The sequence below is a fragment of the Haemorhous mexicanus genome, chromosome 20 (assembly GCF_027477595.1).
Source record: "Haemorhous mexicanus isolate bHaeMex1 chromosome 20, bHaeMex1.pri, whole genome shotgun sequence".
NCBI classification, from domain to species: Eukaryota; Metazoa; Chordata; class Aves; order Passeriformes; family Fringillidae; genus Haemorhous; species Haemorhous mexicanus.
Window position 1 is genome coordinate 3,955,838 of NC_082360.1, and position 120,348 is coordinate 4,076,185.

Genomic DNA, 120,348 nt, shown 5'->3' on the forward strand with positions numbered 1-120,348 from the left:
TGAAAAGAAATGTACAAAGTGTAACAGCTTTCACCAGGGCAGGGTTGCAGGATGCACTTGGCTGTGCATCTCAGGATCACTGACACAAGTCCTAAAGGTAAGGGATTTCCAGGAGGAAAAAAAAAGGCAAATTAGTTGAGAACATCGCTGACATAGACCATGGGGTCCAAGAAACTTAAATGTGAAGAGAGGAGAGGAGCCACTCCAAAGTTCAGAGACAGCCTGGCACCCTCGAGGGATGGCTGGAGGGATTTGGGGGCCAGGAGTGGGTATGGGGCTTCTCATGGCAGTGTCAGAAGGAGATGGGATCTTCAGCAGATCCACAGATTAACACAAGGTACAGGGGGTCTGGTGCTGGCAGGGGATGCCCAACACCCCAGATTTGGGAGACAGGAGTGCAGAGAGGTTCTTCACCCATCCAAGGTGCTCTGCAGCCCAGACTGAGCCAGGACCCCTCTGTGCCAGGCTGTCACTGGGGCTGTCAGGGACACTGACCCATCCCCAGAGCTCAGCCCAGCTCCCAGCAGCCGGGCTGTGCCCCTGCCCAGGGCAGTGCTGGCAGCCAAGCCTCCCCTGCCTGTGTCCTACTGGGAGCACTGCTCCATGCCATGCAAAGCCAGGCAGACGTGATGCTCTCACCCTGAAAACAAACTGCTGCTTTTTATTTTCCTTTCCAGAATGTATGGAAATGTCATTTTGTAAACATCCCCCAGTGCTCTGCCTGCTCAGGGCTGCCTGTCACTGCCCAGGGGGCCCTTCCCCACTCACTGCATGGCCTTGACTCCCTGGGCTTTCATGCCACAGCTCCCAACTCTTTCCCCAGTGACTTCTTGTCCTTAAATAACCAAATAAACTTCACATGATGGGGCACAAGTGACCTCAGTGTTGTCCTGGATCTGAGCTGATTATTGCCCTAGACACATTTATGGTCAAACTGCTCCTTCCATTTTTCAGGGCAGGAGCAAAGGACAGCTCTAGCCAAAAGCAAGGTTAAAATAAAATGAGGCTTGCATTCATTTTACAGGGGAGTTTGATGCTCCCTGTGAGTGTGCCAGGCCCCACAGTGTGGGGGACTGGGTGGCAGCTCCTTGACTGCTCCTTCAGCTGTGGAGTATCAGCATTTTGGTCTGGCTGCCCCCAAAACCTCTCCTCTTTTGGGTTCAGAGGAGGAAATCTCTACCCACCCCCAAAACCTCTCGTCTTTTGGGTTCAGAGGAGGAAATCTCTACCCACCCCCAAAACCTCTCCTCTTTTGGGTTCAGAGGAGGAAACCTCTGCCTGCCCCCAGTCCCCAGCAGCCCCTCAGTGGAGCCCCTGTCACCCTAAGAGCTCCTGACAGCCCCGCTGGGGCAGCGCCGTGGCGGCTCCGCAGCCTCCGCCGGGGGCTCCGGCGCCTGTCAGGACATCTCATGTTTGTGACATTTTTCCTGTCGGGGAGGATCAGCAGCAGCAGCCAGGCCTGGCTGTGCCCAGGGGCACCACCCTGCTGAGCCTGGCTCCAAGCTGGCTCCCACCTTCTGGCATCCACACAGCCCTGGAGCTTTTGGTTTCCCCAGGTTTTTGCTTGGGAGGAATCAAAGTGATGCTGGTGAGCCATAAATGGCACCATATTTGATTTACAATAGCACCTTGCCCTGGCTGCCTGTGCTGGGGCTCTCCCTGCCCTGAAGGATGGGCTGTGCCATGTCTCAGGTTTGCAGGACACTGCAGTCACCTGCTCCAGTCCCCTCCTGTGACTGGGAACTGAGCAAGGGCGTCCCTCTGTGAGCAGAGACATTGACGACTGTCCCCAGCAGGACAGGCTGCCAGCTGAGCCAGGAGGAGTGACCACAGAATCCCAGAACCATGGAATCCCAGAACCATGCAATCCCAGTACCATGGAATCCCAGTACCATGGAATCACAGAATCACAGAACCATGGAATCCCAGAACCATGGAATCACAGAACCATGCAATCCCAGAACCATGGAATCACAGAACCATGGAATCACAGAACCATGGAATCCCAGTACCATGGAATCACAGAGCCATGAAATCCCAGAACCATGGAATCACAGAACCATGGAATCACAGAACCATGAAATCCCAGAACCATGGAATCACAGAACCACGGAATCACAGAACCATGGAATCCCAGAACCATGGAATCACAGAACCATGCAGTCCCAGAACCATGGAATCACAGAACCATGGAATCACAGAGCCATGAAATCCCAGAACCATGCAGTCCCAGAACCATGGAATCACAGAACCATGGAATCACAGAACCATGGAATCCCAGTACCATGGAATCACAGAACCACGGAATCACAGAACCATGCAATCCCAGAACCATGGAATCACAGAACCACGGAATCACAGAACCATGGAATCCTAGAACCATGAAATCACAGAACCATGGAATCACAGAACCATGGAATCACAGAACCATATAATCCCAGAACCATGGAATCCCAGAACCATATAATCCCAGTACCATGGAATTCCAGAACCATGGAATCCCAGAACCATGGAATCACAGAACCATGGGATCCCAGAACCATGGAATCCCAGAACCATGCAATCCCAGAACCATGCAATCCCAGTACCATGGAATCACAGAACCATGGAATCCCAGAACCATGGAATCCCAGTACCATGGAATCACAGAACCATGGGATCCCAGAACCATGGAATCACAGAACCATGGAATCCCACAACCATGGACTCCCAGAACCATGGAATCCCAGTACCATGGAATCCCAGAACCATGGAATCCCAGAACCATGGAATCACAGAACCATATAATCCCAGAACCATGGAATCCCACAGATCACCTCGTTCCAACCTCCTGCCATGGCCACCCACCAGATCAGGCTGTGCAGGTGATGTTCTGGGACTAGAAGATGAAGAACCCCGAGTCACATTTGCAGGAGGGGATTGGAGGGCAGGGGACATTGCCAGCCTGGGGACATTGCAGGAAATGGAGGCTCAGTGTCCCCTCCCTGCAGGGCTGGAGGGAAAGGCTCTGAGCTGCACCAGAGCTGTCCCCAGGTGCCTGAGCCCACTCTGAGGCTCTGCCCTGGCTCTGAAGATGGGAATGATGTGCACTTCCATCAGCCTTCTCAGCAGTGGTGTGAACCAGAGGGAAGCTGGCTGGGCTGAGTTACCCAGTGCTGCTTCTTGTGCTCAGATTCAGGTCTCATTTCTGTCAAGGCCAGCATGGCCCAAGTGGCAGAGGAGGGGAGGGGATGCTGCTTTAACACCAGGACCTGGATACCTCTTCCCATCTCCCAGGCAGGGCCATGGGTCAGCCAGGCCCTCCCAATGGCCCTGCCTGTGTTTTCCTCCTGCAGTGACCCGTGTGGGTGCTGCTGTGCTCCCTCCTGTCCCTTCTGCAGGGCTGGGAACAATGGGCTCTATTTACCCAGCATTGATGGATGTGGCTCCTGCTGCTGGCACTGGCCAAGTTCCTTCTACTCTCCCAGCAGGAATGTGGGAAGGGAAAATCAACAATCAATCCACAGCTCCAGTTCCTCAGCACCATCCCTCCAGCTGAGGGCTGCAGGGAGCTGCTAAAAACCTCAGCAAACCTCTGCATGGGCAGAGAGCTGAGATTTGTTTTCACAAGGTAAACTGAGGCAAGGAGAGCAAGGCATTGCTGTGCCCCACCCTCCTCTCCTGGAGCTGTTTCTCTACAGGTAAAAATAAAATAGAAGTGCAAATCTGCAAAATGCCCGCGGTTCCCTGGGCTGCAGTGGAGAGGGCTGGATCTACCTGAACTTTGAGATTCCTTCCCACCCAAAACCAGCCCGTGATTCCAGAAACAGGGGCTGTGCTGGGGGCTCTGGGGGCAGGCTCACACTTTCTTGGCATGGACGGGAAGAAAGAACACCACAAGCACAATAAATACAGATACAACAGATAAAACCCCCGGGATTTCATTTCCCAGAGCTGGCTCTGCCATTCCAGCCTGTCCATTGCACGGAGAGCAGCAACCCAGTTCCTTCCAGTGCCATCCTGGTTCCCAGGGGGATGTGCTGGGAGTCACTGGAGCCCGGGAGGGCATGGAGCACCCCGGGATGTGGAGAGGGGCAGGGAGCATCCCGGGATGTGGAAAGGAACAGGGAGCCCCTGGGATGTGGAGGTGAGAAGGGAGCATCCCGGGATGTGGAGAGGGCAGGGAGCATCCCGGGATGTGGAGGAGGGCAGGGAGCATCCCGGGATGTGGAGGAGGGCAGGGAGCATCCCGGGATGTGAAGAGGGCAGGGAGCATCCCAGGATGTGGAGGAGGGCAGGGAGCATCCCGGGATGTGGAGGAGGGCAGGGAGCATCCCGGGATGTGGAGGAGGGCAGGGAGCATCCCGGGATGTGGAAGGGGGGCAGGGACCATCCCGGGAGGGTGGCAGGGCAGGATCCCGGGATGTGGAGGGGGACAGGGAGCACACCGGGATGTGGCAGGGCAAGGTCCCGCCGCTCTTGCCGGCTCTGACACCGAGCTGTGGCAGCCCCAGCCTTGCTTTTGGAATCACAGAACCCTTGCTTTTGGATCCGGGAGCACGTCCCGGTGACCGAGGCTGTGTCAGGAAAGCTCCCAGGCGGTCCCCCCCTCCACGGGCACCCCCAGCCCCTCAGAGTCACCGTGTCTGGCTCAGCCCAGCCCAGCCCAGCTCAGCTCGTTTCAGAGCCTCCAGACGCTCCGTTCCTCCAAGGCTGCTGCCGTTTGTCACTCTGTCACAACCGTGCGGCGCCGAGGCAGCGCCATGAAGCAGAAATGACACGTTCTGGCAGCTGACATCTCCAGGAAGGGTTTAGCATGAAGACAAACCGAGCCTAGGGTGAGCTCACGCTGCCCGGGCCGCTGCGGTGCCCAAGGAGCAGCAAACAAAGGCGAGGCTTTGTCTTTGTCCCGGCCCATGTGACAGCGCCAGCCGGGCGGGGTGACCTGACACAGCCAGATGAGGTTGGCAATCCTCTGCCTCATCAGCTGGACTTGCTGCACGCTCCAGATGGCACAGAATGTGTGCCCCGAGGCCAGGGCTGAGCCTCAGGCAGGGGCTGGGATGCAGGGGGGGCTGTGCTCACCTGGAGTGAGGGCTGTGCACACACCTGGGGGTGTTTGTGCAGAACAGAACCCTGATGGCAAAGCCACCGGGCCGGCACTGAGCAAAGGGCAATGCCCTGCTGAGCTCAGGGTGTCCAGGGAGCTTCTCACTGCTGCCTGCTCTGTCCTGCCTCGTTTAGAGCCCACTCCCTCCATTTCCCCCTGTAAATGTATTTCTATACACGGGGGGAATACAGGAGCTCTGTAAAGCTCATGTTTGAATACACGGCTGCTGTCCTGCCCCCAGGCAGCCTGGCTGCAGGGCTGGGGAGAGCAGGCCCATCTCCAGCAGCCCTGGAGCTCCAGAGGAAAACTCCCCCCTTGTGCAGGATCCCTGCTCCAGCAGAACCACAGCTGGCACTGCAGGAGGGCTGAGCCCCCCTGGGATGGGACTGTGCCACCACCCTGAGCCCCCCTGGGATGGGACTGTGCCACCAGCCTGAGCCCCCCTGGGATGGGACTGTGCCACCACCCTGAGCCACCCTGGGGTGGGACTGTGCCACCACCCTGAGCCACCCTGGGGTGGGACTGTGCCACCACCCTGAGCCCCCCTGGGATGGGACTGTGCCACCACCCTGAGCCCCCCTGGGATGGGACTGTGCCACCACCCTGAGCCCCCCTGGGATGGGACTGTGCCACCACCCTGAGCCCCCCTGGGATGGGACTGTGCCACCACCCTGACACACAGGGGCTCAGCTCCCGTTCTGACTCTGTGTTATTTTATACTACTGCATTTTTTATTTTATTTTTATTTTCTTCCCAAATAAAGAACTCTTATTCCTATTCCCACATCTTTGGCTGAGAGCCCCTTTATTTCAAAATTATAATAATTCAGAGCGAGGGGGTTTACATTTTCCATTTCAGGGGAGACTCCTGCCTTCCTTAGCAGACACCTGTCTGTTCAAACCAAGACAGATGCTCCTCCCAGGCAGGGATGCTGCTCCAAGGCCGGTGGGACCTCACTGCCTGAGCCCCTGGGGACCTGCACTTTAGAAAGCATAAAATCCTTGCAAAATTCCTTATAAAGCAGGGCAGGAAAAGCATTCACACTGTCAAGGGGTTAAATGCACCCTAATGAGCCCTGCTGCAGCCTGGCACAGGTTCAGCTCCAGCATCCTTCTGCCCTCAGCTCCAAGCTGAAAACACTTTCTTTTGGAAGTGATTCCCGCGGAGCTGCAGATCACAGACAGCTGAGCTGTACAACTTTGCCCTCCCTGAACCAGGAGACCAAAACTTGTGAGATGAAGGCAGCAGCTTTTCCCCTTGCTCCGCCGGGGTTGGTCCTTGCCAGCAGCGTTCCCACAGCCTCTCCCGGGGACCACAGACCCGGCAGCACCTCCGGGCTGCCGTGGGGGCTCCCTGGGGCACGGCAGGAGCCGGCAGCTTGTGACACCCCGGCCTGGCAGAGCCCCGAGGTCCCGCCTGCCCCGTCCCCACCTGGCCCCGCCCGGCCCAGGACGGTCCCGCTCCCCTGGCCCTCCTGGGGGTCGGTGTGAGTGTGCCAGATGTCACCCCAGGTCCCCACGGCCTTTCTGTCCTCCCTTTCTGGGCTCCTTGGGCTGGCTTCCCATCCTCGGGGGTGGGTTAGTGCTGCTGTTGGGGCAGGCTGGAGGAGGGGCTGATGGTGTCCCCTGACCACCCTCCACGGACCTGGGGGGGCTGCAGGCACCCCCAGCTCCCCAGTGTGACACAAACTCCAGCAGCTTTCCAGGAACCTGGTGCCCTGACCTGCCTCATTCCTACTGTCCCTAATTAGCTAATTAACACCCATCCCCTCCTCGTTATCCAGCAGCTCCACTGCAGGTCCTGTGCCAGGCTCTGTGCAGTGCCAGCAGCCCATCCCTGTCCCCAGAGCAGAGCCCTGCTCCCTCAGGAGAGGCCAGCACCATTCCCAGGGATGCTGTTCCTGAGCCCTGCTCCCTCAGGAGAGGCCAGCACCATTCCCAGGGATGCTGTTCCTGAGCCCTCCTGGGGGCACCTCACATGATCCTTCCCTGCTCCCTTTCTTTTTAAATTCTTGTGAAGGATGAATAAACACCCGGGGGTGTGACTGCCCAAGGCTGCCTCAGGCCAGCAGTGTAATTGTGCCACTGTGTCCTGGCTGCTCTTGGGGGAAGGCTGCAGAGGGGCTGCTGGAATGGATGATGGAGAAATGGGCCCCAGGAATGCTCAGGAAATAGGATTTTTTAGGGGAAACCGTGTGGAGGCAGCTTCCATCTGCAGCTGGCTCCCCTGTGTGGTCAGAGCTGCCCTGGGAGCCTTCACCCCGAGAGTGACTCCTGTCCAGCAAGAAGAACCTCCAGGCTGCTTTGCCTGGGTCTGCTCTGGGTGTCAGTGGGAGCTGGGGTCCTGCAGGGCCCCCCACCCAAATGTGTCAGCTCTGGGTGGGGCAGAGCCCAGGGTGGGCACGTGGTGTTGGGCTGATGCCAGTGGCCAAGTGTGGCCACAGCCTGGCCTGGGCACCTCGTCCTGGCAGGTCCTGGGCAGCCTCACCCTCTGGAGCCAGGCAGGGGCTGCACACTCAGGGGGTGTGTGAGCCTGGGAGAGCTCTGCTGGCACAAACTGCGATGGGAGGAGGTCTCTGAGAGCTGCTGTGGAACATCCATCAGTGCCTGGGGACGGATTTCAGGGACATCCCTGGAGCAAGCACAGCCCCTTCAGGGCTGCATTCACTGCAGCCCCTTCCTGCACACAGGTGGGCTCTGCAGCTCTGCTGGGATGTGGCCAGAGCAGCTGGAGCTGTGTGCAGGGAACGGCAGAAACTCCAAGGAGGGATATTGTATTGCTGGGAATGTCACGATGAAGGCAGTTATGTGAATCTGACTCCATGTTCTCAGAAGGCTAATTTATTATTTTATGATACCATATATATTAAAGAATGCTATACTAACTATACTAAAGAAAACAGGAAGGATACTTACACAATGCTAAAAAGATAATAATGAAAACTCGTGACTCTTTCCAGAGCCCTGACTGGCCAAAGAGTGAAAACAACTCCCAGCAGAATGCAATGGAACAATCACCTGTGGGTAAACAATCTCCAAACACATTCCACAGGAGAAGCAAATGAGATAAGAATTGTTTTCCTTTTCTTTGAGGCTTCTCAGCTTCCCAGGAGAAAACTCCTGGGCAAAGGGATTTTTCCAGAGAATGTGAATGGCACAGGGGATGCCCTGCCCTGCCCATCACTCCCCAGGCTGGAAAAGCCCCTGGGAGCTGGCAGTGCCAGTGCCAGCCATGGGGACGGGAGCAGGTCCTGCCCTCCCTGCTCTGCCACACACATTTTGGACCTGAGGGTCCTCCCCCCCTCTTGGCTGCTGTGTCAGCACCTCCAGGAAGAGGCAGTATGTTACAGCAATAAATATTACTATAATAAATAACTATGCAAAGGCAAAAATGCTTGAGAGAAATTTTATTTTGCTAAACAAAGGCTTCAAAAAAAGAGCTTCAAGGCTCTTTTTTTGGGAGAACTTACATTTTCAGTTTCCATCTTTTTCACTGGCTTGCTCCTTTTCTCATCTCACTGTCCCTGGTGAAATCCTGCTCATAATTAAAATTCAATGTTTGGATACAGCCCACTGCAGCTCGTGGGCCAATCCATACTGGAGCCAAGAAATTAGCAGGATATTTTTTTCACTTCTACAGCGTTTCTCTCAGCAGATCCTCAAGGGTTTTCTCCAGTGGTGATTAAGTTTCTCAGGACTCTTGGGAGATGGTGACTGCTCAGGAAGATTCTCAGCAGCTGGAGGGCAAACCCACAGCCAGGATGGTGCCTGGAGGTCAGTGCAGCATCCTCTGGGATGCGCAGGGCACAGGAACAGGGGCTGGGGGGAACTGGGAGTGTCCCAGCCCAGCACCCTGTGGTCTGGAGTGGCAGCTGCTCCTTGAATGATGTGCTGTCCTTGCTGGGGGTGATGCCTCAGGTTTTGGCTTTTATGTTTTTCACATTCTGTGCTGCTTTAGTGGGTGGGTCTGAGCTTCATATCAGGGGATGGTGAGCTCTGTGCACAGAGCAGGGAGACAAAACAATTCCTGCTCCAGCTGGGCACCAAGGACAAATGATCCAAATCTCAGCCCAGGAGCACAAACCCTGTGGGCTGGAGAGAGAAAAACAAGCAGGGTGGGACTGGAAGGGCCAAAGCTGGGATGGGACAATGAACTGCAAGGTGCAAATGGAGCAGAGCTGATCCCAGGGAGAGACCCCGTGCCCGGCCGTGCATTTTGGGGCCATTTTGGTTCATCTTGGGTGCAGCCCTGGCTGGGCTCTTGTGCTGCCCAAGGTGGATCCATGGAGGAGAGGCCTTTGAATAAATCCCTGCTTTATTCTTTAACTCTGTCCAGCTTCTTTTCTGGGTCAGCCTTCTCAAGGCATCAGAGGTAGGGGATGTCACACAGGGGTCCCCTGCCCTGCTTGTGGCTCCCAGTATTGACCAGTGCTCCAGCCCCAGCTCCATGCCAAGCCTGTGGCACAAAGGACAGTGCAGCAGTGACAGTGTCCCCTCAGCAGCAGGGACTGTGGGGACAGTGGGGACAGTGGGGACAGTGTCCTTCCCTTGTAGCAGGGAGTGTCCCCGGTGGCATCAGGGACAGTGGGGACAGCAGGGACAGTGTCCCCCCGGCAGCAGGGACAGTGGGCACAGCAGGGACAGTGTCCAGGGTGGCAGTAGGGACAGCAGGGACAGTGTCCCCCGGCGGGGCGGGTGCCCGGGGCCGTGCGTGGGCTGCTGGCACCATCTAGTGGGGCTGGTGCTGGGTCCGCCCCGTGTCCCTGCGCTGTCCCTGGGCACAGCACGGCCCCAAATTCCCCCCGGGGGTCTCCCCCAGCCCGTTACCCTCCGTCCTACACGCAGGGCTTGGGTGGGTGGGTTCGTGCCCGCTATCCCCCGTGGGTGCCCCACAGTACCAGGGGTGACAGACGGTGGGTTTGGGGGCACAGGGCAGAGCTGGGACCCCCCTGGATGGGCTCAGCATGGCCCTGGCCTCACCCTGTTCCCCCTCCCCCGGGGGTCTGTGGGGTCAGCGGGGGACACTGGGCTGTGGGGTGACATGTGGGTGAGCCACTGACCACACACAGATCCAGACCTTGATCCTGGGCTGGGCCATGGATCTTCTGTGGAGGTCACACAGGGTCCCCCCTGCACTTGCCCTTCAGCACCCAGCTGGATGTTTCCTGCACAAAATGCCTTAGGAGAAGTGGGAGTGTGCAAACCAGGGGCTGGGGCTGCCCTGCACCTTTTTTTGTTGCAGGCTGTGTGACATTAACTCCTTTTTCCTTTTCTTCTTCCCTGGTTCCTCTTTCTCTCCTTCCTCTCCTTCATTTTCCCTTTTCTTTGCCAACGTTTCAAAGCACAGACCCCAGGTGTGGGGCAGTGCTGGGGTCACAGCAAATCCCAAGCCCCACCTGAGGGATTTTGGGATTCAGGACTCCCCTCAGGCTCCCCACCCCAGCAGAAGTGCCCTGCTAAGGTCACCCCACAGCACAAGGGAAGGCTCCATCGGCGCCAAGAAAAGCTTGAGGTTTATTTCTCTGTGGGTTTGTTAGGGCAGGAGGAGGGCTGGGGGAGCCCCAGCTCTGTCTCTCTGGTTCCCCTCCTGTGCACACAGGGGAAAGGCCCCAAATCCAGGGTCCCTTCCCTGCTCCCCTTGGCCTGTGGCTGCGAGGGGACCACGGGGGACCAAGGCTGATGGCACAAAGTGGGAGGAGTGCAGCAGGGCTCGTAGGGAAGGGAATAAAACCAGTTGCAAAATCCCAACCTTTTATTCCTCAGCATCCAAACCCTTACACCAGCATGAGTTAGCAAAATAACCTAAGTGTTTTCCTGCCCTTCCAAGAAAACCCAGGAGATGGCAAATTTTTCTTTTAGAACCTGAATAATAGAGCTGGCTGCTGATGACTTTGGCTTTGTCTCTCCCGGCAGCACAAAGCAGCCCCCGCCCTGGGAAACAGCTTCTGGGATGCTGTGCTGGGCTCACTCCTTCCCCCTGTGAAAAATGTGTATTTTATGATTGGCTTTTTGCAAATATTGAAATTAATATTATATGTGTTATGTAAGAAAGTTATGCTGTATTAATTTTCTTAAGTAGTGTGTTAAATATAGTTTTGGGTTATAACATGATGTTAAAGTAGAAACTATACAGGGAGCCCTCAGCTTTGAGGGGAGACAGGGAATGCTGGTGGGAATAAAAAAAAGGAGGTGAAATTTCTTTCAGTTTTGCTTTGTCTCATAAAAATCCATATTTAAAATAAATAAATAAGTAAATAAAAGCCCAAACCGCACACTTCAGACTGACACCTCTCCCAGAGGAGCTGTTTGCTGCAGCCCTGGCCTGCACCATTATCCCCTGCCCAGCTCAAGCAGGGGCTGAGGCTCAGGTTTATTTAGTTGCCATTTCAGAGGGGCACTGGCCACAAGGGCAGCTCTCCCTCGTTTCCAGGCACAGCCCAGCTGACCAGCAAAGCCACCTCCTTGCACAACACCTTCTCAAGGACTGCTGCACTCCTGAGCAGCTGAGAGTTGGTCCATTACCACGTGCTGGCATAGAAATATTGACCACATGCTAAAGCTTGAAGTAGGTCAGGCAGCCATCTGGTCTTGCTGACAGACCTCCATGACCATGGTCAAAGATTCTCATTTAGAGAAACTTCACAGCTTGGATCAAATTTGAAAGACCAACCATAAACATGCTGTAGCCTCTGCTCCAGCTCCAGGAGTTAGAAAACCCAGTTTGACGTTTATTGGCTCCTGTTTCTAAAATAGCTGAAGCTTATTCTACTTCTACTAATTAAAAACCTTCATTTCCTGAGTGTGACTGTCTGGGCCTCCTGCCTGAGGTGTCAGTGGTGGGGGCAGCCAAGGAGCTCCTCCCTCACCCAGCACTGGCAGACCTGAATCCAGCACGTAAAATAACCCAGCAGCTTTGCAGCAGATGAATGAAATGAAGACACTTCCCTCCCTTTTTTTTTCCAAACAGTTAACATTTATTGATAACAATAAAAAAATCTTTTAAAGACTATCTGTATTTTATTACCAAGAATGAGGTATTATGTATACAAAACATTTACAGAATTTGATATGCAGTTCATGAGGAGGGACAGGGACGTGAAGGACACTGATAACAGGAAAGGTGCCACCAGAAGAGTCACTGGCTGAGAGAAGGAAGAGCAGTATCACACAGAGAAAGACCAGGGTATGGGAAATTTAGTTGGACTGCAGTGATCAAGTCATATTGCCACAGCACTTTGCTTACAGGAAGATTAACTATTGTTTTTGTGGAATTTTATCTCCCTGGTTGTTTGTGCTGTAATGTGCTTTGAGCTCTAAATGATGTGTTAAGATCAAAAGCAGGAAAAACCCAAAGTGCCACTTTTGAGCCAGCTCAAGTGAAAAACAAAAATATAGATCTTCAGACTTGAAAAGGTACTGCAACTCAAAAAGGTGTACAAAGGCAGACACCTGGACAGATGTGGAGTGCTGAATGGAGCAGATTCTTTAGAGTTGTCAGCAAAATCACCATCTGAGAGAGAGAGAGAAAGGGACCATCTTCAGCCCTTTCAGCCTGGTGAATGAGTGAGTGTCATGAGTGTCAGCAGGTGAACCTCACTGTGCTCCAGCTGCACTCCCTGTGCTTGCAAGGCTGGCTCCTGGGGTCAGGAATAGGGGCAGAGCTCCTGGGAGCAGCCCTGGAGCCACAGCCTGTGCAGGCTGCTGTACAGTGGGGGGGAGCTGTGTGACACCAAAGCAGTGACTTGTGTCCCTAACCTCCATCTTCAGCTTCTGAGTCCTAAAAGATCCATTTGGTTCAGTTTAAGGAGGTTGGTCTCTGAGCACCTCTCTTACTAAAATACCTGTCAGCTCTGCCACGTGCCACAGCCAGAACAGGGCTGCAGCAGAGCTGCTGTCAGGGGTCTGCCACCTGCCTCTCCAGAGCTCTGCAGGCATGAAAAATCTTCACATCGAGCTCAGAACCAGCATTCCTCAGGCAGGGGATCCAGAATCTCGGGTGAGTTCTGCTTTCCCAGTGCAACACCTCCTGAAGCTCCTCCACGACTTACACAAGCCAGACCCGCTGCAGCCAGCACGGAAGCTCCTTGTGCCTGCATGGACATTTCAGCTCTAGCAAGGCTAAGGAAAGATCAAGAAGGGTCTAACTGTGCCAATCTTGCTGCATTTCAGACCAAAATCTCTGCTCCATTGCCAGGTGTGGTTTGTGTTTGTCTGACAGTTCAGTCTTTGGAGCCTTTTGCTGTGCATAGAGAGAGGGCTGGAGAGAGAAGAACACCTGAACAGAGTTCAGCAAGGGTCCAGCTTGGGCCTGGAACAAGGACAGAATCCCAGATGGCAAATCCCAAATCCCTGGCCAACAGGGACAGAATCCCAAATGGCAGATCACCTCTGGCAGTGGCAGTAGTGAAAATGGTGGAGAAAATCCTTAAATATCTTCTCCTGTACCACTCAGAGGGAAGATCTCTGTGCTCCCTGCCCACAGGAAGGCTGAAGTGCTCAGGAAGGATGGAAGCCACACCTCCTTCAAACTGCTTTAAGCATCAACTGAACCTCTGCATAAATTCCTGACAAGAAGAGAATCTCAGTAAAATCCATTGCTTGGAATGCACTAAGGAAGCAGAGTGAAGGAAGCTCCAGCACAGGGCTGGGAACAGAAGCTCAGAGCAGCTCTGGATGAGCCCAGAGTGACACAGCAAGGGAGAGCCTGCTCTCCACCTCTCTCTCCACAGTGCTCCATGCACAAATCCAAGGAAAGAACAAATTGCTTTAACCCAGCAAGACCCAGAGCTCAAATTCCCCAGAAATGTGCTCATACAAAAGATATATTCAGTGTTACAGCCTGGCCACAGCTCTGTGGGCATGCTTTGAAAAAAATGGACTCACAAAGTCAAGTATCCAGCAACTGCTGTTCTTTGTCTTGGACATCATTAGTGGCAACAGGAGAACAGTTTGCAGCACTGGAATATCACAGGGGATTTCTCAGGATGGCAAGAAATGTCCTGACAGGAGACTTGCAGTTGATCTCTAATGCACTACGGAGCATTTTTGGTAGGGTTTTTCTTTTTCCCTTTTTAACATCTATACAGTTAAAAAAAAGAAATCATTCTTAACTGATGCACTGGTTGTTTTTCCTTTTCAGTAAGAGCCCTTGTGTTCAGAGTTAGGATTTGTGCAAGCACACTTGCAAAAATATTTATGGCTGATTTAGGAAAAAGGGTTAAAGTTAAGAGACAAGCTGTTGGATCTAACAAAGATCAAAACCACTAAGTGTAAAATTCAAACAGCTACTTTACTATCTATAAAAGGCTTTTTGGGGTGGGGTTTTTTTGCACAATTGCCAGTTGAATATGCTGTATTGCAGTCAGCTGCCACGGGCGAGGGTCCAGCCATCACATCCATTTGCTTTTCAGCTGTTGTGGCACTACCTGGAAATCATGGAGCTGGAATGGGACTGGCTAGAGGAGGTGGTGGCAGCACTGAGCTGGGAGAATCCACTGTGGCTTGATTCAAGGCTGGTCATAGATCCCCTGCAGAGGAAAAAGAAAAAGAAGAAAGCAGTTTTAAGTTTCAGAACACACAAAGATTTTGATTTCTGCTCTGTATCTATACAGTATTTGTTTGCACACTGAAAAGCAAGCAACAGCTTTGGTGCAGATACTCAAAAGCTTTTCTGCCTCACCACAAAAAGCAATGAGGACACTGCACCTCTTTCAAAAAACAGATGCTGTTCAAAGAGACAGAGATTTAATTTCAGTCAAGTTCCTCCACTGGCAGAAAATGAAATTCAACAACTGGAATTTGAATTGCAATTCCTTCTACAGGACAACCTGCCAAGCCCAACAGGCTCTCAAAGCAGAGCCCAGTGACCAGTGATATTGCCACCAGACAAGTAACTAATCCCTTTTATAAATTAGTGTGTGCAGCTTTTTAAGGCCCTCACAATTTACTTGTATTTAAGTGAAGCTGACATTTAGGTGAAGGTTTGACATTGGCTGCCCTTGGCCAGACATACCTGAAATCTTCAGATCCTATCACTTCTGTATAGTACATGACTTTACACTTGTGAGAGGACACCTGTAGAGATGCCAGCACATCATCCACACGAGGCAGGTTGGTTGCAGCACAAGCAGGCATGCTGTGGAATTTCCACTGTAAAATGTAGAAGCCAGGCCACCTGGTCACATGGGAGCCCTGCAAACAGACACAACAAAAATCAAAAAGTAACTAGGTTAGCAGAGATTTGTAGGCTTGACTTTACTTTTCTAAGCCTAGAAAAGGTGCCTACATGCCCAGATTTTTTGCCCAATGCTAAAATTTTAGCTCCTCAGCTAAATGGCAGTGCTGGGAGACTCCCCCCACACAACATCCTTATCAAATCTGGAATGAAGCACCAGCAGTTCCACAGTGTTGAGGGGTTAGGATTTAATATGCTGAAAGGACAAATTCTGCTTAAAAACAATATCCATTTTTCAATTTATTTTCATTCACAGCTGTCCTTTGAGACTGTGAAAAGAGCAGTCAAGGCTTCTGCCTCACAGTTTAAGAGGTCACTGCCCATATTTCCAGTTTAGCATTTCCATCTTGGTGACTTAAGGAGCTGCTTTTTCAGAGGCTGTTTGACTCATTCCAAATCAACAGGAAGAGCAGTGGCAGTGTGTGACTATAACCATCCTGCAAGTCATATCAAACTTGGAATTAAGGACACATTGTAAATGGCATAAAAAATCCTTCAGGAGCTTTGGCCATCAGGAGCTCTTACACTGCCCATCAGAGGGCAAACACACAGAAGCTCAGCCTTGATTTCCAGCCTTCTTTTACTGAGGGCAGGCACTGTGATATTCCTCAAACACAGAATATTTGCTTCAGTAAATAACTGTCAGAATTACAGCCCCATGCATGTTTTGTTACTTTCTGGATGTTCCTTGCTGATCCATCTCAGTCCCTAGCAGACCTGATGCAACTTCCCCTCCCAGCAGATCCCACATAAATCCCATCCCTGCTCCCTGCAGCACCCAGCCTGGAACGGCAGCTGAATGCTGGCCAAAAGCAAGCCCAGCACTGAGTCACCCCCACTCAGTCATCAGTGCTGTGAGTAAGAACAGGCAGTGTGGGCTCCATCTGCCCCCACAGGGGCTCTGCCTGCCTCACCTGCACACTCTCCCCTTCTTTGCAGATCAGGGGAGATTCCACCATGCTGTAGTCACGCCCCAACTGCCAGACTTTGTCTATCAACTGGACGTTGTTCCCACCAGGAGATGTAATGCTGTGAGCTCCCAGAGAGTCCTTTTTGGGAGGCTGTGGGGCTCTTTTGGAATGGAAGATGTTAAAAACAATGTCGCCCTTGCACACGTCAAAATCCCACGTGATCACCGACGAGGCATCCACGATCTGGATGAGAACCTGAGGCAGGAAAGACACATTAGACAACAGCAATTTGCTCACTAAAAACAAACTCCTACAGAAAAAAAAGACAAAGAACAGAGCTTTTTTATTGCTGGGCTTAGTTTCTACTCTTAAAAAGGCTTTTTAATAGTCCAAAAAAAAAGGCATTGCGGATACAAATTCCCCCCTGATGGGGGTGCCTATTCTTCTTACTTTCAGAAACTTTCAAGCAGCCTCTGAGAAGTTTGCTTGCTTTGCTTAGAAGAACATGGCTTTGAATAGAATGAAAACCAGTGATATCCTCTAAATGGCAACAAAATAACAGGAGGAACAATCACAAACTTCAGCTACTAAAGCATCACCATGCACCAGCTCCAGAAGGTGGAAGCACAGGAGCTAAATAAACAAGCAATAAAGCATTGCCAGGCCAAGAGACTGAGCTCAGAGCAGAGGGCTGAGATGAAAATGAAGGCAAAGGGCAGCTGGAGCTGTACCTCATGTGGAGCTCCTTTGAAGACACTCGCAGACTGGTAGATTGTTTCAGTCCAAAGCTTGATGTCTTCATTTTCCAACTCTTCTGCTGTCCGGTAGAGGGACTTGGGAACCAGCCCACCCTCTGGTACTTCACACTAAAACAAAAAAAACCCATTAAAAATTATCTCCTGTGACCATCCCATCATATTCTCTGCCTTCCAGCTTCAGAAACAAACATTCAGCAATATTCTGGAGAAGGGAATAATCTGAAAGTAATTTTATAGCTTGTGCATGATGCATAGGTAATTATTTTTCAAATTATCTGGGTGAGGTGTTTGCAGAACTGCAGACCAGGGGAACAGATCTTTTACATACACAACAGCCAGCACCCCAGAAAGGGACTGTGCAAAGGCTGTAATTATCATTTACACCACTTAACACTGAAGAAAGATGGGAGGCACTTCAGAATCCTGAGGGAAGTGGCAACAGTGACTAAGTCTGAAAAATAGAGCTACAGTGACCTGAAAGAACAGTGGTAGCTAAATTTAAGGATGGATAGTGGGCAGATACAAAAAGTTTACAAGCAGGTAAAAATATACTGCAGCCAGGAAAATTAACAGTTTTGAAGTTACAGCTGTCTGACAGCTCAGAACTGGAAGTGATTACACAACTTCCCTAAGTAAATTTCTGTTTTAAGAAGCCTGTAGCAATGAAGTTGACAACAGGTTCCACAGAAGTGTCTGGGGAAGTAGAAGTGTTTGGTAACTGAATTACAACAGAGAATTGAAAAGATCTCAGAGAAGTAATTTTTGTTCAAATACCCAGAAGTAAAGAAGAGAGAGAGACTGCCTGTAACTAGCAGGAAGTATTGTAGCAATTTGCTTTCTGGTAACATTCACTTTTGCTTACTTAAGCAGTGGATTTTGCCAGCTTTAAACTCCAAATTAGATAACACTGAAAGCCACTGCTGCAACAAAAACCAGCCCACTGGAGATAAACACATGCTCTACTCCAACACATCCAACTGTACTTCATTATCATTTGAGACTCTATTGGAACTGACACAGATGAATTTTCAAGAATGGTACAGAAATTAATCTAGAGAGTGCACAGGGGCTGAGAACACACCCAGTCAAAAGCATTACACGTGAAAGAAACCTTAGATTACCAGTGAGATGTTAAATGCCAGGTCCAACTGACACCCAAGGTCCAGGCAGGAAACAGCTGCATTGTCAAAGGCATGTGACAAGGGACTGAGAATTTACAGTATCCTGCAGTAAAACCACTTTTCTGGTTTGTTGGGGGTAACTGCACACTCTGTGTGGGGAGACTGGGCTGTTTGCTGAGCTCTCTTAGCAGATGTGCCACATGCTCCTTGGGCTCCTTACGGGATCAGATTTTAAGGTGACACAGACTCTCTGGATCAGCTGGTGGTGACAGCTCTTGCTCTGAGCTCTGCTACCATGTTTGCCTGAACTTTCCAGGGAACAGACTGTGGTTTTTAGCTGTTTTGATAAGGTATTTGATCAAGATATTCATCCAAGAGAAGCACTGCACTGTTCTTTTTAAAGTGGATCCAGAAAACAGCACTGAGCCTGGAATCCTACACCATAGCCCCCACCTCCAAACTACACCAGCAATCACTCTGTACTTAAAGACTTCTTTGCTTCAAGGAGAGGAAAAATAATAATTAAAAAACCCACAAGTAAGTTGCTATATGCAATAGTTTATATTCATACCATGCACTCTCCACCAAGGAAATCAGGGATAATTTCTTTATCTATGTAATCCAGCAGTCCCCCAGGACCCTGATAGTCATTTCCAGCATAAATAAGGAATTTTTTTCTGGTGTTGTCATCAATGAATGGACTAACCTACAAAGAAAGAAAAACAGAACACATCAGGCCCTCACGTTTTTCTCAAGACAATTTACATTGTTTTCAAGTCAATTTTGAAGAAATCAGTTTTGATCACACTGAGCATTACCACCCTGGTTATGCAAAGTCCACACCACAAAGAAGCCAAATTAACCAACTGTGTAATCAGGCTCTTAGGTGGTGGTTTTTAATCCACTCCAGGAATCCTATATAAAGGACATGCTCCCAAATGGCAACATTTACTGCACATGCAGCCTGATCTCTGAAGTGCTTTTATGAACTGAGAACTGAGGAACACCTTGGATTATACACATACCAGTGTCCAGAGAACTGGGAATACTCGAGGTGCTCTTAGGATAAGCAGACGACCCAAGGTCTCAGGGTAATTGGCTTCAACCACCTCGATGATTCTCAGCAAGGCCTTGACACCAGGTCTCCATAAATGCCTCATGTTCAAGCCTTCCAGATCTACCAGACAGGTCCAAGAGCTGAATTTGAGAGAGACAAAAAGAAAAATCTCAGTAACATCATAATTCTCTTTGCTTATGCAAGTGCCCAACACCCTGAAATGTGGGGACCCTCTGCATGTTTTGGTTTCTTCTGTTTTACCTCCTTGCTTTGTGCTGCCTGTAGACACTGGAGTTTAAGGGGTGTGCAGTGATCACTCTGCACACTCCCCTACAGACATTTTAAATTCCAGAGAAAAGTTCAGTTCCTATGAAGCCAAAAAAAGATCCTGTCAACAGTCAGCCAAAGATAAAAGCATTGCTTTTACTGGGAGATCATTTAAGTGACCACAATGCTGCTCTGAAGTAATTTGACATTCACAGAGCAGATTTTCTACTGCACAACAGTGCCAATACATGTCACAGCTAATTCTGTTGTCAGATCTCAGGGAAGGAAGCTTTTTCTATAGGAAGAGATATGTTCTTAATACTAACCACTGAGCTGCAGCATGTGTTTCAGTTTCTTTCCAAGTTCAGGTCTTGCCCTGGGCAGGAATTCAAAATTTACAGCTGTGCTGCACCAGCCAGCAGCCATTACATTATGCATAAGGCTTCTATGAAACACCAAACCCTTCTTTGTTTCACTTTAAATGTTTAATACACAGCCCTTTAGGATTATGGCTCCAAATGAAGATGCAGTGGGCAGCACCATTCAGCTATAAACACATGAGACCTCTCCCTTAGATTTGACCTCCTGTGGGGAGCTTGGGCAGCAAGGTCTGTGACAGAAATGATAAGCAGGCACACCCCACACCCTGGACCTTACAGATTAGGGGAAGGACACTGGAGAGAGTTCAAGAAACATGGCATATTTTCAGGGCTGGTCCTGCCTTCATTCCATGCCTTTAAATCCATTTTGCAGTTACCACTTTCACAAGTGACCCCAAGAATGACTTCAAGATGGGCTAGAAAACCACTTTTGATTGAACTTGACATGAAGTCATGCCAGGACCTGGAAAACTAGATCCCAGGTTTTACAGGAGCCTCATGACCTCACCTTGGATCAACAGCTGAGGAGCCACACATAATAAATGGAGAATGCAGACCAGAACTGAGTGCACTGAGCCTTGGAGTCATGGATAAACAAGTGACATAGAAGCCACACCTTAAACTACTAGAACTGTTACTCCTGACACTATCATGGCCTGATTTTTTTGGCAGCCTGCACCAATGCCCAGTGCCTGTAAAATCTCCCCCACAGACAGATCTGGGAATTAGGATGCAGTGCTCTGCACACACCCAGCAGTAGAAGGGAGCAGAAGAGAAACAGCCCCAACAGAACCATTATGAGCACAAGAGCAAAGCTGCTGGGGCAGGTGATGTGTGTCCCTCAGGCTTCCCCAGGCACATTCCCTCCAGTACCTCTAATTGGGGAGGCTCTTAATTAACTGCATGATTGTACCTGCATGTGAGACACAGCCTACCCTCTGCTTGTTCCACTGCCTGACATTTTCCCCCCCACATCCAATGAAAGCAGCTCATTCCCACAGAACAGACTTTACCTTATTGGCCTGCCAAATACTTTTGTATTCTCCTCACATCTCCTCAGCCCTTCCTCATTTATTGAAAGAACCTGCACAAAAAAGAGAGGGGTTTAGAAAAGACAGCCTCAAATTCAGTAGATAAGATAAAGAAATATGTCTAGATCCAAAGATTAATTGAAACTACAGGATCAAACCAACATAAACTTTCCCCCCTGCCAAAGAATTCATTAGAAACCACTACAAATACCCTTAATTACTCATAAATTGAAGTCCCCTTTGAAATCACAGAAAGTAACCTTGAAACAGAACTAGGGCAAGCAAACAAAAGTTAGTGTCTGCTTGGAAAGGCTACTAGGAGAGAAAAATAAAATCCACTCCCTGTTTTTAACAGTCACTATGGCTGCGCCTGTCATTACTAGGAGTCAAAAAAAGTTAGTTCAAACCTGAAATTCTGCCAGCTTTCTGCTTGGAAGCTGAGCAGATCCACAGTAACAGTCTGAGTGCTGACTTTAGAGAAGTACAGGCAAGCACTTTTTCTTTAAAAATACATGATTCTTATCCCTGGAGTACAGGCTTGACAAAATGCTGAGTGTGGCATTTTCCCTTCTGTACAAGAGCAGGGACTGCAGTCTGAAGCCCTGCACAAGTGCAGAGGAATCTGTGCTAATGCCCATCAGTAACCACAGGAGCTGCCAGGAACTCCACCTTTCCATCAGCCTGCAGAACACACCAGGAACAGCTTCCAGGGGCTTTCAGAGGTATTCCAAACAAAAACTGATGGAAATGTTACCCGTGACACTATCATGGCCTGATTTTCTGGCAGCCTGCACCAATGCACAGTGCCTGTACAATCTCCCCCCCAAACAGATTTGGGAGTTAGGCTGCACTGCTCTGCAGAGGAAGGGAGCAGAAGAGAAACAGCCCCAAGAGAACATTATGAGAACACCTGGGATGTGAAAAATGCGTATTTTATGAATGGCTTTTTGAAAATATTGAAATGAATACTATATGTGTTATGTTAGAAAGTTATACTGTATTAATTCTCTTAAGTAGTGTGTTAAATATAGTTGTAGGTTATAACACAGTGTTAAAATAGAAACTATGCTATGTAGGATACTTTTTTTTCCCAAAGAAAGGACTCACACTGAGATAGCAGCCACAGGATACCTAAACCTTTCAGAGAAAGAATTTATTGCTCTCTCATCAAGAGAAATGTACTTCTTCCTGCCTTGCTCGGGCAGGGAGATGCTGTTAGAATTAAGAGGAAGAAGTTGACAACGACCAGACAGAATCCTGTATTTGAATTGAATTTATGCATCATATATGAAATGTATGAATATGCAACAGGCTGTTGTTTTTAAGGGTTAACCCTCTGTTAACGTGTGTCCTTTTTTGGCTTTGTGCTGCCCAGAAAAAGGTACCCGGACGTCCGTAACACTTTGTTTCTGTTGTCTCATATTGTCCAAATTATTATTACTCTAATTGTATTGCTATTTTTATAACCATTTTATTACTATTAAACTTTCAAAATTTCAAAAGCAAGTGATTGGCATTGTTCTCATGGGGGTTTCTGACTGCAATCTGTGTTGTTTTGGGACACTCACGTAGCGCAGCAAGGCCTCCTCCCCCAGCGCTCGCACCAGGCCCTTGGTGTCCATCTGGCCCAGCCTCAGCACGTACAGCGGGCGCCCGTCTGCACAGAGACACAAACCACACAGCAGGAGACATTTGAGAGAGCTCTTCTAAAAAATTCAGACAGAAACAAACCGTAACAGTTAAACCTCCCCTGTACGAGGAAGAATCAAGAGCAGACGGCAACATAAACATCACTCTGTGCAGCCACACCAACAGATTATCTGTAAATGAGCTGCAAAATGATCATACCCTGATTCAGAAATAGCTCCCTGACCTTCATGGAAAGTTCAAAGGACTTGGAGTACATCAGTTCACTCCAGACCTTGGTATACACAATTAATGACACAGACTATTCTTAGCTTCCAGGACAGCTGAGGTACACCAATGAACTGAAGCTTTCCTGTAACTGCAGAGCTGCAAGGAAGGCTCCAAGGCTTTTATCACACATGATGCAATAGTGCTCTAGAGAGTTTACAGCAACATTTTTGGAAAAACAACTACCCTGACATCTGGGAATTAATGAAACCAAGTGTTCACCTAGAGCCTGCCCTCTGCAGAGTCTGCTGTATGGAGCCACACTCAGCTCTGCCACTGCACACTGGCACACAGCCCTGCTAATGCAGGTTAGCCTGGTGAGAACAGACCCTGCTCCAGAGATCAGCTTCAGCTGGACTTTCTGCATTAGAGCCCTGCCCATCCACAATCAGCCTGCACACTGGGGCAGCCTGACACTGGCAGGATAATTCACATTAATGTGAATTACTGTGTTGGCTGAAATTGATAATCAAAGTTTGCATTTTGGGCTTTTAGTTGTAGAAGACAGCTCCCGGCCTCCCTCTAAAGTTGTGATGCACTTGTTGGGCTTTCCTTAATCTGTTCTAATACACAGGGCTAAACAATCACCAGTTTATAAAAGGGAATATATTAGCAAACAATATAAAAAGAAGAAAAAAGATGAAGCTTTCTACATAAAAATCTCCCTCAAGTCCTGTTGTCTGTGCAGCTTCACTCCCCTCCAACAGCTGCAAGAGAGGTTATCAAGTTATCATTAAGTCCTTTGGGACACAAGGAGAGAAACTGCAAAAAACACACTATTAAAAAAAACCAACAAACAACCAAAGCTGCAGAGTCAAGGCCAGTTATTTATTTGACAAAGACACTGCCCCCATGAAAGTTCACAGTGTTTTATGTTTTATCAAGTGGACTAAAAGAAAATGTTATTTTAACATGGGCACACACTTATCTTGGAATGTACTGTTTAGCTTTTGAAACACTAAACAAAAACTGCTATTAAGCTTCATAGAAGGTCTCCCTCCCTCCCCCTCCCCCAACACAGATGCCTCCAAACCCAAACTAACAGCTCAGTAACCCTGGTCCACCCAAATGACACATGAAGGAGACTCTCAGCTGACAGTGCTCTGTTATCACTGTACAATTTATATTCCATTAGAGCTTTGTGGTTTTAAAAAGACATTAGATTGAAGCATTCCTGTCAAAATAAGAGCCATTCAAATGTATAGAAATCTGTGCTAATTGCAAGCCAAAATAATAACTTTTCTTTAGCACTGATAGCTCATTCTAGACAAGGTGCATCATTATCACTGCTGCCCTTGCTGTAGCACTAAAAGTCACACAGCATTCAGCCAGCTTAAGTTTGGCACATTTAACAAATGTAGGAGGAAAGGAGCAATACTAGAAAAGAGGGTTTAAAAAAACAACCTACCACTGTAAAGTTTTAAATTATAGAGAACTGCTCAGTTCTGAAATGGTGTTTCCATTATTGACAAAGCCATGCTTTACTTGTGGGCACGCTGCAAGAGAGATCAAAGGAACTGCAGGGGAAGGGAGGGGGCATGAAGTTCACCACAAGACTGCAGAACTTCTCAGAAGAGCATTAAACAAGCCTTTGATGCATTCTGCACCTTTCTGCTCACTGGCAGGACCCAGTTGTGTGCAATTGACAGAGGAAGTCTTTGCAAAGGACAGACAAGGAACGGGCTGAAAGGGAGAACTTATTAACAGGTCTTTTTCCCTATAATCTTTACAAGCACATTCTCATTTTCCATTTTCTCACTTTGAGGTCTGTCAAACTCAGAGCAGCAGGGAAGAGCCATTCAAGCTCTGTGATTAAACTTCTGCTGTGTCCTCCCTGTCTCCTGGCCACCACTGCTGACAGCATCCTGCCCTGTTTCATATGCTGCTTGGAAAAGGAAGAGCTGAGCAGAAACAATGGTGCCTGGTGGGAAAAGACTCAATCAAGAGCCCAGATCGCTCACAGTAAGAGATCATTTCCTTATCTGAAGAGCCCAGCTTGCCTCAAGGCACAAATTCCAACGTGTTTCATTTCTATGTATGTATTAGCAATGAGATCAGTGCATGATAAAGCAGAGGGACAGGGGAGTGTGGCAGGCTGTGGCTCACAGCACAAAGGGAATTCAGCCAAAGCTGCTTCTCTTCTTAAACAAACCTGCTCTATTTGATGTTTTTGCAACATTCCACTTCTCATCATTAAGCTGATTGTAATACCAAATAAATATTCATTTATGCCATCAGCAGACTATGCAACATCGGAAATAAATTGATTACGAAGATATACTTATTTACAAACACCTTTTAATCACTGAAAGAGCACACTCAGCAGTTGCCTAACACCCTTCTAAGTATCTCAGAGCACTAGAGAAGTGCAATTAATCACTTTTTTTAAGCTCCTGGCAAAGCAGATTTAAGTATGTCAGTATTAGTCAGAAAGACCCCGATCCAGGACTCTGCCTCCAGCAGCTAAGGGCTGGCAAGGCACTGGAACAGGCTACCCAAAGAAGCTCTGGATGCCCCTGAAATGTTGAAGGCCAGGTTGGACAGGGCTCTGAGCAACCTGGTCTAGTGGAAGGTGTCCCTGTCCATGGAGGGAGATGGAACAATATTATTCTAAATTCCCTTTCAACTCAAAACATTCTATCAATTTAAATGTCTCTAGAAGTTCTAACCAGCCACCTCTAGTTAACAGAGGGACAGCTATCACCTTTGATTCAAAAGGTAAAAAGGCTGTTCAATACATATTTTGTACTGAAACCATACCTTTGTCATGGTGATGCCAGCCTCCTGCATAGTAATCCTGGAGCACTTGGGGAGGATTCCAGGTGTCCAGAATATAATCCACCTGGTGCTGCTTACGCCACGTCAGTGACTGGCAAAGGATCTCTCTTGCTTTGTCAATGTTGAAGTCCCGGGCACGCAGGAATCTTAAAATGTGCTCATCCTTTGGGATCTATTAACAAAGCCAAACCAAATTTTGCATTCAAGGTTTGAAACAAGAACAGAAATCCAAACAATAGAAACAAGAAAACGTGCAGCCCCGCACCAGTGCGTGAGGATGGTGTGTAACACTGGGAGTTACTCAAAAAAATCAGCCTTTGTTTGAAACAAAATCAGGAGCCCTGTCAGGCAGCTACCTTCAGAAGGGATATAAAAATTTCATGAACTCTAATGTAATCATTTCCACCTGCATGGCCATACCAAGCCAGTCCAATTTAAATAAATCAGGACAGAACACAGACTGTGTTTTATTGTTAAGTTAGAGGAAGCTGAGACACACGCAAATCACAAGGCACTGGAAAAACCCCAACCTTGCTATCAGTGCTCCACTCCTACCACTTTTTCAGTATTTAAGACTATGATGTTTGGCCAAAACAAACAAATATAAAAATAAGGTCATTGTAGAAACCAGGAAGACTTATAAAACTGATGCTATTCCCTGGGGCAGTTTAACTGACAGTCTGATAGGCTTTCAAGCTAATTATTGAAGCACTGCAGCTGCAAAGTCAGCTGGACAGTCACAATGAACTCCTCCTATTGCCACTGCTTAAATGTAGGTTTTGATCATGGAGAGCAACTTAGCAGAAAGAGTCAGCCCCAGGGGGTGTGGCAGGGCATTTCCTCAGGCCCACCTTGTGTGTCACTCTCTCTGAGCCAGGGGACACCCCCAGGAACTCACCTTGCCTTTGTGCGTCTCCTGGAGCCACTGCCGCAGGCGGATGAGGCAGCTCTCCTGCATTGGGGTCAGGTCCCCCAGGTACCTCTTGATGTAGTCTGCATCCAACTTATCTAAAAAGAGATTACAGGTGATCAGAGTGCTCCTGACCTGACCAAGCACCACGTGATCTGATGTGCTGCTGTCTCAAAGTGGCTGCTGTGATCTGATGTGCTGCTGTCTCAAAGTGGCTCCTGTGTTCGGCACAGTCAGAACTGAATAAGGTTCCTTTGAATCAATGAAAAGATGAGCAAGGCAACACACACAGTCATCTTCAGGAAGAAGATAAAATTCTCCTTCTGAAGCTAAGGAAGGAGCAAAAGCAGGCAGTTAAAAGCATTCTGCCAGTCTACTCAGATTCATCAATGTGAATCTGAGCTCCACAGCACCATTGGGCTTGCTGCTTCTAGAAATACTTAGAGAAGTTTTGATCTCCCAGTGCAAGAATTTTCAGGAAGTTCCCAGAAGACTATCTAGGGAAGTTTTAGCTGTTTCCTCCCCATCACTCCTATAGTTACAACCACCCCTGAATTTCAGGATAAGAGCAGAATGTTCCTTTGCAACCCAATGAACACCAAATAGTTTTTCTGCTCATACCTGATCTCTACTCACGAGCTCAGGCTGTAACAGTTGCCTGAGCTCTGCCATGTGTCACTGCTTGGTGAGCCCACACTTGAACACTGCCTGTCCCCAACTCAGGAGCCAAGTGGAGCTCCTCAGCTGCCCAGATGTGCCCAGTGCTGAGGGCCTCTCCAGCACAAAGCTTCCCAGTAAAACACATCAGACCCCCCATACCATCAGGTGTTCCTGCAGTGGGCTCCGAGGGGCTGCTGGAGGTGTTGAGGATCTCCTTGTTGCTCAAGCCCTCCTTTGTGGCAGACTCTGGGATATTAACGGCAGGTGACACTGGTCTCCTTGGGTGGCATGTGCTGCTCTCTGATTTACATGCAACAGGAGGAGTCCAGCGAGGGACAAAGGTTATTCCTTCTTCCTCCAGCTGCTTCAGGTAGTACTCTATTATTTCTTTTCCCTTCAAAACAGAAAATTTACTTCAGCTGCTGAAAAACCCACACATTTAGACACAGAAAGGATTAGGCTGAAAATTAAGTGATCAGACCTCTAAAGATTTCACTTGAAACAGCCCTACACAGACACAGTGCCCCATGCCCTTAGCAAAGCAGTTCAGGTTTCTGAGCAGAGCAGTCTGTTACTTAGCAGCAGCCTCACTGTCTTTTGGTGACTTGGAGCCAGGCACATCCTTCCCAACTGCAGGCTCACCTTTTTAATATTGCTGGTGTATTGCTTCATGGCAATCTTTTCCACTGTGCTTTCAAAACCAAAAAAAGATTTGATATCCAGACTTGCTGACTGTTCAAAACAGGTCCAGTCTTCATTGTCAGGATGAACCTGCAAGTCAGAAGATCATACAGCTCACTTATCCATTTAGGGTTTTTTTCTCCCTCACAATATTTGAAATGTTTCTTGTTTTACAGGTTCACACAGTCAAAAACATTCGAGAGGAATTTGTTTAACTTGCTTCACAGTTGGGAAGAGGCAACACCAAAGGACAAAAAGCTGAGAAGCTTTTGGTCCCACAGCCCTTTTTTTTTGGGTCTTAACAAGGAAGGGGAGGGTGGAGAAACACAAGTGCACCAGCCAAGAGCCAGAGGAATGCACATTTCTACAGTCCCTCGGTCTAGATAAGGGCTGGGACTGCAGGGTGTGTGTGGAACAGGGTAAAAGCCTGCACAGGGAACTCTGCTGTGGCTGATAGCCCAGGGCCAGCTCAGCCAGGCTGAGCCCTGCAGCAAGAGCAGGGGCAGCACTCCCAGCGTGTTTCCAAGGAACAGCCAAAACACTGTTCTCACACTGACCTAGGAGGTATTTCAGCATTCTGAAGAATGAAAACTGTTTTAATTTGCTCTCCCATGATAATGGCACAGACAGAAGGGCACACTCCTCACTCAGCTAACACCTTCCCTCTTAGCTTATCTCTTGCTTTACTGACATGATCCTGAAATAGACTTTCAGCTGGACTCAATTTTAAAGGGCTTTTCCAACCTAAACAATTCTATGACCAATGCTGATGCTGTTACAAAAAAGCTGTTCTTTAAACTCTCTTCAGCTGAAATAGATTTGTTCAAGCAATTTCTAGGCTGGGCTCTGAAACTGTCATAAAAACATCACAAAAGGCTGGATTTCTGAGCATGTAGCTGGCCTGATGCCTTAGGGTTCCCTTCCCCCTCAAAACATGCTAAATTTGGCTAAGAACAGGATCAACACTTTATGAAAAGACAACTGCAGAAAAAAAAACCTTTTACCTCCATTTTTGGTTTCTGCATTAGGGAATGGGAGCTACAAGAACAGCTTGTACAGCCTCAGTAAGTACAATTCATAGTAACATAATTTAAGAATCTTCCTGTATTTTCATAAATTCAATTATAAGTTACTATTAATAAAAATGAACTTTAAGAAATTATTTATTCTTCCATTAAAAACCTGTTTTTGTATTTACCTAATTTCTCGATTGAGTAGAGCAAATGGGCATAGAGAAGTGCTGTGTTTTGTACATATTTACCACATGCACTTTTCTGTACAGCATTTCCCCTGTTTAAACAGAGCTTTCACATAAAAAATGCAGGTAAGTGGAAGAGCATTCTTAAATTTACACTGGAAGTTACAGCAGAAATAATTATAAAAATATTAGATAATAGTGTCAAGTGGGTTTGGCACCCAGTGATCTTTTAACCACAGGTTAAACACAACAGAAAATGTTATGACCTAGAAAGAGTGCTACAATACAGATAAATCAGTCACATTTGTTAGCTCTGATCTGACCTTTACCATCAATTTGAAATTCTACTACTACAGTACATGCTGTAAGAGCCCATGAGGGTGGGCTGAACCATTCAGAAATAAACCATGACCAGAGCAGAGCAGCAGGCCTGCCACCAGACTCCTCTGCATCAACATTTGCCCTGAAGACCAGGAACAATGAAAAAAGAGAGGTTAAACCACATAGCTGACTCAGTGAGCTCCTGTCTGAACTGAGAAGGCAAATCAGCTGAACTTTCCTCTGGCAGTTCTGTCAGGGTGTCAACAGCCTCACCAAGTCCCACACTGCTGCTACAAAGCACAGATTTGCCTAAACAGAGCTGTCAAACACAGCAAATTATGTTGTGTTCTGCTCTCTGAGAAGATGCTCAAGCAAAAGAGTGCCAAACATGGCTCAGCTTTTGAGGCAAGTGTATTACATTTAACACTAACAATTATCACTCAGGGCAATGTGTTGGTGCTGGATTAAGCTCTTTTCTGACCCAGAGATGGGGTAACTGAGAGGTGTTTTAAAAACTTTTATTCCATTTCCAGTCTCATGTGAAGGGTGAGACAATACAGATGTTATAATTCACACAATTTCAATCAAAAGCCAACTATTTCCTAATTACAACACACTATAAGCATTTCCTGGCCTATCAGCTTTTGCCACACCATGCTGTAAATGCTTTAAAGCCAGACCTCTAATATTACTCCTTGTGGGTCCTACTACAATGCATCTTTCATAGTTTTATTTCTCTAAAGTATCCAGTCTTTCTTGCAAGGCCATCCTTTGAAACTTGTTTCAAGTACCATTTCTCTCTCAACAATGTCTGTCTTATTCCATGGCATTTCTAAGCCAGTGTTTCTTATCTCAAGGTTTGCATACAGATGCACATATTCTCTACAAATTCATTTCCCACATGTTGGTTATTTTTTCTTGCAAGGCAAAAGCCAGGAACAACCCAAGCTCTGTCTGAGTCCTGAGATCTGAACAGTGCCTTGGCTCCACCTGCAGCCCCACCAAGGGCCTGTTGTTACTCACTGTGTAGGAGCAGTGCTCGTTGATGATGACTCTGTTAGAGAAGGTTTCATTGTAGGCTTCTATGTGCAGAGTCCTTTCTCGCCTGTTCAGAGAGTTCTTCTGGACAAAGTAGACATAGTCCACTCCTGCAATCTGGGGAAGAGGCACAGATTCTGTTAAGGTACATGTCTTAGGTTGGAAATTGGGGTATTCTAATCCTTCTGTCAGAGGAAGAGCAGTTATCTTCTGTTCATGGGGCAGTTTTTTCTTTATCTCTCCCACAGCCAACCCTCCCTCCAGGAGATCTCTGCTGTTCATGCCCAGGGAGTGTCCCTGCAGGGCTGATCAAATTCCATCATCCCATGGGGAGATGCTCTGCCCAGGGGAGGAGCCAAGCATTCCTACCTGGATCCAATCTGGGCCTGGGAACAGCACAGCAGCCTTTGCCCACTGCATTCCCAGAGGAGCAGCTTTCTCCTGCCCTGCATTCCCAGAGGGAGAGCAGGCCCATCTCCAGCACTCCTGGAGCTTCAGAGGAAAACTCCCCCCTTGTGCAGGGTCCCTGCTCCAGCAGAACCACAGCTGGCACTGCAGGAGGGCTGAGCCCCCTGGGATGGGACTGTGCCACCACCCTGAGCCCCCCTGGGATGGGACTGTGCCACCACCCTGAGCCCCCCTGGGATGGGACTGTGCCACCACCCTGACACACAGGGGCTCACCTCCTGTTCTCAGTCCATCAGTAGTTTTTTTTTGTGTAATTACATTTGTATTTTTAGTTTTCCTAGTACAGAACTGTTATTCCTATTCCCATATCTTTGCCTGAGAGCCTTTTCATTTCAAATTATTATAATAATTAGTAGGGAGGGGGTTTCCATTTTCCATTTCAGGGGAGGTTCCCGCCTTCCTTAGCAGACACCTGTCTGTTCAAACCAAGACAGTACAGCATTCAGGTGAAGGGATATCCAGAAGCACAAAGCAGGCACTTCAGAGCTCATCACCTTTTTCAGCAGCCGTGGTGCATCGATGTCCAGCTTGCAGCGCCGCTCGATCACGTGGATGGCCTCATCCTCACTCTTGTACTCGTTTACAGTGTCACTGGCTACAAACATGGGGATCAGAGGGCACGTAGGAAACCTCCTTTCATATGCCTGTCACGATGGAAAGAGAACAAACAATCATCACCATTAATTCCTGAGGGTGTGCAGAGTTCCTCCAGCATTGGGAGGCTCAATGCCCTTCAGAGCTTCCGTGGAAGGGGCCGAGCCTTCCTGAACCCACATTACAGCTGAAAGAGTCTCAGTGCATTCCAAACAATCCATTTATTAATATGTTCCTTGCCAGTAAGGCAGTTTTTAAACCACACAAAATAACCCATTCCTCCCCTCCCTCTGAAAAGGAAGTTATTCATTCTGTACCATGACAACCCCCTTGATAACAGGAAAATCAGACCCTCCAGTCCTAAAATACCACAAGACAAAACAATTATGTCTTGGATTAAAAAAACCCACTTACTAATTACCGGTGTTTCACCAAGCTGTCTAGAGGGATTTCATACAGCTCCCAAAGGTCTAATAAAAACATTTCAAAAGCTATTTCTTAAGCTAATAGAGCTCTCAAGCTCCCTGGGCACAGAGTGTTCCTAATGATTTCACTGCAGTTTATCAGTTCCCAGTTTTGTCCAACAATAGTCAGTCTAATACAATGAGCTCATTTCACACTTCTGAAAATGTAAAACTTCTTGTAATAATGCAGAGCTAGGAACAGCTTTGATTTTGGTTAAAAAACACAGTCATGTAAATAACTTCATCCCTTAAATACTTGACACACAGAAAAGATGGTATTAAATCAGACAGACAGGAGAGTTAAGGAGTTGGGATCAGTAAAACAAATAAGAGGAAAATGGGTGTTATCCCCACTAGTGAACTTGCTGAATTTAGATTTTAAAACCACTGTGGCTGGAGAATACAAGAGAGCTCTTATTTTTTTCTTTCTGATGTATCTCTGCCTCTCTTTGGCTTTTGGTTTTTTTTCCTCATGGGGTAGCAGTGAAGCATAGCCTGCTTTCCCTTCATTTTTGCTACTATCAGAACCTCATTGGCTTTGATGAAGAGGTAGGATTTTGCAAGATGTCCCAATGCAGAAGAAAGCTTAGATTAAGTAAATCTGAGAGAGCATCATGAAACAAGTCCTGAAAAGAGGTAAAATATCCACTCTGTCCTTTTAGATGATTTCAACTACTCTGACAACAGCTGGGCTGCAGCACCAAGAGGGAGAGGGTGGGGAACAAAACAAGCAGCAGCTGCACAAAGTATGCAGTGGTGGGGCTGGAACAGAAAAGGTCTCTTAATTCTCCCTTTAGAACAATTAAAATACTTCATTTCATTACCAGTGTTCAAACCTAGTTTGAAGGCAGTGTTTCTATGGTGACAGTGGTGTAAGGCACTAAAACAGTGAAAGCTTTTTTTCCCCTTGTGCATATTTTTAAACCATTTTTGCAGCATGACTGTCCCAAGTTCATAAAGCTGCTGTGAAAGGCAGAGAAGTGCAGCCAGGGAAGGGGTCACCCACACTCCCTGCTCCAGACCCCATCTGTGCACAGCTGCCTGGGTCTGACTGAAGAACAGCAATCATTCCTGGGCTCAGAGAAGTATGCACAATAGCAGGGACAGAGCATTGCTGTTCTAACACAATAGTCAGCACTGGGGGAGAAAATGCTTCACAGCTCCGAGACAAAGGGAGGATAGGTCCTATTCACATGGAATAAGAAGTTTCTTTTGCTCTATGGGTATGACAAAGAAGTTTTATTGCTTTTACAAGGCTCTTGTTCTGGACAGAAGGCTGTACATTTTAGTTGCTCACAAGTATCTCAGTCCTCTCCCTGAAAAAATCTCAGCATTCTTCATAATTAATCCCTATTTTAACTGCAATGACTGTAGTTGAAGTCAGAAAAAGAAAACATTTCTAGAAGAAGCAGAATTTAGAAGCATTTCTCATTTTCAGATTGCTTCATTTAAAGCATTTATTTTGAGGACCTTATGCTACAATTACTTTATAGACAGGAGAACAAGGGCAGTAGGTATCTAATAGGGAGGTCTCCATTTTTCTCTCTTTTTTCAAAGTCTTTTTTACCTCTGGATGACAACTTTTCCCCATCTGAACAGCCCCCTTTATGCCAAAGCCTTTGCAAGTCTCCTTCATTGCACATATTGACACTTTTCTCATCTTAGTCCTCCAAACACTTCATGCTCACCCTGTGAACACTTGCAATTCAGAGCATTACCTGCCCCTGAACTGTGAACAAAAAAATGCCCAAGAAGAATGTTGTTTTAAATGGCAGGACTGAATTGAATGCGTTCAATTTGGGAGAGAATGAAATAATTATCTGCCAAAAGCTGGCAAGCTGAATGCTCACAGAAAAGTACTTGAAGGTTTCCAGGAGATTAACAGCAACTCAAGATTCTTTCTCCCTAAAGAACATACACACAGAAAACTGTTCACAGTCAAATTTACTGGGCTCTTAAATCAGATTTTATTTCTTTATGTCCCACTGCCAATATATTCCTGTAATGCACCATTTCTCAGCACAGCCTGGTTGGAATAAAAGGTGATCAGAGCAAACCATGGCCACGTCAAAAGATTCAATCTGATTCAAGCACAGCTGTGCCTTCCACGAGGGACAAACTGCACTTTCACAGTGCATAGTGGGCAGGAAAAAGCTGCTAAAGGCTACAGGACACTGACAGATCTTTCACCACTAACCAGCAGAGCACAGGAAGAAAACCTGTAATTTGTGGTACAACACAGCAAGAGCCACGTGAGTCAGAGCAGCACATGCATGGCCAAGACTGGAGCTATTCAAGGAGCACAAGAAAATTAAAGAAAGATCAAACACTCCTTTTCTTTTCCAAGAGAACTAAAGGGATTTTGCTGCGTTATTGAAGTGTTTTGAACTAGAAATTTTGTCTCAAATCCAGCTTTGCAGACAGGAAATAACTGCATTATGCAGTGTTCCTCCAGCAGGCTGATAAAGCAGAGTTTATTATAAAATATTGCTCCTTCCTTGTATGACAGCATTGTGGTGAAACCTGGACAGATAGGTCTCTCTTCACAAATAAAATCAGATATTCTACACCTTTTTCTCAGTGTTCCAATTTCACTGTACAGATACAATCAAAGACAATTAGTTCCTCAAAAGAGAAGCAGCCACAGAAGATCCTGAAGGGCTCCATGCAGGAGTGAAGTGCTGCTGCTGCAGCACTAAATGCACCCAGGAATGGTGCTCCAAGGACATGACACTGTTACTGTCACATTTAGCACACAGGGTGTGTGGAGACTGACACAGAGCCCAATCAAAAGCACAGCTGTGCTCGTCCCCAAAACTCTGCAGCTGCTGCTGGGCTTGACATGAAGTCACAACACCTCTGTTACTGAGACACGTGTGTACAGATCTTACAAAAAGGGATTTTGAGCCTGCAATTCTGCAGTTCCTCAATCATGTACTTTCACATTTCCCACCAGCCTCGGGAACATTTGTGTACTCTGATACATTAGAAGCTGCATTGTGCATCAAGAAAAACACAGTCTGGTGAAGCAGCTTGAACCACAAATTTAACTTTCTTAATGCATGTTAGCAGCAAGAGCACTGACAAGCATCATTTCAACCAAAATAGCACTGTAATAAAGCCGCTTTTCCAACTGCTTCCCTTAGCAACTCATGCTCAGAGTAGAGTCAAAATAACAGGATTTATTCCTCTTTTATCCTTGCTAGTATTTCAGCTGGGTGTGAAGACATGAAAGCAACTCAGAAGTCAGACTATTTTAAACCCATTGCAGTCGTTGTTCATAGCCAAGGGAATTGTACTTGCTGCCACAGCCCTTAGATTTTGGAATTCTAGTATCAGAAATAACATGTTCCTTTCAAAATACCACCTTTAAAGCAGCACTTAGGTATGACCCCCTCAACCCAGTTTTCAAAGATTTCTGGCTTTTTGCTTCTCAAACTATGCCTAGGGCTAATAAAATACCTGGATAATAAGCATGTGCTCAGTCCTCAGTAGGGAGAGTCAGTCATTCATGCAGATAAATCACTCAGCTTCTCTGGCCAGATTAAGATATTCCCAGTCTCCTGCCTTCCAGGACAGGGATTATTTAGTATTTCCATTAAATGACTCAAAACTAACTCGTACACTTTAAAGAGGAAAAAAAAATATTCCAAGTTATGCTGTGCTGTTCTAGTAGGTGAATCCTCCAAACAGAAATTCTTACCTGGTGAAATACAGAGGAATTTCAATTACCATTTAGGAAATTAAGCATATTGAGTGCTTTAACAGCTTAATGGCATGAATCAAGCTGTTAAGATGTTTTATTTCTTTTTGATGCTTTCTGCCCAAAATTACTGGCTGAGCAATATTCCAAGAGCAGCACCACATTCTCCAAGGGCACCTCAAGAGAAGCCATGAACAGATTCATCCTGGCAGTCCAATCTCATCTGCAGCACTCAGTGCTAATTTTAATTTCTGCCTGCAGAGCCTGACCATGTGTGGATACCAATGTGCAAGTGCATACCAAAGTTCACTGTGCTCCCCTATCCACGTGCAGTGTGTGGGCTTTCTGAATTATTCACAAACACAAGAAACAAGAAGGATCACTCAAGCAGGATGCTGCCCTGGCTCCACAGGCTGCATTCCAGGAGCCTGAGGATTCCTGCAGAGCACTGTATTCCTCCCCCCCCCCACCCTTGCAGATCAATAAGAAAAGCAGTGACCCACGGCAGGGCAACCAAGAGCTTTCAAATTCTTGGCAGCTGAACTTGAAAAGAAACAATTCTGGATGAACTCTCACAGATCAGCAAATAACTTTTCATGCCCTGTATTGTACTGTTCAGAGCTCTCCATCACTCCCTTCACAATCCATACATATGTATAAAAATCATGACACTTGTTCAAGGCAGCATAAAAATCGTGAGACTTGAACAAAGCCGTGTGATCTCAGTGCCAATGGCTCTGAGGGATGTCAGCTCACAAGGGAGTGATCAGCTCGGGGGCGTGCATGCAGCAGAGCAGATGGTTACAGTGGATACACCTCAAGGAGCTCCAGAAATAGGGGTTTTGGTAAGGTAACACTCCCAGGCACCAGGAAGAGGGAACGTGAAGCAAACTGCACGTTGGGGAAGCACAACCATCTTTAACACAAAGGTAGGCAGCTCTCTAAGGAGAGACTCTCCTGTGAAGCCAGCACTGCACGGACAAGTCCTCCAAGTGTCACTGACATATTTTATGAAAATCCTTTCACTAGGATTTTTCTCCTGAGAAGCCTCAGAAAAGAATGTAAACAATAACTATCTGATGGCTGTGGAATGTGGTCTGGAGGTTGCATCTTTGATTGGTTCCATGTGGATTGTTTTTACTTGATGACCAATCATGGTCTAGCTGTGTCGGACTCTCTGGTCAGTCACAAGATTTTATTATTCATTGATTTCTAGCCTTCTCCTTTTTTTTTCTTTAGTATAGTTTTAGTATAATTTTCTTTTAATGTAATATAATAAAATAATAAATCAGCCTTCTGAAACATGGAGTCAAGATTCTCATCTCTTTCCTCATCCTGGGGACCCTCAAACACCACCACACTCCAAGGCCACGTTCAGGGTCCCAGGCAGACCCTGCTCCCCTTGGCTTGGTGCAGGGACCTTCCCCTCAGAGCAGCTCTCCACAGCAGCCCTTGCTCAAGAGGCTTAAGTGGTTTTTCTCTCCGTTGTGTTTTCACCTCATTAAATGTTCTCATTTACAAAGAGAGGAGTTATTCTCTTATTGCTGGGAAACAAAGGCTGCTTGGCAAGCACTCAGTTCTAGAACTCTGTGGAAAAGATGGAGAGGGCTTTAGTTACACAGACCACAGCTGAGGCTTGTGGGGACTACAGAAACCCAGCAGGGTCAGACCTGTCTGTGAAAGGCTGGGTATCATCTAAAAAAAAATTTCTTTATGTGCCATTTCTGGTCCTCAACAAATATGAGGTTGCTTAACAGTCCTTTGACTTCTCTGTAAATCTTAGCACAGTCTATGCCATCAAAATATGACTAGTCAGAGTGTAAAGAACACTATGACTTACTTTAAAAGGAAAAAAAAAAAAGAATTTAAGCCTTCCATTGCAATTTCTGCTTTAAAAAAGTGTTTAAAAGTGTTCAAATAGAACTAGAACAATTACACTACAGCTTTTCCAGCAAGATTCACCAATGGTGAACCTGCTGGCTATCAGAGCAAGATCAACAAACAAATTGTTTGCTTAACAATTTATCACTGAACTGCAGTAAGTAATTAGAAAGTACATCAGGAAATACCTTGTGTGGAAGCAATTTGAATTAAAAATTATAACTCTTCACCTGAAGGAGAGCTACTGCAGAGATTTTAAGGATTAAGACAAATGAAGCAAGCAGCAAGCATTCATTAAAAAGGAAGGCTCTGTTTCATCTTGATTTGTTAAAAGAGAAACTAAATCCCAATACTCCACATTCAAATATACCTTTGTTTAAATACATTCATTTTACAACAGGAAAAAGCTCTTCCACTGCATGCAGAGCAGAAATCCACAGAAGAGAGGAAAATCCTGCCTTTCCAAGCAGAGCTGTCCTTGGGCAGGGTGTGAGGAGCAGAGAGCTGGCTCTGCAGGCAGCTCTGTGGGCATGGCTGCTCCGTGTGCTGGGATGTGTTCCAAAGGATTCCCAAAATGAGAGCTGACATCCTCCTGGCAAATGAGAGTGGACCCTTACTCTAAGCTACAGGAGAAAAAAAAACTGCACAATTCTCCTTTCTCCTCATCACACTTTCCTACAACTGCATCCTGACCTTCTTTTACTTTGTCCCTCTTGTATCCTCCCTCCATTACAGTCCAAAAAAGTCCATTTTACCCTGGAATGGCACAAGTCATTCAAAAACACAATAGATTGTCTTCACCCTCTGTTCTGTTCCCTGGCACAATGAAATTTGGCCACCTCAGTATTAATGATGCCTATTAAGTGTACCCAAGATAAAATAAATAACCCTTCTGTAAGTTACACCAAAAAATCAATAGGGCAAGTCAATATTGGTAAGACAAGCATTCTGCTCCTTTAGAGGCTAAAGAGTTCCTGTTTACTGCACAAGTCTAAGAAGTGACCTGGAACTTTCTAATTAAATGATCTTTAGTGCATTAAGAGTAAGTTTACAGCTCTGTTCATATCCAGCCTTCCAAAGCAAAGCATTCACAAGTAATTGGCAAAATGGCCCAGCTCCTTCTGCTTTGCAGAGTACATTCCTACCTTAAAGTTCATAAACAATGGAGTTAGTCTAAAATTTTCATAAAGGAGTAAAGGAGTCTGTAAAAGTTGTATGTAATTATGTATCAAATCCTTGGACTACAATTACAATGGCTTTTTTGGTTTTGAAGTTCTGGGGTTTGTATTTTTTTTTTTTAATACACCACTCAAACACATTATTATACGAATCAGACAAGTACTAACAAGAATCTACTTTGCACAGATGTTGTTCATGAGTTGTAATTGAAGGTTAATTATTTCTCAAACAGCAAGAGAAGCAATCTTTGAAAACAACCTTGGATGTTCTCCAAGGCAGAGATCAGAGCTTTCAGGTTGAGTATCTGGGAAGAGAAATTGTCAATGGTTCAAAAACTTACTGCAGCATGATATTCAGATTCTTCAAATGCTGTATTTATGAAACTGCACTGAAGTGGTGCTCAAATTTACAGCCCAGGTTTGCATCTCTTCTTCTCAGAAGATCCAGGAGAGACTTCCCACACTGAATGAGTCCTGACCTCCCAGACATTACAGAACCCTGCACAGTCTCTAGGCACTCCCTGGGCTTCCAACACCCACAGATGTTAAATAACCCATGCTCTAAGCTGCTCTTACACCCAACAAACACTGAAGGTCATTGCAAAACCTTTTCATTAACACCACCAGGGCTTCCTTGGGCCTTGTTCAATCATGAAGTGCTACAAGGACTTGTTCTTTTCAGTATCCTTGTCTCAAGAAAGCATCTGAAAGAATAACTGGCTTGGCAGCCAGCAAATTGAGCTTCCTCAGCTCACCTCCCTTTCTGTGGAATGGAAATGAAATTGCTGAGAAATTCTCCAAGAAATCAGGAGTTGAGGAAAATGAGGTGAATAAGAAAATATTTCTTTTCCTGGCATTTACCAAAGCCATTAATTCTTGCCCTCAACAGCTCCTCTGGCACTCAAGAGTTCTGCATGGAAGAAAAGGTTTTATTAAGTGTACAGAAAAGCATAATCTCTACTTGTCCTCGTCTTCTCTTGGTGCCTATACTTGTTTAAGAGGTTCTCTTGATTTAGTCAGGTTTCACTGGAAAGGATTTCAGGCTCTACACTGCTATGAACAACCCACTTGTGCCTTGTGAATGTCCATAAAGAAAGAGGAAGAAAGGATGAGCAGATTTATTCCAATACATTTAAATTCACCACTAGCTTAACTTATAAAGCCTCAGATTTTATTACTTCCTGTAAAAAGAAGAGGGCAAGACTGCTCTGTCCATTTTTACATATTAGAAGCTGTATTAGAAGCCTGCAGTACTTTCAAGTTAAGTAAATACCAGTTAAGTTTCTTGCACATTTCAAATAGACTCTACCTGTTAAAGAGATCTTGTCTTCAGTGGATGTCACTACTGAACAAACACTATCTATTTGTTCTACCAAACAGGTTAACAGCCCTACCCACATGCCAAGCAGACAATCTGCTGCTCAAATCCTAAAAAAACACAGCAAGAAACCTTCCAGCTTCACATCCATTCTGCAAATTCCTGAAAACAATGAGGACATTGCCCATAACCACTACAAAATAATCCAGTATACAGACTAAACTCAAATTCAATAACTGCTTTGTGATCTTGCATGAAGAGCTTTGATTCAGTAAATTAAAAATCTCTATGGAGACAGGAAACAGCACAGAAGTTTTCCTTGTGCTTTGGCTCCACTAAGTTACTCTGAGGCCATAAAAATGTAGAGACAATTTTTTTCTCGGTTCCTAGCTTCAAACAGCACTTACCACCACTCATCCAGAACACCAGGGATGTGCATGGGGAAGCAAAACAACCTTTCAGAACAGAGCCAGAACAGAGTTTTATCTCCACACAGCTCTGCAGACACAATTCAGGCTGCTTCACACCTATTTAATCTCTTCCAAGTCTTCTGCAGTGCAAAAGGAACAGCTTCGTGTTAAATTTCAAGCAAAACCATAGCTGATACACACAGCCCATCACAAAAGTAATGAAATATCACTGACATGGTATTAGAAAGGAAACTGCAGCTCACAGAGGGCTGCTTACACATCACACACCACCCTGGATTTCTGATAGCAAGACCTTTCATGTGTTAATTGGCTACAAAGCACTTCCAAGTGAAAGTAACTGCACCAACACACAATTACTGGCATTTCTGTTCCTCTCTGTGGTTCAGGCAGCATTTCCATGGTTACAGTGTCGATCACTTACTAGCTTTAATTACATTCCAAATCCAGACCAAATGCATAGCTTGCCATTTTAAATAGCTCTAAATGCTACCCTGCAGGCCAGTTCTTGTAACCTGGCTTTGAGGTGGAATGCACTTGGAATCATAAACTCATTCTGGTTGGAAAAGACTTAATGGTCTTAAAGTCCCAACCATTAACCCAGCACTGCCCAGTCCACCCCTGAAAATACCACACTGCTCAGTCATGGCAAAATGTCACTGAAACTGGACAGATCTCCAAGGAAACTCAGCACAGCATCCACACCATGTTCCCAAAATCTGGTACCCATTTTAGTTTGTCTTGCTTGTGTTTAAACTTTCTTTCCTTTGAGATCATCACACAGAGAAAGCATCAGGAGTCCTACTGGAACCAAAATATTCTTACTGCACAAAACATGACCACAAACCATGAGGATTTTGGGACATTATCTCAGTTGTCAATCACAGGACACAGCAACAAATTCACCTCTGGTAGCCGTTGCACAGAATGTTTTGGAGAAATTCAGGCTAAGAATCAACTAGATGGGATTATGCATATTAGTATCACTTTCAGGAACAGGATTTAGAACTGATTTTCTACTGCTAAGTTACAGCAGACATCAAACCCTGCCTGCTATCAAAAAGATAGTAACAATTTCAGGGGGAAAAAAACACATTTCCTTGTAGTGATTGAAAAAGTTTACACACACTTCAGAGTTTTGGATTTTATTCTTTGCAAAGTAAATGTGAAGCAAAGAAGTACTTGTTTTTCTACCAGCACACAAACCAGAAATCAAGAGGATTTCAGAGGCAGCTTATTGAGAAAATGCTCCATTTAGACAGCACCTGCAACTAAATATAGTAAAACTCTCAGCCTGTCCAAGGAAATACTTGACAACATATGTTCATTAAGCATTCTTAACAAATCTGAGTTATACTAAAAAAAAGCATAGATTCACTTAAGACTCCCCAAAACCAAAAGCAAGGAAGGGACTAGAAGCAAAGGCAAAATGCAGGAGCAAAAAAAGGAGTTTCTGGGGGACAGGAAGGTCTGCAGCAAACTTCCTCTGTACAGCAGCATAAATGTGTTGGCTACAGAGCTAAAGAATCTCAGCCTCAGTGTTCAGGGATTTCAAGTATGCCTAAAGTTATTTTAATACTTTAATATTTCATTAAAATAATTTAGGCCTTATAAATAAAGCAGGAGATTCAGAAGGGGTTCTGTTCTAGGTAAGTGGAATTTTACTGGTAGTTCACTGTTGAGTTATTCAGCTGTGGTCACCAACTTAGCAGAGCAAGCAAAGAGCCTCTTTCTGCACCAGAAGGAAACAGCCAGACACAGAAACCTCAATTCTCATCAGGGCTGGGACCAGTCAAGCCACCCATGCAGGCTCTTTCTACTCTATCCCCCTCAGTGTTCCCTTCCATTCAACATCTGGGCATTTTCATTTCATAAAAGTGCTCAGAGAAGTTTTACCAGTAAAATTACAGGGGCCTCATGTTGCATGGAATGACACTGGAAGGGAACTGGCTCATAACTACTTGAAAACCACTCTGCTACACACAGAGATAGCATCTTCTTCCAGATAAAAATTCCACTTTTGATGATTTAATGCAATTTTACTTGAAGTTTTGATGACAAAAGGTACACCAAATTCAGCAGGTAGAACAAACTGGGGATAAAGGATGCAACCTGAAGAAAAGGGTTAACATTCCACCTTCTATCTGTAAAAGATGATCTTCAATAACCACAGACATGCCTCAACATGACTTTAATTTGAAGAGTGGTTACTCTAAAACAGATCTGAGTCATCTGTGGTTTGCTTGAATAAATTTGCACAGGTAGGACAGAGGAGAAAGTGGACAGGCTGTGCAGGAATTTGAGTTACACCTGCTTTGCCTTCCAGGCACACACAAGAGAATCCTTCATCTGCCTCCTCCCTTTGGAAGTCCAGACAGCCCAAAGTGCCCAAGTGCCACTCCACTGAAGAGTGAGCAAGACAAACTTCAACTGCAGCCTCTGCACAATCCTGAAACACAAACCCCTAAAATGAGAAGCTGGAATAGAGAAGTTGGGCAAGCACCACTCCTTCCTCAAGAAAAACAAAAGGTTAAGGACATAAAACCCAACAGCCACGCTGAATGCAAATAAAATCATTTTAATCTTCCTTTCATTTGGAGTAAGCTGGGAAAGCCTGACCATTCAGGTTAGGCTGGCTTATGACTGAGAGACCAAGATCAAATTGCTGGTTAGAAAACAAATGACATTGCTCTGGTCTAGACTAAGGTGGAACACCGAGGACAGACTTCACAGCTGGGCTGCTCCAAGCTGCTCTTCAACACACACAGCTCTTGCTCGGCCTCGTGGGGGCCACAGCAATCCCAGCTGGACTTGCAATGTCACTGTAACTTGTTTGTATCAAACACACTTGCAACACGATCGTAAATTCAGAAAAAAATACCTACCCTGCCCTTGTTCCAAGCAAGACAGATGGAAATCAGTCTGGCCCAGAAGCCACGTAGCTCCGGGCACAACACTTTGTCTGACAAAATGTGCCCTGCAATTAAAGTCAACTTCAGTAGTTCCTCCGAGAGGAAACTTGGCTTCTGACCCCAACTGCACAGGACACGACTGTTTTGGCTCAAGGTTAAAGCACTCTGGAGAAGAGGCTGACCTCCAGAAGAGCATCACAGCAAAGGCTGGCGGCAGGCCAGGAAAGCTTCAGTGCTTGGAGACCGACATGTGATTACTGAGGAATGTGAGCTATTTCCATGCACTTCCTAATTCTCTGCAACATTGGTAATACACAGCCCTTTCCATAACAAAGGAACGTATCTCCCTGTGAATTTTTTAAGAGACACATATAAGAACAACTGTAAATCATTAAGCTTGTCCTACCGTTTCTCTTAATTACCATTCCTTGTCCTACAGCAGCTGAACAATCACAAGCACACTCTGTTGCCGACAGGCATTTCACAGGCACGGGGTATTGTCACACAGAAAGCAGAATTTGCTGCTTGGCTTCCCCTTTCCTTTTCCAGTTCACAAAATTGCGTGTTTGGTTCCTCTGCAGTCAGTTTTTTACAATTCAGCTGCAATCTCACTGTGTCCACTGAGGATCTATTTTTAGAACAGTCAAATATTCCTTGCTGCTCTATTGTACCATGCTTAAGCCTCGCTTTTATGAGTCCTATAATTAGTATTCATCACTTGTTTGGTCTTAGAATCACAGACACTTTCAATAAGAAGGTCTGTTACAAAGTGTTTCACATCTGCAATATGTTAGGCTATTTTAAATAAAATTATTATTGTGCAGACAAAATCTAATTTATGAGTGGAGGAGGACAGGATGACTACAGCACTGCTACAGTGTGGGTGCAGAATTCCTCATTAAACCATTGCCTGAGAGGTTAAAGACTTGGAAAGCACAAGGAAAAAACTCTCCAGACTTTTCCCCCCCTCCATGAAGGTTCAGTGGAACAGGTTTGACTTCATTGCCTCAGACTTCACCCACCAGGTTTTCATTTGACCCAGAGACAATTGCCCTCTAAGCACTGCACCAGTGATTTCCCTCTTCCAAGACTCAGTATAGTGAGCTTCAGCAGGAGAACACAAAATTCAAGATAAATAGCAAGGCCTTGGCTTGTCTTTTGGACCAGCAAAATATCAACTGCCAGGTAGAGAGCAGCCATATTCTGTTAAGCAAACCAATTTAAAAGTTTTAAGTACATAATTTTAAGTCTTGACCATTCACTAATGTCAATGGAATGTCATCAAAATGCAGCATGATAGGGCCTAGAGCACTATTTATCTCAAGCTAGGAAGTGTAACAAAAAAAACACCTTACATCCATGTCTGATGTATCAGGAGACACTCAAAAAAGTAAAAAAATTGATGGTGGAAAACCAAGAGTACAGAGCAGCAATTCCTCATGTGAAATCATAAACTACTGAACTTACTAAGAGCAGCACCATGAAAATTAGTAATTTATGACCTGAGGGAGGTACCTGCCAGATCTGGGAGGGCAGGCAGCACAGAGAGCCTGAGCCAGGCTGGGCTGCCTCTGCTGACACAAGAAGCAGGAGGTGTGAGGCTGAGCAAGCTCTGCCAGGCTCCAGGGAAAGGATCCATCTCTTGACAGAGCATGTCATGAAGCACCAGCTCCTGCTGGAGGGTGTCACCACAGAGTTCACTGGGCTCCAGAGAGGATTGGGAGCACAAGAAAAAATCAAGCACACGAGATGTTATTCCTGACAACGGCACATTCTGGACCAGAAGGGCTGTCAAGACCCATTGCTGGAGGATGAGAGAGTGTCCTAAGAGAGTGTTACCTTATGTTTATCTCATTCCTATCCTCTCCCCTGGAGGCCGATACTGCCCTTGGCCACTGCCTGAAAGGCAGCACTAGCTAGAGAGGCCTCATGGTGCAGTCCAGTTCTGTGCTTCTCATTAAGAGACAGAATAAAAATCCAAATTCATCGTCCAGATATCACAATAACCAGGTAATACCAGTACAAGATCCATCACTGGCATGGTACAGCTTCTGCACCCTTGCATCTGCTCCCCAATAAAATGTAGACAGAAAACACCACCTAGCTTCAAAAGATAAGCCAATAGTAATAATAAGAAAACAGTCAAGAGTAATTTGATTCTTCTCTAAAAAGAAATTAAATGTCAGAGATTACAGACAATCAGTTCTTTGTTCTTCACCCTCCTTTACAGAAAAGAAAGGCAAACAAAAGCATGAATTGGTTTAGTCAACAGAAAAAACAAGTTCAAATGAAATTGCTTTAAATCCTGTTCATTACAACTTCCGTGGCTGCACCACACACACCATGAAACACTTCAAGAGAAATAAGTAATTTCATAGTGCCTTGAATTCAGTAATGAAGAACTTATCTACAAGCCAATGAATTGCACAGCAAAGAGAGTTTTGCAAATTATACAGTATAATTTACACACTGAATGAAATAACCTGAAAAAACATCCTCTGGAAAGGCTCCTGCTGCCTGTTATGCCTGAACTGGACCAAATGTCTGTGGCATTTGAATTTTACACTAAATGAAGGGACACAATGCACACAAGAAAGGAAGTGCTCTCATCAGGAAGCTGCTCCCTTCTGCTGTGGCATAAACAACTCTAAATGGCACGTTGCCACCCTGACCATCACCAGGGAAATATTCATTTTCACAAAATGAGATCTATTATTGTCACAGAGATATGATCTAATACTACAGCAGCAGTGGGCACAGCAGAAAGTTATCAGACAGGCTGAGATGGTGATGTTTGCAGTGCAGCTTTCAACTCCTGCACAAATTGATCTGCATATATTCCAAAAAGCATCCACACTCAAGTTATGAGAGCATAAATACCAACAAAATGAAAGCAGCTGTAATTATCCAGTAATCCATAACCCCACAGATTTAGATATTTAACTTCATCAATCTGACCATGACAAAAACTTGAAATTGTAATTTAAGAGAGCCCAAACATGTGCAATTGAGAATTAAAACAGTTTAAATAACAACTCATTTTTAATGTGAAAGAGTAGCTTCTCTTTGCTCCCTCCCACAATCCCTCTGCTGTTGCCAGAGTTAAAGCTGGTAGCCCAGTGATATTTTTATTTCCAAATTTGCATATATATAGAACCCAAAACTAATTATAATTAAGTAAAACCCAAGAGAAATCCAAGATAGAAAATGCTCAAACGTGAAGTTCTGTACATGAACACAAAGCAAGACAGGCAGCCAGTCCATTCACATGTGATTGTTCCAGCATACAACGGAGAAATTTTTAATTTTCATTTTTCTGAAGCACGGATAGAGCCCCCTTTATGCCAAAGCAACTCACAGAATCCACAACTCCAAACCATTAAGTGCAATTTGCAAGTACTTTGCGCTGCTAAATAATACCTGAAGACTGCTGAATCAGGTTTCTAATGGCCCCTTCATTTAGTGTTACAGCAAGCAGCTTCTGCATTTTTCAAACTGCAGATCCCTAATTATTTCCCAACGGAATTGAGGGTTCCCAGAGTGCAGCCCCAGTGACAGATGCTCTGCTGACTCCTCTTTGCCGCAGCCAGCTGCCAGCAGCTCACCCACAGCACAGGGGGGATGAGCACCTGCTCCCACAGGGCTGCTCTGCAGCCCTAAGGGCACCCAGTGAGGAAATAGGGTTGACAAGGAATTTATCTTCCTTTTTCCATGGCAGCTCTGGCCCAGCCTGTGTCCCTAGGCTGGCTTGCTGATCAACTCTGCCAGAAAGCAAGAGCCTGGTGCATCAGCTTAGCTACAGTGGGAAACCACATTTGGGTGATATTTCTCTGACCCTTAGAAGAAAAAGGCCATGAACCACAAGCTGAAAAACTTTGTGAACTGGGCTGAAATCAGCACGACTTGAGCAAAAGCTGTGCAGAGAAAAGCCAAGAACTTGAGAGCTGATGTCAAATTGTGATGGTTCATTGCTGGCTTGTGCTCTTTTGGCAGTGCTGCTGCAGGCTGCAGTGGAGCCCAGAGGATGCCAGGCTGTCCTCCCAGCCATGCTGCCACCAGCGTGGGCCCTTGGCAGGGCTCTGATCTCACACCCCACTGACTGGTGATGGCTGAAACCAGCTGCAGTTTGACTGTGAGAAAATCAAATTATTAAACTACCTGTAACAGGCCTTACTTAATATTTAACATGAGCTGCTAACCTGACCTGTCTTAACTCTATCACAAAAACGAAATAAAGTGTTAAATAATTCAGCTTAACATCCTAGTTCTTAATTTAGAATACATGCACAGTATTTTTAAATTACATGAAAAAACTGGAAGACAAATTCACTTGGGAGAAAAGGAAATAGACCATTTAAGACCAACCTGTAATTAATTTCAACTTGAGCTAATTAACAGCTTTGCTTGCATATTCTCAGAAGATTCATTTTACATTCAGAATGCAGGAGCTTAAAGATTCCATCACTGGCCTCCCTCCAGGAACATACTCACTCCAAACCAAGTTCAAAGCAAAAGCAGTCCTGGTTACAACAAATACCCCCTCAATTCTGGGTTCCAGATTCTGGACTCTGACTGAAAGTGATTTATGAGAAGCCCTTGGGCAGCACAGACTGCCCAAGCAATATGAAAACACCTCATTCTGATCTCTAAGCAACCTCTGGCTTCTCACTGGATATGTTTTTTTAATCAATCCCCAAAAAATTCACTCTCTTTCCCACAAGGTTTTGAAGGCTTTTACACATGCTTCTTACTGACTAACCACACTTTAGCCCATGAGCATGAAGTTATACCTTCTCCAGACTGTAACTGCAGAACCCTGAGTGTCCAGGACTCTACAGGATGTATAACCACTTCTTTTCTGCCAGATTCCTGTCGGAACTCAGGACATCCCTCTGGGAGTCCGGAGTTTCCTGGGACCCTTGCCAGGGGGCTCGGAGACCCTGGCACACAGCCCAGAACACCAGTGGGTTCGATTATGAACCACGGAATAACTTGTCACCTTTATAGAAAGAGATAAAAGCCACAATAGTGTAAATAGTGTAAGAATAAATAATTACAGAGTCTAAATGTAGGTTTTAGGATTTTTGGTATAGGGGTTTCTGGTGACAAGATGGAGGGATTTGGGCGTGTCTAGCCTTTCTTCTTCTTCTCTACCTCCATCTTGTCTGGTGATGTTGGCACTTTTAGATTGGTCTAAAGTAGAAACTCACTGTCTAATATAGATGATAGGTATTGGAAAATAACTGTAAATATTGTACACGTAGTTTGTAGTATATAAAGATAACACCGCCCTGGAGGAGGGGGGAGTGCCTCTGGCTGTCCTGCCAAACGGATCTCGGCTGGACAGGGAGAAAGAACTTTATAGATAAGATGCAATAAACAATCTTGAGACCGAAAAAATGAAGAGCCCTGACTTCTTCTTCAAGTACCGGGCTGGGAAAAGAAACTTTCGAACTTTAGTCGGGGTCACTCTGACCAGCTAGAAAGAGAGACCCCGGCAGATTCCCACATATTTAGGGGTTTTAACTCAAAGGCAACATCACTTGGATGGATCAACAGATCCTGGAGCAGCACTTCACAGCAGAGCTAAAACACCTACCTGCAGGGGTGAAAAGCTTGGAGTGCTTTCAGAACAAAACACAAGAACTGTTTTGATACATATTTTCCTTTCTCTGACACCTTTCAGAGTGTGACAGTAGTGGTGGCATAGCCTTTAAAGTGTAAAGGACTTGTTAAAAACTGACTCAAAGCTTTTGGTGAACAAGAGAACTGCAGCTGTCAGCTACAGTCAGGTCATGTGTTTGCCTCCTCAAAAAAAAAAAAAAAACAACCAGGAAACCAAGCATGGGAATAGCTAAGCAGGTCAGGAAATAACACAAAATAACACATGAATTGCACTGTTAGCAGGCTGCTAAGTCAATATTTTCCCGTAGTGCTTAAGTGAACTCTCCACTTGTTACCCACAGCTCATTCCAAACAAGTGGCCAAATGATCATTTTTTCTTACACCGTGTCTGACACAGGAACCACCACCATCACCAGCCAGCAGTGAAGCTGCAGGTATTTAATGTAAATTCAGAAATTCCACACAAGGTTCTGCTCCACCACAGCTTTACCAACACATTTCCAACAGCAAATAAGGCTGAGTTTTTAACAAAGACAGGAAGCAAAGCAGATGAGACTCAGGGAGTTCTACAGCGGAAGGGAAAACAGCCCAGAGGTTTTGGGAGCAAACCCTCAAATTTATTCCCTCCCCCAGGATTTAAGTATCCAGGACAAATTCTCAGCAAAGGACACTGCATCAGGGGAATAAAATACTTCTCTATATATTTAAAGCCTACTTTGTGCTTTCAAAAACACTTGCAGAAGAGCTTCCTTTTCCTCACCAGCCTCTCAACCCCTCTTCACATGATGTGTGAAATGCATTTTTTCCAGGAAAACAAAATGAGACTGGAAGGAATAAAAATGGCAAGTATTTATGAGCAGGTGTGGCACTTAGCTTGGTACAGTTTGAATTTTTTTTAAATTACTTTTTAAAGTAATAACTTTTATAGTGAAATAATAATGTACTGCTGATCAGGAAGCTCATTACAAGCAAGAAGAAGGGATTATACTTTGATTTGTCAATCTGGAAAAACAGATAATTTTTTTTCTAATCTACTCTTATCACTGAAGCGCATTTATCCCATTTGCAATCTTATTACTTACCTGTCATTTAGGGATACTTTAATTCATGAGATACACCTTAAGAACTATTTTTTAGATCTATAAAGCCAAAGAGAGTCAGCCTGATGTCCAAAAGCAGCAAATTTGAACCATTAAAATGATAATATAATCAAAGGCACTACACATTATACTTACTAGGAAAGATTCATGCTTGAGATAGTTCAGATATTCCATCAGAACTGTGGCAAAACGCGAGATCGATTTTTTAAAATTCACATTATTTCTGAAACTAAGTAATTTTGACTGTAAATAGGACATTTTCTAAATGGGCTGAAGAGCAATACATTTTCCATGGAGCTTTCAGAAACTTAAAAAGAAAAATCCCGCTGGTCAATGGTTCAATCCAATCTGTGCTTTTTCAAACATCTTATTTATTTTCCATTTGCATAAATTCCACCCTTGAAATGCCACTGCAAGTGATTATTCATTATTTAAATTTACTTTGGAAATTAAACTCAAGGGGAATTATCTAAAGTATGTCAGACTGAAAATGAGCTGTGGATCTCCAAAGTTAATTTTAGCCTCATGTGTGTTAAGAAAGATTTAAGTTCTTAACTGCCTTTTAATATTAAGAACTACTTATTCAGCAAAGTCCCTATATTACTTTAAATGTAAACCTCTTTAAGCTAATATAAAAAAACCTGAATCTGTAATCTTTAGAAGTTTTATAAAAGCAGCTTCTCAGTTTTTCTCCAGTATATTTAACCTTGGTAACTTGACAAGTGAGTCTAAGTAAACAGCCATTTTTCCACATTTCAGCTGCTTCCAGCATTACGTAAACTCTGAACAGGAGGAGAAGCAAAATTCTATTCAGTCTCCTGAACAGCTGTGCAAGCTGCTGCTCTGGGTGCTTTTTCAAATACATATCCACTAACACACAGAGATTCCAATAAGTTAATTATGACAGATATTCCACAGAGCAGCCAAAAATTATCATGTCAGCTTTGGAAAAAATTTGGTGAAATCATCTGGCCTGGGTTAGGCGTGTCAGACTAAAGTGTGGTAATTTCTAGCCTGTGCTTCTAGAATCTTTTCAAGTTTAGAAATAGTTCCATTAAAAGATTTGCATCTTGAGCATTATCTGGAACCACACAACTTGCCAGTAGAAGGAAATCTTCAAGGGAAGTAGCTTATATTATATTTCACATTAAAGCTGGACTTTAAGGCTGAAGGAAGGTAGGAAGTTTTGAAGCAATGGATGTCCCAACTCTCTCAGAGCCTCAGCTCCTCACCAATCCCCAGTGGGAGATAAGGGGTCATGCCTTAAGGCTATTGTCATAGAGATATATTAGGCTTCAGCACATGAGTTTTAGATTTCAGTGGAGGAAGCATACAGAGAAACTTATTTTCAACACCAATTTAACTCATGAAAAGAATTTTGACTCTAGTCTATTTTAGAAGTCTTTATATCATAATTGCCTGCAATACACTTTTGTTTTGGCAATCGTGGCTTTGATCAAAGTGAAATTAAATTCAGTTTTTTGTCTTAATATAGAGCTGCAGTCACCCCTAGCAGAGAACAAAGTTCCCTGGGAGCACACTAGAGCTGCATGAATGGAATGCTGATTGTGCTCCATTCTCCCTCAAGCACCTCTTGGAAACCCAGGAAGAGGAAAGTGGGAAAAACGGAAATTTGCACTGTAAATGACCCACTCTGCAAGTGGCATTCTCTCAGTGGCTTCCAGAACAGAAGAATTAATGCTGATTTCTCAATCTGAAGGCTAAATATTAGTTTGACTTAGTAAGTTCCAACCTGCAATTGCAACATGTATCATGAAGGGAATCTTCCCAGTGCACAGGGGATTCACTGACACTGGTGAAATTCATTACTGCTCCAGAGAAAAAAATTACCCATGGAGTTCCACAGAATGCCCAGGGAAGGGAGAACAACTGGCCAAATAAAATTTTTAGAAGTACTCAACACCTGAACACAAAGATGAGATCTCACTCAAGAGCCAGGCTTGAAACAGTGATTTCTGTTAAGAGAACTCAGCACACAGAACACTGCTGCCACACTGACCTAAGTTTTCTCCAGAAATTTTTTACTGACAGATGAGTATCTCTGGGTGTGGGTTTAAACCTCTGTTTGAGGACACATACTCTCAATGGCTGGGTGCAAATAAAAGAGAGGGTCAAAGGAAAATCAAACACAACACATAATGTTAAGTCATTTCTTGGGTGCTTTAAATTCAAGCCTGGTATATGCCAGGCTGCTCTTCGTTACAGAAGAGCTGCTGGCACTGTTAAAATAACATTATAGCACTTTTTTTTTGTTGAGAATATGCAATGTAGTGCTTCCACTTTAGCGAGCACAGAATTTGACACAAGAACTCCTCCCAGAAGCACTTCATCAACTTATGCAATCACTGTTCAACCAAGAGGAAACAGGAACAAAAAGCATCAAGCTTGCATATATTGTTTATACTCCTCACAGAATTTGGCTCATGGACTCCTCCACACACTTCAGAAAATGCATGGACAGTTTTGATGGATCACCAGCAGGAATTTTACAAGTTTTAAAAATCAGTAACAGCAGCAACATGCCAGGGGGAGGATATTCATCCAGTGCTCACATTCTGAACAAGTACAAGTGATAACCCACTGTTCTGACACAGACTAAATAAATCATATGTGTTATTGCTCAGCTAAACTTCCAGTCTCTGAAAGGATCCTGTCTGCCTGTTCCTTTTTACAAGCATTCTTCTCCTCTTAGTTCACTTTTAATTTTTAACTATTATTTTATCCTAGCTGCATACCTACTATAGTCTCTTGCTTTCTAAGAAAAGCTTAAATGTAAGGGAAGACTTTCTATTTGTTAAATATTATTCTTCAGATATTATCCCCAAGACACAGAACAGCTTGAAAACTCTCAGTTAATACTAATAGTCAGAAGTGTTTCTAATTACACCCAGCAAAGCATTGTGGACAATTCTGATATCAGCATTTTGACTCAAAATATCCTTGGAGAAATAACTCAGGAAGAATTTTTGCCTTCAATTCAGCAACAAGATAAAGATTTATCAGTTTAGCAAACAGCCAGGGAATCTCATTTAAGAAAGCAATTTTGGCTGATTGATCTCAGAGCCAGTATAACTTCACTGAAGGCTAAAGTTACAGACACCATCAAATTTCACTGAGAGACCACCTGAAGCCCAGCTGTCAGAGCTACTGAAGTCAGAAAAGACCTTACACATATCACAGTTGGCTTCTTCACTGCTCAGCAAAATAACAGCTCTGCCTTGAAGTATCTGCAGGAGCAAGACCTACATGTGTAACACTGGAGGCAGCCTTAGGAGCAAGATAAAAAGAAATGCAAGTATTCCCTGGAGAGTGATCTAATCCTTTTTTGCCCTGTGACTGCAAAGGATCACTTCTGTGAGGAACCCTGCACTCCAAACCACGTGATCTATCTAAATATTTACACTATGAGCACTATTAAAACTCTCCTCTGAAGCCATTAAACATAGTATTTTCAGCAAGTGAAATCAAACAATTATTATTTAGATTACAGTTCACTTTTAACTGTTTTTATCAGGGAAAAGCTCCTTAATTGCTCTCTGTAACTCGTAAGAGCCCCACAGCTGTGGTTTCAACTGAATATCCTTTAAAATGTCAAATACCTACTTCTGCTCTGTTTTCTAAAAGAAAAGAAAAGGGAGGGAGAAGAGGAGAGAGAGAAAAAAAAGGGAACCTAATTAAATTTCTTTCTTTTCATTACTGTTTGTACCACTATCACACCAATTAGCAACATGCACCCAAAAGGCTTTTTGTTCATCTCTCTGGCCTCCCTACCAAGTTTTTTCTTCCCTTCCCTCAGAATGTTTCCAGAGTCCTTTCTCCCTTTTCATTCAGGCATATCCTTGCTTTCATGGCTTGCTCCGTGCTCTCTAATCCTATAAACTCTACACTGATGAAGACACAACCACAACAATGTTTTAATCAGTGTACATGACATTTCCTCCTGTTCTAGAAGAGTCTGCCCCCAGAAATCAACTCCCAGCACACTTCAATCCTGCTTTTGCTCTAACTTCCAAATCCATCTGTAAGCACTGTCTAAACTTTGGCAGAAAAGGAGAGCATTATGGTAAGAAAATACTCTAGGTGGAGAAGAAACCATTGAAACACACAGCTCTCATATTTTGCATTTTGTTTTCAGCTTTGTATGTTCCACAGTATCTATCAAAGAAAGCCCAGCAAGCACTCAGCAACACAAGGAACTGTCAAGAAGGAAACTGCAGCAAAAATTAATACTTACAGCCATAATTAACTCAAAAGGGTGTTTATACACCCGTACGGGGGACTGGTACTTCTGCACCATGGCTGCAGTTTAGTGAGATCAACTCAAACCTGAAAAAGAAATTTTTAAAACCATCTGTCAGACGTAGGAAGCCATTTTCAATTTTCTCTTACAATTAGTCTGTGCGTGGTACCACGCTAGCAATTCCACAGGAAATCCTTCACAATTCCCTGACAACCTTTTTTAAGGCCCAACAGGGGCCCTGAAAAGCTCTCTCTCTCTATATATATATATATTTCTGTCAGAAATGACTTATCATTTCTTCCAAAGACAAGATAAAATTAGCACATTTTTAGTCCACTTTTAGTAACAAATCTTCAACATATTTTATGACTCTTTGTCAGGATGGTGACATTTCCTGTGCTGCTGCTGAGAACCAAACACTGACACATCCCAGAGACAGGCAGAGAAGCATTTCCTATTCCTCCAGCATAGTATGTGGGCTGCCCTGCTTAGAGCAGGGACTGGGGAAAAAAAAAAACAATAAAGAAATACAGAAAGCACAAAAAGAGGTTAAAAAAATAAGTGTTAAAAGCGCTTGTTTGCAGAAAGAAGGAAAGAAAATAGATTACAAAAGCCCACTGATGGATCAACAGCATTCCTTGATCATCTCAAAAAAAATTTGAAACTTTTGAGGAAAACTTATGAGATAGCTGGGGGAAAAAAACTTCGAGAAAAATTCCACTATGCAGCCAGAAAAGATTCACTGGCAACACGGAGAGGAATTACTCCAAAGGCTTCGTGCCTGCTCTACCCAGCAAAGTGCTTGACCCGAACTCTCTCGACTGCAATTACGTTTATTGAAAAATCCTGGCAGTAGCACTCGCATATGAATCGCGGGCTGCGAGCCAGCCTCATTTCAGCGAGAAATGGGTTCGCTACAGCAAGTTCGCTTCGCTTTCCTGTCCGGAAGGCGCTGCGGGAGCGCTCCCGGCCCCGGAGCTGGGGCAGCGCGGCTCGGCGGCTCCCCGGCCCCGGCCGGAGCCAAGAACAACCCCCCGAGCCACAGGAAAGTTCTCCGGCATCCCAGCCCCGAGAAGAATTTACCCATGACTACCCCGCAGTTCTCCTTTTAAAAAAAAACCACCTGAATCAGCGCAAACCCTCTCTAATCCCCGGACAAAAAGAGTTACACAACAAAGAAACTCCGCGTTCCTCCCGCCGCGGCTGAACCGGGACACCCCAGGAGGGGACGCGACGGGGGGACACCTGTGACAGCCCTGAGCTCTCCCGGAGAGATCCGGGACACCTGTGACAGCCCCGCAGCGACCGGGACACGGCGAGAGGAGAAGGGACACCGGTGACAGCTCCGCACTGCCCCGGAGGGCTCCGGGACACCTCGGGAGGGGACGGGATGGAGGGACACTAGTGGCAGCCCCGCGACAATCCGGGAGGGGACGGGACACCGGTGACAGCCCCGCGGTGCCCCGGAGAGCTCCGGGACACTCCGAGAAGGGACGGGACCCTGTGACAGCTTTGCATTCCCCGGAAGGTTCCGGGACACTCCGGGAGGGGACGGGACGCCTGTGACAGCCCCGCGCTGCCCCGAAAGGACCCAGCCAGAGCCGCCTGACCGGGGCGGCCGGAGCGCAGCGGCCGCGGCGCCGCCGTGACCCGCCCGACGACCACGACCCCCACCCCATCACCACCATTACCACCCGTACCACCACCATCATTACCGCCACCACCCCCCGTCCACCACGGGCAGCGCCGACCGCTCCTCGGGGCTCCCCGCAGCCAGCGCTGAGAGGAGCGGCGGGGACCGGGCGGACAATGGGAAAGTTGCCGCGGGGCAGGGCGGCGGGGCTGGGGGACGCGGGTCGCGGGCCCCGGGAGGCTCGGCGCCTTGCTTACCGCTCGGAGCCGGCCGCGCTCTCCCCTCATGCCGCCGGGGCAGCGCCGTCCTGCGCGGGAGGGGCGCGCGCGCCGCCGCCCGTCGTTCGCGGTGCCGGGCAGGGGCGGGCCCGGCGCCTGCGCGCTGCCGGGGGCGGGGACCGGCGCGTGCATGCGCGGTGGCCGGCGCGGAGTGGCCGGCGGCCGTGAGGGAGGATTGGTGCGGGTGGGAGGGGTTCGTACAAGTCGTCGAGTTTCAGCCCTGCCGTGGGTGTAAGGGACAGCTTGGACTAGAGCAGGTGGCTTCCAGTGCTGTCCGGCTTGGCTTTAAGCACTCCCAGAATCATAGCTGCTCCGTTCCACTACCTCACCCCCCTCACAAAGAAGAATTTCTTCCGAATCTCTGATCACAGAATCACAGGATCAGTTAGGATGGAAAAGACCTTTGAGATCATCGAGTCCAACTTATGACATAACACCACTTTGCCAATTAGACCATGGCACTAAGTGCCTCTTCCAGTCCTTTCCTGAACACCTCCAGCAATGGTGACTAAACAAATCTAAACCTCCTCTCTGTCCGTGTGAGGCCATTCCCCCTTGTCCTGTCACCACCTGCCCTGGTAAATACTCTTCCCCCCACCTTCCTTGCAGGCTCTCTTCAGGAGCAGCAGGAAGCTGAGGGCAGGTTTAGGTTAGATATGAGTTTTTCACCCAGAGGGTGTCTGGGCACTGAACAGGCTCCTCAGGGAGAGCATAGCCCCTTGGTCACAGCACTGAGGCTGTCTGAGCCCAAGGAGCATTTGGACAGTGCTCTCACATGGGGGGATTCTTGGGGTGTCCTGTGCAGGGCCAGGAGTTGGACTCAATAATCCTGGTGGGTCCCTTCCAACTCAGCAGATTCTGTGATTCTATACTGGAAGGCTGCAGTTAGCTCATCCTGAAGTCTTCTCCAGGCTGAACAATCCCAATTCTCCCAGCCTTTCCTCATATCAGGACTTCTCTAACCCTCCAATCATCATGGTCCAATCATCCCAGGTCCATGTTCTGTGCAGGAGCCCCAGAGTATTCCAGGTGGGGTCTCACCTGAGTGCAGCAGAGGGGCAGAGTGTCCCCCAAACACAGAGACACAGACACACACCATGGGTGCAGGAGGGCACGGACAGTGGGACATGGTACCTCCTGCAGGTGCCTCCCGTGCCCTCAGCCCCCTGAGCATCCTGTGGTCCCACACCCCTCGTGGCTCCCTCGGGCAGGGCTCTGGGGGGTTCTGGGTGGGTTTCAGGCACCATCAGGGGCAAGGTCAGCTTAGGGTGATAGCACAGCACTGTGCTCCAGGGCCATGAGGCAGTGGGAGTGCAGGGACCCACCTCAGTCACTGCTGGAGCATCTTTCTGCCTCTTCCCTGTCTCTGTAATCAGCCAGCATTCACCCAGCCCAGGATATCTGCAGTCTGGGACACCTCAAAGAGCTCAGTCTCACACCATGAGTGGTTTAGTTGTGATGTACTGAAAGCAAGAAGTACAATTGTGCTTTTTACAGTACCAGAGTATCACAAATGGTGTTAAAATAAGGACTTGAAAGTTAGGAACTCGTGTCTCTGCTCCCTTCAGCAGCACTACTGAGACATGTTGTTTATGCACAACATCTTTTATTAATGGCTCACTCCCTTAGAATAGAAATCTACTAGAATTCAGAGTCGTATCCTAACATTTTGATGCAATTCTTTCCCTAGGAAAGCTGAATTTGTGGTTACCACAAATGAGGGATTAAGCTGCCATTCTTTCTTATACAGACCTTGTGTCTTTTAAAGTTAGTCAAGCATAGCCCGTTGTCTGATCTGAACTAGTCCTTACAAGAAGTTGTTTCATGTTGAGAAATTGTTCCTCTGAATCTCATTTCTGTTGTGGCTCTTGGCCAGCTGCCTTCATGTAGCTGGAATTAACTAGCTAACTGTAATTAGATTTAGTTATCTGATTGATATTCCACGCCATTATGCCTGCAACATCCTTTTCCTGCACTGAAAGCCTGAGATATAATCCTACTGGCATAGCAGGGTGAGGAATTTACGCCCACTCAGATTCCTTTTTGTTCATAACATTTCCCTCTTTAGATTCTGGGCAATGTTTTAATTCTTACTGACTGCCTCTATTCTACTTCACCAAATGGCCAGGTAACCAGAAAAGCTTTATTTGGACTTTTAAAGGTATTTGGAGTTTATTGATAAGAGTGAAAATCCATAATTTAATGTCTAAATCAATCTTAGATGTTTTCTGCAGAAACGACAATCTTAGCAAAATAGACAAATAGGAAAGTAATAGAGGTTTACATTTTTTTTATTGTTGTTTATTTTCCTGTCACATCTTCTATTATGAAAGCTTCTGCCACGCGTCGTTAGGAGGAATATAGTGAATAAATGTGTGGGTGAAATGTTTCAGGAAAGCTGTGAGGCATGCTGGAGACTGAAGCCCAGAGGACACAGGCTGAAAGTGCAAACCATTCCATATTTTCAGAAAATTAGGAACACAGGCTGCTAGATATGAAGGGAGGTTTGGCCTTAGGGAGGTTATGCAAGGTCGGTCACTTCCCTCCATCTGAGCACTTTCCCTGGATTGCATTCCTTCACGTTATGAACTTCAGTTACACAACTCAAAGCAACCGTTATCTTGATTCAGGCAATATTGCCATGGAAATTAATGAGAACTATTGCTAGTCCATTCTTTACTATTAATAATAACTAACTGAAAGTACAGTTGCTTGGGAGCAGTGCAGGGCTGATGCATATGAGAAAAGATTCAAAATGCCTCTCAGCCGTGCTGGAATGCAGCTCAAGCTCCTGGAATTTCAGCAGGCAGGAACTTGCTCTGGTTTCTTTTGTTTGCATCCCAGGCAGTGAAGAAAAGTGAAGCCATCCTGATTTCTTAGTGTCCATCAAGTCTCATCTTCAGAGCTGTTATATTAAAGAGAGGAGATTGTCAGCAGTTCATGACAAGAGAGAATGTGTTCACTCAAGGTCTTGCTGCTAAGCTGTACATTTATTAAAATAGGTGGAAAAGGGATGAGAGTTTGGGTTCAGACACACTGAAGTGCTTCAAGAGCCATTCCCTCACAAATCAGTCCCATCTGAGTCAGTGGAATTTTTTATGCACTGCTGGCTGCATTGAAATAAATACCTGCTTCCTAAACCTTCAAAGCCATGGAAATGGTCCCAAATGCTAACACTGCCAGCATGATGGAAATAATTATAAGCATGATGAGTGACAAACAGTTAATGGAACAGACTTGTGTCCTGGGGACATTGATTCTGATTTGCACAGTTTTTATTTAATGCATCACAGGTATTTCAATAGGTGTCACCATTTTTGCTTTCCCTTGTCAGTCTAGGGAGAGGCAAACTGGTAAAGCTGGGTGTGAGAATGTGTGAACTCCTTCATCCCTCTTCTCTTAAAAATAACTGTGACCCCCAAATTCAGCCCTCCAGACACAGACCTGGATGTGCCCATCCACTACAGTTGTACATATTTTTGTAAGCTCCCTGGACGACCCATACTGAGGAAACAGTGAACAGAAGGAAAAAATTCTCCACGTGTCTCTGGAGATCTTAAAGCCCCTTATAATGGCAGGGAAGACACTAATAATCCCAATATGCAGTATAAATACTGAGGCTCACAAAATGCCACAAGTTAATTCACACAGTAAGTCAGTATGAGAAAGGAGACCAGAGCTCCTCACTTCCTGGGTGGTTCCCTTATTTCCAGGTACTCTGCCTTTTAGCTCTGCAGTGGTTTTCCACTATTCACCAGATTGGGATAAGGGTAAAATATCTACAGACTGGCCTGTGCTCAGAGAGGGGATGTTAATGTACAATACCTAGAGGGTTTTACATTCCACAATGAGATTTTTATTCAGGACTAAACCAGCCTTAGTTTACTGTAGTTTATTGCACCATAAGTGAAGGTGTATTTACCTTATGCTACTATTTGATTTATCTGAGCTTTCCCATAGAAAAGCCTTGAATGACCTTGTAGACTGGAGCCCTTTATTTCTTGATGCCACAAACAGGCAGAAACATTTTTTTTTCCTGTCTTCTCAAGTGACTGGTAGGAAAATTGAATTGTAGCCTGGGAGCTGGCCAGGGACACCAGCTGCCAGTGCTTGGAGTCCAGCAGCTGACATCAGAGCACCAGCCCCATTGACAGCAAAGGTTACGCAGACAAACATTAGCAAATAGGACCAAGTCCTGATTCATAAAAAAGATGAGTTGGGATGAGCATGGCACGTGTCCCAGCCCTTATTCCAAGCTCTCCCTGCCAAGCCTGGACCCATCCAAGGCTCCCTGCCTCAAGTCCGTGTCGCTGCTCAGGAGCCGTGCGATGCTAAAACAAAAGTGAGCAGGTGGTGCAGGGGGGGCTGCTCATACAGAGAGAATGAAATGTGAGGAGCTGTGCAGTGGATATTCTGGGTGAAGAATCAGATCCAACATTTATTGCAATACCTGTGTTGGATGTTTGTAACACCTAAAAGCCTGATAACACTGTTTTCTTGGGGGGTTATGAGGAGCAGGGGACACCCTTTGGGGCTCCCACTGGATTATTTTATCCCTTAGACATCAGGAGATGGCACAGGCTAAAGAAAACTCACCCCCAAGACCTTTTTTACAGTAAAGGAAATTAAGGTAAAGGGAATAAAGGGAAAAACACCTGGATAATAATTAATTTGCTGAGGTATTTTATTGATGCTGAAGATATCAAGCTCATAATACAGGGAGCTGAAGTTGTGAGTGAGGAAGGGTTCACTGGGCAGTTGAGAATGCCCAGCTTTTCTACTTGCCTTTGCAAACAGCCCTTGGGTCCGTGTGCCTGTGAGCTGCCTGGTACCTGCCTTCCGGGTAACAGCCTGTTTCCAGTTGTCTCTTTAAATGTCTTAAAGCACTGCCAGCATCTGATAACTCATTTCTTAGAAAAATAGGAGTCTCAGCCAAAGGCTCACAGAAATGATGAGTAAATTTCCTATAAAAATAAAAACAAAGGCTGTTTACCATCCCTCCTTCTAATGAGTCTGACAGTACAAATACTCTCAGCTGCTTCAACAAGCACTTAATCAAGCTGCTGGGTCACTCACCAGGTAGAGACTTTGTCCCTATTTGCCTCTAACATGTTGATAATTATTTTTTTTAATGCAAGTAATAAGAAACAATTGCTTACTATTAAAAGTATTGCGCAAATCCATCTTCTTTTAAAGGACACACTGACTCCACTAGAGCTGGGTCTGCACCCTGTGGGCAAACACAGCACCTTTCAGTGGAGCTCTGTCAGGACAAGTTGCCTTTGTGACTGCTGCTCCTCCAGCACCACAGTGCCTGTGTCTGTACAGCTTATTCCTGTGCCTGGAGGAAAACGAGGCATTATGAGGCACTTGCACACCAAAATAACTACCAGTATTACTATTTTAGGGTTTATTTTTTAACTTGTCTGTGGATCAGGCCTGTGCTGGCAGCCTTCGTCCATGTGAGTCTCAAAACTTGAGAAATGCAAGTTTTGTGATGCTGTTTGCAGACCCCAGAAACGCTGCTTACCGTCTCTGATCAGCATCATGCTTTGCATGAATTCCAGTCCTGTATCCAAGACGATCTCATTATTTGCTATACACGCTCGATCTGCTGGCTAATTTCTTTCTCCTTGTCACGAGGGAGGAACCTTTCTGTGTTCCACAGGCGTGCCTGTGTTTAGGAGATTAAAGAAAGCAGGCAAGACACATGAAAAATGTCACCCCACGGCGGCAGCAGCAGCCTGAATGGGAGCACAATTCCGAGGCAGATGTTCCTTGCAATTGAATTGTCTGTGTCAGTGACTGAGAGCTCAGCACTCCGGAGAGGTGTGAGGTGGAGGGCACGGCCGAGCAGAGGGCTGGCTGCAGCTGAGGAGCTGGCACAGAGCAGGCAGCAGCTCTGCTGATTCTGACACAGCTGCAGCATTCATCAGTCTCGGCCTGGAGCACCGCTGGCTGCCTGTCCTGGAATTAATTTGGCTAATGTAGCGCGTGATGGAAAGCCACGTTTGCAATCTCTTTGCCAGGCAAGGCTGGAAGGATTGATAGCATCCTCTGTCCCTGGTTAAGAGAACTCACAGCAGAGCTCCACTGAAGGAACACCCTCTGAGAGTGTGGCTCTATCCCCTGAGAGAAGATGTTTAACACCTCCTGGCTCTGGTGATTGTCAGAGAGAGGCTGAAGAGACAGGGAAGAGGTGGCATTGTCACAGAAGTATCCCTGCAACCCCTGTGCAAGTGGGAGGTGTCAGAGTTTTTTCTGAGGGCAGGTTTCAGTATCAATCTCCAAATAACTTGTTTTGACAAAGGGGATGGTCTCCAGCACAGGATGCCTATTTGCAGTCATGGTTACAAGCTGGTGGCTACAGACTAATTGTGACCACTAAGTATTTAAGTTGTCTAATGAACAGCTGTTTGATTTGCTTTTGGTCACAATAAGGCTGAGTCTGAATTCCACAAGAACCCAGTGATGGAAAGGACTGAAATGCTCCCAGACAACTCCCTGGACAGAGACTGGAAACGAGCCCAGTGCATGCCTTGTGCCCCATCCCCTACACCCCCTCCATGCACATGGGCCTTTGTGGGCCTTTGCTGCACCACATCTGTGGGGAGCAAGAAAAGAGTGTGTTATGAAGCACCCAGGAGAAGGCAGGAGGTGAATATGACAGTGGTGGGAGCTGAGGCAGAACCAGCCCAGTAGAGGCTCCAGAGAAGCAGAGGACAAATCTGCCCAGCAGTTCACCCAGAGACGACAGATGAGGTGCCCAATAGACAGGATGATATGAAAAGGAGACCATCACCTATCCATCAGAGCCCCAGCTAAATTAATTTTGTGTCACAGCCAGCAGGAAAGGACTTTTTGAGGGAGGCTGAGCACCCCTTTACCAGCAACCACTCTGTCAGATGCCCTGGGTGAGCAGCTGTGTGCCTCCCCTCCCCATCACTGCCCTGGCACATTCAGGAACATAGAGAGAGCTGGAGCTGATTGCAATAAACCCATTAGCACATGGATGTGAGCCACAACACGGCACTGTGCAAACTAACCCAGAAGGACGTTTGCAATGTAGGCAAGTTAATTGCCAGAAATAAGCCCCAACCCACCCTGGCTGCTGCGCTTTGCCATGGGAACAATATTGTGCATGGGATCACATTCAGCAGGACACAAGCAGCCTGAGGGTCTTTTTACATTTGGCTTGAAAAGGCTAAAAATAGACCGCAAACCACATTCCTTTTTTGCATTGCCATCTCCTCTGCCTCTTCCTATTCACTGGCACTTTTAGATGCAAAGCAGGATTTGGGATCCAAGGCCCCATAATTAGACTCCAGCCTGGCAGCTGCAAGTGGAACAGCTGGAGGTGTTATTTTTATGGGTTATTAATTGACTCCATGAAAGCCCAGCAAACAGAGAGCTGGGGAGCTGCAGTCCACAGCCACATGACAAGGTCTTAGTGACAGGAAAAGATAAAATAAAAGAGAGAACACAGAATCCTAAAGCCGATTAGTTATAGCAATTTCTCCAAAGCTAAATATAGGGAAAAAATCCTCTCCTATCTCCAGCTCCGTTGGCGGAGATGAGAAAGCACAAGGAAGGAGATAGACAGAAATTTCATTTTTCACATAAACCCCCACGGGTGGCAGAAAGAAACTGCTGCTTTGGTGACACTCTCAACACTTAAATCCAGCTGTCCCTGGCAGCTGCCCCCTGAGCAGCCCTTTGATCAGAACTCACAAGTGCAGCTGCCCTTGCTCCAGCCTCACTGTGCTGGGCAGGGGAACGACACAGGGAAGCTCCCCAGCCATCCCAGCACCCAGTCATGGCCAGGCTGGCACAGTCCGGGTGCCTCTCTGCCAGGCACAGGGGGAGCCTGCAGAGTGCCCCTCCAAGGGGCTGAACCACCCACACTGCCCCAAACCAGGGCAGGACAGAGCCAGGAGACTTCTTGCCTCCAAGTCTCCTTCCTCCCTGCCTTTCCTGCAGCTGGGACAGATGAGGCTTGGGGACAGCTGAGGGCCACAAGAGAAACCTGTCATCAAGAGCTGCAATAAGGAGAGGCTCTGGGTGCTGACAGCACAAGGGGATGGGATTGGGTCATCACCTCTGTAAAACCTATTGTACAACTAAGACCCCAGGGAAATAAATAACAGGCAACTCCAGCAGAGGTGCTGAGAAGCTGGGAAACTGGCAGAGCATTTCAGATTTGTGGGAAATTAATTTAGCCCTAGTCTGGATTCTGACAGCCAGCAAGTCCCTCTCCCCAGTACAGCCCATATTGCTGGCCCTAGCTGTGGGGTCTTTGTCAGACCTCAGGTTTAACTTCTGAAAATAAATCACTGTTTTATAGCAGAGGTGAAGCAGCACCTCTCCCAGAGCAGAGTGCCAGGATCCTGGCACTCAGCATCCCCTGTGCTGGCAGCCAAAGGGGAAGGGAAGGCAGTGGAAAGGCTGCTGCTGCTTGGGGGCCAAAACTCAGCCCAAGAAAACTCCTTCCTCATCAGGAGGCAGGGCAGTCCCCTGTTCCACAGCTCCAAGACAGGGATTTCTTCCCACTTTCATCACCCACACAGCAAGAGAAGCACCAAACCCCACTCCAGATGTGTCTTCACTATGTTCAGTCATAGGCAGTGGTTAGAAGAGGGAGATATTGCTCTCAAACCTCCATCTTTGACACTAGACACTCCTCTGGGTGGGTTTGGGGTATTTCCAGTCCCTCCCATATTCCCAGCTGCACAGGCTGTGTATCTGGAGAGAGCTGAGGGAAATCCATGTTTTGTTATCTCACTCTCTGGAGACCATTTCTGTGATAACCAATCCCCTTAGACATCCCTTCAACACGAGCGTGCCCTCCTGGCCCAAACCCACCCCATGGCTTGCTGCCAGGGCTGTTTACCACTCCAGCCTTGCAGTGCTGTCCTCAGGCAGGAAAGCTCCTCATCAAAAGCCAGCTCTGCTTTGTGCTGTGAACTGGGAAGAGCTGTCAGAGCTCCTGCCAAGGGCCAGCACTTCATTCCTGAAGGATGGGGATGGGGTTAGGCCTTTATTTGCAGCACAGTCTGCCTGCCCAACCCCCCCAAAATACAGCAAGGCCATGGGGCTTCCAAAACTTGGGTTTCATACTGTGATGGAGCCTTTCCCCAGACTGGGGGTCCCCCAGGAGCAGAAGTGCCAGGGGCAGAGGGACAGCCCCAGAATAGGGTTCACATAGGGCAGGCAGGGCTGGGTATCCAACCTCAGAGCTACAGAAACCTTCTCCTCACCCAGTTCTTCAGCCCAAGCAGGCAATTGCTCTGTCTGAGAACACAGGAGCTGACCCCCCCCACTGCAGGAGAGAAACCAAACATGTCACAGAGAGCTGTGGTTCTGCATGGGCAGAGAGAGAAACCAAACATGTCACAGAGAGCTGTGGTTCTGCATGGGCTCTGTATCCTTGTGGTGTTGCACAGAGCCCTCTCCACTCCCTTTAACCCCTGCAAGCTGCAAGCACACTGCCACAGAGAGGGAGCTCAGCATCACCTGTGTGACCCTGCTCAGGCCTGGGGAGGTGCATGTTGCTCCTGCATCCACAGGTGTGGCAGTCCCAGCTCCCCCCAGGCTATTTTTACCCTGGAAAGGCTCAGTCTGTGCCATCTGTGCTACCATCACACCTCTCCACAAGATCCAAAGCCATGGTTGCACAGGGACAGACAGCACTTTGGGGACAGCAGGAGAGGAAAGCAGGAGGCTTTTTCCAGGGGGTGTCACAACCACAGCTGACATTGCTGGAGAGCAGAGAGCTGCTGGCAGCTGCCAGGATTGTGAAAGTCTTTGGCCTTCATGGCGTGGGATGGGGATTTGGGAGCAAAGCACATCAAGCAAGCTGAAACAGTGACATTTTCCTTCCCAGCTGCTCCATCCGTGCCCACACAGCCAGTGGGATGACTCTGTGCAACTATGATGCAATGTGATTAGTAAACAAATCATGCATTTGCACCAGGAAACAAAGAAAAAAAGAGGAAGAGGAGAGAAAAAAAAGAAAACTAGTCACATTCTGGGCTGGCAGCAGGCAGCAGTGAGCTCTTTAAAAATCTGCTGAGGAAGACACTTGCACAGCACATGGTTTGGGCAGATCAATGAAGCTGCAAAGCAGCCTGGCAGGCGCACAAATCCACTTTCTAATGAAATTTATAGCAAGTGGAATTTAGGTCACTACTCGGAAGCATTCAGTTTATTCCAGGCAGCTTTTAAAATATTTAAGAAATAGCTGTCAAATTAAGCCTGCTCACCTCTGACTGCAAGGTCCAACTTGGAGTCATGGCAGATTTCTAAGCCATGGCTTAAAAAAATATATTTTTTAAGCTTTCTTTGCTTGCCCCTCCCTTCATCACCACAGCACAGGGATTGGCATAAACTCTTGCCATGCAGTCCTGGCTCTGGTGGGAGCTGGGAGTTCTGAGGATGCTCAGGCTGTGCCCAGCCCAGCCTCATCCTTCCCCAGGGTCAGGGCAGTGAGACACCAGACGTGTCCTTCCTGCAGCCTGTGTCCAAAGGACTTCAGCTGCTGCTGAAGGAAGAGCAGTGCTACAGCCAGACCTAAAAACAGCTCTTGAGGGAACAGCTAAAGGCAGCCTTTAGCAGAGATGAGCCTTCACCAAGTGGAAGGGTCTGAGCTGCACTGCGGGTTGCCAGTGCTATTCCCAGATGTCACACTCCAAGAGAGCTGCCAGAGCATCTTCAGTGGTGGGTGGAGGGAGAGGAAAGGTGGCAAACAGGCAGTTCTCTGGCTGTTTGCCCAGCAGAAGTGGCCACAGCCTTCAATCTCCATACTCACAATTCCTGCAGAGATCAGAGCAGGCCAGACATTTCTGCTTCCAACAGGGCAAAGTTCAAACCCTTACATAACACAGACAGTGGGAGCTGATTGCTGCCCCAGCTTAAGGTCCAGCCAGGCACGGAGCTCAAAGTTGTTCCAGCCTCAGCACAAACCAGGAGCAGAGCAGGGGAGAGCAGAAGGCAGCCCTGTAGCTGCCAGGCTCAGTGCGAGGGGAGACACCACAGGCACAGCCAGGCCCTCTCTGGGCTGTGCTCTGGAGGATAAAGAGGTTTCCCCATAGCTCACCAACCTGCCCCAGCTTGGCAGCTGCCCTCAGCTTGTTCCCCACAGCCTGGGCATCTCCCATGCCCACAGGGAAAGATGCTCCCCTTCCACAGGGTCTGACCAGATCCCAGCACAGCCCCAGCACTCGGGACTTGGCCTGGCTGCAGTTGAGGTATAGCACAGGTGCCTGTGCAGACACCTCTGCCTCCTTCCTCACTGCACACATAAATATCCATTTCATGCTCAGCTGATGGAGGATTTGGTTGGCTGGGTTATGATCCTGGGTGCTGCTCCATAGCTGGCTCTGCACCAGGATCTGGTACTGGAGGGACACAGTCTCTGACCTCCCTCCCATCAGCACTCCTGGCCATGGATGAGCACACCAGAGCACACTCGGACACCATCCCTGTGTTCATCCTGGCCCTTCTTCCACATCATAGTCTCCTGCAGCTCTCCTGCCCCTTTTGCTCCATTCCTTGTCCATAGGGATGTTATTAAGTCTGGAAGTGATCCTTGGATATTACCCAGCTCTCTGGGACCCCTCTTCCCTCTAGGACATTTACCCATAGGATTCCTCCAAGAGGGTCCCTGGAGAGGTCAGTTAGCTCTTCCCATGCTCAGGCTCTGACTGGACATCCCTGGCAGAATGTGGAGGCCTTGGGCCCTCCTGGCACCACAGAGCTGCACATCCCACCTGCCTGTGGAGTTGCTCCCCTCCCAGATGGATCCAGCTCCAAAATGTCTGTAGACCCACATGGTACCAGCAGCTGGAGAGGAACCTGTGTTCCTCCACAGCTACAGCATCACCTACTCACCCAGACACCCAGCTCTCCTCAGGGTGCTCCCTCAGGCACTGAGTGCTGCAGCAAGGCAGCACTGCTGGGTCCAGTTCTGCTCAGGATTTCGTTCTTAACGAGACACTTGGGAGCAGAATTTAGCAAGGAAGAAATCCTACACCTGGCCAAGGAGCCAACCTCGAGCTGGGCAGCACTTCCTACAAGCCCAGGGAGCACACATCAGCAAGCAGCACAGCCTTATGGAATTTCACAGCACACTCGTGTTGGGCTTGGCTTGGGAAGGTTGCAGAGCAAGTGGAAATTCCCTCCAGGAAGGGAAATCTAGGAGCCAGGCTCTTGTGCAAGTGAAACATTTGTCCCTGCTGTTTGGATACATTTTTCTCCCAAAATAAAAGGACAGGGAACTTGGAATGTGCAAGTTATCCCTCCAGGATACCTCATCCAGGAGCTGGGCACGACCTGATTCAACCTACAGCAGAGCTGCCACCCCTGCACACTCCAGCTGCTTCTCCTGGCTGCAGGCTGGCCAGGGACATCCCATGGCATGCCCCGAGCCCGGCTGGCAGTTGTGTAATGCAGCCTGGGCTGCTGCCAGGGCACGGAGCAGGGATCTCCCGAGGGATGTAATCCTGCCACGGCCTCGCTGCCTGCACATCCGAGAACAGAAAGGCTCCCGGTTCTCCCATTTCCGTGAAAACAAAGGATTCTGCGGAGCTCCACACCCTCTAGTGGAGGTGGGAGCTTGGCACACCGAGATGCTCCCAAATCCCACAGCTCAATTCAGGATCCAAGTGCCTGACAGCTCCCTGGCAGGGCTGGGGCACATCTGCAGGGTGTGACAGCGCCGAGGACAGTGCAGGTGTCACTTCTGCACAGCCACCTGCAGCAGGTAAACACCTGACTACAGTGTTCGGGCACAAAAGGATTAAACAAGAAAATAGAAAGTCAACTTTGAAAAATGGATTTTATTCACGTTCATCATCCATTAGGCACAACTGCTTTCTATTACCTACAAGAAACCCGGAGGGGGACTTTTTACAAGAGCATGGAGTGCCAGGACAAGGGAGAATGGTTTCAACAGGCACAGAGAAGGGTTTTAGGGAATTAAGGAGCGTGGGGAGGCCCTGGTATTAGGGAATTAGGGAGGGTGGGGAGGCCCTGGCACAGGGCGCCCAGAGAAGCTGTGGACATATTCAAGGCCAGGTTGGACTGGGCTTAGAGCAACCTGGGATAGAGGAAGGTGTCCCTGCCCATGGCAGGAGATGGTCTCTATGCTCCCTTTCAGCCCAAACCCTTCTATGATTCTGTGATAACCCAAAAAGACCACACAGGTATTACCAAACTGCAAGAAGCAGAATCACCTCCTGGTCCAGCCACCTGAAAATAAAAAAACCAAGATGTTCAGCCAGGAATGCTAAAGCCAGAGCCGCCATCCTACACACACCTACCTCCCCTGGATCAGTTTTAACTGAAGCATCATCCACCCCAGCTCTCACTAAAATCCTTCCCAAAAGCATCTCTACCACGTGCACTTCCAGAGCCAGATCACCCATCCCACAGCAACAACAAACTGGAAAAGCACTTCTTATTTTGGCAAGGAATGGTTGCCAGGAGCCAGGATCACTGTGGTGCCAGGTTCCCAGCACAGGCCTTCCCCACTCCCTTCCCACACCTGCCAGGGCACACAGTTCCCTGAGGTGTCCCCAGGTGAACCCCCCCTGCAGGAGAGAAACCAGACATGTAAACAAGAGAGCAAAGTACGCAACTTCAAACAAAGCTTTACATTTGCTCAAGTGCATAAACCACCTTATCACAATTCCCTGCTACGTGGGGAACAAAGTTGCAACTCAAACAGCATCTAATGATAAATCAAGTACACAAGTTCTCATTTCCATACCTGAGAGAGCACCAGTTGGATTTTGCAAAACATTTTCAAAAGAAGACTCAGTACACATTAAAAAACCCCAATCTAACCCGTTTTTCCTTGGATTAGCAATGCAGCTGTTGTATGCAGTATCATACATGACCATCAAAATGCTTCATGAATGTTCACACCTGTTACTGCACAGGTGAGGCCCAGCACGGAGCCCACCTGGGAGCTGCTCTCGGGCACGGGTGAGGCTGGCTGGTACCACCCAGCAGCCCTTCCCCAGCCCACAGACCCCCTACCCCTGCCCAGGGGGGCACACAGGCTCCCATGACTCACCTGGCGCTCCCTCACCTCAGGAATGGAAGCACCCAGTCCCACCTCTGTCACCACCTGGGGCTGAGCCCCAACAGGAAAGCCTGGGACACACAAAGTTCTGGGACACTCATGCAAAACCAAATCCTGCTCTGGCTGCTGGCCCTGGGGCTGGCCCTGCAGCCCCCTCCCCACCACACAGCTCACCCCTTACACCCCACAGGGCCCACTCAGCTCTCTCCCCCTCATCCCCACCCAGCTGTGGGCCCAATGCCTCCCCAGGGAGCAGCCACACCCCGGGGCTGTCCTTGCACAGCACCCCAGCCCTCCTTCTGACCTCTACACAGTCCCAAAGCCCCCACAGACCCCAAACCCTGCAGCCCCCAATGCTCCAGCCCCCCAAACCCTGCCTCCCACAGCCCCCACTGCAGCCCCCCCCCCCCACTGACCCCCAGGCCCTCACTACCCCACTACACCCCAACAATCCCCCCTGCACCCCCAAACCCCCCCCATAGCTGCATTCCCCAGCCCAGCACAGAATCCCACACCCTGTCCCCCAGGCCCTCACTACCCCCCTTCACTGCATCCCAAGCCCCCCACACCCTGTCTCTCCCTGCCCCCTCACGTTCACCCCTGCCTCCCACACCGTCCTTCAGCCCCACTGCAGCACCCCCTGCAACCCTACCCCCTTCCCCCCCGTACCTCAATACTTGCCACCCCGATCCCAAACCCCCTCTGCACCCCCAAATCCAGCCGCCCCCAAATCCCCATACTCTCCACTGCAGTACCTCATTTCCCCCCCACTCCGCACCCCTTCAGCGCCCCAAACCCCAAACCCCGAGCCCCCCAACGTCCCACACCGCCCGCAGCCCCCATTACCGCCCCTCCTGCACCCCACACTCTGCCCCCGACGCTCATTACCCCCAGCCCCCTCCCCGCACCCAGCACCCCACACCCCACTGTCCCCCAGCCCCCATCACGCCCCCCATGTCCCTCACCCTCCCTCAGCGCCCCCGCGCCCGCCATGGCCCCCGGCCTTCCCTCAGCGCCCCCGCGCCCGCCATGGCCCCCGGCCTTCCCTCAGCCCCACGCGGGCGGAAGCGCGGCCGGAAGGGCACCGAGAGCAGCTGCGGGCCAGAGCGTCGCACGGGGCACGGCCCGCCAGGACAGCGCCCTCGTGCGGCGGGAGTTGGGACTGCAGCGACCGGGACCCGCCGGGAGCCGAGCCCGGGAACGGGAGGGGAACGGCCGGGAGCGGAGCCCAGCGCTGTGAGCTTCGGGAGCGGCAGACAACGGGACCCCGTGCAGCTCGGAACGGCCCGACCGGGCAGAGTTTGGCTTTGGAGCTGCTGGTGCGAAGGGAGCCCCAGAGATGCTCCAAGGGCTGGAGTCTCGGAGATGCTCCAAGGGCTGGAGTCTCGGAGATGCTCCAAGGGCTGGAGTCTCAGAGATGCTCCAAGGGCTGGAGTCTCAGAGATGCTCCAAGGGCTGGAGTCTCGGAGATGCTCCAAGGGCTGGAGTCTCGGAGATGCTCCAAGGGCTGGAGTCTCAGAGATGCTCCAAGGGCTGGAGTTACAGAGATGCTCCAAGGGCTGGAGTCTCAGAGATGCTCCAAGGGCTGGAGTTACAGAGATGCTCCAAGGGCTGGAGTTACAGAGATGCTCCAAGGGCTGGAGCCCCGGAGATGCTCTAGGGGCTGCAGCCCCTCTGCTCTGGAGCTGGGCTGGCAGAGCTGGGGGTGATCACCTGGAGAAGAGAAGGCTCCTGGAGAGCTCAGAGCCCTTCCAGGACCTGAAGGTGGCTTATAAAAAGATGGAGAGTGACTTTTTATACAGGCAGATAGTGATAGGACAAGACAGAATAGTTTAACACTAAAAGGAGTGAGGAAGAGGTTCCTCCCTGGGAGAGTGCTGGCACAGGGTGCCCAGAGAAGCTGTGGCTGCCCCATCCCTGGAAGAGCCCAAGGCCAGGTTGTCCCACCTGGGACAGTGAAGGGTGTTCCTGCCCATGGCAGGGTGGAATGAGATGGGCTTTTAGATCCTTTTCAACCCAAATCATTCCATGATTCCACTTTTATAATTCCCCCCCAAAGGCAAAATCTCTGCACAGAGAGTTCAGAGGCTGTTCTTGGCTGGAGATGAAACCACAGGGCAGTTAATACAGAGTAAATCACTATTTTGATTTAATATTCTGCTGATGGTTCTCAAGGCTGCCTGTTTATGTTGAATTGTGCTGCTCTTTCAGCGACTCTGACAGCCCCACTCCTGGCTGAGAGAGGCTTTCAGCACAAATACAGGTATCTCTCAAGAAATTTAATCACAATTTACCCTCCAAGACATTTTGGTATAAACAGCCTGGGAGCAGAAAACCACTCCAACACACAAGCAATAACTTGCTCCCTGATGGCTCATTAAAAATGAAGCAGTGTTTAGTTTTATTTCTGCAGTAACACATTTTAACAGACCTCTTATAAAATATACATCCAGGTCCAAGCTGTGCAAAACCTGGATGGAAGGAGCAGCAGGGGAAACCAAGCACCACACCACCAGCAAACAAAAACTCATTTTTGCCCATTAAAGCAAAGTGTGGCCTCTGGGTGCTGGCATATCCACACAGGGATTGAGTGACACAGGGACAGGTTTGTGCCACCAGCCCAGCCCCACGCTGAGCCAGCTGAGCAGGTAATTCCCCACTCAGATTCCCCTGGAGTGGGTACCTGCACTGCTCAGAGCCTGCTCTGAATACTGAACTCTTCATTTCCTTGTGATTTTCCTTCTGCCCTTGTAAATACACAGCAGGAGTGTTCTACAAATACCCAGGAACATCTTTCCAGTCCCTGTGAAAGCAGAGGGCACGATCCCTGCTTTGCACAAAGAATTGTGATGCAGGGGGATGACTGAAAACACAAATACCCACAGATCTGAGGAGCTGACTCTGCAAAAGCTGCTTTTGTGCTTCTCAGAGTACAAAGCCCTTCCCTGCTGCCCCTTGACCAGCCCAGGGATCTCCCCTCTCCCAACACAGCCCTGCTTTTCATGCCTTGCTGGTTTAATGCTGAAGTCATAATGCTCAGTGTTCTTTTTTTCCTTACAGATTTGTAGAATCTTTGAGGTTGGAAAAGACCTCCAAGATCATCAAATCCAACTGTGATTGCAGTGAAATCCTTTAGGGATGCCAGGTACCCTGAGCGGGGTGGGAGAGCCCTGGTGATGCCTCAGGTTTTGGCTTTATATTTTTCAGATTATTTACTGCTTTAGGGTGTAATTCTGAGCTTCACATCAGGGGATGGTGAGCTCTCTGCACAGAGCAGGGAGACAAAACAATTCCTGCTCTGGCTGGGCACCAAGGACAAATGATCCAAATTTCAGGCCCAAGAGCACAAACAATGTGGACTGAAGAGTAAAACACAAGCAGGATGGGACTGGATGGGCCAAAGCTGGGCTGGGACAATGAACTGCAAGGTGCAAATGGAGCAGAACTGATCCCAGGGAGAGACCCCGTGCCCGGCCGTGCATTTTGGGGCCATTTTGGTTCATCTTGGGTGCAGCCCTGGCTGGGCTCTTATGCTGCCCAAGGTGGATCCATTGAGGAGATCCTTTGAATAAATCCCTACTTTAACACTGTCCAGCCTCTGTTCTTGCTCAGCCTGCACAAGGCATCACTGGAGCCAAATGTGCAGTGGTTGATGAGCCAGCCAGGCTGTGCTGGCTCCCCAGGCACACTCTGAGTCCTCCCAGCCTTGTTTGCCACCAGCCTGGCAGGGAGGTGGAGGGACAATCCCAACACCCCACTGTGGGCAGGGACAGCCACCCATTCCCTCCCTGGCCCAGGGCAGGTATGTGCAGAATAAAAGCCTTTCACAGCCTTCCACGAGTTTTATTTGTGAGGGTAAAAGCATTTCACTCCTGTGGCATTCACATCCTGTGAACACGATTCCTTCCCCCAGGGTTTTTCTCCTGGGAAGCTGAAAGGCAGAGAGAGGCCTCAGAGAAAAGGGAAACAATTCTTATCTCATTTGCTTCTCCTGTGTTGTGCTCATGTGGAATGTGTTTGGAGATTGTTTACCCACAGGTGATTGTTCCATTGCATTCTGCTGGGAGTTGTTTTCACTCTTTGGCCAATCAGGGCCAAGCTGATTGTGTCAGGGCTCTGGAAAGAGTCATGAGTTTTCATTATTATCTTTTTAGCATTGTGTAAGTATCCTTTCTGTATTCTTTAGTATAGTATTCTTCAATATAATATAGTATAATAAAGTAATAAATTAGCCTTCTGGTAAGATGGAGTCAGATCATCCTTTCTCCCCCTCGTTGGGGTTGCCTGCATTTACAATACACGCCATTGCTGCAAACCCTGCATCCTGCTGATCCCCCTGTGCCCCCCTCACACTCAGCCCTTTGCCTCCAAGGGAGCCAAGGGCTGGCCAGATCACACCCTGCAAGGTTCCATCCCTCCTGGGTGCAATCCTGCCCAGCTCTGGCTGGCTGCAAACTCTGTGTATCTCATTTGTATAGCTGAGCTCGGGCTGCCTGGCTGATGGCAGGGACACTGCTGAAAACAAACATTCTTTCTTTTCCCTTTTGATAAAAGAAAACATTACCTCTCTGAGATTTACACAGCAGATCAAGCATAAACCTGAATTATCTCCCTCCTCTCTTTCTCCAGGGAGCAGATAATGGGTGGATGTCTCCATCCCTCTGCTTTGTTCCTCATCACCCAGCTTGGCAGCGTTTTGGTTGCTATTAAACCTCGCTCACACCCCCTGACATTTAAAGGGCTGTTGTTTGATTGCTGTCACAGTCCTGTGCGTGGATCCTTCAACCAGTTCCCTCCTCCTCTTCCCACCAATGATGGATTTGCTGGTTTACTCCACAGTAATTTGCTTTCCTCCTGCTGTGCTCCAGCAGAATGCTTTCACTGTCAGACGTGGGGTTTGTGCCACATCACACCCAAGCAGCTCTGGGCATGTTGGAGCTGCCCTGGCTTTCAGCAGTGTTAGGAAAACTGAGCAGCTCGTGGATCTGGGAGCCTGGTGCTGCTGGGGTTGGATCCTGCTGCCTTCAGGGTCGCTGCTGTGTCACACCACAGATACTCCTGGTGGGGGTCTACAGTATCTGCAGGCAACCCTGACAAGGGGAGAGAATGATGAGGAGATTTCATTGATATTAGAAGGGTAATTAATTATTTTATTATACTATATTATTTTATATATTACATTTAAATTGAATTTTGTTAAGTATTTCATTTTAATGTTAAGTATTTAAGTATTTAATAACTGTATAAAATTTTTTGACTGTCAGCTGACAGTTTTGATATACACACATGCTTGGCCCTGATAGGCCAAGGAAACAAAACACTATTATTTTGGGTAAACAGTTTCTATATTGTATTCTACTTTGGTATAACACAGGTACAGCAAATGAGATGAGAATTGTTTTTTCTTTCTCTGAGGTTCAGAGAATGTGAAATCTAGAAATATTTTTGGGAAGAATTGTGTCTTGCTTTTCTCTGTGAAGAGAAATGTGGCTACAGGGGTCACTGGCTTCCACAGCTGATCCATTGCCCCCATGTGGAATATCCCATGGAATGAGAGGACACTGGCTCCAGGGTGAGCAGCACCTGGTGCCTGAGGGTGGTGTCATGAAAATTAATCCACAAACACCAGAGGTTTATGTGCAAAAAGGAGACAGAGGAGTCCTTTGACTTTATTTGAATAAAGGGAGAGGCCATGGGGCATTCCCCAGGGGTGTCTCCAATTTTTGGAGGACACAGCCTCCTTTTGATCCCAATTTCCCACATTTCCCTTCTCTCTTTCCCCATTTCTGAGGTACTTGAGAGGTTCAGACTTCCTGAAATGCCTGATACCAGAGATTTCCCTCTAATGTACAACACTCCCTTTTAATTCTTAATTCTTACAGAATTTAGGGGGTTTCCCCATTGTTTCTTTCATCTTTCAATATCCACTTCCATTTATCAGCAAACCTACAGTTTATTTGTAAAAGCAAATATCTTTTTCCATTCACAATCAGTGGAATCCTCCCCACTGTTTCTTTTATCTCTCTTTAAGTGCTGGCTTTATCTACCAGCAGACCCACAGCTTGTTTGTAAAGACAAATCTTTCCTTCCTCTCAGTGGAGAGTGGAGCCTTTCTGCCTCCTTGGGAGCAAAGTCTGGGATGCAGCATCAGCTGGAGGGTTTGTAGCTCATCCACTGGGGGAGAATGCACAGAGCAGAGTGTTTGCTGCCACCAGAACTTTGCTGATCTGCAAAGGACAAAGCATTTCAGTGCCTCAACCTCTTAAAATCCCTTTGGGCCTCTCTGGGGCCTTTTCTGGGGCAAGGTCAGAAATGCTGAGGGTGGTACCCAAAAGTTGGTCTCACATGTTCAGGTGTGGAGTTCACAGGTAAAAGTAGCTAAACACAGGTAAAGAGTTTGAAACACAGAGTTTGAAATAAAGCTGAGCCCTTGGCCCGTGCATGTTTCTTCTCTGGGTGTCTCTGAGATGAAAAGCTGCCTCTGTACCTGCTCCCACCTTCCAGACTCCTGCTTCTCCCAGGGCTGCTCACACTGAGGGACTTCAGAGAACCATGGGATTGTTAAGCTTGGAGGAAACCTCTAAGATCACCGAGTCCATCCACTAACCCAGCACCACTGTGTTCACCACAGAAACCTGTCCTCAAGTGCCACAGCCACACACCCTTTAAATTCCCCCAGGGATGGTGACTCCCCTCCATCCTGGGCAGTCTGTCCCAGGGCTTGACTACCTTTTCAGTGAAGAAATTTTCCATAACAGCTGATCTAAACCTTCCCTGGTACAACTTGAGGCCATTCCCTCTCCTCCTGCCCCTGTTCCCTGGGAGCAGAGCCTGACCCCCTGCTGTTCCCTCCTGTCAGGAGCTGTGCAGAGCCACAAGGTCCCCCCTGAGCCTCCTTTTCTCCAGGCTGAGCATCCCCAGCTCCCTCTCATAAGATTTGTGCTTGCAGACCCTTCCCCAGCTCCACTGGCCCTCTCTGGACACTCTCCAGCCCCTCAATGTCCTTTCCCTTGTGGTGGCCTTGGTTCATAGGGACCATCACTATGCTCCACCTCCTGCTGCCTCAGAAATGGGCTGGGAGCTACCCTGGCCCTTCTCCCACTTGGAAAACACATCCAGCAGAGACCAAAAAGCGTGTCCCCCCTTGGGAAAGAGTGCCATGGTTGGCCATGTCACCTGCACAGCTGAGCCCAAGGCACTCCAACAGCTCACGTCCCTCCCACCCCGGTGACGAGCTGAGAGCTCGGGGATATCTGCCTTCACCTGAAAAACTAAGTGAAAATTCCCTGCTCCACAGAGCTCAGTTGTATCTGGGATTACTCCCATCAGCATCTCCTCTGTCCCCAGCCCCCTGCTGCAGAGGAGGTTGAAGAGGTTTGTATATGTAATAAATTGTTATTCAATTTATTCACACTTGCTTGACTTGCTTGTACAGAAACATCCCTGAGCAAATCCAGCTGTGCTGGGGAAAGAAGTTTCCTCTCTCAGGCACTTGTCAGTGTCCCCAGCTGGAGGTTCCTCTCCCCTCAGCCTGCCAGCTGGGCAGTTTGTGTGCATGAGCCAGCAGAGCCAGCTGGGCTGGTGTCCTCCACTCCAAAGATGACAAATCTGAGAGCTGGTGACCTGCTGTGACCTGCTGGTGACCTGCTGAGGAGCACTGCTGTGGTCAGGACTCTGCTGATTGCAGCACATCCCCATTGCTGCCTCCCACCTCCCAAGGGCTTCTTTTTATTGAAGAATAACTCATTGTGGCAAAATTTCTTCCAGATCCAGTTCTGTGTGGCTGTGCTTATTGTATTCACAGGGACCCCCGTGGCAGGGAGGAAGAATGAATCTGACTCCATGTTACCAGAAGGCTAATTTATTATTTTATGATACTGTATTATATTAAAGGATGCTATAGTGAACTATACCATACAGAATGGATACTGACAGAATGCTAAAAAGATAATAATGAAAACTCTTGACTCTTTCCAGATTCTCAACACAGCCTGGCCCTGACTGGCCAAAGAGTGAAAACAACTCACAGCAGAATCCAATGAAACAATCACCTGTGGGTAAACAATCCCCAAACACATTCCACAGGAGCACAACAGAGGAGAGGCAAATCAGATAATTATTGTTTTCCTTTTTCTCTGAGGCTTCTCAGCTTCCCAGGGGAAAAATCCTGGGCAAAGCTATTTTTCAGAAAATATGAATGCAACAGTGCTCTATCAGAATAGTTCACATGAGACTCCATTTGCTCCATGGTGGAAAAAGCCCATTTTTCATTCACATAACTCCTTTCTATACAGTTTTACAGACCTCATGTCTGACTCTAGTTGGTCAGGAGCTTTCATCCCAATTACTTTATTGGTTAGTAAAAGGTCTTTTACTTGTCCATCAAATCTCTATACTCTTAAATTGTTTACATATTTTCTTCCCTGCTTCTCATGGGATAGATTAATGTTTATGCAGGTGCTCGTTGTTTTCCACCCAAAAATAGATTGTTATGTTAACAAACTGTTCACACCAGGATTGCTTTCACATGGGCAATTGCAAAATGCTAGTTTGACAAGGCCAGCCACTGATATAACAGAGCAGGCCTGATTTTATGAGGCCTTTTTCTTATAATTTTTCCACTTTACTGCAATTTTCCCCTTTACTGCAACTGTGGCTCTCCTCACACCAGCTGTACCAGGTGTGGTTTGTGCTCTCCACAGCCAGCACAGCCAGCAGCAGGCACTGTGTCATGGAGCTGGACAAAATCTTCAGGCACAGGCCAACACCCTGAGCTGCTCTCTGCTGTCAGGCACATGAATTAACACCTGCACAGCATCCTCAGGCCTCTCCATGGAGCTGGAACACACCCCAGAGTGGGCTGGAGAGTCCCCCCAAACCAGCACACCATGCCACAGGGGGCTGGGATCTCTAGGTGACATTTCCTGGCTCTGCCCCTGCCTGCAGGATGGCACTCAGCACCAGCAGTCACTCAGCTGCTCCTCCCATGTCACCTGTTCTTGGGATTTCTGCTGCTTAGAGGGATTTTGGGATGTGTACAAGTCTTTTTTCTTAGCTTGGCATCTGAAGAAGTAGTCAGGATTCTTTTGTTTTCGTTTTCAAGGTTGTTTATTATTTCTTATCTATAACATTCTTTATTTGGCCTGCTGAGGTCTGTCCAGCAGGTCAGACAGAGGCACTGACCGCCCTCAGGGCAGGGTTATCTTTTTATACTAAAAACTACATGTACATGTACATAACTTCTTAATACTTACCACTTATGTTAGACAGTGAGTTTCTACTTTAAACCAATCTAAAAGTGTCATTATTACAGCAGAAGATGGAGGCTAAGAAAAAGGAGAAAGACTGGACACACTCAGATTCTTCTATCTTGCTTCTTGAACCCCCATTCTAAAAACTTCAAAATTCTACATTTTCACTTTGTGATAAATTCACTATCATTCTACTTAAACTTTCATGGCTTGTTGATCTTCATATAAGGTTGGTAATTTTTTCTATGGGTCAAAACCAAAGGCACAGGAGTCTTGGGCTCTGTGCCAAGGTCTCGGAGCTCCTTGTCTGAGTCTCAAGTCTTCTAGGGCAGTCAGAGGAATTTCTTGGGTTCTGACAACCTGTGGGATGGAGACAGCTCTGGGCTGGCAGTGAGGGGTTCAGTGTCCCCGCATTTTGGGTAAATATCCAATTCCAACCACAGGGGGAAGGCTGGCCACTGCAAGGGTGACTCAACAATGGCAATCTCTTCTAGTCTGTGCTCAGGCAGCCACACTCTAAAACACTCCAAAGCACTTGAGAGCATCCTGTAGCCTTCAGAGGGAGGCCAAGGTGTTAGAAATAGGTTAGAAACGGTTGTAAAATAGTTTTGTTAAAATAGAATTGTTAAGCATGTACTGTTAGTTTGGTTGTTATATTGTAAAAGGGGTTAAAAGGGTAGTAAGAAATTACACCTAAGCAAAGTGCAGCGAAAGCTAGCCTGGACAGAACTGTAATGGCCAATCAAGGCCTTAAACCTTCATGCAAATGAAGGATCCAAACAGAAACCAATCCAGAGGGACAAAAACAGGATAAAAAGGGGGATCTGGCCCAGGGAAGCTGTGCTGCTCCCCTGGAACCTCGGGGCCATCGCTGCTGAGCAGCCCCAGCGCCGGCGCTGCTCCATCCTCGGCGGGAGCGCTCCTGCCCGGCCCGGACCCTGCTTTGAGCCTTTCTTTTATTATAATAAATGCTGAAATCACTTTAGTGCTGGGAGCCTGCTCTCGTTTCTATCAGCAGCACAGCCAGAGCTCTGGCTGAAATTATCTGCAGAAATTATCCAAGGAATTGCCTCTGTGTTGTATCCTGGGGATCAGCTCTGCTCTGACACCCTCTTGTTCCAGCAAACCCACATCCCTAAAGGTTCCACAGCCCCAGCCAGGCATTGGTACCACTCACAGAGCTCCCACACCCCCAGCTGCCTCCCCAGCACCCCAAAAATCTGCTCAACAGGGCCACAGATGCGCGGGAGACGCTTTCAACACAGACGTCAAGGATGAGTTGGTGCCCTTTGCAATCTCCTTCTGCTGCACTCCTATAGAGTGTGGCCAATTTGCATAATAAACATGAGCTATAAATGTCAAAATCGGCCATATTCATGTCTTATTTTCAGTTCAGACTCTGATTGCATCTTTTTGACTCTAACTTGCCTTTGCAAATAGCTGGAGCCTGGCACTCTATGGCTGCTGCCTTCCTGGATCCGTGGGGCTGGGCTGCAGAGCCCAACTTCCAATGTCCTCAGGGCCACCCCAGAGCTCTGCCTTCCCTGCAGATGTAATTTTATGGCTCTGTTACTCCTGCCTGGCACAAGTGGGTCCATGGAGGAGAGAAAAGTGTTGGGCCAGGAGGCAGAGCTGGATGGCAGCCTGGGCAGGTGGAGGGGTTCCTCTGCACACTGATACAAAAATTAATCCACAAACACCAGAGGTTTATGTGCAAAAAGGAGACAGAGGAATCCTTTTTTGGCTTTATTTGAATAAAGGGAGAGGCCATGGGGCATTCCCCTGGGGTGTCTCCAATTTTTGGAGGATGCAGCCTCCTTTTGATCCCAATTTCCCTCTCTCATTCCCCACTGGCTGAGGTACTTGAGAGGTTCAGACTTCCTGGAACACCTGATACCAAAGATTTCCCTCTAATGTATAAACCTTTCTTTTAATTTTTAATGCTTACGGAATTTAGGACTTTTTCCTCCCCATTGTTTCTTTCATCTTTCAATGTCTAATTTAATTTATCAGCAAACCTACAGTTTATTTGTAAAGGCAAATATCTTTTTCCATTCATCAATCAGTGGAATCCTTCCCATTGTTTCTTTTGTCTCCCAGTGCTGGTTTTATCTACCAGCAGACCCACAGTTTGTTTGGAAAGACAAATCCACTGCTCCTCTCAACGCCAAGAGGGAAACTGAGGCAGAAGCAGGCAGGGATCTGGCCCTCCATGGCAGATCCATGCTGCAGATCGGGATCCCCAGTGCCACCATCATCTCACCTAGCTCTGCACCGTGTCCAGTGCCACGAGAATGAGAACATGTGGGTTTTCCAAAATGGTGTTTTTGCAGGTGCAGGGTGAGGAGAGATGGCTTCAAACCCTGGCATCTTCCAGATTTATCCGTGCACTCCTCTCCTGCTGAGCTGGAATAAACCCCACACAAATCCTGTATAAATGCACCTGCTGCACTCCCTGATGGCCCCACTGTGGGCCAGCATCCCACGGCTCCAGCAGGACAGTTTCAGCCTTGTCCCTGAACATTTCCAGATCCCTACAGCACCGCTCCTCCTTCCACTCTTCAAATGCAAATGAGGATTTTCAGGAAGCCATTTGATTCACGGGTTCATCCTTTATTTTGGCAGATAGCATCAGTTAAACGCCTGCTTATTTCTGCTTTCTGAGAACAATATAAACCACTTAAGTACACATGCAAGACAGACTGAGCCCCAAGTGCTTATGAGCTGTTTGATTTACCGAGGTGTCTTTATCTCTGCCGAGTATCTCGCAAAGTCATTTATTATTTAGCAGTAAATTAAAGTAGAAGGTCTGTGATTTTCAACAACAGAAATTAATATCCCAGCACTCCTTTGTACCATATATATCTATAATTTACAGCACTGGAACTGGCCAGACAGAGCTGCAAGACCATCCGTTTCCTTTCTCCCTTTTTACCTGCTGATCACTGCTGCATAGCAGGAATAAAAAATGGACTGGCAGGAGACACACTCCAGCAGGAAAGGGTAGTTTTAAATTAAAAGTCCAGTTTTTGTTGTTCTCAAGAGGCCCCCTTTGCTTCCCACTGCCCTCCTGCACACATCACTTATGGCTAATAAAGTGAACAGTCAGCAATCTGGCTTTGAGACAGCTGAGCTCTAACCTCACTGGTTCTGTGCTTGGTGACTAATAATAACAATAATAATAATAATAATAATAATACACCTGCAAGCCTTGGAAACACACACTGTTGAATTCTTTGCCCACTTGTCCACAGTGGAGAGGTGGCCAGGGGTGGTACAGAATCGGAATTCCAGACTAGTCAGGGTTGGAAGGGCCCTCTGGAGATCAACCCTGCTGCCAAGGCAGGGTCACCTGGAGCAGGGGACATGGAAACACATCCAGGTGGGTTTGGAATGGCCCCAGAGTGTGACTTTAGGAAAAAGACTGGGGTGTCACGTTGGAGAACAACACATGCCTGGAGCTCCAACCCCTTCCTTTGGGTCTGTGCCAGCTCACCATCAGCAGCCTGGTGCCAGGTTCAAAAGCAATATCATGGCCAGAAAGTTTTATGGGCTGTGTTGGGCTCTGGCTGACACAAAGCAGCCAATAATTTATAGCAATCTCAAGTACTACAAAGGTAAAACATGTCCCTCTTGGATGGAGCTCTGTGAGCCTGAGGGATAAATCAGCTCCAGCAGGGAGCAAAGATAAGAAAAGCAGAAAAAAAGACCCCAAATGTTCTACTTGGATCCTTTGGAAGGAGGGGAGAGAAGGGGCCCTGCAAATGCCCTCCTGGTGTGGGGTGTGTGGGCTGTGCCGTGGTTTCTAAACCCTGCCTGAATCTCCAGCATCTCCTTCCATCACCTTTTGTCCATGCCCACATGAGCACCTCACCCTCCTGGAGCCCACCTGGGCTGCAGGATGAGGAGGTTTTGTCCCCCAGAGCTGGGGGGGGGTGCCAGGGCTGTGCCTGGGGGTGTCAGGGGTGCCCTCAGCAGCCATTCCTTATTCCTTATTCCTGCCTGGAGAGGAGGCATGGCCACAGCACTGCCTCAGGTCTGGAACAGGGTTTGTGCTGTTGGCCAACAAATCCACCCTCTGGAATAATCCCAGGATACTCAGCTCTACCTGAGATGCTGCCAGGAGGAGCAGCACCCGTGGGTGCTTTCTCCAAGCACCATCTCAACCCACACAGAGCAGCACAACCCAACCTCCCTGCACCTACAGAGGGGTTTTGCTGCACCAGCAACCAGAGTTCCTCACACCAGGATCAGTGCCACTCTTGCCATGATGGTTCTGCTACAAGGACCAGGCTCACTGGCCTGCTGATCCCTCATTTCCATCCCTGTCTCAGGTTGAAAGGTGCAGCTGGGGCTGTGTTCTATTGCCATCTGTCAGAGCTGGGGCAGTTATTTCTGTTCACTGGGCAGTTTTTTCTTTATCTCTCCCACAGCCAACCCTCCCTCCAGGAGATCTCTGCTGTCCATGCCCAGTGAGTGTCCCTGCAGGGCTGATCAAATTCCATCATCCCATGGGGAGATGCTCCGCCCAGGGGAGGAGCCAAGCATTCCTACCTGGATCCAATCTGGCCTGGGAACAGCACAGCAGCCTTTGCCCACTGCATTCCCAGAGGAGCAGCTTTCTCCTGCCCTGCATTCCCAGAGGGAGAGCAGGCCCATCTCCAGCAGCCCTGGAGCTTCAGAGGGAAACTCCCCCCTTGTGCAGGATCCCTGCTCCAGCAGAACCACAGCTGGCACTGCAGGAGGGCTGAGCCCCCCTGGGATGGGACTGTGCCACCACCCTGAGCCCCCCTGGGATGGGACTGTGTGGGACACTGACATACAGGGAGTCAGCTCCTGCTCTGACTCTGGCAGTGTTGGGTTTTTTCCTTTGTACTGTTGCGTTTGTATTTTTAATTTTCCTAGTACAGAACTGTTATTTCTACTCCCATATCTTTTTCTGAGAGCCCCTTAATTTCAAAATTCTATTTATTTGTAGAGAGGGGTTTCATTTTCCATTTCAAGGGAGGCTCCTGCCTTCCTTAGCAGACACCTGTCTGTTCAAACCAAAACAGCCACACTTGCTCACCATGGTCTCACAGGCTGGATTGCTCCCAAATTATACGTGTGCCCTTCAATTTCTCAGCTAAATCAAGAGAGTAGTTTTTCTTGCAGCCAACCAGATAAGAACATGGAAAGACATCAGGAAACTCAGCCTGTAACAAGTCACACTCTTCCTCTTTCTGCTCAATGTAGAGAAATTTCCAAGGAGAAGCCATGGCAGAGTTATTTGTCCTTGTTTTTGAGAAGAAAAGCAAGTTGATTAAAAGCAAACAAAAAGCAAGAGCTGTGGAGTACCAGAGGCTTTCTTGCAGGAGTTCCAAGGAAAAAAAGGAATAAAAAACTGGAAACATTAGAGCAAGACATTTAAGCTTTGAAGGCCATATCAGTTATGAATGAATTAAACCAGACAGTAATTAGCACTGAAAGCTACAATACCTGAGGAGATGGGAAAATTGGTTTTTTCATGCTCATCAAGCCCTTCCAGGGATGCTCCTGCCAGGATGGGTTTAGGGCCAGGCTCTGTGTTGTCACTGGCAGTGTCTACCCGTGGAGGCTGGTCTGGGACAAGGGGAATCAGGAAAATGCTGCTGCCTCCTGGTTTGGGATTGCAGCTGTCAGGAAAATGAAAAAGGAGACAGAGGAGTCCTTTTGGCTTTATTGGAATAAAGGGAGAGGCCATGGGGCATTCCCCTGGGATCTCTCAGATTTTTGGAGGACACAGCCTCCTTTTTATCCCAATTTCCCACATTTCCCTTCTCTCTTTCCCCATTGGCTGAGGTACTTGAGAGGTTCAGACTTCCTGATACTGAAGATTCCCCTCTAATGTACAACCCTCCCTTTTAGTTTTTAGTTTTTATGGAATTTAGGGGTTTTTCTTCCCCATTGTTTCTTGCATCTTTCAATGGCTAATTTCATTTATCATCAAACCTAAAGTTTATTTGTAAAGGCAAATATCTTTTTCCATTCATCAATCAGTGGAATCCTCCCCATTGTTTCTTTTGTCTCCCAGTGCTGGTTTCATCTACCAGCAGACCCACAGCTGGTGTGGAAAGACAAATCCACCATTCCTTTCAAGCCCACCCTGGGAGCCCTGCCCGGAGCAGGGATGGGACAGCAGCCTCTGTGCTCCCCCAGGAACTGTGCTAATCCCTGGGATGATGCCACTTGGAGGTGGAGATAAGGAGGGAGCACAAAACTCCTCCAGGAGCCTTGGGAGGCACCTGAAGTTTATCTGCTCGGTGTCTGGCAGCTGGAGATAACAGGCTTTTATTTCCTTCTTTCCAGTGGCAAGAGAAAAAACCCCAGTAAACAGGAAAAAAGCCCATCCTGCATGCAAAGCATGATCCTCAAATAAATACCACAGCTATGTTATCCCATTAAAAAAGCATTTAGCTTTGAGCTTTGCACACCTCGAGCCGCAGGAGCCAGGCTCTGGCTGTGGAGAGGAGGGGGATTGGTGCCTGCCAGCTGCTCCTGCCTCCTTGGCAAACCATTCCCTCCTGGGGCAGGAATTATTTAACAGAGCCACTCCACTACAGACCTGCCCAGGAGTTAATTTACTTGAAAAACCAATAAATTAGGTGAGGTACCTCTGTAGATCAGGAGTCCTGAGCAGGGCTGGGATCCAGCTCTCCAAGAGTTCCACCTTTCCTTTAGGATCCTGCCAGGCTCCCCTTGCTCTGCCCATGCTGCTGTGGAGCTGGGAACGGAGCTCTTGAGCTGCAAATTCCTCTGCTGGTTCTGCAGAAAAGAAATAGCTGGAAATGGATTTGTAGAGAGTTCTCAGGGCCTGACAGAAGGCTCACATTTTGTGCATCTGTATGCAAACTTTGAGATAAGAAATGCTGACTTAGAAATGCCATGGAGTAGGACAGACACTGCTGAGAGAGAAATGGAGCTAGAAACAAGTTTCAAGGGATGGCCTAGCAAAAAAAAAACTGGATACTTTGGAGAAATAGAACTATGAAAGATGTATTGTAGTAGGACTCATGAGGGGTAATTTTAGATGATTTGCTTTAAGGCATTTACAGCATGGTGTGGCAAAAACTGAATGTTTTTGAAGCATGATGTGGCAAAACCAGCATGGTGTGGCCAATAAACACTTATAGTGTATTGTAATTAGGAAATAGTTGGTTTCTGATTGTGATGGCATGAATTTGCATTGTCTCACCCTTCACATGAGACTGAAAATGGAATAAAAGTTTTTAAAACACCTCTCAGTTACCCCATCTCTGGGTCAGGAAAAGGGTATTGTCCAACAGCCGTGGAGCTGGGAATGGAGCTCTGGAGCTGCAAATTCCTCTCCTGGTTTGCAGAAAAGGGATGGCTGGCCCATTGTGCTCTGATGGTCCTCCAAGGACAGCCAATCACCCAACCTCCAGCAGATGAATGGGAAGGAAACGCTTCCCTGTGAGCACACACAACACGGGACAGAGATAAAGATGCTCGGTGGGAAGAAAAAAACCAGGGAGATCTCTATCAAATAATGTGCTCCTGTGTGATTCTCACAGTGTGGAGGCTGTGCTGGGCTCCCTGGCACTTTGGGAGGGAAATTCAGGACAGTGGAGATTACACAAAGTGTAAAATTCTGTTTGCACTGCAACAGAGTTCATCAAGATGCAGTTTTTTGCAGGAGTTGGTAAAATGAGGCAGCAAGGGCCAGCTCCAGCCCTTCCACCCGTGTGGGTGCTGAGCATGGGTGGCACTGGTGGCTGCACCAGCTCGGGTCTGACAAACTGTGTTTGCAGGTGCATCCCTTGTGCTTGGTGGGGTGACAAGACCAGGGCATGTGTCACTCACCTCCATGGAGAGAAACCCCCTCTGGAGCCCCTCTGCCCTCAACATCCCCAGCTCTTCACAGGTCTCTCTCCTGCTACTTCTTTACTTTTTTTTACCCCCCTCCCATTTTACAGTTTTTATCTCAATTCCAGCAGATCACAGCTGACCCAACCTGCCAAATATTCATCCCTTTAGATGGGAAAGGTGTGAGACACCCTCATGACTGGTGCCTCAGCAGCACATTTCAATCCCTGCCTCAGTGCTCCCACTGCCAAGGAGCTGGGAAAAGGGCATGGGAGAAATGCTGCTCACTTCCAAAAATGTAAATGGTTTATTAAAACTTTATCAAAAATACAACAGAAGACTGAATAGAGAAAATATTATGGGAGCAGAGGATTTTCCCCACCATGTGCTCATCCACACAATGGAGGTTTTGCCTTTTAACACCTTTGTTCCTCCCAAAGTTCTGTCCATTGACTTCTTTGCTGTCCAGTGGTGGAGATCACTTCCTCAAATCTTTTTTGGAGGTCAGCTGTTGCCATAGCAATGAGCCAACCCTCCCAAATGTCCCAAATCCAGACCACCCCCTGATAACAACACAAAAGGGGTAAAACACAACTATAAATCTATAAAACTTCTCCTGATATATACACATGATATTTGCCTTTTAATTGTGAGAGTCAACCATGGCATTACTCATCCATCACAGGCAGGAGAACTGCAGCCAGCAAGGGCTTGCTGTGGTATTTAAAAAGCTCTGGACCAAGCACTTTCATCCTGAGCCATAAATTTGAAAATCCTTTTCACCCTGGAATATTTAAGCCTCCTTCTGAGCTCCTCAGATTAGCAAACATCCTTCACACGAGGGAGTTTGAGGATTCTCCTCCCATCATTTTGAGGCTTCTCCTGCCGTCTTTTCCCCCAAATCTGAGGCAGGTACAGGGCTCAAAGCCATGCACCCCTGCCTGTTCCATGTCCCACCTGCAGAGCCCAGGTGGCAGCAGGGACGCTGGTTCCGAGGTCCCCCCTCACCCCAGCCAGGGGGTGGCTGTCCCCAGGGATGTCACCCCAGCGAGGATGGGGAAGGAAAGGCTGAGCCCTCCTTGTGGCTTCAGCTCAGAGCCCCTCAGTGCCACTAGATGTCAGTGGAGACTGGGAATGGGAATGGGAATGGGAATGGGCATGGGAAGGGGAAGGGGAAGGGGAAGGGGAAGGGGAAGGGGAAGGGGAAGGGGAAGGGGAAGGGCAAGGGCAAGGGGAAGGGGAAGGGGAAGGGGAAGGGGAAGGGGAAGGGGAAGGGGAAGGGGAAGGGGAAGAGGAAGGGGCATCCCTCTGCATCCCTTCCTGCAGTGCCTGGGGACACCTTGTGTCATCTGCCACCCCCAGGCATTGGTTTGGAGGTCTCCCCCACATGTCCAGAGAAGGTTCAGGAGTCCCAGCTCCCCATCCCTGGCACTGAGCAGGGAGCATCCCTCCTCCAAGCAGGCAGCTGCTCCTGGTGAGGCAATAAACGGGTGTGGAAAGAGCAGGGGAAAGAAACCAGGGCCTTTCTCTGCAGGGTGTGCTACACTCTCCTCGTTGGTGTGCAAGGGGAGCACCCTGTGGCATGGAGTGAGCTGTGGGGTCAGCTGTGCCCCCAGGCTGAGCTCTGCACTGTCCCCAGAATCCTGTCAGCAGCAAGAATGCACTGGCCATTTAACCTCCCCCTAAAATCACCCAGCCCTTCCCTCACCAACTGTGTAACATCCCCTAAAATCACACACAACCCACCCTTCCCACACTAACCCTTCAATCTCCCCCTAAAATCACCCAGCCCTTCCCACACCAACTGTGTAACATGCCCTAAAATCACACACAACCCACCCCTTCCACACTAACCCTTCAATCTCCCCCTAAAATCACCCAGCCCTTCTCACTCCAACTGTGTAACTTCTCCTAAAACCACCTCTTAAACACCCTCCTAAAATCCTCTGAGCCTGCCAGATCCTTTGCTTCCCTTTCCAACAGGCTTTGCCCACAGGTGAAGGATTATTTTGGTTTTTCCCAGAGGAGGAGGCACATCACAGCACCAGCCAGGCTGGGATGCTCCAGGGCAGAGGGCAGCCCTCATCCCAACCCCTCCTCTTCCTCCTCCCTCTCCTCAGGAGCTTTGCTGCTGCCCCTCACTGCCACGTCCACCTGGGACCCTCTCCAGCAGGCTGGGCTCACTCCCAGCACTGACACATAACAAATAAATACCAAATGCCTTATTTTTGTGGAAAATGAGGTGTGGGGATGTTACCAAGCAGAGAGATTTGATTTTGTGCTCATTGAATTATGACACATCAGTGGCAACCTCCCAATGAGATGCAGTTTCACATCACCAGTGGATGACTATTTGGGCAGAGTTTGAAGTAATTCCCCAGCTTTTCCCAGCAAAACACTTCAAGATCACCTTTTTCCCAGCAAAGATACCCTGCAATTTCCTTTTCTAGTAAAAAAGTAAGTGCTTTGCATCAAATTCTCAACTATTCCTTGTTGTGGGCTGAAGGTTCAGAGCTATTAAATGGCACAGGAGGGTAAAACTCCCATTATCTTGCCAGTCTGGAGCTCCCTTTGTCCTCCCTGTTCCCAGACCTGGCATCCATCCCTCCAATACAAAAAGTTCCATTTCCAGTTCCATTTCTGTTCTTCCAAATGTGTTCCAAGACTCAGAGGGCTGCAGAAGAGCAGCAGGGCCCACACCCCAAAATCCTCCTGAAAGCCCACACTGATGAAAATGTTTCACTTTCTTTGAGCTTATTTTTTAAATTTTGGTTCAGTTTGATTTTTGTTTTATAAAGAAACCAATTTTTTGTTCATGGTTGTTGGCTGAAGATGTTCTTACAGATAAAGGTTGCCTTGCACCCACAGGGGGTGGATGGAGAGAGGTTTGCTGGGCTGGAATCACCTGCTGCCAACTGAGGCCAGAGGCAGGGAGGTGTTCTGCTGAATTTCCTGGGATTTTAGGCAGCATGGGCATGGATGGGGGTTTTTGTGGGGCTCTGAGCTCTGGACTGCCAGGGTAAAACCAGCCCTGAGAGCTCTGCCAGGGTAAAACCAGCCCTGAGAGCTCTGCCAGGGTAAAACCAGCCCTGAGAGCTCTGCCAGGGTAAAACCAGCTCTGAGAGCTCTGCCAGGGTAAAACCAAACCTGAGAGCTCTGCCAGGGTAAAACCAGCTCTGAGAGCTCTGCCAGGGTAAAACCAAACCTGAGCTGCTCTGCCAGGGTAAAACCAGCCCTGAGAGATCTGCCAGGGTAAAACCAGCTCTGAGAGCTCTGCCAGGGTAAAACCAGCCCTGAGAGCTCTGCCAGGGTAAAATCAGCTCTGAAAGCTCTGCCAGGGTAAAACCAGCTCTGAGAGCTCTGCCAGGGCAAAACCAGCCCTGAGAGCTCTGCCAGGGTAAAACCAGCTCTGAGAGCTCTGCCAGGGTAAAACCAAACCTGAGAGCTCTGCCAGGGTAAAACCAGCCCTGAGAGCTCTGCCAGGGTAAAACCAGCTCTGAGAGCTCTGCCAGGGTAAAACCAAACCTGAGCAGCTCTGCCAGGGTAAAACCAGCCCTGAGAGCTCTGCCAGGGTAAAACCAGCCCTGAGAGCTCTGCCAGGGTAAAACCAGCCCTGAGCAGCTCTGCCAGGGTAAAACCAGCTCTGAGAGCTCTGCCAGGGTAAAACCAGCTCTGAGAGCTCTGCCAGGGTAAAACCAAACCTGAGAGCTCTGCCAGGGTAAAACCAAACCTGAGCAGCTCTGCCAGGGTAAAACCAGCCCTGAGAGCTCTGCCAGGGTAAAACCAGCCCTGAGAGCTCTGCCAGGGCAAAACCAGCTCTGAGAGCTCTGCCAGGGTAAAATCAGCCCTGAGAGCTCTGCCAGGGTAAAAACATCCTTGAGCAGCTCTGCCAGGGTAAAACCAGCCCTGAGAGCTCTGCCAGGGCAAAACCAGCCCTGAGCAGCTCTGCCACATCCACACCCAGGCCTGGAGGTGCTCCCAGTGATGCTGCAAACCCTGAGTGGGATTTGCACTTTATTAAACCTCCCCAAAGATGCTTTTGGAGCCACAGGGGCCGGGGGAGGCTTTAAGAGACATTTTGGCCAAGGCCTGGCTGCCACATTTCAGGGTGGCAGGGGGACAGAGCGAGGCCACCCCTGAGCCCCCTGGCAGAGCCACAGAGCAGCCCTGCCCTGGCTGCCTGAATAATTCAAAACCCCAGGAGTAAGAGCTCCATCCCAGCAGCTCCAGCAGCCCTGCTCCAGGCTCCAGTCCCAGCCTTTCCTGGGAAAGGTTGATCCAAATCCAGCCTCCATCCCAGGATCCACAGAGCCTGGGCTGCCTCAGAGCTCCCAGCAAGCAGGAAAACAGCTATTAGGCTTTTTGAAGCCTTCTGAAGGGAATTAAAATGGAATTAAGTTGCTTGCTTCAGCTTAGTCAGTACAAATAAACCTTCAGCTGTTGGATTAGCAATGCCAGAGCAGGAGCAGTGGCTGCTGGAATTTTTTTCTTTCCATTTTCCCCCCCTTTTTTATTTTTTTTTTCTCCTCCCTTTTAAATTTCATACTTGTCATTCAGGGCAACAGAGTGTCAAAGCAGGCTGGATTTTCTCCAAGCAAGCTCAGCCTTTGCAGCCACGGTGCCACTGCTGTCATCCCTCATGGAAATAAAGGAAGAAGCAAAACCAACCACCCCAAAACCTTAATCCCAATTCACACTGGTGCCTTTCACCCCCACAAGAGCCCAATGCAGATCTCATTTTTCAAGTATTGGAGAATACTTGGGAAATAAATGTGCAGTCTGCTCTGAAATCCAGAGCAGGGCTGGCACAAAGGCAGTCAGGGTGGTCCATCCCTTCCCTGAAATACTGAATTAATGTCAGGAGCACTCATTTCTTCAGGTACCTGACAGCCAGCTTGGGCCTCAGTTTCCCCTTCTGCAAAATCCCACTGCTGATTCCTCCAGTGCATGGATGCACCAAATCCTTTAGGCTGGAAAAGACCTTTAAAATCAAGGGTAACCTTTAAAATCAAGTGTAACCATTAACCCAGCACGACTGGATATCAGCTTGTAACTGTGTTATTTTTATAAATACAGATATATAGAGAGATATAGATAGATAGATAGATAGATAGATAGATAGATAGATAGATAGATAGATAGATAGATAGATGAGAGATAGATAGAGATTAGATATAAATGATATAGATAGAGATATAAATATAGATATATAGATTTATAGATAAAGATTTAATCGTGGAAGCAGAGACCTTCCTTGACCTTCCAAAGACCTTTAAAATCAAGTGTAACCATTAACCCAGCACTGCATGTCTGGATATCAACTTGTAACTGTGATTATTTATACAAATACAGATATAGATATATAGATAGATATAGATTTAATCATGGAAGCAGAGACTCATTTAGGTAGGAAAAGACCTTTAAAATCAAGTGTAGCCATTAACCCAGCACTGCATGACTGGATATCAACCTGTAACTGTGTTATTTATATAAATACAGACATATAGAGAGATATAGATATAGATATATAGATATAGATAGATATTGGTATATATATAGATATAGATAGATATATAGATAGACATAGATATATAGATAGATTTAATCATGGAAGCAGAGAATGTTTTAGGTTGGGAAGGACCTTAAAGATCATGGAGACCAGCTGCTAACCCAGCACTCAGGATTGGTATCAGCTTGCAAAGCTGTCTCTGTATCTATAAATGCACACACACACACAAATGCTATTTATAGTGGGGAAAATGTGAATCTCTGGCTGTGATGGAGGACAGACACACTCAGAAGGGGACACAGCTTTGCAGCCTGGAGCTGCATTTGCTGAGTTGAACCAAGCAGGAGTCAGGACAAACAGCCAGGAAAGTGGATTGAGGCTGAAGTGGGATCCTGTGAGCCCCAGGGTTTTCCATCTTTCCACCTGGGCTGGGTGCTCCGTTTGGGCTCTCTCCATGGGCAGGACACCAGCTGGGCACACTTAAGCTGGGGTTTGTGGTTTCCTGTTGTATTTGCAGGGACCCCCGTGGCAGGAGAGAAGGATGAATCTGACTCCATGTTCTCAGAAGGCTAATTTTTTTGTTTTATGATACTGTATTTTATTAAAGAATACTAAACTAAACTACACTAAAGAATACAGAAAGGATACTGACAGAATGCTAAAAAGATAATTGTGAAAACTCGTGACTCTTTCCAGAGTCCTGACACAGCTTGGCCCTGATTGGCCAAAGAGTGAAAACAACTCCCAGCAGAATCCAATGGAACAATCACCTGTGGGTAAACAATCTCCAAACACATTCCACATGAGCACAACACAGGAGAAGCAAATGAGATAAGAATTGTTTTCCTTTTTCTTTGAGGCTCCTCAGCCTCCCAGGAGAAAAACTCTGGGTGAAGGGATTTTTTCAGAGAAGGTGAATGGCACAGTTTCCCTGAGAGGATTTTGAGCAGAGCTTTGAATCTCAGCAGCACAGGTAAAGCCTGTGGTGCTGATCAGGTTTATCCCCCTCCCATCCCCTCCCAGCCTCACCAGGGAGCCAAACCCGTGCCCAGAACAGCCCTGCTGACCCTCCCTGCTGCTGGGGATGTCAGAACCCAGGACATTGCTCTGGCTGCCCTGGAGGACTCGAGACCCTGGCAGGGGGCTCAGAGACCTTGGCACGGGGTCAAAAACACCTGTGCCTTTGATTTTAGCCCATGGAAACAATTCCCAACTTTGTGTGAGGAGTTACAAGCCACAAGGGTTTGAGTAGAATAATAGTTAACTTGTCAGAGGGTGGAAATGTAGAATTTTGGGGTTTTAGAATGGGGGTTCAAGAGGCAAGGTGGAGGAATCTGGGCGTGTCCTGTCCTTCTTCTCCTTCTTGTCCTCCATCTTCTGCTGTGATGGTGGCACTTCTGGATTGGTTTAGAGTAGAGACAGAGTGTCTAACACAGGTGATAGGGATTGGGAAATTATTGTAAATAAAGCACACGTAGTTCTTAGTATAAAAAAAGCCAACACCAGCCCAAGGGCAGGGACTGTGCCACAACCCGACCTGCTGGACAGATCTCAGCAGGGCAGAGAAAGAATGTGATAGATGAGCAAAAAATAAACAACCTTGAAAACCAGAGCTGAGGAATCTCAACTTCTTCTTCGGTCGCAGGGCTGGGAAAAAGAGACTTTCTAACACCCTGGGATCCATTTCAGCTCAGAAAACCTGAGGGGGGGGAGTCTGGGGCCTGACTAAGGGTCCAGAAGACCCCCAGAAGAACACCAACAACTCACACCTACAACCCACCAGGCCTGGCCTGGCCACAGCATTTCCAACACCAGAGACTGAAAAGAGACTGAATAAACTGAGCTACAGCCCACAAAGGGTGCTTTTCTGAGTTTACCATCTCTTTTGAAGCAACAAGAAGTTTTATTGTTTAATGTCATTCATTTCTTTGTGCTAATAAATGCTTTGCCTATTAAATAACCAGTTTTTGCCACTTTTCTCCAAGGAAATCTCTTTCCTGAACCAGTTGGGGGAGGATCCACTTGAATTTGCTTTTCTAGAGAAAACCACTTTAGATGTTTTTCTCCCAAAATTACCCTAAACCATGACAGTGGGCTGAAGAGGAGGGTGCTTGGGACAGGGAAATGTCAGCATGCCCGAGCATCCTGGCTGAGCAATGCTCTGGAACCTCATCCCTGCAGGACAGATCTTCCCAAGGGTAGAGAGAGAGCTCAGGGAGCTCCCAGCACCCACACCAGGGTGGGCTTTTATCAGGCCTGTGGTCTGGGCTGGGCTCTTGGTGGTCTCAGGGAGAGCCCTGGCTGCTGTTCCAGAGCAGAGGGAGCTTCCCAGGGAGTGCCAGCCCCCAAAATGGGGTTAAAATGGGGTTTGCAGGGATGGAGCTGCAGGTTCCAGCCCTGCTGTGACACACGGGGAGCCCACACAGCTCAGACCCTCCCTGTCTCTGAGGCAGCAAGAAACAGGGGCACAGCTGAGCAAATACCATCCCCAGAGCAGCTAGTAATTGGGTAAACCTCATCTTGTGCTGTTTGCAGAGCTCTTTCAGGGCAGGCTCAGCAGCTGGGAGGTTTCTCCCCCTCACCCAGCTGCTCTGGGTGCTGCAAGGCTGTGGGGACCTTGCTGCACCAGGAGCTCAAGGACTGAAGGATCCCCATGGTCTGACAGGCTGCATCCTGCTGCCCCCAGCATCCCAAATCCCCCAGACCCTTCCCAAAGAATTCCAGCCACTTCCAGTGCTGCTCCCTGCTGATGTCCCTGTTTGCCCAAGCACCAGACCAAAGGAGAGCTCCAAAGGCAGCTGGAGCAAACACATTTCAAAGGCTCAGGGAAACATTTCCAGCCCTGAGCATTTTCTCTGGGTGCCTGTGCTCTCAGGCACCCTCCTGCTCTTCTCTCTGCCCTTCTCTATGTCCCCACTCCCTCTCCCTCCTCAGAGTCCCTCATGCCCCAAAAGATGGACAGACCTGGATGGACCAGAGAGAAAACTCTAGAAAAGGTTCATGTGGCAGGTAAAACCCTGGGGCACAGTCTGGGCTGGAGCCTGGCACTGCCTGGCTGCCCCACAGCACCTCAGAGCTGTCAGGGGAAGGTTTTCCTGCCTGTGAGGGGACACTGGGCAGTGGGAGAGCCAAGAGCAGTGCTCAGATGGAGCAGGAAAGGAGGGAGATGCTGAGATTCTCTCTCCAGAAAGGTCCCACACGGGGCACAATGAGGCACAGATAAGGATGGGCTTGGGTCAGCAGTCCCAGCCCTGATCCTGGGCCCTGGAATCATTTCACAGGATTGTTGAGGCCAAGCCTTGCCTGATCTGCAGGCTGCCAGACCACCATGGGCCATGTCCAGCTGGTTTCTAAACTCCTCCAGGGTTGCTGAATCCATCACCTCCCTGGGCAGCCAATGCTTGACCACCTTTGCCATGAAAAAACTCCTCCTGATCAGCCTGAACCATGGTCCCACTGTCCCAAAACCATCTGCAGTTAGCCCTGAGCTGCTTGAGCTGAGGGCTGAGCTCTCAAACCATTTTTCTCTGGCAGAGCCGGAGATGAGGAGGGGATCAGGAATTTCAACCCCAGCGTGCCCAGGGAGGAGGCTGGGAGGAGTGAGGGTGGCAGAGCAGAGGGGACAGACAGATCCCACTTGGAACATCTTTGCTGCACCAAAAAAGTGCTGTGATTGCAGTGAATAACACCCAGGGAAGTGTTAAAATGGGGTTCAAAATTTCCCCCACTGGCAGCCTGGGCCTGGCTCACCCTAGATCAGGGCAGGGACTGACTGGCTGCAGCAGGAGCATCACCCCAGGGCTTTGCAGAGGGATTCCCTCCAGGGAGAAGAGCATTCACCCAGTGCTGACCTCTTACCAAGTCTTCACACATCTCTTATTTTCCAAACTTCTGCTTTCTTGGGTGTGAACAAACACTCACCCCCTCCACGGCTACCCCAGAGGGAGGAGGTGTCACACACCTGGGGACAAATCCCAGAGCTGCCACTCTCTGCAGCCCAAGAAGGAGCTGATCCAGCCAGGCTGCAGGCATAAAACCCCAGCATAAAACCCCCACCCAGCCCTCCCCAAAATCAGCGGGACTGCCCTGCCAAAGTGTGGGTGTGGGAGCAGCAGCTCTTTCAAAGCCAGACTTTGCTGCTCTGCCAAGATGCCAAACCCTGATGCCTCCCCTCTGATGCTATTCAGCTTGACAATGTCTCTTCCAATAAACTCTCTGGGTCCCCAGGCCCTGTGCTGGCTGGCATGTAAAACTCAGGCTGTTAAGAGGATGTTGCATCCCCGTTTTCCTCTCCTGCTGCTCCCCTCAGGGCAGTGCTGAGGTGAGTTCCTTCCCCATGTGGATCTCCAGTGTGGCATTTTCAGGGACCCCTGTCGAAGGGAGGAATGGATGAATCTGACTCCATGATCTCAGAAGGCTAATTTAGTATTTTATTATCTATATTATAGTAAAGAATGCTATACTAAACTATACTAAAGGATACAGAAAGGATATAGACAGAGGCTAAAGGATACTAATGAAAACTTGTGACTGCTTCCAGAGTCCCAACACAGCTGGACAGGGATTGGTCATTATCTAAAAACAATTCACATGTTGGATAAACAATCTCCCACCACATTCCAAAGCAGAAAAATACAGGAGAAGCAAATGAGATAATTTTGTTTTCCTTTTTCTCTGAGGCTTCTCAGCTTCCCAGGAGAGAAATCCTGGCAAAGGGATTTTTCAGAAAATATGATGGTGGCACTCCAGCCAGTCGGGGTCAGGGTGGGAGCAGCAGAGCTCTCATGGGGGCTCACTGGGTTCCTTTGAGGGTGCCAAGAGACCAAAACTGCTTTGTTTGAGCCCTCTGGGATGGATGGTGCAGGAAAAAAAAGAATAAAACACATCTGGGGAGGGTCCTGCCCCTGTGGGTTCCCCAGCCCTGGTGACACCCCCTGAGTGGGTTTTGTCTTTGCTTTGGCTGTGTGTGCAGGGAAAGCAAAGCAGGAGGTGGCCCCACCCTCAGACACACATTTCATTGCTGCTGGCCATGGAGAGCATGCAGAGCTATCTGGGCATGAGCCCTGTCCCTGCAGAGCCCAGAGCATGGACAGATCCCTCCCAGGCTGGGGAAACCCAGCTCAGAAACTTCTGAGACAGCTCCCACAGGCTCTGGCTCTGGACAAGACGTGCTGGGACATGTCACCGACGTGTTCTTTGGAAAATCCTTTCCTTAGGATTTTTTCCTCCTGAGAAGCTGAGAGGCCTCAGGAACAAACTGTAAACAATTCTTATCTGCTGCTGTGGAATGCAGCAGGGGGAATCTGTGATTGGTCTCACCTGGTTGTTTCTAATTAATGGCCAATCACAGTCCAGCTGTCCAGACCTTTGTTATTCATTCCTTTTCTATTCTTAGCCTTCTGTTGAAATATTTTCTTCTATTCTTTTAGCATAGTTCTTAATATAATATATATCATAAAATAATAAATCCAGCCTTCTGAACATGGAGTCAACTTTCTCATCTCTTCCCTCATCCTGGACCCCTGTGAACATCACCACAGGGACACAAACTGGACAAAGGGACAGTGGCAGGTGGGACAGGGAACACGTCAGGCAGTGTGGGATCAGCCTGTTCCCCACAGGAACCTGCTTGGGTGGGGAGCATCCCCTCCATGTCCCCAGATGCACAGGCACGGCTGCAGAGCTGCCTGGCAGGTGATGAATTTGGCCCTGGCCTAAAAATGTCACTTGATGTTCTCCTTCCCCATGACAAATGTGCTGGGGTTTGATGATAATCAAACTGGGGGCAGAACTCAGGGAAGCTCTAAACACAGACACAGCAACTGAGCTGTCCAATAAAATCTTAACCCTTGATCATCCTCTCTTCAGACAGAACATTTATGTTTTTCTAGGACATCAGAGGAAATAGAAAAAAAAAGAAAACATAAAAGGAAAGAGAAATTCCTTCATTTCAAGCAGCTGCTGTGTGGTCCAGGCCAGTGGTGAGGCAGAGGCAGCTCAGAAGCCCTGGGGAGGGTGGACAGGGCTGGAAAACCTGCAGCAAACAGCATCCAACCCCTCTGGAGCACCAAGCTGCTGCCCCAGCCTGGAGCTGGTGCATGGAGTCACTGGGGTGAGCCTCATCCTGCTAATTAAATAATTGCCCATGATTGCCTGCCCTACTGGGATCATGGCCAGCACCCATCACAGAAACATCATCCACCAGGAGATTTATTTGGTACTGAGGGAGGGAAAATAACAGTTCAGTTCTGCTGCCAGGCATGGCCCTGGAGCTCGTGGGGGTTTGTGTGAGTGAGCTGGGACCTGAGGGCACTGGGACTGTCCTGGGAGGCTCAGGCTCCTGCTGGACTGGGGCTGGTGGTTTGTTCTAGCAAACAAACCATCTGAGGGTTTAAAAGAGGCTGAATGGGCAATGTCCCTGTTCCCATTCTCTGATTAATGGGTTTGCTCCCTGCACCTCGTTACCTGATGGGGGGAGCAGCTCAGCCACTGCTAAGGAAAAACAAAGAGCGAGCAGAAAGAGAAAAATGCCTACAATAGAGCTTTGCTAATAAAATCCATGACAAGGATAATAAATGAACCTTTCCTCATCTGTCCTTCCTGTCCCAGAAACCATCCCTTGCTCTAAAGCACCAGTGAATTTTTTCTCTTTCCAGCACCCAGAAGGTTCAGCTGCCTGGGTTTTTTCCCAGCTTGGAGAAAAGCATCTGAATCTGATCTCAGGGGCCAGATCATCATAAAGGGTGGAAATCTGAGAGCAGCTGCCACTCTTCACTGGGATAGCCAGTGAAAATAAACTGCAAATAAACTGTTTTGAGGGGTTTAGTTTTGATATTGTGTATTAATTCTTGCTGGATGTTATCAAAGTGATAACAGTGAGCTGGGATCCAGGAGCACATCCCACACCCCTGGGCTGCAGGGGGGAAATCCCTGTGTTCTTACACAAGCCAAGTGAAAACCACAAGTTTTGTTTGTGTCTGTGCAGAATCTTATTTTTCACTCCCTGAGCATTGGGCAAAACCTGGATTTGCTGGAGGTGTGGGCCAGCACCCCAGGGATGTCACACTTGGGGCTCCTGGGATGGGCCACAAACCCCACAGACAGCAAACCCCTGAGTCTGCCATGCATTAATCAAGATAAACAGGATATTTCCACGGAAAGGAATCAGCTCCTCAGCCATTTGCAGATGGAGCAAGGGCCAAACACCCCCAACAACCACAGCAAACTCCCCTCACCAGCCCTGGTTTTTCACACATCCCCTGTTCCACAGCACCCTGGGCTTTGTCCCTGTTGGCACTGCAGGGTCACACCCCCCTCCAGCCCCAGCACAGGGGTCACTGGACAGGTTTGAGACACCCAACCAGACCTTCCCCTTTCCCAGGGCACAGGTGAATCCATCCAGATGCTGCAGCCCCCTGTCCCCAGCCCCCTCATCCCCCATCATTGACACCAAAGGTAAAACCTGCTCAGGACCATTTCCCCTCTTATTTATTTCCCAATTTCACATTTTTGCCCAGCCCTTCTTCCTGGCAATGAACTTCCACAGAACCAAATTTGGAGGATCAGAGCATTTAAATCCATTTCCACACATAGATTTAAGTGGACAGGTTGTGCTTTAAACTCAAGTACCCTCCTGGGGATTCATTACCAAAATCCATCCACTTCCCATTTATTGCTAATGGGAGGGAAGATGAGTTTTGAATAATTAAAAGGTGGCTCCTCTCTGCCTGCTGCTGGACAGAGCACAGGATGTGCTGCTGCTCTGCCCCTGCTCCAGGATCCCAGCCCAGCCCCTCTGGGAACCCTGCAACCCTCCTGAACTATTTACCAATCCTGCAATCTCCTTAAATATTTACTGAGGCTCCTCTAAACTCTTTAGGAACCCCACAAAACCCCAAACTAATTACAAAAACACAAAATATGCCAGTGTTTCACCACCCTCATCATAAATAAATTTCTTCCTTATATCCAGTCTGAATCAACCCTCTTTTAGTTTAAAAACATCTTTCCTGTCCCATCACAAGCCCTGCTACAAAGTCTGATTCCCACAAACTCCCAGCCAGCTCCTGTTTGCAGGACACAAGCAGGATCCTGGCTGGGACGTGGATTCTGGGCTTTTCTGTGTACATCAAACTGAGCACCAGAAGAAACCAGACCTAAAACAAACAAACAAACAAAAAAATCACTTAAAGCTTAAAACTCTTCCACATTCAGGTCTGGAGCTGCTGGATCTCCAGAGGGCTGGGCTGCCCAGGCACTTTGGATGGCACTCGCTTCCCCTCCAAGGGCAGGGGGGAAGGTGGTGACAAATTCCTCCAGTTAATTAAAAAACCCCACTTCAGCAACATAGCAGAGCTTTTGAACTAATTTATGAGCGTTTATTCATTTTGTCCCTGCACAATCTCTGTGGAAATGTAAAATTCAGCTCCTGCATGATTTTTTCTTTGCATTGACTGGAAGGAGAAAGAACGAATAGATTCTGCTAAATTAATTATCAGCATTGATTTCTTGCCTTTTTTATATTTTTATCCCAAGACAGAGCCCTCAGTAACTTTGAAGAATCTCCAGCACTCAGGCTTGGAAAATTGATCTAGCAGTTTGTGTGAAGCAGCATTTCCAAGCTCCCCTTCCTCAAAATACACTCTAAATGTTAATTTGCATGCTCGAAAGGAACCAGGTGATTTGTCATTATATTTGCCTCCTCTCCCAGATGTAGCTATTCGTTCCCTTCTTAATTGATTTTCATATTTAGACTCAGTTCTCAGGAAAGTAATTTGGGGGCTGAATTGGGGAGAGAATTAATAGCTGACAACAAATGGGAACTTGGATGGGACTTCATTAGGGCCATCCGAGGGCCCAGGCTGGGCCTCTCTTCCTCCAGCACTTTCATTTTTGTCATCTATTATAAATCATTATGGTGAAAAATAGCTACAGAATGGAGACTCCTCGCTGCTTCTGCAAAGCTGAGGTGAAAACTTCCAGATAAGGAGGAAGAATTTGTGAACATTCATTGGAATAAAAGGTGTGGAGGGTCCTCCTGGCTTCATCCTTCCTTGCTGGTGGGAGATGAGGTGTGCAGAACCAGGGAATCCCTGCAGCCAGACCCATGGGGATCATCTCCAGCAATGTGTCCCCAGCCAGGTGTCACCTTGGGATGTGTCCCCATGCCTGCCTGCAGGATATCATGGGTGTCACCCTGACTTTTTAAGATTTTCTAAGCCTTCTGATGTTTACATTCTTGTCATGAACTTTCTCATGCACTTTCTGTAAATCACTTGTTGTTTTGCATTCTTTTATGGAGGAGGAGAAATTTGATGGACTGTTGGTTTGTCCCGTGTCATTGGAGAGGTGGCACTGTCACCCTCCAATCCACTGTCACTTTTGGAAATCTAGAAATGTTGGAGTCAGAAAATAAACTCCCCTTTTTTCACCTTGAGAACAGCAGTCTGTGTGTGTCGTGTTGTTTCATGTCCTATAGTGACAGATGGGGAGGGGACAGGAGCCCAAGGTGGTGCCAGGAATTTCACAGCAGAGATTCTGTGTCCCAAAGGCACCCAGGGAAGTGCAGCTGCAAAAAGTAGCATGGAAATCTCCTGGGATAATGGCATGCCAGGCCTTTTACAGCTGGCACCCACAGCCTGCAGCTCCCTGTGCCCACACAGCAGCACTCGTGTCCCCTCCCTGCTTGGGGACCCCAAAGCCAGTGGGATGCTCCTGGTGGCCAAATTCCTGTGGACTTTGGTTGGGAGAAGCCTGAAGCCCAAGAGCTCCTGGTGCAGCTGAGCCCTCCTGCCCCTGGGGCTGCTCTGAGCATCCCAGGGCAGCTCCAGGGGATGGCACAGCCCAGGAAAGGCTCTCAGCCATGCCAGAGTCATCCCCTCAGCCTCACTTAAGTGGCAGCCAGGAGGGGACCAGGCAGGGCAGCAGTGCTCCAGCTCCCCTCATCCCCTGCTGTATTTGTGAGGTGAGCTGTGGCAGGAAGGAAAGATGAATCTGACTTTATGTTCTCAGAAGGCTAATTTATTGTTTTATGTTACTATATTAAAAAAGAGAATACTATACTAAACTATACTAAAGAATACAGAAAAGATACAGATAGAAGGTTAAAAAGATAATAATGAAAACTCCTTCTGGGGCCCCAACACAGCTTCACCCCAGTGGCACAGTTTGGGGTCACTGGGCTGTGTGTGGCACAGTTTGGGGTCACTGGGATGGGGCTGTGGCACAGTTTGGGGTCACTGGGCTGTGTGTGGCACAGTTTGGGGTCACTGGGATGGGGCTGTGGCACAGTTTGGGGTCACTGGGATGGGGCTGTGTGTGGCACAGTTTGGGGTCACTGGGATGGGGCTGTGGCCCAGCCCCATCCCCAGTGGGTGCAGCTGTGAGAAGCAGGTGAGCAGCACTGACAGCAATGAGCCATGGAGTGCTCAGGGGTGCTGAGCCACCACCCAAGAGAGCAGAGGGCACACAAGTGACATGCATGAAGAGCAGGGGTGTAAAAGTTTGAGTAAAGAACAAGAAAGAGCAGATGCTTGCAGCCTCCTGAAGTGGTATGATGTCACTTTGTATGGGTTGAAGCCTTCTGATATTGTACAGTGACACTCTGTGCTTCGTGGCCATCTCAGCTGTGACACCCTGTGCTCATCCTGCTCGTGCCAGAGCCAGCACAGCCCCTTCACCTTCACCCCCCTGCCCTGGCAAGGCTTGGCTTGCACCACCCCAGACCCCATCCAAAACTTTCCCTTGTGCTGATTATTCCTGCCCACAGCTCCCTGGGACCATCCCTCCCATCTTTTCCTTCTCCTCCAGTGGCAAATCTGCCCAGAGTCCCCAAGGCCTGATGGCAGGAGCTGCCAGGACAGGGCAGTGCCAGCAGCCACTGCTTCCCAAATCCCTTAATTATGAATGATGAACACTTGAAAATCTGACTGGGGTGGCTGTTGTTGAGTCACCCTCTCTTTAATTGCTTGCAAATATTGCTCTGTCTCACAGTGTGGGCTGTAAATTACCTTCAAATAAAGTGTGGAAGCTGTTTTACAGCTAATATATTGTTTCTTGGCAAAGTTTGGGATTAAATGGATCTTCCTGCTGAGCTAGCAGCCCTTTTCCCTGGGAATTAGGCTGTGTGAGTGCTGGGATGGGGCTTGCTGACCTGTTGCTGGACTTTGCCTGCCCCTTGCAGGTAGGAAGAGCCATAGAGGGTGGGAAAACAAAACCTGGAGGCATCCAGTCCATCTGCTGTGATGATATTGGTGCCACTCACTGAGACCCCCAGGAGTGCCAAACACTATTTATCAATATTTCCCAATACCCCCTAAGGTGAGTCTTTCTGAAGATTTCAACATGAGGGTTCATTAAGTGACTTCAAGTGAAAAAAGAAAAAAATAATAAAAGCTGCTGTTCAGCAGTACAGATTTCCCCAGAGGCTTCTGTTATTATCATCTTCCCAGTTATGAGTGATTTATTCTTAATGTTCCTGGTTTGGAACTGCAAATCATTGCTCCCGTTGTGAATCCACTGCAGCTCTCCTGGGATGAGGGGACACAGCCACCAGAGGTGTCAGCATCCCTGTGCCTTCCCCAGCAGTGCCCAGAGCCTGGGATGTCCCTCTGCTCCCCCAGGAGCCCAGGGCATCACCCCTTGCTGATGCCTCTTGAGCACCAGACCTGGGGGATTGAAAGTTATGCAGGGATTTTTGAGGAGGGGATGGAATATGAAGGTCTTTGCTGTGGGGTGGGGAAGCCTTTGGGGCAGCTTGGCTGGTGCCATGTGGAGTCAGGCAGGATTCCTGCCAGCAGCCAGCCCTGCCAGGAAAATCTCCACGAAAATTTCTGTTAGAACTGCCCCCAGATTTAACCTCATTTATTAATCCCCAGCTCTGCACTCTGAGGGAGTCTGTCCATCACCAAAATATATCTTAAATTAATTCCCATCTCTGCACTCCAAGGACATCTGTCCATCTCTGAAATGCACCTGTCCCGGGGGAAGGTGGTGGGAATTGTTTGGGAATCTGAGGAGAGGGGAGGAAAAGCAGCAAACAGCAGCCACCTCTCTGGAGAGGAGCAGAGCACCTTGCAGAACAGATGGTGGCCAAGCAAAGGAAGGAAAAGGTGCCTCCCTTCCAGACCTTGAGCTGTTGGTTTCTTTTCCTGGCACAGGATCAGATGAATTACAGAGTTACAGAGGGGCTCAAGGCTGAGCCACTGCAGCAGAAGTCCCAGCAAGGATTTGGCCCTGGCACCAGCAGGTGACAGCTCAGAACTGCAACAGGATCTCCAGTCACATTAAAATGACAAATTTCCAAGCATGAAGCGATGACTTGGATGTGCTTTGTGTATGACTAACAGAAAATTAGATTTTACATTGTTTCTAGATCATTCTCACAGTCGGCCTGGGAGGAAATGGAAGGAATTCTTTGAAGCAAAGCATCCCCTCCAAAGAAATCAAGTTTATTTCAGGGGTTTATAACTTCCTGTTGGCCATCAAAAAACAGCAGGCAAAATCCATAGCAACCTCAATCAAACATCCCCCAAGCCACTGTGTCCCTCTGATTATCTAGAAAGGCAAATTAAGAGTTAAGAAAGGCAAATTAAGAGTTAAGAAAGGCAAATTAAGAGTTAAGAAGTGCTACAGCTTTTTTCCCAACCTTCCTCCATAACTCCACAATGAAGGATAATTAATTGATGAAGGCACTTGCTCTGCAAACTAAAATTAGCTTTTTCTTTTCCTTTTCAGTGTGTGCAACCCACAAATTCTTAGCAATCCCAGGGGCTGCTGCTGGGGGATGGATCCAGGGCAGGTGTGGGGGCAGGGGTCAGTCCTTCAGGCCTTTTCACAGCAGCTCGTGGAACAAACAGGATTTTTCAGGATCAGCCCGTGAGTTTTGCTACATTTCAACTCCAAGTGCTCTCCAGCTCCCTGAAAGGAGAGTGGACAAGTGGGGTCAGTCTCTTCTCCCACGTAACAAGCACTGGGACAAAAGGAAAAGGCTCCAAGTTGCACCAGGGAAGGTTTATTTCACTACTAGGAACAATTTCTTCATGGAAAGGTCAGGCATTGGAACAGGCTGCCCAGGGCTGTGGTGGAATCACCATCCCTGCAAGAGCTCGAAAGTTGTGCAGCTGTGATGCTAAGGGCCATGGGTTAGTGGTGAGCTGGCACTGCTGGGGTATTGGTTGGACTCCATGGGTTTAGAGACCTTTTTCTACCCTAAAAACTCTGTGATTCCCCCCTAAGCAGAGGCAGAAGGAATTGATTCCACCCTGAGGCAGAAGGAAGGAGAAGTATCTGTGGTCTGTCAGTCCTGCACCACTGACAGCTTTGAAAAACCCTGCACATTCCCCTCCTCCCCATCTGCTTCAGACACCCCCACTCGGGACTGCAAAGGGAAACCACAGCTCCCAGGACACTCAGGGATGAATTAGATTTATGTCTATAAACAAGGATGATGGATGGAGAGACTGTGGCTGTTTTCTGGGGGTGCCCAGTTGGGCAGTTCCTCACCCAGCATCTCCCGCACAGCTGTCCCCTCACCAATGCTTGGAAAACATTTCCTACCCCTCAGGAAAAGCCTGGTGCAGCCAGCAAACCATTTCCTCCACCAGAAACACCTGGAAGAGAGTAAAAGAAGTGGAGAGGAAGGAAGCTGTAAAGCAGAGGAAGCTGGAAGGCATTCCCAACCCTGGCACGGGGACAAAAGGAAAAGGCTCCAAGTTGCACCAGGGAAGGTTGCACCAGGCACTGAGGAGCAGGAAAGGCATCAAAGAGTATCTGGCCTTTGTTCACCCCTGGAGCCACAGCACTGGCAAAGATGAGCAAGAACAATAAAAATTCCACCAGTCCAAGGTTTTCCTGGATGAATGTGAAGGTTTTTCTCAGTAAGAACTCTGAATAGTGTGAAAATAACAACAGAAAATATTTTTCTTGTCTCCAGGGAGGAAGATGCATATAAAGGGGGTTTTCCTGCCTGGGCTGTGCTGGGCACAAAGAGCTGCCACCCTAATTCCAAAAGCCACCTTGAAGGAACACTGGAAGGAAATGTGTCCTTCCCTCCTTCCCTCTCTCCTTCAGCTAATTTTGTATTTCTCTTTCTGGCTGTGCTGCAGAGTAATGAACGTGGCTGATTTGCCATCAGATAAATTGCACACCATTAGCTGCCTGTTTAGAGACCATATTTCCTCTTTGTGATGAGAGCTCAATATCTTTCCCATGAGTTATGACTTGGAGATCTTCTAGACCTGGACTGTAAGTACCAAGCAATTACTGCGCCGTAATTCCAGGGCGTAATTCCAGGGCTGCTCTCCTCCCTGCTGCACAGAGTCTCTCATCTTCCTCAAATGGACTGGAGGAAGCTTCTCCAGGTTTAAAAGAATGGATTAATGGCAGCTCTTTTCCAACAGCTCCCTTTTCCCTTCTCCTTTTCCCCTGCCCAGTGATGCTCAGTGGGCTCCAGGGATGCACTTTGCAATAGGAGTGGGTTGGAAATCACAGGAAAGTGGCCAAAATCTGGTGCCTACACACAAATTAAACCCTGGTGCTGCTGGCCCATCATGCCCAAGCTCCCCTGAAGGGCTCACACAAACATCCCAGCCCAGCATCTCCAGGGATGCAGCCCTTCACTGCCCTGCTCCCACCAGTGCTGGGTGCCAATGCCTTGGGCAAGCACCTCCCTGCTCAGGGCCACCTTCCTGTTTGCATCATGCCTTGGAGTGGCTGCCCAGAGCAGAGGCTGGACAAGATTAAGAGAATAAAACTGGGTATTTATTAAAGGCCTTCAATAGATACAGCCTGGACACTCAAAAGCCTCCCAGAGGCCAACAAGATGGACAACAGTCATGAATTTTTCAGACAATTTTAAGTTTGGTCCATTTACATATCAGGGGTTAATCGTCCAGTTACAGCTTCAGGTAATGAAGTCATACTCCCCCCATTTGCTTCTCCCCAATTCACTTTTGTTTATACTTTTTGGGGGCTGAGGCTGTAGGGTGTCCTTGGACCTCAGGCCTAGAGGGATTGTTTTGTCTGACCAAATGTGAAGAGAATTAGCCAACATGGAGTTTAGAGTTATGCACTAATGCAGTACAGCATCTGAAAAATATAAAAGCTAAAATCCTAAGGCATCAGCACAGCAGAAAGAAAACCCTTCCTTCCCTTTAGGAAAATCTCTGTGCCCTGGGACGTGACCCCAGAGCCACATTTACATCTTTCCTAGAAGTGATTATTGAGCTCTGAGAGCTCTGGGTGGTGGAACCTTCCCAAACCCTGCTGGGAGCAGAGTCAGGAGCTCTGGCAGCACCCCCCAGCTCCCAGCAAACAGCCTCATTCATGGATGATGGATAATATTAATTAAGAAGAAAAACATTCCTGATGAGCAATGAAACACCAGAGTAACCTCAGATGGATGAATGGAGGGATGGGTGGTGAGCACCACAAACCCCTGATTTACCAGAGCTTCCCTTTCAGTAAAAATTATAAAAATGCTAAGCAGGAAACTTCCTGATTTTATCTCCTTTTTATTTTTAACAGCTCTTCTCACTCCTGACATCACTGCACCATCAGGCCTTGGAAACTCTCCCAATGCACTCCCAACAGGATTGAGTCCCTGACAGGCTCGGTGGGGTGACCCCAGCTCTTCTTGGCTGGGGAACTGCTTGTTTGAATCAAAATTGTCCTGTTTTTCTTAGTACTTTAATCCCGGGTAAAGAACCCCATCCTGAGACAAACCAGGTTCAGATTTGTCCCTCTGTTTCCCTTCTCCAGGAAAAAAAAATAAAAGAGAGGATTATTCTTTGCAATGAATATTTTTTTGAATGATAAGTAACAGCACAAACCTACAGGAGATATTTCAGCCTCCCAAACTGGTGACGTTGAAATGTATCCAGGAGACCATACTGTGAGTATTTTAAATAGATCAAATAATCCTCGCTTTGCAAAGCCAGATTTCTGTGTCCCAGGCCCCAGGCAGGTGGAGTTCAAGTGAGTTTCGATGGAGCATTGATAGTGTGTTAATGAAGCCTCCACCCGCTCGCAGTCTTCAAAGGCACTCTTGTTTTTGAACTGTAATTGTCCACTGAGAAATGACAAAACAAACAGCAATTACTCTGGAAAAGGGGTTTTTAAAAAAACGATGCCAGTAGGACTGGAGCCCACGAAACAGCATCAGTGATAGATACACATGAAACTGCTGCCAGTTGCTGGAGAGCTGGAAGCACAGAAGCGCCTTGTTTTCCTGTTTTCCTTGTTTTGCCTTTTCTCATTATTAAATTTTTGTAGCGGGACCGATGCCCAGGCATGGAGGCAGATGGTGCCTCTGCAGCCAGACCCACCAGGAGCTCCCAAAACATCCCCAGGATGCGGTGGGGACCGGGGCTGCTCCTCTGGCATCCCTGAGCTCGCCGGAATTGCATCCCTGGAAATGCCAAATAATTCCCCCTCACCCAGAGGCCATTCCAGCATCAGCCACCACAAAAGCAGCTCCAGCCTCTCCAAAAAGGAGATCTCACCCACCCTGGGGGCGGTTTTATTGGCACGATGCACATAATTCGTTATCTTTATTAGGATGGCCCCGTCCCTGTTTATGTGCAACCCGTGGAATTCTTTTCCTTGAGATAACAAACCCCCCCCGGATCTGCCGGGCAGAAAAACTGCTGATAACAGCACAGAGCCATTTATTCTGTGTGGGACTGCTACAGTGAGAACCCCGAGCAGGCAGTAGTGGGCAATTACTGTCGGCTCTGACCTGCAAATGGGAAAAAATTCCCCTTCCCAGGAAGGAGAACGAGAAGATATGGACTGGACTCGGTGCTGTGGCAAGGCAAATAATAATAATTCTCTGTGCCTGGGAAGACTGGGGGCTGAAGGGCTCCCTGCCTGCTCTGCCACAGCTCTCCACCTTCATTTGTGGAGTGTTTCCAGTTTCAGAGTGGTTTCTCTTTACCTGAAATACACTTTTTTTTTTCATTTTAATTAAAAATTGAGTTTGTAGTGGAGATGTACCTCCCTGTAATTTAAGTAGCTTGCATAAAAACATCAGGGAGCACGTGGGTGCTGTCAGCTCTATAAAGAGGCTCTAAAAACATGGAAGTTTGAGAGGCTGAAGGGGTGGATCCAGCACCTCCCAGCATCCCCACCCTCCAAAACTGCAGGCAAAATAAATTCCTTCTGCATTAACTTTTCCCAGTAATTTACTCACTGCAAACCCCAGGAATTTGGGATGAGGAAAAGTGGTAAAGCTCCTTTGCCTTTTCTTGCCTGTGAATAAATCCTAAGTATTATATTAATTTTAAACCCAAACAGAATATGAAAAGTGGGAACAAAGCACTCACCTCCCTCCTGGTGGATAGTGCTTATCTTGTTTAGGAAATCAGTTTTAAATGAATGCTCAGATAAGCTAATTTTTTCATCTGTGGCTAGCACATTTTAAATGGTTTTATTTAACTAATAAAACCCATTTTTGATACTGGTTTTTGGGCATCTTAAATTGAAAACCAATTTCCATCCAAATAGACCATGGCACACGGTGTGAGTCCAAACTTAATAATCATCTCATAAAGAAGAAATGCATCATTCCCTATGTTATAACATAATAAAACCCAAACACAAAGAATTGCTGTAAATGTACATTAGGGTACATAATTGCTTAAGTAACCTCCCACATACAAAGTGTTTTCTTCTGTTTAGCAAAACAGAGGAGTTTTAGAAAAATCAAAGCTGCAGGTTGGTGGTTACCAATAAAGAATCAAATTATGGGAATAAATAAAACACACAAATGAGAAACAAGATTAAAAGCTGGCAATTTAAACCAAGCTTTCTGCTTTGTTGATTCAAATCATCATTAAAAGAGGTGGCTGAAATAAATCATCCCTGGAGTTTCCAGCTCTCAACTCCTTCCAGCCCAGGAAAAGGGAAGGGTGAGAAGAAGCCCTGGCACGCTGAGGGATGCAGCTGGAAGTGGTGGGACAGAGGCAGGGGACTTCAGCATGGTTCTTGTCTTGGTTTGAACAGACTGGTCTCTGCTAAGGAAGGCAGGAGCCTCCCCTGGAATGGAAAATGTGAACCCCCTCCCTGAATTGTTATAATTTTGAAATTAAGGGGCTCTCAGGCAAAGATATGGGAGTAGGGATAACAGTTCTGTACTAGGAAAATTAAAAATACAAATGCAATAGTACAAAAAAGAAAACAAACCATTGCCAGAGTCAGAGCAGGCCCTGTCCCCCTGTGTGTCAGGGTGGTGGCACTGTCCCATCCCAGGGGGGCTCAGGGTGGTGGCACAGTCCCATCCCAGGGGGGCTCAGGGTAGTGGCACAGTCCCATCCCAGGGGGGCTCAGGGTGGTGGCACAGTCCCATCCCAGGGGGGCTCAGGCTGGTGGCACAGTCCCATCCCAGGGGGGCTCAGCCCTCCTGCAGTGCCAGCTGTGGTTCTGCTGGAGCAGGGATCCTGCACAAGGGGGGAGTTTTCCTCTGCAGCTCCAGGGCTGCTGGAGATGGGCCTGCTCTCCCTCTGGAATGCAGGGCAGCAGAAAGCTGCTCCTCTGGGAATGCAGTGGGAAAGGCTGCTGTGCTGTTCCCAGGTCAGATTGGATCCAGGTAGGAATGCTTGGCTCCTCCCCTGGGCAGAGCATCTCCCCATGGGATGGTGGAATTTGATCAGCCCTGCAGGGACGCTCACTGGGCATGGACAGCAGAGATCTCCTGGAGGGAGGGTTGGCTGTGGGAGAGATAAAGAAAAAACTGCCCCATGGACAGCAGAGAACTGCCCCAGCTCTGACAGATGGGAATTGTATACACACCCCCAGCACATCTTGTAACCCAAGACAGTGGTGAACTCTCATGGATTAAAAGCCCTCAATAAGAAGTGCCTAGAATGGATTAAAAAATCCAAATAACAAGAGCCCAAAGCTGCCCAGATCACTCAATCCTTCCCAGTCCCAGCTCCATCAAACACCACATGCTTGGGCAAACACTTGTTCCACAGCTGTTCCTGAGTCCCAAGGTCAGGGAGAGAAAGGTGGGATTTGGGGAGAGCCAGGGGCACAGAAAAGCAGCAGACTCATGGCTGATGCTCCATTTTGCTGCATATCCTGTGATGTTCAGGCTCTGATGGGTGGCCCAGAGCCCTGGGGTGTGGAGATGGGATTCTGGTCCCCTGCAGCCACTGAATCCACCCCTTCCTGAGTTTTTTATGGGCAGGATATGCAAGTTTTGTAGGAAAATGTTAACAGGGATCCTCCCAAGGAGGCATCCCACCAGCAGGATGAGGTGAGAAGGGGCAGCAGTTGTGTCCCAGCTGGAAATCCATCCCTCCTGGATGGGAGGTGGATCCACCTTCCTGCTCCCACACTGGCAGGGTGCTGTGGGGAGCCCAGGGATCCAGGATCCCAAAGTCTCACAGAATGCCAAGACCCCCTGGCACCTGGATTTGCCACCACCTGGGGGTTTCCCAGAATGAAGCAATGGAGGCTTCATATCCCTCCATGCCAGGCTCCTGTGCTCTCAAAGAGGAGTCCTTTGGAGTGGATGAAGAGAAGTCTGGAGAGAGAATTTTCATTTTAGCAGGACCTGAGGCAGCCCAGAGGGCATGCAGGGTCAGGGTGGGACACCTCCCCACTGGCTGTGGCAGCGTCCTGGGAAGACACTCTAGAAAAAATCCAATTTCTTCCTGGCATCTCTGGCTTGGACTCGCTTCCAGAGCATCTTCCTTTCAAATGAAACAGAGAAGCTCAGCAAAATGTAGCAGTAATGTGTTGTTTTCTATTCCACTGCTCAGCGAGGAGCCTCTGGGGATGGCAGGGAAGGAAAGGGACCTCAAAATAGCGGCAGCCACTCTGTGCAGTCGGAGAAGCACAGAAATCCCAAAACAGAGCAAACATTCCCCTTCCCTATTCCTGTTCCAAGGAAAGGGCTTGGGTGAGAGCACTGTGAGGTGCCCTATGTTTTTGTTTGTTGGGAATAGCTCCCAGCAGCTGCTGGGAAGAGGCAGAGGATTCAAGGGGCAGGTCAGAGAGCCCAGGGCCTCCCTGATCACACCTGCTCGGGAAGGGGGGACACTTCAGCTCCCCCACTGTTGTATTCGTGGGGTTCCCAGATGAAGAAAGGAATGATGAATTGGGAGTCCTTGTTCTCAGAAGGCTAATTTAGTATTTTATGATACTATATTATATTAAAGAATACAATACTAAACTATACTAAAGAATACCAGAGAATACAGAAAGGATACTTACAGAAGGCTAAAAGATAATAATGAAAAACTTGTAACTCTTTCCAGAGCCTCAACACAGCCTGACCCTGCTTGGCCATTTAGTCAAAACAATTCACATGAAACCAATGAAACAACCACCTGTTGGAGAAACAATCTCCAAACACATTCCAAAGCAGCAAAAACACGGGAGAAGCAAATGAGATAATATTGTTTTTCTTTTTCTATGAGGCTTCTCAGCTTCCCAGGAGAAGACTCCTGGGCGAAGGGATTTTTCCAGAAAATATGACTGCCACACCCACCAAGCCACAGCTTCCTGGCTTGGCATGGATTGCTGCATCCCAACAGGCCATGGGCAGATGCTGGGCGTGGGGGAGAGGCAATCTCCGAGCAAGTCACCCAGGCCAGAGAGAGAAATCCTAAAATCAGAAAATCACAGCTGTCGCCTCTGGGAGAGGTACCCACATTCCAGCAGCCAGGCTGGCTCCAGGAGCTGAGCTTCTGTTGGGTTAACTTTGGGACACTGATGCCTTGAGAAGGCTGAGCTAGAGCAGAGACTGAACAGAGGTAAAGAATAAAGCAGGGATTTATTAAAAGGCCTCCATGGATCCACCTTGGGCAGCACAAGAGCCCAGCCAGGGCTGCACCCAAGATGAACCAAAATGGTCCCAAAATGCACGGCCGGGCACGGGGTCTCTCCCTGGGATCAGCTCTGCTCCATTTGCACCTCGCAGTTCATTGTCCCATCCCAGCTTTGGCCCAGCCAGTCCCACCCTGCTTGTTTTTCTCTCTCCAGCCCACGGGGTTTGTGCTCCTGGGCTGAGATTTGGATCATTTGTCCTTGGTGCCCAGCTGGAGCAGGAATTGTTTTGTCTCCCTGCTCTGTGCAGAGCTCACCATGTCCTGATGTGAGCCCAGACCCTCACACTAAAGCAGCACAGAATCTGAAATATATAAAAGCCAAAACCTGAGGCATCAACCCAAGGGCCTAGAGGTCTCTTCCAACCTTAAAGATTCCATGGCTGGCCCAGGGCTGCTCCAGACCCTCCCTGCTTGGGGCCAGCCCAGGGACAGGGCCACCCATGCCCACAGCAGTCACCGTGTGCCCTCGGCTCTCTGCTGACCCCCAGGGCCCCCCCAGGGCAGGCAGGGTCAGACTCCAGCCCCCATTTGAAGCCTGGTGCCTGCAGTGGGAGCACACAGAGCTGTGCCTGCCCTGTCCCCTCCATCTGTACCCTGCCATGGCTCCAAATGGAGACCTGAGCTTCATCCCTTCTCCTCATCATCCTCCTGCCCCCAGGAAAGTGAGGAGATGCCTCCAGCCAGCACAGGGAAAGGTTCCCAGTAGCCAGGGCTGTGGATGGGATAATGGGAGCATGAGGAGAGTCTAATTTCCTCTGCTGGAGCAGCCAAGAAGAGATTTGGTGTCTGGGAGGGGTGAGAGGCCCCTCTGCAGGTCCCCAGGAGGGAGCAGAGCCCACAGCCAGGGTTTTGCTCAAGGAGCTGCTGCAGCTTTTGGTGCCTGCCTGATTTGGGCTGGGGACCAAGGCCAACCCCAGCTCAGCCACTTCCAAGTTCTTCCCATGGCCTTGTTAAACCAAAGTGGGCATCAGCTGAAAGCAGCAGCAGCAGCACCAGCTGTCCAGGTCCCACATGAGCCTTGTTTGCTATGTGAGGCACCAGCTCAAGGCTTTCTTTGTCTTGCCAAGAACAAGTGCTAAGGCAAAGCACGGGCCTTGTGCTGCCAGGAGGTACAAATTGGCACCCTTCAGCCATCCCAAAATAACCCAAACTTGTTTGACATAACAAGGTGATTAAGCCAGCATGAGAAATTCTGCTGCTCCAAGACAACAGGACACGGTGACATGAAAGGAGTTTCAAATAGGAGCTCAATTAGAGGGAGGATGCAGATGGTTTTGGGGAGGGGGACATCTGCATGGGCCTCGCAGAGCTCACTGTGCCCTGCCAGCAGTGCCAGGCTGGGGCAGACAGGGGATCTGCATTTACCCACAGCTCCGAGGGCTGGGAAAACACAGAGATTGCCTGATTTGTCTGATTCCACCCATTTTCAGCTCCCCAGCTCTTTCGGGCATGTGAGGACACTGCTGCCATGTGTCAGTGACCTGCCACCCCCTCCCACACCCACTGCCCACTGTTCTGCTGCTGCCACACTCTGCAGTAGGAGCTGGGTGTGTTGAAGCTGCTGCTAACACAGACAGGCTGGGCTCTGTCAGCAAGGAACATTTTGGCACAGAGTTTTTGCTTCTGCCTCACCAAGCAGGGGAAGAAAAGCCAGGAAGATGCTGCACAGCCCATGGAACTGAAAGGGAGGGAATTTGCCAGGATGGAGGGAAGCATCCACACAGGGTCCCAGGCTGGAGCAGGAGAGCAGCTCCACACCACAATGCAGGAGAACACCCAGAATCCAACCTGCTCCCAACATCAGCTGCCCCAGCAGCTCCCCAGGATCCCAGGGGACATCCCAGACCCCCAGCCCTGCAGTGCTTGGGGAGACCTTCAGGGAGCTGCAGAGCTCACCCAGGCCATCTGCCCCCATTCCCCTGTGCAGACACTTGCAGCAGATTCTTGGTGACCTTCACAGGGCTGTCTCTGCTTGGCCAGCCTCGTCCCTGATGATTTGGAGCCTCTCTGGTTGCTGTCATGCAAATGGAGGGATGGTAAATCTTTGGCCAGCAGTAACTCACAGCCAGACAGAGCAGGGACTGACGATGACCAAAGGGTTTGAAATCCAATAGTCCCTAAACACTTTCAGGTGCTGCCTTTGCCTTTCTATCTTCAGGCTTCAGGGACAAATAATTCCTCACAATCTGTGTTGCCAGCTCCTCTCTCCTGAACTCCAGAGAAGGATTTCAGGCAGGTCTAGCACAACGCGTGGCCATTCGTCATAAAATTATTTTCATTCATTTATCTCCATTCTGCCTTTTCAAGTCCTTTCCTTGCGTGCTACTTCGGCCAAATTCCCAATTCCCTGGATTTATTATCACTATAAAATGGTTGCCTGCTCCACAGCATGACCTAGACACGCACCCCACTGCGATGCTTTAAAGGCCTTTGTCTGTTCCTATGGCAACAGGAGAAGGAGGCAAGCACTGCAGCCAGCACGGGGATGGATCCTGCCTGGATGCTGCCATCCCTCCCTGCCTGCCAGGAGACCAGGACAGCACTGGGGGGATGCACAGTGATGGAGCCAGCAGGGCAGGAACATGTTTTCCTGGTGTTTTCTTGGTGTTTTCCTGCTGTTTTCTGTGCCCTGCTCACCTCGTAGCAGCTCTGCCATGTCCACACCTGGCTAGGAGGATGTGGCAATGCTGGGAGGAGCTCAGCTTGTCCAGAGGGGCACAGGCTGAGCTGGGATGGAGGTACAGGCACAGGGAGCTGGCAGCCCATGGTAATGTCCAGCTGTGGCCCTGCTGGGCTGGTCACTCTGGTGGTCACTCTGGTGGTCTCTCTGTCTGTGCTCCATGTGAAACACCACACACAAACCCACTCCCTCCAAAGCAGGCAGCTCTGCCCCAAAAAGCTGCTTCTGCAAATCCCACTGCCTTCAACCTGTTGATAGACACTGAGGCCTTTTCCTTTCATTTACTGCTGTTATTCTCTTTTAATTCTTTATTAATCAATTCCCACATCAGCCACTCCATCAGTTTTCCCGGGATCGAAGTGGAGCTGACAGCCCTGTAATTATCCAGGTCGTCTCATTTATCCTTTTTAAACATTGGCAGAGGCCTCACCTGGGAAATCAGCAGAGCAGATTCAGTTCTTGCTTTTGACACAGACACAATGTTGTTTTTCCTCCTGTGATGGGTCCCAGCCCTCAAGCTGTGGATCCTGTGGGAGCTGCCAAAGCAGAACTTTGCACAGTGCCATGTCACCATCACTGTCTCCTGCAGCGTCCCAGCTTTCATTTAAAACTGGGAAAACAGCAGGGAAGGAAGGGCTCCCCATCCTCTCTGCTGCTCACAGAGCTGAGCTCCAGGGAAGGCAGCTCTCAGCTCTCACCACATTGCACTGAGCATTTCCCGAGCACCCCCTTTTCCAGTCTGAAAAAAGCTGCTCAAAAATAAATCAAATTTTAGCAAGTGGGGCAAATTGGATTATTTCCTTCTGGAATTAAGCCAAGGGGGGCTGCAGATTGTCCCACTCTGGGTGGTCCTGACCTGTCTGATGTCCTCATGTGGCTCAGGGTTACAGCCCACAGGAACACCCCCACAGCTGGCCATGGCCAGGGGCTCAGCCCCAAGGGGAAGGTGATGGGCAGGACCCCCCTGTGTCCCCTTCCTTCACTGATGTTGGGACCAGCAGCCATGCCACAGGTATTCACAGCTGCTGAACTTTCCCTGGTCCATCAAAACCCACAAAACCCATCAATCCTGCCCAGGCTGAGCTTTCCCTGGTCCATCAAAACCCTGTGAAGCTGCAACAGCCTCCAGGAAAATGAGTAAAACAGCTTTTGCAGGCAGCAAACATCCCTGCTAGGGCTCCTGCAGCAGGTAACTTACAGCACCCATAAATCTGTATGCAGCATCTTCTGAGGCCAGGCTGCTTTTAACACCCATCAAAAGCCACTGGGAAAAGCCAAAGGAGATGGAGAGGAGAGTCAATCCTCTGGAGATGAGCCCTGGCTGTGTGCAGGGGAGGCAGCACATTCACACACCCCCGCTGCCTCTGCTCCAGCTCCCCTTTGCTTCCAATTTTACACTTAGCAGAGATGCTGCTTATTCAGGCAGAGCAACTGGGCCAGCCCCTGGGCTCGTGCTGCAGATGGTGCAAAGCACTGGAGAGAGGCTTGGAAGAAGCTTCCCCTCCCCTGGCAGCAGCACAGTCCTGACACACTGGCAGCAGAGAGGGGCAGAAAAGACTCAGCTCGCTCCATCTGCCAGCCAGAGCTCGGGGAGCAGGGCTGGAGGTGAAGAGGAAGGAGTTTCTCTGTTTACTCACTTGCAGGAAGGAGGAGGAGGTTAAAGTGGGAGCAGGAGCCCCTTTGCCAGCCGGGCAGGGAGCACTGAGCTGAACTCTGCTCACTCCTGCCAGAGCTGCTCCTTGTGGGCAGGTGGAAACACAAAGTTCTTGGTGCTGGGATGCACTGGGAGCAGGAGCAGCATCACCAAGGTTTGTTAAACCCCCTCTGGGAAGCAGCTTTATACCAAAGGATTTGTGTGGGATTGCTGCTCAGCAGCAGCAGGGTTTGTTCTAAGCAGGGGGATACCAGGGGATGAGGAAAAATGGCATTTTAAAGCCCAAGGCTGCCCAGGGCTCCCGGGCATTTCCCTCCTTGTGCCTCCCAGCAGGTCCCACGAGCCAAAGGGCAGCTGGGTGTGTGGAGGAGGTGATGCCTCTGTGAGGATGCTCTTCAGGGACTGCTCGGCACTGCTGCAAGAGGGAGGGAGGGATGGAGGCAGCAGCAAACCCCACAGCAGCATTTTCCAGCCAGGAAAGCTTGGAAAAGGCAGCAGCCTCCAATGAAGTGCTTGTGAGCATGGGCTCGCAGAGGAAGCTCAGCACTGCTCCAAGGAGGCTGGAATTTGGGTCAAGGAGGAGATCAAGTCAGCTGCCTGCCTTCCCCCCACCTGAAGGCAGATTTGGAGGCTCCCTGGGCACGGGAAGGGATCCTTGTTCCAGGGCAGCTTGGGGGACATCACGGGGATGGTCCCATCCAACACACTGAGCCCCAGGTGTGCAGAGCTGGGGAGCCCACACCGAGCTGGCAGGCGAGGGACACCACTGTCAGAGCAACAGGGACATCTCCCACCGAGATTTCTGAACCTGAGATTCCTGCCCGTGCTCAGGCTGCTTCCTGTTCCACCTCACCTGGCTCTGAGCTGCTTTCCAGCTGGCCCTGGGGGCTCCTCTGCCACTGTCCTTTCACCACAGTGCTGGGGTGCTGGGAAGGATCAAAGTTTGACAAGAAAGTCTCAGAGATACGCATGCTTAGCAGAAAGATTTTTGAATGTAGAATCTGATGAAGGAATAGAGATGGAAGCAAGTTTTGGTCTAGAAGAAAAGAATTGCTGAGCCAGTCTGACTGGCTAACCAAGGAGGCAAAGGGTGTGTTAGTTAGAAGGGGTTTTTATGGCTTAGGGCAAAGGATAAACCCACCCCAAACAAGAAGATGTTTTTACCGAGCAGGAAGAGAGCACAGGCAAACAAGGCAGCAAATGTGGCAAGTAGAAAAAAGGTCTCAGAATTTTCCCACTGCAAGAAAACTGAAAAACAACTTCTAGCTTAAACTGTAATGTACTGACTGTGAGTGATTGGAGAACAGTAACATGAATATGGTAATTACAGGAGTTATGATGGGCTGTAGGTAAAAGTTCAGGGATAGATTGGTTCTACTGTATTAAGATGCTCAGCAAAGAAAAGTACAAAATGCATTTGTAACCTAAACTCAGGGTGTCCAGGCCTGCCTGCAGCTGGAGCTGACAGCTATAGGAACAGCTCTGTCACCCACGACCCCGGACTGCTGTGACATCTTGGGTACAATAAACTGCATTTTGGAGAGCTGCCTGGAGTCCCACATCTCTCATTCAGGCTCTTACACTGGGGTGCTCTCTCTCCAGCAGCACAAGGGAATGGCTGCAGGCAGCAGGGACACCAGAGGTGAAGGAAGCCCCCCAGGATCCTCCTGGCAGAGCCCTGGCCAGGGGAGGCAGTGCAGGGGCACAGCCCAGAGCAGAGCAGCTCCACCAGCACCACTGTGAGAAATGATGCTCACTTCCAAAAAATGTCAAAGGTTTATTTAAACCTTATCAAAAACGCAACAGAAGACTGAATAGAGAAAATATTATGGGAGCAGAGGATTTTTCCCACCACGTGCTCATCCACACAATGGATGTTCTGCCTTTTAACCCTTTAGCCCCTCCCAAAGTTCTGTCCATCGACTCCTCCTTCACTGTCCAGTGGTGGAGTTTTACTTTTTTACGTCTTGACTGGATGTCAGCTGTTGCTATAGCAACAAGCCAGCCCTCCCAAATGCCCCAAACTCAGGCCACCCCCTGATAACAACGCAAAAGGGGTAAAACATAACTATAAATCTATAAAATTTCTCTTAGCATATGCATAACATTTGCCCTTTAATTGTGAGAATCAACCATTTCATTACTTATCTATCACACCACAATCCAATCCCACCCTGCAGTTTGGAGAACCACCCTGGACACAGCAAGGACAAACCCCAAACAGGCTCTGGGCATGGCAGCCAGCCCTCCCACGGGTCCCTATTCCCAGCACATCACACAGAGGGAGCCCACTGCT

General features: G+C 48.0%; 1 protein-coding gene, 1 long non-coding RNA gene and 1 other non-coding gene across 3 annotated transcripts; all 3 read right to left on the reverse strand.

Moving 5' to 3' along the window:
• Window positions 1–12,038: 12,038 nt before the first annotated feature.
• SEC14L1 (SEC14 like lipid binding 1) lies at window positions 12,039–56,279 on the reverse strand. The gene is made up of 16 exons (XM_059864716.1): window positions 56,170–56,279; window positions 54,274–54,365; window positions 31,310–31,459; window positions 30,333–30,464; window positions 27,752–27,880; window positions 27,269–27,503; window positions 26,438–26,547; window positions 25,522–25,711; window positions 22,416–22,504; window positions 20,830–20,900; window positions 19,138–19,309; window positions 18,684–18,818; window positions 16,965–17,099; window positions 16,237–16,488; window positions 15,101–15,279; window positions 12,039–14,615 (listed from the first exon to the last, which is right to left on the reverse strand). Exons 2-16 carry the CDS (start codon window positions 54,334–54,336, stop codon window positions 14,510–14,512), a joined length of 2,148 nt encoding a protein of 715 aa, XP_059720699.1. The 5' UTR covers window positions 54,337–54,365; window positions 56,170–56,279; the 3' UTR covers window positions 12,039–14,509.
• A 12,727-nt stretch (window positions 56,280–69,006) lies between these two features.
• On the reverse strand, window positions 69,007–70,630 carry LOC132336727 (uncharacterized). The gene is made up of 2 exons (XR_009488939.1): window positions 70,268–70,630; window positions 69,007–69,438 (listed from the first exon to the last, which is right to left on the reverse strand). It is a non-coding gene; the product is annotated as an uncharacterized LOC132336727 (long non-coding RNA).
• Window positions 70,064–70,219, reverse strand: LOC132336878 (small Cajal body-specific RNA 16). Its single transcript, XR_009489015.1, has one exon. It is a non-coding gene; the product is annotated as a small Cajal body-specific RNA 16 (non-coding RNA).
• Window positions 70,631–120,348: the final 49,718 nt, after the last annotated feature.

Excerpts from the sequence above, each read along its gene's own strand:
- SEC14L1 (XM_059864716.1), bottom strand. The coding sequence starts at position 54,336 with ATGGTGCAGAAGTACCAGTCCCCCGTACGGGTGTATAAACACCCTTTT. Across the intron at positions 17,100-18,683 it reads TCCTTGGTGGAGAGTGCATG|TGTGAAGTACCAGAGGGTGG; the intron begins GTATGAATATAA and ends TTTTTGTTTTAG. Across the intron at positions 15,280-16,236 it reads AAGAAGGGGAGAGTGTGCAG|GGCTCCCATGTGACCAGGTG; the intron begins GTGAGGCAGGCA and ends GTCTGTTTGCAG.